At 46.4% G+C, this 142665-nt stretch overlaps 6 protein-coding genes across 12 annotated transcripts in view; 1 reads left to right on the top strand and 5 right to left on the bottom strand.

Moving 5' to 3' along the window:
- ATP1B2 (ATPase Na+/K+ transporting subunit beta 2) overlaps nucleotides 1–4096 on the bottom strand; it is a 21131-nt gene extending 17035 nt beyond the window's left edge. The window contains 1 exon segment of the mRNA XM_070766829.1: nucleotides 3850–4096. Within this exon segment, the coding sequence (XP_070622930.1) occupies nucleotides 3850–3961 (112 nt within the window). The 5' untranslated portion in view covers nucleotides 3962–4096.
- Nucleotides 4097–29138: 25042 nt separating this feature from the next.
- On the bottom strand, nucleotides 29139–40405 carry SHBG (sex hormone binding globulin). The gene is made up of 9 exons (XM_070767355.1): nucleotides 40326–40405; nucleotides 40003–40179; nucleotides 38582–38697; nucleotides 37239–37428; nucleotides 35630–35791; nucleotides 34109–34277; nucleotides 33857–34002; nucleotides 32416–32635; nucleotides 29139–29883 (listed from the first exon to the last, which is right to left on the bottom strand). Exons 2-9 carry the CDS (start codon nucleotides 40102–40104, stop codon nucleotides 29714–29716), a joined length of 1275 nt encoding a protein of 424 aa, XP_070623456.1. The 5' UTR covers nucleotides 40105–40179; nucleotides 40326–40405; the 3' UTR covers nucleotides 29139–29713.
- Nucleotides 40406–45866: 5461 nt separating this feature from the next.
- On the bottom strand, nucleotides 45867–92115 carry ZBTB4 (zinc finger and BTB domain containing 4). The gene is made up of 3 exons (XM_070767339.1): nucleotides 92026–92115; nucleotides 70862–70941; nucleotides 45867–55184 (listed from the first exon to the last, which is right to left on the bottom strand). Exon 3 carries the CDS (start codon nucleotides 55167–55169, stop codon nucleotides 51435–51437), a length of 3735 nt encoding a protein of 1244 aa, XP_070623440.1. The 5' UTR covers nucleotides 55170–55184; nucleotides 70862–70941; nucleotides 92026–92115; the 3' UTR covers nucleotides 45867–51434.
- Nucleotides 92116–96994: 4879 nt separating this feature from the next.
- Nucleotides 96995–98182, top strand: SLC35G6 (solute carrier family 35 member G6). Its single transcript, XM_070728735.1, has one exon. It carries the CDS (start codon nucleotides 96995–96997, stop codon nucleotides 98180–98182), a length of 1188 nt encoding a protein of 395 aa, XP_070584836.1.
- A 15644-nt stretch (nucleotides 98183–113826) lies between these two features.
- Nucleotides 113827–127087, bottom strand: LOC139175952 (asialoglycoprotein receptor 1-like). 2 transcript variants are annotated; one of them, XR_011560592.1, is made up of 9 exons: nucleotides 126965–127087; nucleotides 123518–123752; nucleotides 120767–120862; nucleotides 120333–120404; nucleotides 120142–120234; nucleotides 119390–119541; nucleotides 116240–116346; nucleotides 115416–115632; nucleotides 113827–114059 (listed from the first exon to the last, which is right to left on the bottom strand). XR_011560592.1 is itself a non-coding variant. In XM_070767368.1 (8 exons), the coding sequence occupies exons 2-8, from the start codon at nucleotides 123639–123641 to the stop codon at nucleotides 113921–113923; spliced, it is 783 nt and encodes a 260-aa protein (XP_070623469.1). In that variant the 5' UTR covers nucleotides 123642–123752; nucleotides 126965–127046; the 3' UTR covers nucleotides 113827–113920. The 2 variants fall into 2 exon arrangements, 1 of the variants encoding a protein (XP_070623469.1); XM_070767368.1 differs by lacking the exon at nucleotides 115416–115632 and having other exon boundaries at nucleotides 126965–127046.
- A 3466-nt stretch (nucleotides 127088–130553) lies between these two features.
- The window catches only part of LOC139175949 (asialoglycoprotein receptor 1-like), a 579489-nt gene continuing 567377 nt past the window's right edge, over nucleotides 130554–142665 (bottom strand). For 5 of the 6 annotated variants that reach the window (XM_070767361.1, XM_070767363.1, XM_070767364.1 and 2 more), the window contains exons 2-9: nucleotides 137409–137497; nucleotides 137008–137124; nucleotides 135733–135828; nucleotides 135552–135623; nucleotides 134392–134478; nucleotides 132862–133013; nucleotides 132325–132431; nucleotides 130554–130992 (exon numbers count right to left, since the gene is read on the bottom strand). In XM_070767361.1, coding sequence (XP_070623462.1) covers nucleotides 130842–130992; nucleotides 132325–132431; nucleotides 132862–133013; nucleotides 134392–134478; nucleotides 135552–135623; nucleotides 135733–135828; nucleotides 137008–137124; nucleotides 137409–137497 — 871 coding nt within the window. In that variant the 3' untranslated portion in view covers nucleotides 130554–130841. Of the gene's footprint in view, nucleotides 130993–132324; nucleotides 132432–132861; nucleotides 133014–134391; nucleotides 134479–135551; nucleotides 135624–135732; nucleotides 135829–137007; nucleotides 137125–137408; nucleotides 137498–141512; nucleotides 141632–142665 lie in introns of all 6 variants that reach the window. The other variant, XM_070767360.1, reaches the window with a different exon arrangement.

Genomic DNA, 142665 nt, shown 5'->3' with positions numbered 1-142665 from the left:
ATAAAAATAACCCCCACCAAGCCTCCCACGTTAAGGACGCTCAACCCATCACCTGCTGGAGCCATCCAGGGTCAAAGGTCAAGTGGGACACACAACCCCTTAAAAAACATTCGGTGGCACAAAAAGTTCAGTTTGTTTTTTACTGAATCCAGCCCTTCCCTTCGAAGAAAGCAAACACCAAGTCAGAGATAATTGGGGGGTGGGATGGCATAGAGGGAGGAGGGGGGCAATGTTGAGAAAAGCGGGGTTTTGAAGGGGATTGGAAGAGCTCAGCTGTGAGAGACTGACAGCCTCCCTCCCTCCCTCCCTCCTGGGCTGGAAAGTCTAAGAATAATGCAGCAAATTTTTTTTAGCTCTTGTCAAGAAGACTGCGAGAATCTTTGCAAAAGAAGAACTGGCCTTATCGAGTTGGAAGGCGAAAAGGGGGGAGTGGGGGGGAGAATTAGCAAAGGAAGGGAGGAGAAAGGAGGTCAGGTTGGTTGGGAAGGAAGGAGGGAAGGAAGGGAGGAAAGAAGGAAGGGAAGGAAGGAAGGAATGGGTAAGGCAGAAAGAAAGAAAAAATGAGAAGGAAGGAAAGAGGCAGGAAGAGAGATAGGAAGGAAGGAAGGAAGGAACCAGAAAAGGAAGGAAGAGAAGGAGAGGCAGAAAGAGAAAGAGAAAAAGAAGGGAAGAGAAAGAAGGGAAGAAGAGTCAGAAGGAAGAAAGGGCAGAAGAAAACAGGAAAGGGAGAGAAAGAGGAAGGAAGAAAAGAATGGGTAAGGCAGAAAGAAAGAGAAAATGGGAAGGAAGGAAAGAAGCAGAAAGAGATAAAAAGGAAAAAAGAAAGGAGGAAGGGAAGGAGAGGCAGAAAGATAAAGAGAAAACGAAGGGAAGAGAAAAAAGGGGAGAATAGGCAGTAGAAGGAAAGAAAGAAGGAGAGGCAGAAAGAAAAAAGAAAAGAGTAAGAGAGAAGAAAGAGGCAGAAAGAGAGAAAAAGGAAGGAAGGAAAGAAAGAAAGAAACAGAGACTGATAAAGAGACATTTATTCAAAGAGGCCAATACTGCTCCCTGCCTGGAAATCCTGCTCTCCCTCCCCCTTCAAACCCCCCTCCCCACATTTCTCTCAACTTCACCCTCAACCCCCTCCTCCTTCTACAAACCCAGCTGCAATTGTTCTGGGGAGCCACCCCACCCCACTATAAGGCCCAGTTTTATTGGCTGGGGATTTATTTTACCTCTCCCTCCCTCCTCCCCTCCTCCCTCTCCCCTCCCTTCCTTCCTTCCTTCCTTAACTCCAGGCAGGCAAGAAGCAATTCCAGACAGATATTTTAATTTTTAATTATTTTAATTTTGGGCTACTGTGACACTTCTGCCCCTTCCCCCCCCCTGCTCCGCCCTCTTGGGGAGGGTGGATGTTGGGGAGGGGGTCAGGAAGACAGGAGACTGGGGCAAAATGTAAAAAAAATTATATTTGGGCCGCAGGAAAATAGAAGGGAAGGAAGGAAGGAAGGAACCAGAAAAGGAAGGAAAGAAGCAAAAAGAGATAAAAAGGAAAAAAGGGAAGGAGGAAGGGAAGGATGGGTGGGGAAAGATGCTCTGGATTGGCAGCTTTTGCACCATAGGGATATTTCAGGAAGAAGGACAGGTGTCTGTCTTCCTTTCTTCCTTCCTTCCTTTCTTTCTTTTTTCTTTCTGCCTCTCCTTCCCTTTCTATCTACCTCACTCTTTCTTTCTTTCTTTCTTTCTTTCCTTCCTTTTCTTTCTTTCTTTTCTCTCCTTCCTTCCCTTTCTGCCTCTCCTTCCCTCTTTCTTTCTACCTCACTCTTTCTCTTTCTTTTTCTTTCCTTCCTTTTTTCTCTTTCTGCCTCTTCTTCCCCTATCTTTCTACCTCACTCTTTCTTTCTTTCTCTTTCCTTCCTTCCATCTTTCTTTTTCTGCCTCTCCTCCCTCTTTCTTTCTATCTCACCCACCCTTCCTTCTTTCCTTCCTTCCTTCCATCCTCCCTCCCCCTTCCTTCCTTCCTTCCCTCCCCCCTTCCTTCCTTCCTTCCTTCCCTCCCCACTCCACCCCACATTAAAGCTGGAGGTGGCAACCCAAATAGCCTGGTGCCAACTGCAGCCTTTTTAGAAAGGAAAAAAATCCCTACATCGAAAGAGATGGGAGGGGGGGGAGGTGGAGGGGCATCGCAGGGATGAGGCTTATGGGGGGCGAGGGAGAAGCAGCCCCCCCTTCCACTCCAGCGCTGGGAGGGAAATGCTGGACAGATTGGGCAACCACTGGGGGAGGGGGCCTGGCCAACTAAGCCCCCCTCCACCCCTTATTTGAAGCAGAAGAAAATCCATGACCTATTTTTTATCTTTTTTGTGTCTCCAAAGGCCTCTGGGAAGAGAAAAAGGAGAGGGAGATGTTTCCCCCCCTAAGCCCCCCCAAAAGAAAAAAACGCATTCCCCTCCTCTGCCCCCTCCGACATTGCCACCCCCCTGACCGTGGGAAGAAGCCCCCTCCTCAAATGTTGAAAGCCGCTCCAAATCTTCTCAACAGCTTGAATCTTCCTCCCATTCCTTTCGTGGAAACCCCCCTCCCCCCTTAAAAAATAAATCTCAGCTAACAACCTCCCTGAGACCCCCACCCATTTTAAAGCGACACAGCGGGGGGGGGGGCGCGGGGGGGCGGGGGTTCATTTCGCATTCGCACCCTTTCGCCCCTTCCTCTTCTTCGATCCAGTGCATTTCTTCTTTCCCGCAGTTTGCGCCCCCCACCCTCCAAATAGACCCCCCCCCCTTCCCCGTGGAAAGCCTAGACTCCCCTGTAGCCTGGAGCGCGATTTACGAGGCTGTTTTTTGTCGCAATCGCTGGGGGGGGTTGTTGTTATCGGAAGAACAGATAAGTGGCCCCTTTGAAGCCTTTGACGCCCCCCCCCTCAAAAGTCATTAAGTCGGGAACATCGCAAAGGTCGCATTCCCAGCCGTGGCTTCTCCGGCCCCTCACCCCCACCCCTCCCAGACAGGTCCGGAGAAATCCGGCCGGGCAAGTTTAAAAAAAAAATACCAAGAGAGACAGGTGGGGGTCATTGTTAAGCGAGACCCTCCCTGCTTTTGGCTCCATCGGTAGCTTGGACCGAGGGGGAGGTTTCCCCCTCCTGCCTCCCCTCAAGGGGCTTGCGTTGGAAAGTGGGGAGGGGGTGCAAAGAGCAGAATCGACTCCCTTTCGGAAGGCGGCGGAGTCGCAAAAAGTGGAGGGGGGTTGAAGGAAAAGTCCCTCCCTCCGTGGGGATCGAAGACCGCCGCTTCTCCTTTGAGCCCCCCACCCCATACACAATCGCCATTAAACGGAGCCTCCCATCCTCTCTCTTCCAAAGACGACTTTTCCTAGCCCCCTCCCCACCGCTCGTCTTTTCTTAATGTCGGGTGAGGGGCGGAAGGGCGACCCTCTCGACTCATCCCCCACTGCCCACGCTAGAGACGCGAGTGGGGGGGATTAGATGGATTGCGGGGGGGGGTGGAGAAAGTCAGCTGTGGGTCTTCCTTAATCCCCCACCCCAAAGGCTCAGCCCCCTCCTCACGCTACAGAGTCGACTGGGGGGATTAGATGGATGTGGAGAGTCAACTGTGGGTCTTGCTTAAACCCCCTCCCCACGCTAGAGACGCGAGTGGGGGGATTAGATGGATTGCGGGGGGGGTGGAGAAAGTCAGCCGTGGGTCTTCCTTAATCCCCCCCCCAGAAACACTCAGCCCCCTCCCCACGCTAGAGATACTCCGCCCGCAGGTGAGTGAGGATTTTAGAGGGGGATGGAAAGGCAGATGTGGGTCTTCCTGAAACCCTCCCCCCCCCCCACTTCGCGCCCACTCCCCTCCCCGCGCGAGACCTCACCCCAGCTGCTGCCGGTGCGCCCCATAAATTGGTGGGTGCGGGGGTTCCAGATGAACTCCTTCCATTCTTGCATCACCTGCCCGCAGCTCTTCTTCTGTTTCTCCACCGCCATGGCGCGCCTGGGCTTTTCTGCTTTCTCTGCTCCCCGAAAAAGGAGCGCAGGTTTCTTCTCCCCCCCACCGGAGGCAAAACGAGGTCAGCCGCCCTGGAGCCGAAGCCGCAGCCGCCGGGAGGAGCAAGGTGAGCGAGAGAGCGAGAAAGACGGACGGAGATGCTCGGCAGGCGAAGGAAGAGGAATCGCCGGGAGAAGCCGCCCGCCCTTTTAATCTCTCCCCCCCCCGGGCCCCGCCCCCTTCATCCATATGCAAATATGCCCTGCCGACCTGCCCCCCCTGCCCCCACCCCCGCTTTTCAGCCGGTTTCTTTGCAGGGGTCTTGGAGTCTGGGCGGGGGTGGGAGAGCAAGGCGGGTGGGTGGGTCTCCCCATCCACCGGCAGCCTTTTTTTTTTCTTTTTGCCCTGGGGGGGGGGGGCTGCATTCCTAAGATTGACCTGGAGGGATAGATGGAGGGATAGATGGAGAGAGAGAGACAGACAGACAGACAGAAATAGAAGTGGTAGACAGATAGCTAGATGGATAAATAGAGATAGAGGGAGAGGGAGAGACTGACAGACAGATGGAGAGAGAGAAACATGATTGATAGATGGATGGGTGGGTGGGTGAATAGACAGATCTATCTATCTACCTATCTATCTATCCATCATATTTCTCTCTCTATGTCTGTATGTTGATCTGTCTCTCTCTCCCTCTGTCTCTTTCTATTCATCTAGCTGTCTGTCTGTCTGTCTCTCTATCTATATCTGTACCACATCTCTATCTATCTATCTATCTATCTATCTATCTATCTATCTATCTATCCATTCATCCAGATAGATAGATAGATAGATAGATAGATAGATAGATAGATAGATAGATAGATAGATAGATAGATAGATAGATATGGATGGATGGATGGATGGATGGATGGATGGATGGATGGATGGATGGATGGAATAGACAGACAGACAGATTTAGATAGATATGATTAGTTTATTAGATAGATAGATAGATAGATAGATAGATAGATAGATAGATAGATAGATAGATAGATGATAGATAGATAGATAGATAGATAGATAGATAGATAGATAGATAGATAGATAGATAGATAGATAGAAAGAGATGTGGTACAGGTATAGATAATGAGACAGACAGACAGCTAGATGAATAGAAAGAGACAGAGGGAGAGAGAGAGACAGACCAACATATAGACGTAGAGAGAGAAATATGATGGATAGACAGATAGATAGATATGGCAGACTGCTTATGGCAGGACTCGAACTCACAGCTCCCTGGCTTCAAACCTGGTCAGGGGGCTTCACTGGCAAGTTTGTTCCTCAAAACTGAGAGGTGGCATCTCTGAGTTCCACCGAATTGGGCGGCATATAAATCAAATTAAATCAAATTGAATTGAGTTGAGTTGAGTTGAATGTGCGAATACAACACAGGTGTGTGTGTGTGTGTTGATGAACCATGGTTAGGGTGACACTGTGGCCTCTCTATCAAACCATGGATCAGGGAACCAAGGTTTGGCACAGGCAGGTTGAGTACAACACAACCTCGCCAACTTTTAAGACAGGTGGATTTCAAATCCCGGAATCCCCCAGAGCTTACTGGGGAATCAATAAATATGGGCAAGACAATTAAACAGGAAAATTTTCAACCTTAGCAGCTTGAAATCGGATGGACTTCAATTCCCAGAATTCTGTGATCTGTTGGCCTTACTAACAGATAAACTGTAACTATGTAAGTATGTGAAGTGTTATATATGTAACACTTCAGTTGTTGTTTTTGAATGTATGTCTCTATATGTCTTATATGTTTATGTGTATGTGCTTTTTTTAAGGTATATATTCAATAAAGATCATTTTTTAAAAAGCAATGAAGAATAACAAGGCAGACAAAACAACAGTGTAAAATAGCATATTGAATTAGGATTGACTAGATAAAAATATATATAGCTATGTTCGTTTTTTATTTTTTTATTTTTTTATTGAATTTCTTCATTAAAAAAAACATATAACGAACAAAAAAGACAATCTGTACAATACACAGATACACATATACAAAAAAACTAACCACAACAAACATTTAAGAACAATATACAGTATTAACTTATAATTATGTTTTGTACTTTGTGAGGAGAAAAAACTAAATCATTTTCTATTACTATTATCAATGAAATCTATATCCATTCCTTAAAATTAATGTAGAATGTTTCCTTCATCTGGCATTGAATATTCAGTCTTCATTTATTTATTTCGGTTATTGTTATCTTGTCCATAAATCTACTATTTTCTTACCGCCTTATGTTAAGTTTGTATTAAATATAACTATGTTTATTATTGATATATTTTAGGTGTGTGTGTGTGTGTATGGAAATTGTGAAGGGAAAAAAATGTTACCAAAAAACCCCAAGGATTTAAAATAACACTCCACAAAGGTGGTTAGACTCTAGTTATTCCATATTTTGACAGGGTAACTTAATAGATGGTGGGAATGCAGTAGATGGAATATACCTTGATTTCAGGGGGGGAAATTAACCCACAACAAGCTCAATTAATAAACAATTTTAAAAGTTGGATAGGTGGTGTTGTATCCTGTAATGGCTACCTTGTAACTCTGTAAATAGTTTGTTCCTCTTTCAGCGCTGTCTGAGCCCAAGCAGGAAGTCGCTCCTGATTGGCTCAGACGCGGCCGGCTCTAGCTTTGGCGGGAACCGCAAATATATAAAAGGAGCGGTTTCTCCAGGCAGAGTCAGTCGGTACTCGCTGAATTGTTACTTTACCTTGCTGAGCTGTCACTTGTTCTCTGAGCTGAATAAAAGTACCGATTGCTCAAAACCCTGTCTCTGGGTCTACTTCACTGGCGACGAACGGACGGAAGAAACTTCGCGTGCAACATGGACAAAATCCAGATCGGCCAGGCTCCGGAACTCTTCGATCCCGAGAAATCGACATGGGACGAGTACATGGCCACCTTCGAGATCTTCCTCGAGGCGGCGGGAATGCAGGACGCCGAAGCCGATCGCAGACGGGCTATTTTCCTTAACTACTGCGGCGCAGAAATCCGTAGACTTGCCCAAACTCTCACCGAACCGGAACAAGCAAGAGCCACAGCGTGGGACGTCCTACAACAAAAACTGGCGAGCCATTTCAAGCCGACCAAACCAGCCATGGTTTTTCGGCATCAATTCCACATGATGGCTCAGAGGGAAACCGAGTCGATCAGCCAGTTTACAACGCGGCTTCGAACGGTACTTGCTCAATGCAAGTTTAAAGACCCGGAAGCTCGCCTCACCGACGCCTTGGTTTTCGGCATGAAAAGCAGCACGGTGAGAAATAAACTCCTCATCGAAGAAGAGCCGAGCCTACAAACCGTGATTAAACTGGCGCAAACCGCAGAAGCAGCCGACGCAGCGGCGAGAGAATTGAAAGAGCACGGAAGGCGAGAACTCATTGCAAAAATCGACTCCGCGTCTCCCAGCGCCGTGGAAACAGACAACAGCCAACAAATTCCCAGCGGAGACAACTGCCTCCGGGTGCAAGACCAGCCGAGACACCTGAGAGCTACTCACCCAGCCCCCTGCGCGGGCTGCCGGGGAAATCACCAGCGCCATCGATGCCCCTTCCGAGACGCTACATGCCGCCGTTGCAACCGGAGAGGCCACATCGCCATCGCATGCAGAGCAACAGCGCCAGAGGAAACATTTGCCACACCGCAATACCAGCGACCTCAAAACCAGACCCCCCAAGCGCGAGAAAGGAGACCATTCCGCAACGCGGGTCAAAGGAACTACTCAACCGCTAACCGCGACTACTATAGAGGTAACTCTCAATTTTCCGTGAATAACACGGCAACCAAAAAAGGGGCTAAAATTGTTATATCACTGTTACTCAATAACCAACCTTGCTCAATGGAGCTGGATACGGGCTCTAGATATACCATCATGCCCTGGGAAAAATTTAAACTGTATATGCCTAATGTATCTAAGGCTGACCTAAATCAAACCTCTTTGGTGATTAGAGACTTTCAGGGGGGAGTAATCTCGGTCTTGGGAACAGCAAATGTACCTATCGCATTCAAGAATGTTAAATGTACCCTTCCCATGCTTATTGTAACAGGGGCCAAGCACTCTCTTCTGGGTTTAGCATGGATGGAACCACTGGGGATCGAGATTTCGGGTGTGTGTAATGTAAACTGTTATGATATGCCTAACTTTGTGAAAGAGTTCCCTGAAGTGTTCAGCCCCACACTGGGATTGTATAAGGGGCCCCCTATATCTTTTTCTATTGACCCCAAGGTCCCACCGATCAGACTAAAACCTCGCAGGGTCCCCCTGCCGCTCCTCCCCAAACTAGACATACAGCTGGACAAACTCATTAGCCAAGGTATTTTGGTCCCTGTGGAGCAGGGGCCATGGGAAACTCCCATAGTTACCCCTCTGAAGCCAGATGGCTCTTTAAGAGTTTGCGCTGATTACAAATCGACCCTAAACAAGGCACTCCAACACCACCCCTACCCCATCCCGGTTGTGCAACAACTGCTACACTCCCTGGGGGAGGGGAAAAGGTTCGCAAAGATCGACCTGGCGCAAGCTTACCAGCAACTTCCGGTCGATGAACAAACAGCAAACGCTCAAACAATTGTAACGCACAGGGGGGCTTTCAAATGCACGAGGTTACAGTTTGGGGTAAGCATAGCCCCAGGAATATTCCAGAGCATTATGGAACGCCTATTGTCAGGGGTAAATGGGGCCATTCCATACTTTGATGACATCTTAATTGCAGGGGAAAACCAAGAACAAGTAAACAAAAGAATAAGGGAAGTACTTAAGAGGTTACAGGACAAAGGTTTAAGAATCAAGCCTGATAAATGTGTCTGGGGAACCAACAGTATAGAATTCCTAGGATATAAAATAGATAAGGAAGGCATCCACCCCACAACAGAGAAGCTGAGAGCAATTAGAGAAGCCCCAGAGCCACGAGATAAGAATGAGTTGCAGGCATTTTTGGGCCTCCTTAATTTTTATTCCGTTTTTTTAAAGCAGAAGGCAACAGTAGCAGAGCCTCTCCATCGTTTACTCCAGAAGGAAGCCCGCTGGACATGGGGGAAAACTGAACGTGAAGCTTTTTCTCAAATAAAAAATTTATTAACTTCTAAAAGTGTAGTAGTCCAATATAGTGCTTCACTACCCATTAGGCTCACGTGCGACGCTTCGCCGTACGGCATAGGAGGAGTCCTAGCTCACGTTCTGCCTAATAAGACAGAGGCCCCAATAGCATTTTTTTCAAGAACCATGACCAGCACAGAAAGGAATTATAGCCAGTTAGACAAGGAGGCTCTAGCATTAGTGGCAGGGGTAAAGAAGTTTCACAATTACATATTTGGAAGAAGCTTTGAGCTAGTCACTGACCACAAACCCCTACTAGGCCTGCTAGCCCCCAACAAGCCCACTCCACCTTTTATGTCTCCAAGACTAATCAGATGGGCTCTTTTCCTCTCAGGGTATCAGTATGAGCTCACCCACAAGGGGGGGAAGGAAATCAATCATGCAGACGGTCTCAGCAGATGCCCCATAACAGACTTAGTGGAAGACCCTGTTCCTTCCACAGATGTGTTAATGATAGAACTCGAGGAAAACCCACTAACCACAGCAAAAGAGGTAGCTGCACACACGCAGCAAGATCAAATCCTTAAACAAGTGGTGAACTGTGTTCTAAAGGGATGGCAAAATGATGTTGTGAAACCTGAATTGTGTGATTTTAAAAACAAGAGACTTGAGTTATCGTATGTAAAAGGTTGTTTGCTGTGGGGGGATAGAGTGATCATCCCCAAAAGCCTAAGGGGAAAGGTACTCAAAATGTTACATGTGGGTCATCCTGGGATTGTCAGGATGAAGAGCCTGGCAAGGGGGCATTTATGGTGGCCAGGGCTGGATGCTGATATTGAAAGTTGGGTTTCAGAGTGTGATTCGTGCCAAGAGTCACGGCCCAGTCCCCCCAAAACAACTCCGGCTGAGTGGGAACAGCCTGCTGGTCCTTGGTCTAGAATCCACATTGATTTTGCTGGCCCAGTGGGGTCTCAGTATTTTTTAATAGTGGTTGATGCCTTCTCCAAATGGTTGGAAATAATAGCAATGAACAACATAACCACAAGTGCCACTATCAAGGTATTGAGCAGACTGTTTGCATCCCATGGGTGCCCAGATCTCTTAGTGTCTGACAATGGGCCACAGCTAACAGCCAGGCAATTCGAATTGTTCCTAGATGGCCTAGGGGTCAGGCATGCCCTCATCTCGCCTTATTCGCCCTGGGCTAACGGATTGGCAGAACGTTACGTACGGGTGGCAAAGGAGGCATTGCGCAGGTCAGGCCCTGGGGATGTGCAACAGAACTTGGACCAATTCTTACTCACCCAACACATTACCCCTAACTCGCACACACATGTAAGCCCTGCAGAGCTATTGATGGGAAGAAAGTTGAGGTCACCACTAGACAGGTTAAACCCAAGGTTCTGTGTTAATAATAACCAAATGTGTACAAAACCTGAAAGAGAAATGTATTTGGGACAAAATGTATATGTAAAAAGTTTTGATGGAAATGTAAACTGGATGAAGGGAATTATTGTTAAGCAAAATGCACCTAAGACCTATGTTGTTAAACTAGAGGATGGTCGTTTGTGGAAACGACACATAGACCACATTCGGAAGCGAACAGAAAATCAATTGCCACAAACCGCTGACATGGACTCTCCCCCTTCAACAGACTTTAGTACATTGCCCGAAATAAGAGACACGCAAAGAGACTTATCGGGCCAGGGGGAACCATCCAGCGACGCCGAACCATCCTCGTCCTCCGAAGCCTTCGTTGGGCCCGCCAGGCCAAGTCCGCCACACCGGGAGAACAGCGGCGAGCCATCCTCCACAGTCGGTGGCGAAGGAGAAATTGAACTGCGCAGGTCAGCGCGAGCTCCTCAGAGGCCCCACCGATTGGACGACTTTGTCACATGGCTTTCTTGATGGATGTGTCCAACTATGAGGGGAGGGGTGTTGTATCCTGTAATGGCTACCTTGTAACTCTGTAAATAGTTTGTTCCTCTTTCAGCGCTGTCTGAGCCCAAGCAGGAAGTCGCTCCTGATTGGCTCAGACGCGGTCGGCTCTAGCTTTGGCGGGAACCGCAAATATATAAAAGGAGCGGTTTCTCCAGGCAGAGTCAGTCGGTACTCGCTGAATTGTTACTTTACCTTGCTGAGCTGTCACTTGTTCTCTGAGCTGAATAAAAGTACCGATTGCTCAAAACCCTGTCTCTGGGTCTACTTCAGGTGGCATGACAATTAAACTGAAAACTGATCCGCTGGCCGGTGGGTTCTGGGAGTCGAAAATAGGAGGAGAAGAAATGTTGGCTAGATGACTTTATCGCTTCTTTAAACATTGGGTAATTTTCTTAATAAACGGTGGGAATGCAATATATCTTGACTTCACACAGGACACTAAATTAAGTAAAAGGGGGGAAAGTGGGCTAGATGGCAGGATGGTCTGCTAAGGGTGGGATTCTGCATGTTGAAATACATCTTCAAAGTTATCCTTTTATTTATTCATTTATTTAATCATTCGTTCATTTATGTCAAGTATGTATTTGTAGCATACAAAGAAATAACATTGTTTATATACATGATGCAGTGAACACAAGAACAAGGGGACACAATCTGAGGTTAGTTGGGGGAAAGATCAAAAGCAACGTGAGAAAATATTATTTTACTGAAAGAGTAGATGCTTGGAACAAACTTCCAGCAGACGTGGTTGGTAAATCCACAGGCACTGAATTTAAACCTGCCTGGGATAAACACAGATCCATCCTAAGATAAAATACAGGAAATAGTGTAAGGGCAGACTAGATGGACCATGAGGTCTTTTTCTGCCGTCAGTCTTCTATGTTTCTATGTTTCTCTGATATGGGTACTAATAAGAGAGAATTTTCAAGACCTAAAATGGTCACCTAACATCAAAAATGTCATCAAAAAAGCACAACAAAGAATGTTCTTTCTGAGCCAGCTCAAACTGCCCCAGGAGCTGCTGATCCAGTTCTACAGAGGAATCGTTGAGTCCATCATCTGCACCTCCATCACTGTCTGGTTCGGTTCTGCAACTCAACAAGACCGACAAAGGCTTCAGAGGAGAATCAGAACAATGATAATTGAACAATGATTCAATGATTCAATGGCTGCCAACCTGCCTTCCATGGAGGACCCGTATACAGTACTGCACAAGTCAAAAAGAGGGCGGTGAAAATATTTACTGACCCCTCGCATCCTGGACACAAACTGTTTCAACTTCTATCCACAAAATGATGCTATAAGGAAGCACTGCACCAGAACTATGTAACACAAGGACAGTTTTTCCCCCAAATGCCATCACTCTGCTAAACAAATAATTCCCTCAACACTGTCAAACTTTTTACTAAGTCTGCACTACTATTACTACTATTTTTTTCTCATCATTCCTATCACCCATTTCCTCCCATTTATGACTGTAACTTGTTGCTTGTATGTATCCTTAAGATTTTTATTAATATTGGTTGTTTCTTATTTGACCCCTATGGCAATTATTTTGTACCTCCTATTTCTTGAAAAATATATCTTTTTTTCTTTTACATAGTCTGAGAGCATCTGCACCAAAGACAAATTCCTTGTGGGTCCAGTCACACTTGACTAATAAGGAATTCTAGTAATATCAGATAGGGAAATAGCTCCATCAGGGAAACAAGATAAGACCACAAAAACTCTCCTTTCAATTTCCATTTTTTTAAAAAAAGAATTGTAAATAGGGTGAGGAGGGGGATATTTTAATAGGGTGGAGGATCCCTGAAGGGCATCCCAGCTTTCAATGCCCTAAGGGAGAGGACCATGAGAGGAGAATTAATTTCAAGTATTTGGCAGGAGGCAGTGGGTGGGGGGTGGGGTGGGGGGACTAGCTTATGAGGGGTGTGTGTGTGTGTGTTTGTGTGTGTGTGTGTGTGTGTGTGCCTGTGAAGCAAGGGAAAGTCTTGCTCATTGTGTGGGAGTGGGTGGAGTTAGGGGAAGCACCCCAAAAATCTTGGGGGGGGGTGAGGAAAACCACCCATAATTCTTAGGGGGCATACAAATTGAAATTGAATTTGAACAAGAAATATAGAAGATTGAAGGCAAAAATAAGGCCTCCTGGTCCATCTAGTCTGACCTACTATTTCCTGTATTTTTATCTTAGGATGGATCTATGTTTATCCCAGGGATGTTTAAAATTCAGTTACTGTGGATTTACCAACCACATCTGCTGAAGTTTGTTCCAAACATCTACGACTCTTTCAGTCAAATAATATTTTCTCACATAGCTTCTGATCTTTCCCCCAACTAACCTCAGATTGTGCCCCCTTCTTCTTTTGTTCACTTTCCTATTGAAAACACTTCCCTCCTGAGGGAAGAAGCAATGGATGGAAACCAAACAAGGAGAGAAGCAATTTAGAACTGAGGAGAAAATTTCCTGAGAGTCAGAATGGTTGATCAGTGGAACAGCTTGCCACAAGTCATTGTGAATGCTCCAACACTGGAAGTTTTAAAGAAGATGTTGGGTAACCATCTGTCTGAAGTTGTGTAGGGTTTCCTGCCTAAGCAGGGGGTTGGACTAGAAGACCTCCAAGGTCCCTTCCAACTCTGTTGTTATTATTAGAAAGCCAAGGATGTGCAGTTTGTACACTCGGTCTGTTCAACTGCAGCTGTGGATGGAGTGTTTTTTTTCTTTTGCTTGCGGACTGGGAAGACCCAGGTTTGAATCCACCCATGAAAGTGCAGTCTCTCGGGCCACCTGGCCTACCCTGCAGGGTTGTTGGGAGGAGAGAGAGCAATCAAACAGTGGAACAGAATTGCCTGAGGAAGTTGTGAGAGCTCCAACACTTGAGACTTTCAAGGGGAGACTGGCTTGAGTCTGTGCCTTATGCAAATCTTTCTTTCTTTCTTTCTTTCTTTCTTTCTTCCTTCCTTTCTTTCTTTCCTCCCTCCCTCCCTCCCTCCCTTCCTTCAGTGAAAACTGCAGTTTAATGTTTCCAAATGTAAAATAATGCACTTGGGGAAAATGAGTCCTCAATCTGAGTATTGTATTGGCAGTTCTGTGTTAGCAAAAACTTCAGAAGAGAAGGATTTAGGGGTAGTGATTTCTGACAGTCTCAAAATGGGTGAACAGTGCAGTCAGGCGGTAGGGAAAGCAAGTAGGATGCTTGGCTGCATAGCTAGAGGTATAACAAGCAGGAAGAGGGAGATTGTGATCCCGCTGTATAGAGCACTGGTGAGACCCCATTTGGAATAATACTGTGTCCAGTTCTGGAGACCTCACCTACAAAAAGATATTGACAAAATTGAACGGGTCCAAAGACGGGCTACAAGAATGGTGGAAGGTCTTAAGCATAAAACCTATCAGGAAAGACTTCATGGACTCCATCTGTCTAGTCTGGAGGACAGAAGGAAAAGGGGGGACATGATCGAAACATTTAAATATGTGAAAGGGTTAAATAAGGTCCAGGAGGGAAGTGTTTTTAATAGGAAAGTGAACACAAGAACAAGGGGACACAATCTGAAGTTAGTTGGGGGAAAGATCAAAAGCAACATGAGAAAATATTATTTGACTGAAAGAGTCGTAGATGCTTGGAACAAACTTCCAGCAGACATGGTAGATAAATCCACAGTCACTGAATTTAAATATGCCTGGGATAAACATAGATCCATCCTAAGATAAAATACAGGAAATAGTATAAGGGCAGACTTTTTCTGCCGTCAGTCTTCTTTCTTTCTTTCTTTCTTTCTTTCTTTCTTTCTGTCTTTCTTTCTCTCTTTCTGTCTTTCTCTCTCTCCTTTCTTTCTTCTTCTTTTTCCTTCTTTCTCTTTCTTTCTTTCTTTCTATCTATCTTTCTCTTTCTTTCTTTTTTCCTCCCTCCCTTTCTTACTTTCCCTTTAGCCTTTGAGTCAAGGACAATTTTAATTTTGGGTGTCCTTGGGAGGTCAGACAACAGAGGACAGAGCTGGCTGGACTCATTCCCAGGGGCCTGAATGCCCCCTTTGTGCAGATTGAGATATTGTTCCTCTTATCAGCAAAACCTTTCTCCACCTATCTATTAAAATGTCCCCTCCTTTCTTTCTTTCTTTCCTTTGTTGTATTCAAATTCAAGGACAGAGTGGGGGAGCCCTTCCATGGGCATTTGAAGTGGAGGAATGGGTGTGACCACAGATAACAAGTCCTGCAGGCCACCCCTGAAGCTGGGATGGGCTGATATCAATGCAGTGGCATCCTCCCTCCGCCCTTGGAGTTAATAATAATAACAATAGAGGAAGGGACCTTGAAGGTCTTCTATCCCAACCCCCTGCTTAGGCAGGAAACCCTACACTACTTCAGACAGATGGTTCTCCAACATCTTCTTAAAAACTTCCAGTGTTGAAACATCTACAACTTCTGGTGGCAAGCTGTTCCACTGGTTAATTGTTCTCATTGTCAGGAAATTTCTCCTTAGTTCTAAGTGGCTTCTCTCCTTGTTCAGCTTCCCATTGTTTCTGGTTCTACCCTCAGGTGCTCTGGAGAATAGATTGATTCCTTCTTCTTTGGGGCAACCCATGAGATGCTGGAACAATGCTCTCCTGTCTCCCCTGGTCCTTCTCTTCATTAAAGTAGCCAGGCTCAGTTCCTGCAACCGTTCTTCTTATGTTTTAGCCTCCAGTCTCCTAATCCTCTTTGTGGCTCTTCTCTGCACCTTTTCTAGAGTCTCAACAGCCTTTTTGCATTGTGGCGACCAAAACTGGCTGCAGGATTCCAAGTGTGGCCTGGTTTTAATTTTAATTTAAGACATCACTTTGAGTTAGGTACTTTGGCCTTCCAACTTGTAGACTCCAACTCTCAGAACCCACCAGCCAGTTGATCAGGTTTCGGTTTCATTGTGATGTCATCTGTCCCACTTTTTAACTTGTTTATTAATTGAGCTTGTTGTGGGCTAATCCCCCCCCCCCCCGAAATCAAGGTATATTCCATCTACTGCATTCCCACCCTCTATTAAGTTACCCTGTCAAAATATGGGATAACTGGAGTCTAACCACTTTTGTTGTTGTCTTACATATATATATATTTATTTATTTCTTTTATTTATTTAGTCCGATACATAATACACATTGAAGAGAATAGATATTTAGTAATATAACTACAGAAATGAATAGAAGAAAAGATATTAAAGTATAGGTGGACAAATTTGAAAGGAAGAAAAGATAAATGAGATAAGGAAAGACAATTGGACAGGGGACGGAAGGCACACTGGTGCACTTATGCACGCCCCTTACTGACCTCTAAGGAACCTGGAGAGGTCAATCGTGGATATAGTCTAAGGGAAAAATGTTGGGGGTTAGGGGTTGACACTACTGAGTCTGGTAATGAGCAACTTATATAAAGAAAGAAACATAGAAAACTGACAGCAGAAAAAGACCTCATGGTCCATCTAGTCTGCCCTTATACTATTTTCTGTATTTTATCTTAGGACGGATATATGTTTATCCCAGGCATGTTTACATTCAGTTCCTGTGGCTTGACCAACCACGTCTGCTGGAAGTTTGTTCCAAGCATCTACTACTCTTTCAGTCAAATAATATTTTCTCACGTTGCTTCTGATCTTTCTCCCAACTAACTTCAGATTGTGTCCCCTTGTTCTTGTGTTCGACATTCCTATTAAAAACACTTCCCTCCTGAACCTTATTCAACCCTTTAACATGTTTAAATGTTTCGATCCTGTCCCCCCTTTTCCTTCTGTCCTCCAGACTAGACAGATGGAGTTCATGAAGTCTTTCCTGATACGTTTTATGCTTAAGACCTTGTTTTAATATGTCTTAAACATATAAGACATAAAGAGACCTACTTTCAAAAACAATAACTAAAGTGTTTCATATATATCATTGCATATGTACCTAGTTACAGTTTCTAGTTTAAGGGGACATGATCGAAACATTTAAATATGTTAAAGGGTTAAATAAGGTCCAGGAGGGAAGTGTTTTTAATAGGAAAGTGAACACAAGAACAAGGGGACACAATCTGAGGTTAGTTGGGGGAAAGATCAGAAGCAACATGAGGAAATATTATTTCACTGAAAGAGTAGTAGATCCTTGGAACAAACTTCCAGCAGACGTGATTGGTAAATCCACAGTAACTGAATTGAAACATGTCTGGGATAAACATAGATCCATCCTAAGATAAAATACAGGAAATAGTATAAGGGCAGACTAGATGGACCATGAGGTCTTTTTCTGCCGTCAGTCTTCTATGTTTCTATGTTTCTATTTGTTATTATTCATGAATCTCTCTCTCTCTCTATGTACATATGCTTGTATTTTACATATTATTCTTCATTTCTATGCACTACCTTCCTTCAATGTCTTACTTTAAATCCTGTATGTTGGGGCTGTGAGGTCAGATCAAGGTTTGATATAGTGATTTTTTTTCAACCTTTAGCAGCTTAAAGTTGGATGGACTTCAAGCCCCAGAATCCCCCGGCCAGTTATAATGAGTTTTCCATTTAATTGCCAGGTCCATATTTAACTTGATTCCCCAGTAAACAGATTAGTTTTGCACTTAATGACATAACCTAGCCCACTTTTGTTTATTAAAAGAAAAAGATATATTACGCGTACTGCATACCTACCATCTATTACAAAAGTTCTCCTATATGTCTGCTTGAGGAATTCTGGGGTCCACACGTCTTCAAGGGGCCCCTGGTTTAAGACTCGTGGACTTCAATTCCCAGAATTCCTCAGACACCTCATTGTTCTACTTTTCTGAAGTCAAGATATATTACATCTTAATGCATTCTATGAAGGAAGTTTGTTTGTTTGTTTGTTTGTCTGTCTGTCCGTCCATCCATCCGTTCGTTCATTCATTCATTCATTCATTCATTCGTTTATTTATTTATTTATTGGATTTGTATGCCGCCCCTCTCCGTAGACTCGGGGTGGCTAACAACAGTAATAAAAACAGCATATAACAATCCAATATTAAAGCAGTTAAAAACCCTTATTATAAAACCTAACATACATGCAGACATACCATGCATAAAATTGTAAAGGCCTAGGGGGAAAGAGTATCTCAGTTCCCCCATGCCTGGCGGCAGAGGTGGGTTTTAAGGAGCTTACAAAAGGCAAGGAGGGTGGGGGCAATTCTAATCTCTGGGGGGAGTTGGTTCCAGAGGGCTGGGGCCACCACAGAGAAGGCTCTTCTCCTGGGTCCCGCCAAGCGACAGTCTTTAGTTGACGGGACCCGGAGAAGGCCAACTCTGTGGGACCTAACTGGTCGCTGGGATTCGTGCAGCAGAAGGCGGTCCCTGAGATGATCTGGTCCGGTGCCATGTGGCTGGTTGGGGAATTCTGGGAGTTGAAGGCTTCCAGTCTTAAAGTTGCCAAGGTTGGAGACCCTCTGATCTAGTTCACTTTTGTTTATTGAATTCCGCTTTGCTGAAATCAAAATGTATTACATTCCCACCGTCTATTAAAAAAAAGCCCACACCAACCCTTATCCAATTTTTGGAGAGGGAATTCTGGGAATTGAAGTCCACATTCCTTATATAACATTGTCATTGAGTTCAGGAAATGGCGGGACAATTAAACGGGAAATTGAACTGCCGGCTGAGGAATTCTGGGAGTTGAAGTCCACCCGTCTTCGATTCTTCGGAGAAGAATTGCTTAAGAATTGCACTCGCTCTCGCCCACCTACCTAGGTCTGCAGACGGGATGGAGGGGAGGAGAGGGTTGCAAGAAGCTTTGGAGAAGATCCACGGGGGAGGGACACAGGATGTGGGTCCTCATCTTACGACCAAACTACCTTCGCCTGCCATGGGTTCATTCTGCTTGGACGTCCTCTGCAGCATATTTTCTGTTTGCAAAGCGTTGAGCAAATGCTCTTAAAATATTCTCTTTTGCCCGGCCAGCTAATCCCGATAAATCCGAGAGGATCTCTCATCCCCGCATTTCATCTGCATAATCCCCTTCCTGCAGTGACCCGCAGAAGGACGGCTTTTCGAGACCCGAAGGAGGGATTTGGTTTCCAGGGTGGGCTTGGGCAGGATTTGAACCCAGGTCTCCCCATAAAATGGCCTAATTTTCTTAGAACAGTTTTTTAAAAAAAAACCAAACCTTATTTTATTGATTTAATGAATGCTGCTCCTGCCTCTCTAGGGCTCGTCCTCAACTTACAACCACAATGGGCGTCCAAAATGGATGTCGCTAAGCAAGACATTGGTTGAGCACCCAATTTAACGGTTTCACTTGCCACCATTGTTAAGTGAATCGCTGCCGTTGTTAAATTGGTAACACGGTCGTTAAGTGAATCTGGTTTCACTTAAATGGGAATCACATGACAACAACACCTCCGTAATAAGTGCGAATTGGTTGTCAAGAATCGGAAATGCTGCAATGGTCGTAAGTGTGAAGCCACAGTCACAAGTCACTTTTTTTTCAGCGCCATTGTAACTTCAAATGGTTACTAAGCAGACCGTTGTAAATTGAGGACTGCCTGTGGGTTAAGTAACTTTGGCTGGCACATCCTGTCTTGTGTTGGACTGTCCCTGCTGAATGACTTCAGGTCATCCTTGATTTACAACACTTCATTTTGTGACGGTTCTAAGTTACGACCAAAAAAGTGACTTGTCCTCGCAGTTACAACCGTTGACTCGCTCCTGCAGTCATGCAAGAGCAAGATGGGCATTTGTCCATCTCAGATTTACGATGGTGGCTGTATCTGGAATCAAAGATTGGAAGGATTCGATTCACGACTATCTGATTCGCTTAGCAACCGTGTAACGCCCTTCCCAAAGTGGGCTTCACTTAGTGACTCATGTAATTCCCTTAACAACCATGGTTTAAAAAAAACGCTTTGCAAAATCTGGATCCAGTCATGTAATGACTTGCCTAACGGATGGTGTCACAGTGGCTGCAAATTCCAGGCCCTTGTTTCGGTCGTAGGTCAAGGACTTCCTGTAAACTGGAATACACAGACCCGTGCAAAGTTGAGGGTTTGCACTGAACTCCTCGGCAAATCAGGTTTGAACCTCTCGGAGCCAGGACCCTCCTCTCTTTCCTGCTCCAGAAGTCCTGTCCAGTCCTCGACTTACAAGAGTCCAATGGTGCCGAAAAAAGGGGCCTGGGGCCATTTTCCACCCCTGATGACCGTTGCAGTCGCCCCACAAGAATCTATTATTATTATTATTATTATTATTTATTTATTTATTATTATTATTATTATTATTATTATTATTATTATTATTATTAATTGGATTTGTATGTCGTCCCTCTCTGCAGACTCATATTTATGACGGTCGTAGTGTGAAGCCAGACTCCCTTAACCACCTGATTTAATAAAGCAGCAGTGATTCACTTAACAACGGTGGAGAGGGAGGTCGTGAAACCAGGGCGAAGTTCACCGAACCACCGTCTCGCTCAGCAACGGCTGAGGAATAGTTGGAAGTTGTTTCCTTGCAAATCAGGAGGTTGCGAGTTCAATCCTAGGCGGAGGTGGATGTTTGGGTTGGACTAGATGACCTTTAAGGTCCCTTCCAACTCTGCCTGCGCATAATCGGGGCCCTGCCCTCCTTGACCTCCTGCCCCAATTCCTGCCACCTCCTCATTCCTCCGATGGCCGGATAGAAACTCGGCCGGGGAAAATATTTGAAGGGGAAAAAAGCCACGCCTGTAGTTGTTGTCATTGTTAATTAAGTGTTGAGACACAAACGAAACCTCCTCGTTTTCCTTTCCGAGCCCGAGGACGGGGCAAGGAGGTGACCCGAGAGTTTGGACACCCCAAATTTGAATACCGGCATTCCTCTTCTGCATTCCCTCTTTCCCCCAGGCTCCTTATAGTTTATGTTTGGTATGTGTGTGTTGTTTGGTTTTAATGTGATCGGGTTCTAGTTATTTCTTTTAATATTAGATTTGTGCCACTATAATATTGTTTTTATCATTGTTGTGAGCCGCCCCGAGTCTCCGGAGAGGGGCGGCATACAAATCTAATAAATTATTATTATTATTATTATTATTATTATTATTATTATTATTATTATTATTATCTCCATCACCTGCCGGACAGGAAGAAGCTCCAGTCAGCCAACGGAGCCCCATCCTTGCACCCAGGTTTCGGGGGCACCTCCTAAATAAAATGTGGGTCCCTAAATAAAATGTGGGTCACACTTTCCTGCATCGATGGTGCAAGGAAGGGCTAGATAGCCTGGCACCAACTGAGGGACTTAAAAACCGGGGTGGACTTCAGCTCCCAGAATTCACTTCAATCATAGCCGTTTGAAGATATGTGTGTGGACTTCAACTCCCAGAATTCCCCCCAGCCGTCCATCTTGACTGGGGAATTCTGGGACTTGAAGTCTTAAAAGTGGCCAAGATTTTTTTTTTTTTTTAAAAAATCTGTGCTAAGGAAAAGTCCCCGAACCTGTGTGGACTTCAACTCCCAGAGTTCTCCAACCGGTCGAAACTTTACCATTTTTCAGGCCTGTGGATTTTTAACTCCCAGAATTTCCCAACCAATCTGGGGCCTTCAACTCCCAGAATCCTCCAGACAGCCATTTTGAAGTGGCCAAGATTGAAAACAACAACAACACAGTTCTAGGAAAAGGGTCTCCAACCTTGATGGTTTTAAGAGCTGTGGACTTCAACTCCCAGAATCCCCCAGTCAGTTCAATCGTAGTGACATCCTGACCTATGGATTTCAACTCCCACAATTCCCCAGGTAGCCATCTTGACTAGGGAATTCTGGGAATTGAAGTCCACACATGGTAAAACTGACCAGGATTTAAAAAATGCTGTTCTAGGACAGGGCTCTCCAACGTAGACAATTTAAAGGCCTGTAGACTTCAATTCCCAGAATTCCCCAGTCAGTTCAAGCGTATGGATTTCAACTCCCGCAATCCCGCCAGGCAGCCATCTTGACTAGGGAATTCTGGGAATGGAAGTCCGCGCATCTGTTGTAGGACGGGGGTCTCATCTTTAAAACGCGTGGACTTCCACTCCCAGAATTCTCCAGCCAGCATGTCCTCGACTTACAACCACCATGAGCCAGGATTTGCATTGCTAAACAATTGTTAAGCAAATCGGGCTGTCATTGAACCAATTCCTGCCATTGTTTAGTCATTAAGGGAATCCAACCTCCCCCGATGGCCTTGGTGGGTTTTAATTTTTGTTTTTATTCTATTTTTAAAATTCTATTATTATTATTATTATTATTATTATTATTATTATTATTATTATTACTATTATTGTTGTTGTTGTTGTTTGCTGTTTGTTGTTTGTTGGTGTAATAGTTGTTATTAATAATAATAAATAATAATTATTATTATTATTAATAATAATATATAATTCTAATTCTTCTTATTCTTATTCTTATTTATTATTCTTATTATTCTTATTATTGAGGTATTTTGAGGTATTATGTTTTTATTCTATTATTGAGGTATTTAAAGTTTGTAATTATTTTATTGTGATGAGATGCCCTGAATCTGATAGAAGAAAGGCGGCTTAAACTTTTGGAAAAATAAAATAAAATAAAATGAAAATGAAATTTGGAAGGGGGGTGTCACTGAAAACGGGGCAGGCAGGGCAGCTGAAGAGTCGGGCGGGACTACAGTTCCCACAATGCCTTGCAGGCAGGGCCCAAAATGGGGGATTTGGGAAATAATGGTCCGGCAGTGACCCATTCACCTCAATGCATCTGCATTCAAGATGGCACCAGAGAAGGAGGCCAAGCACTCTGGCTTTGGGGGGTCGTTCTCTGCCCCCACCCCATAATTTGGGGGTGAAACAGATTGGCCAGAAAAGAATCACACAAACACACACACACACTGATTTTCTTGAGAAGCGAGCAGGCGCCCAAAATCCCTGACCCACATTCTCCGCCCCCTTTGTGCTGGCATTGTTAACCGAAGTTTCTTTCCTCTTGCTGGAATCTGGGTTAAGTGCCAGGCAGGATGACGCGACGATGCAGGTCTCGCTGGGGGAGGAAAGCAGGAATCGCCCCCGGGAGGAATTTGAACCCAGGATCCTCGGTTTCTACGCTGCCCTGCCTCGGGAAGGAATCGAGGTTAATCCCTCCGGATTCCCAGCTGGCGAGAAATCAAAACCTGACTCCCCCCCTCCCTCCTCTCTCCCACGGTCTGAATATTGATTCAGGTGCAGGGTGTCCTCAATTTACAACGGACCGTTTAGTGACTGGGCAAGGTCGCAACGGCACTGGGAAACTTAGGTGATGGGCGAACCGAACCCGCACAATTTTGCGGTGTTCGGTATGCCAAACACGAACCTGAAATTTTTTGAAACTTCGGGCAAAGTTCAGGGTCGTGTTCGGTGTTCGGGCCTTTGATGTCACCGGCAGGTTGCTAAGGACACCAAGGTGATCACTTCCTGGATTCCATGTAATCCAGGAAGTGATCACCTTGGCGTCTTTAGCAACCTGCCGGTGATGTCAAGGCTCCGCCCCCGGAATCTCTTCATGGGAGGGATTCCCCAGCTCCTCCAAAGGGAGGTCTTCACGTAAAAATAAACATTATTATTTTTACAAAAAAGGACGCCGCAGCAGCGCTGCATACAAAGGGCGGTCCTTTCACGCAAAAATAAACATGTTCCATGGAATCCAGGAAGTGATCACCTTGGCGTCCTTAGCAACCTGCCGGTATACGTGACATCAAAGCTTTGCCCCCAGAATCTCTTCGTGGGAGGGATTCCCCGTTCGGGTTCGGGTTCGGATTCAGCCGAATTTTGCGTAAAGTTCCTCCGAACTTGCCAAACCCGAACAACGTTGGGTGTGCCCATCACTTTTAGGGTGCATTTTTTCCCTCACACTCGGCAGACCCTTGTCCCCATGGGTCGTGATAGGGTGTCGAAATTCAGGCGCCATTTCCATCACTAAGTGAAACTGTGGGGAGTGGTTAAGTGAATTGCTGCCATCGTTTTTAACTCAGTGAACACAGTTGTTAAGGGAATCCGAATTTCACATCGACTTTTGAGGTCACAAAAGGAGGTTTGCATCTCACACATAGAGAGAGAGACACAGACACACATACACAAAGACACACAGAGGGATATTTCGACCACCATAAATGCAAGTTGTCGTCGAGCGCCTGAATAATGAGTGCTTGACCACGAGGGACGCTGTGACGGTCGTAAGAGTGAAACCTGGTCCTCAGTCTATTTATTTATTTATTACATTTGTATGCCGCCCCTCTCCGTAGACTCGGGGCAGCTAACAACAATAATAAAACAACATATGACAAATCTAATATTTAAAATAACTAAAAAACCCTTTTTCTAACGCGGTTGTGGCTTCGAACGGTCTCTAAACGTACCGTCGTAACTAGAGGACTGGTAAGTGGGATGTTTCTAACCCGAATGGACAAAGCAGGCAGGGCGATGGCGGTGCCAGAGGTCAATACTGCAGGGCAAGGTGCTGAATGCTCGTGCGCACGCACACACACACACAAACAGACAAACAGACAAACACACAGTCAGGTGCAAAAATGGGGATTTTCTCGTCCTCTCCCTTTTCCTGGGCTCTGTGCATTTTCCCCAGGCCACGGACTGACCAAAACCAGCTGGGCAGCAATCCAGGGGAGGGGGAGGGGGAGGCGAGAGGACCCCAGACCGGTTTTCTTCCGTTTGCCAAATCCTGGTTTGTGGCTGCAGGCAGTGGGACGGAAGGGCAAGGGGTGGTCGGTTCTGCGGCTCCTTCCCCTTCTCTGAACTGCCCTTCGATTTCCCCCTGCGTGAACTTTAAACACAAAGGGTTTCTCTTCCTCAATGAGGTCTGACGTCATGCCACGTCTTCAAAGGGAAAGAGAGGTTCAGCTCAGAGGCCCCAGCCTCGCCTCTTCTGGGGGTTTGCTGCGATGGCTGTGTTTCCCACCAGGGCTTTCTCACACCCCCTGGACTGGGCCTTTGTTGCAATGTTGAAGACTTCAACTCCCATAATTCCCCAGAAGGCCTGCTTTAACTTCAACTCCCAGAATTCCCCAGGAGTCTTCAGCCATCATACAAAAGTCAGTGTGGCCTACATTCCTGACAATTGCCCTCATTTTCCTACTGTGTGGGAAGCTTTACTCCCATAATCCCTAGCTGGCTGACAGGAATTCTGGGAGTTCCACCCTCAGCCTGAGGTTTCTTGAGCATGTTCTGAGTGCAAAGGCCCAGGAAGAGGCCTTTAATGATCACAGATGAGGGGGAAGCCATGCTGGCTAGGGAATTCTGGGAGTTGAAGTCCACCCACAGGCCTCAAGTGGAGAAGGTGGAGGAACACTGTGAGCTCTAAGCGCCACCTGGTGGCAGCGACATGTAAGTGTCTCATCACATTAAGCTATTTAGAATAAAGCAGCCAAACGGAAATTAAGCAAAAAAAGAACGGAAAGTTCTCGATTTAACAGCGGCTCGTTTACTGACCCTTCGAAGTCACAACAGCAGTGGGGAAAAAGTGACTATTGGGCCATTTTTCACACGACCGTTTGCAGGATCCCTACAGTACCGTGATTAAAATTCGGACGCTTGGCCACCGACTCAGATTTGCGGCGCCAGGTCGCAGCGTCCTGGGGTCACGTGACCTCCTGACAAGCAAGTGTCAACTGGGGAGAGCTGGATTCACTCCACCAAATGCCTGGCTAACTTAAAAACGGCAGCGTTTCACTTAACAAGGGTGACAAGAACAGTTGTAAAATGGGGCAACCCCCCCTCTGCCATCATGTAAACAAATGTCTCACTTTGTAACAGAAACTTTGGCCTTGGTTGCGGTCGTAAGGTGAGGACTAGCTGTATATGGAAGAAATAGGAGATCGTTCAAAGTCAAGTATTTGTCAAGACAAGAGAACAAACTTTATTCAAAGTGACAATACAATTATTGCTCTATTCTATTGTTTTCCATTCTGTTCTGTTCCCTTCTATTCTATTGTTTATTCTCTTCTCTTCTCTTTTCTCTTCTATTCTTTCTCTACTCTCCTTTATTCTCTTCTCCTCTCTTTTCTCTTCTATTGTTTTCTATTCTGTTCTTTCTCTTCTCTTTATTCTCTTCTCTTTTCCATTCCATTCCATTCCATATTCTATTCCTTTACATTCGATTCCATCCTAATTTCTCTATTCTATTCTAATTCTGAATTCTCTTCTATTGTTTTCCATTCTGTTCTGTTCCATTCTATTCTACTTTTTCTCTTCTCTTCTCTGTTTTCTATTCCATTGTTTTCTATTCCATTCCATCGCATCCTAATTTCTCTGTTCTGTTCTATTCTATTAATTCTAATTCTGAGTTCTAATTCTGAATTCTATTCTATTTTATTCCTAAATTTCCCTCCCAACCTTTCCTGTCGTTGTTTGTGAAAGTAACCCAGTTGCTCTCTTTCGGTCTCTCTTACAGACGGGGCATCAAATATTAACAAGTTTCCGGATTCCGGTTACGCAGTCACAGCTGGGAAGTTGCGGACGTTAGATTCCTACTTTGAAAACGGAGCCGAGCTGCAAGGCCCCTTCTGTCTTACTTGCTAAGCTGGAAAATAAATGTCATCCCAGCTGGTGAGATTAATTTGAATGGGACCCACCCAAATCCACGGAATCCAGCAGGAGCCACTGGCCTAGAACTTTGAGCAGTATAACAAATTTGAAAGGGACCCCTGGAGGTCTTCTAGGCCAACCCTTGGCTCAAGCCATTACAACCAAGCTAATAATTAAATTGTGGTTAGTCTTGGCCAGCTAGCAAAACGTTGCATTCCTCTAAGTGCAATTAATAATGGATCAAAACAGACTAATTACTAATTTATACATTGTGCAGTTACTTAAAGAACCAAGATGCGAAACCTTTGTTTTGAAAGCTGCATGGAAAAACGAATTTATCCCAGGGGGAATTCAAATAAATTGAATATATAGTATATAATTTTGGGGGGGGACTGGTTTGTAGGCAAGCAACAGCCGTCCTCGACTTACAACCACAATGGAAACCCCCCCCCCAAATTTCTGTTGGTAAGTGAAACATTTCTCAAGTGATGTTTTACCCCACTTTCCAAACCTTTCTCACCACGGCAATCGTAAGTGTGGGGGGGGGGGGGAGGAAGTCACATTCCTGTTTTCGGTGCTGTCATAACTTCGGTCACTAAGTGAACTTGAGCTATGAGTTGCCTGGAGTGGCCGCATTTCATAAATTGAATGAATGAATGAAAAAAGGGCAATACATTTTACTACACTGGGGGGGGGGAAACCCCCCCTCAAAAGTCATTTTATTTTTATGTTGCAAAGAAACGTTAATCAAATGTACCGTATTTTGCGGAGTATAAGACGCACCTTAGTTTTCGGGGAGGAAAATAAGGAAAGGAATCTGCTTAACAGATCTTCACCTGGCCAGCATCCTTGGTCTGGTCAGCTTCAGCACATTGTTTTATCCCCTGGTTAGGGCTTTAAAATAAAACTTTAGTCAGAGAGAGTAACAATGAAAGAGCTTGCAAGCCAGTAAGAGCTGGGAACATTATTAGCACCTGGAAAGAAACATTTGGAGCAAGTACAGCAATGGAAAAAAGACTCTGCAAAGACTTAGGGCTGGAAAAACATTCTTTGCAGAGAGAAACCATGAAAGAGCCTGCAAGGGAAGAGCTGGGAAGAGTGTTAGCAGCTAGTTAGGGCTGGGGGGGAAAAGCTACATTCAGAGTATAAGATGCACCAAATTATCAGCCTCTTTTAGGGAGGAAAAAGGTGCATCTTACACTCTGAAAAATACTGTACAGTATTTATTTTTTTAAGAAAGGGAACCAAACTGTGTTTTTTTTTAAAAAAAAAAAACAGATTAAGATTAGCCTGTGGTTCAAAATTTAATTCTCTCCAGTCTTGCAGCACTATCAAGAAATATTCCTCGCCACCACCACCATTACCCTGGTGGGTGGAATGATGTCTTTCTCACCAGGGCCTAGGTCAGAGATGGTGAATCTGTGGCACACGGAGCCATATCTGCCGGCACGAGAGCTGTTGCCTTAGCTCAGCTCCAATGCGCCTGTGCATACTGGTTAGCTAATTTTTGGCTTCCAGAGAGCCTCCAGTGGGGAGAGGGTGTTTTTACCCACCCCCGGATTCTAGGGAAGCCGTTGGAGCCTGGGGAGGGCAAAACACGAGCCTACTGGGCCCACCAGAAGTTGGGAAACAGGCCACTTCTGGCTTCCAGAGGGCTTTTGGGGGGGGCAGGACAGGCAATTTTCACCCTCCCCAAGCATTGAATTATGGGTGTGGGTACTCAACAACAACAGCAACAACAGCAGAGTTAGAAAGGACCTTGGAGGTCTTCTAGTCCAACCCCCTGCTTGGGTAGGAAACCCTACACTACTTCAGACAGATGGTGATCCAACATCTGTTTTAAAACTTCCAGTGTTGGGGCATTCACAATGTCTGGAGGCAACTTCTGTTCCATTGATCAACTGTTCTAACTGTCAGGAAATTTCTCCTTAGTTTCTAAGTTGCTTCTCTCCTTGTTTAGTTTCCACCCATTGCTTCTTGTTCTACGTTCAGGGGCTTTGGAGAATAGCTTGACTCTTCCTTCTTGGTGGCAGCCCCTGAGATACTGGAAGGCTTCTCTCATGTCTCCCCTGGACCTTCTTTTCCATTAAACTACACATAAACCCAGTTCTTGCAAACACTCCTCATATGTTTCAGCCTCCCGTCCCCTAATCCTCTTAGTTGCTCTTCTCTGCACATTTTCTAGAGTCCCAACATCCTTTTTGCATCGTGGTGACCAAAACTGGATGCCAGATTCCAAGTGTGGCCTTGTAAAGTGGCATTAACCCTTCGCGTGATCTTGATTCTCTCCCTCTGTTGATGCAGCCTAGAACCGTGTTGGCTTTTTTGGCAGCTGCTGCACATGGCTGGCTCCTATTTCAATGGTTGTCCACTAGGACTCCAAGGTCCCTCTCATGGTTACTACTCTTGAGCAATGCTGGCTGGGGAATTCTGGGAGTTGAAGTCCAGATATCTTCAAGTTGCCAAGGTTGGGAAACACTGGTCTAATAAACCATAATTCTACATGTCTAATAGTTATTCCAATAACAAAGTATATTATATAATAATTAAATAGATTATATATAAAGTAAATTTGAACATTACAACTAAAAAAGACTAAGTAAAAAAAAAAAAATAATTTGAATATGTTTAAACTAATTTATTCCAATAATACTTTTTATGCATTATATCAATACATAGTGCTGCCACAATTACTCATCTTCTCCATCTGGGTTATAATATTTAAAACTCAATCTTCTTATCCCGATTTTATGAGCAGTATCTTATTATGAAAGCATCAAAACATCAATAAATCTTAACTCTCTATCCACTCATAGAATTTCCCCCAAACTCTATAGTAATGAGAACCTTGTTTGTCTTTAAGTTTCAAAGTCAATCTATTCACCTCTGCACAACCCATAATTTTCTTCAAAACTTTCCTTTCAGTATTCTGTTCAATTTCAAATTTTGTGCATAGGCGATTCTTGCATCCGTTACTATATTCTCACAATTGTGCGTCAACACAACAACCGCAAGCTGGCTTGGCACCACAGCATACAAGCCGCCAAACAATCAACAATCCAACCCCTGCCCAATGTTAGCCATCGCCGTATGTATTCGCGGAGGCCGGAACGGAGGTAGGCGGATATACACGTGCCCAGGTGTACAAAATTGTCCAGGTGTACGTTGGCATCTGAGTGCGTTAGCGCCCCGTCCCATTTAATGCCCACCGCCCACGTCGAGTTTGCCTCGCATGTTTCCGGGGCAGCTGTGCGCCGAGATGGAGTTGCTCCGGTTCTGAGCTTCGTCCAAGTCCAGCTCATGGCCTTGAACCCGGATCACGCCGAGGCATCCTTGGAAGAAGTTGGCCTCCTGGGATGATTCCTCTCCTGGAATGAAGAGGGTTAAAAAGGCAGGTCAGAAATCATAGAAGCACAATGCGTATGTATGTATGTATGTATGTATGTATGTATGTATGTATGTATCTATCTATCTATCTATCTATCTATCTATCTATGAATGTATGTATCCATGTATGTATGTATGTATGTATCATGTATGTATCTATGTATGTATGTATCCATGTATGTCTCTATGTATGTATGTATCTATGTATGTATCCATGTATCTTCCATTGAGGACCTGTATACTGCACGAGTCAAAAAGAGGGCGGGAAAAATATTTACTGACCCCTCGCATCCTGGACACAAACTGTTTCAACTCCAACCCTCAAAACATCGCTACAGAGCACTGCACACCAAGACAACTAGACACAAGAACAGTTTTTTTCCGAACGCCATCACTCTGCTAAACAAATAATTCCCTCAACACTGTCAGACTTTCTACTAAATCTGCACTTCTATTCTACTAGTTTTTCTCATCATTCCTATCACCCATTTCCTCCCATGTTGACTGTATGACTGTAACTTGTTCCTTATATCCTAAGATTTTTATTAATATTGCTTCTTCATTGCTTATTTGACCCCTATGACCATCATTAAGTGTTGTACCACATGATTCTAGACAAATGTATCTTTTGTTTTATGTCCACTGAGAGCATCTGCACCAAAGACAGTGTGTCCTTGTGTGTCCAATCACACTTGGCCAATAAAAACTCTATTCTATTCTATTCTATTCTGTATCTATGTATGTATCTATGTATGACGGTCTTGGCATATTTGGGTTTCTTCCTGTGTAGGATTCAGAGATTTCTAGGGCAAGGACAGAAGAACCAGCCTGAAGATGACGAGTAGGACGTTGTCGAAACGTTGCCAGGAATCTTTAAATCCTACAAGGGAAGAAACCCAAATATGCCAAGACCGTCATACCTGTAGCCGTGAAAATCTACGAAAACAATTATGTGTGTATGTGTATATACTCACCCAAAAATATCATAAACATAAACCTTCCCTGGTACAAGCTGATACAGGAGATGAGCCTGTAGCTGAGAGGCTAAGACCACTGCCATATAAGGCAGAGCCCCAGGTTCAAAACCCAGTAAGATTAGATTAGATTAGATTAGATTTATTGGATTTATATGCCGCCCCTCTCCGCAAACTCGGGGCGGCTCACAACAACAATAAAACAGTACATAATAACAAATCCAACGCCCACCAATCTAATTACAGTTTAAAATTAATAAATTTATAAAACAATCCCAATGTATATAAAACAGACACACAGTCAATCAATCAATGGCAAAACAACATGGGCAAGGGAGAGATGTTTAGTTCCCCCATGCCTGACGGCAGAGGTGGATCTTAAGGAGTTTACGAAAGGCAGGGAGGGTGGGGGCAATCCTAATCTCAGGGGGGAGCTGGTTCCAGAGGGTCGGGGCCCCCACAGAGAAGGCTCTTCCCCTGGGTCCCGCCAGACGGCATTGTTTGGTCGACGGGACCCGGAGAAGGCCGACTCTGTGGGACCGAAACGGTCGCTGGGATTCGTAAGGGTGTGGCTACCTGATAAAAGCAAATAAGCCTGATATACTGTAGATCTATAGTAGTCTCCCTTCCTTCATTTTCAACAAAAGTATATTATATACATACATAAAATAATGTGTGTGTGTGTGTACATATATATGCATACACCCCAAGTCTTCAGAGAAGGGCAGCATACAAATATAACAACAACAACAATTTACACACACACACACACACACATGCACACTGTTATCCTGTGTAACACTCTGCCACAAGATGCTACAAATATACATACATACACACATATATTTATAGCATCTTGTGGCAGGGAGTTCCACAGGCTAACGATACATTGAAATATACTATGTGTGTGTATATGTGTGTGTGTGTGTGTATTCATTGTTAGCCTGTGGAACTTCCAGCCACAAGATGCTACAAACACACACACACACGCACCATCTTTTTCCACAGGCTAGCAATGGATTCACGTACAGACATTTGTTCAGTGACTGTTCGATGTTACAGCAGCCATGAAAAAGGTGACTCGTGATCAGGTCAGCTCCAGCAAAGCCAAAGATGGCGGTAGAGGCCAGATGCACTCAACAACCCCGCCACCGACTGCAGCGTTCACTTCACAATGGGCTCAAGAAAGGTTGTAAAAGGCGGCGGCAGGAGGGGGACAAACTCGCTTAATGACCGTCTCGCCTTGCTGCCGAAATGTTGCGCTCAAATCGTCTCGTCGGTTGATCGACGACCCGTGTTGAAATCCTATCAGAGTGTCAATCTTAATGCATCGTTAAGCTGTGGAACTCCACGCCACAAGATTCCAGGGTGGAGGATGCGTAACCCTTCTGCCGGGCGAGATTATTATTATTTATTTATTTATCCAAAGTGATTTATTATTAAAAGCCACTTTCACATACACACACACCCCTTTTTAACAGGAGCGAAGCTCAGGTCTGGTGAAGCCCACCACCAGCACAACCTTCAGGCGAGACGTACCCGATTCACCCCCGATGACTAGGCGCCCCATGGTGCTGAGCCAGAGCTGCTGCAGGCTCTCGAACTCGGCCCTAGGGGTGGGCTTGGTGATCTCGATGCTGTCCAGGCGCAGCGTGAAGGAGGAGGGGGTGAGGCGGAGGAGGAGGGGGGTGTCCAGACAGCCCCCTTCGGGGAGGGGGAGCAAAAGGACGGTCCGGTTACCCAGCTCGGCCATCAGATCCTGGACGGGAGGAAAGACCACAAACCGGGTTAGAGGGCAGGGTAGGGTCTCTCCCCCCCCACTCAATCCCCATGAGGAAGGGGTCCTTGGCACTCAGGGGCCCATGGTGCCCTGCACTGAAACCTTATCTCAAGTCTCATTCCTTCATTCATTTATCCACCCATCATTCCATTCCTTTTTTTCCTTCCTTCTACCCTTCCCTGCATCCATTTTTCCTTCCCTCATTCCACCCACCTCTCTTTCTGCCCTTCCCTCCATCCCTCCATCCATTTATTCCATTTCTTCATCCAACCTTTTATTCGTCTGTCTTTCTCTACCTTCCTTCCCTCTATCCATTCCGTCCACCTGTCATTCCATCCATCTATCCTCCTATCCTTCCTTCCCCTTCCGTCCATCCATTCTTCCATTTCATCTTTCTTTCCTTTTTTTTCTTCCTTTCTTTTCTTTTTCCTTCATTTCATCCTTCCTTCCATCCACCCATCCCTTCCTTGCTGCCTTCACTCCCTCCCTTTCTATTTCATCCTTCCATTGCTCCATCCATCTATCCTTCTATCCTTCCATCCCCTTCTGTCCATCCATTCTTCCATTCTTCCATTTAGTCATCCAACCTTTTATTCATCTTTTTTCTTTCATTTCATCTTTCCTTTCCTCCACCCATCCCTTCCTTTGCTTCCCTACCTCCTTTCCTTCCTATTTCATCCTTTCATCACTCCTTCTATCCTTCCTTCCCCTTCTATCCATTTTTCCATTCTTTCATTTAGTCATCCAAACTCTCATTCATCTTCCTTCCTTCATTCCTTCCTCTCCTCTTTCTTTCTTTCTCTTTCCTGTCTGTCTCCTTCCTTCCTTCTCTCTCCCCCTCTCTGTCCTTTCCTTTCTTTCTTTTTTCTTCCTTCCTTCCTTTCTCTCTCTCTCCTCCTTCTTCTTTTAATTTGATTTAATGCATTGTATTTCTGAGGAGGGGTTTTCTTTGTTTCTTTCTTTCCTTCTTTCCATCCTTCCATCCACCCATCCCTTTGTTTGCTTCCCTCCCTCCCTGTTCCATCCTTCTATCTATCCGTCTATCCTCTCCTTCCATCCCTCCATCCATTTATCCCTCCGTCCCTCCGTCCCTCCGTCCCTCCGTCTGAGGATGTGCTGATGGAAGAGCCCCTCTCTTCTCAAGGCAGGGCAGGGCCGACACGGTTGCGGCTGCCCTCCGGCGGCTACGTCCGTCCTCACCCTGCGGTGTAGGGCCAGGCGCAGGACCGGCGGCTGCTTCCACGCCGAAACGGCCACCAGGGTGCTGAGCTGTGGGGCGGCTCGGACCTGCAGTTCCACGGAGAGCATCCAGTCGCCATCGACGGTGCTGAGGCCGCTGGGGAGGCCTGCAAGAGAAGAGGTCGTGGCTGGCGTGGCATCACCCTGCCCCGCGGTCGAGGGGCCTTCCCTCCCCAGTCTAGGGACTCCACAGCCCACAGTGCCCGGCCGTACCTGAGAGCGCAAAGACAGCCTGTCCATCACCACGGAAGAAGCTGCCACGCTGGACGGTGGCGAAGCAGACCTTGGTGTCGCGGTGGTGCAAGGAGGCCCCTTCGTGCCAATCCTGGCTCGTGTTCAGCCAGTCCCAGCGCCTGATGCAGCCGTCCAGGGCCGGGTTCAGCTGCGGAGCCCATCAGTTACGTGGCAGTGGTGGTGGTGGCCGAGCAGGGAGAGTCAGCGGAAATACAAAAAAGACATTTTGGGGGGTGGCATTTTGGGGAGGGTCGGTGACAGGAGGTTCCTGGCATTGAGGGGACATTGTGGTTGGATGAGGATGGTGAATTGTGGTTCTCTTGTGGGGGGGGGCATCCTTGGTTTATGACCATAAGGGAGCCTGCCCGTCGTGGTCGTTAAGTCACGGCAGTCATAAAATGGGTTGATCATGTGCATATTACAACCCATGATTTTTTTTTGTAGCTGTTGACACTTTGAAAGGTCGTAACTGAAGTAAATTTATAAGATGAGGATCTGTTCTCTTCTGTCTTTTATTATTCCACTCCGTTTTTTTATTATTCTACTCTGTATTTTTATTATTCTATTGTGTATTTTATTATTCTGTTCTGTTTTGTTCTGTTTTTTATTAATCAATTCTATTCTATTCTATATTCTATTCTATTCCTATACATTCTATTCCATTCCATCCTAATTTCTCTATTCTATTCTATTCTATTCTATTCTATTCTAATTCTGAATTCTGTTCTATTGTTTTCTATTCTATTGTTTTCCATTCCATTCTATTCTCTTTTCTATTCTATTGTTTTCTATTCCATTCCATTTCATCCTAATTATTCTATTCTATTCTCTTTTTTATTCTATTCTATATTCTATTCTATTCCAGATTTTATTTGTCTATTCTGTCCTGTTCCTATTCTGCATTCAATTATTCTGTTCTATTCTCTTCCATTCTATTATTAACAGGTTCCTAGCGCTGCGCCCCGGTGCTGTAGCCCGGTAACAGTCCACCGATGGCGCAATTCGCATGCAGCCCCTCCGGTCAGCCATTTCTTTTCCTCCAATTTCTGGCTTTTTTTTTTTGTTTGCTTCTGCGGATGTACGGAAGCAAAATCACACGTGGGAATGCGTTACAATGCGCACGCAGTGCACCGGTAGGACCGCTGTGTATAACCCATTTTGGCCTGCTTACTCTCTTACAAATCCTTTTCTCTGCGATCTCCTCTGGTTTTTTAATGTGTAATTTGGTTGTAACCCGCCCAGAGTCCTCTGAGAGTAGGACAGAATAAAAGTCCAAATAAGAAATAAGAATAAATAAATAAAAGGTAGGAAGAAAAAACCCAGGTCTGTCTGTCTGGGGAATTCTGGGAGTTAAAGTCCACGCTGATTAATGATCCTGAGTTTGAGACAGGCCAGTTTAAGAAAAAAAGAGGGGTCAATGAAACCCTGGGGAAAGGAAACCACTGGGGGACTTTTATTGATCTTGGGGCGTGGTCACCCGAGGACGGAGGTCAGTCTTACCGGGAGCAGCAACTCATTCAGCGGGATGAACATGCCCCCGACTCCGATGCGCATCTGAGGGGTGTCCTGGTTCACGATCGGGTAGGAGACGTGGCTGAGGGTGAGCTGGTCATCTCCGTCCACAAAGAGCCTCACGAAGTGTCCTTCATTCTTTACCGTGATCTGTCCACATCGCGTGTGGGGATAGAGGAATGGGAGAGTAAGGAGGGATCGGGGGGGGGGGAAATTTCCCCCACCCCGCCCATAGAAGGACATAGGAAACATAGAGGGGGGCAGTGGGGCCATCCCCTTTAGCTGATAGGCAGTCCTTGACTTATAGCCAGCTCCATTTCAATGCCTCTTAGCCTGTAGAACTCCCTGACACAAAATGCAGCAAAGATGTGTGTGTGTGTGTGTGTGTGTGTCTGTGTATTGTCCTAAATTGTACTAAAAATGCAAGTCGCGGTAATATATATCAATAAAGAGGCAACAACCATTGCGATCTCCAGAACGTTTAAAATTTATTTAAAACTACTAAAATTACTTAGCTTTCGTCAGCCCCTACTGACTTTGTCAGAGTGTTAAAATCCCCGTTGAAGACATAGTTGATCTTCTATGATGCTGCTCTATTTGCTCATTGAAACTATGTCTTCAATGGGGATTTTAACACTCTGACAAAGTCAGTGGGGGCTGATGAAAGCTAAGTAATTTTAGTAGTTTTAAATAAATTTTAAACGTTCCAGAGATCACAATAGCTGTCATCTCTTCATTTATATATATATATATATATGTTTTTGTAGATTTTCACGGGTACAGGTTTCTTCCCGTGTAGGATTCAGAGATTTCGCTCTAGAACAAGGACAGAAGCACCAGCCTGAAGAGGACGAGTGGGACCTCGTTGAAACGTCGCCAGGAATCTCTGAATCCTACACGGGAAGAAACCCGAATATGCCAAGACCTTCGTATATATATATATGGATCGTTTTTGATTTACAATCAGGGATTACCTTGCTGCTGGTTCCTCACACACCACCTGGGCAAAAAATCCCAAAAATTCCACCCTCCCCCCCCAACCCCTCACCCCCCAAACGAAGATGGCGATGGATGCGCGGAAGAAAACAACTGAGGGAAAAACTCAAATAAATAAATAAAAAGATGGCGGGAGCCACAGACCAGCACCGACTAAACCAGTTTCCTGACATTGCCAGAGGTTTGTTACGAGTTCGAGTGAACCAGTCCAAACCCACCGCCGCTTACAGCCGATCGTTTAGTGACCTGTTTGAAGCCACAACAGAACTGAAAAAAGTGACTTCTGAGCGTGTTTCACGCTTATGACCGTGGCAGTTTCCTGTTGTCAGGTGATCAAAATTCAGACCCATGGCAACCGACTCACATTTATGACTGGTCGCAGTGTCCTGGAGGGTCATGTGATCCCGTCGTGCAACTGTCAACGAAGCACAAATACGTCGTATAACTGTAGCGATATGCTCCACGACAGTGGCGAAAATTGAGGTGCCACTCATTTACCGACCTCCTCGTTTAGCCACAGAAATGCCAATCTCGGTTGTGGTCATAAGTCAAGAACTGCCTGTCATGCAGACACCCCAGCCTGCCCCCACCTCTGCCTTACCCGATGCCATTGGCCATCATTGAGCCGCTGCCCGCTGGAGGCGGTGATGTTGGTGAGGGTGTTGTGGATCTGGATGACCGGTTTCCCCCGACGCAACGCGAGGACGAACCAGTCGACGCCGGGATTGGTGTCCCCGTAGAAGATGAGCCCTTCCGGGTCGAAGGTGCGGAAGTCGAAAGTGGAAGCGGCACTGGGTGGGGAGGAAGAGGGGGGGTCTCAAGGGGGGAGAACCGGTGGGGGTGGGTCGCGAGGGGGAGTCACCATCCCTGACTTCCATACTTTTCTTTCTTTCTCCCTCTGCCTCTCTTTTTTTCAGTCTGTCTTTCTCTCTCTTTTTTTCTCTCTCTTTTTTTCTCCCTCTTTTTCTGTCAGTCTTTCTGTTCTCTTTCTTTTCACCTTTTCTTTCTCTCCCTTTCTCTGTCTTTCTCTCTCCTTTTTTCTCCATTTACTCATTTTCTCTCTTTCTTTCTCTCTCTCCCTTCCTTCCTATCCTTCCTTCTTTCCATCCTTCCTATCCTTCCTTCCTTCCTTCCATTCATTCATTCATTCATTCATTTATTCTGTCCAATACACAATGAGGGTTTTAGTGGGTATATATCTATATACATATAGTAAAATACATGATGAAGGTTATAGAGGAGATACTCATAGTAAAATATATCTAAGAAATAATAGAAAAGAAGATATAGGAATAGAACGTATCAATGAAAGAGTAGAAGAAGAGATATAGGAATGGAAGAAAGGGATAGGAGATATAGGAGAGGAATAGGACAGGGGACGGAAGGCACTCTAGACTTTCTTTGGACTTCCTTTGGACTTTTGATTATGTATTGATTGATTGATTGATTTTGTCCAATACACAATGAGGGTTTTAGTGGGTATACACATAGTAAAATTCATGATGAAGGTTATAGAGGAGATACTCATAGTAAAATATATCAATGAAAGAGTAGAAGAAGAGAGATAGGAATAGAAGAAAGGGATAGGAGATATAGGAGAGCAATAGGACAGGGGACGGAAGGCACTCGAGGGCACTTGTACTGGTCCCTTTTCTATCTCTCATTCTCTCTGTGTGTGTATTAAAGATCCCATCAACCGCGGGGCTTCTTCTTCCCCATTCCGAGAGAGATCCTTCCCCCAACTGCTCTGAGACCCCCACGGAGGGGGGGACGGACCTGGCCCATAACCCGTCTTTGGCCTCGCAACCCGGCGGTTTCGGCAGCCCTGCGAGGCATCCTATACAGTATATACATATATAGGAAGCCCCGCGCGACTCCTGGAAGAGCGGGGTGGAGGAAGCCCCTGGCCCTCGCTGCCCACCCCCACCCCCACCCCTTCCTTACCTGGTGACCGTTCGCAAGTCGATCAACAGCCTGGCGGTTGGGGAGGGGTCTCCCCATCTCTGCCCCACGTTCAACCCTCCGACTTCCACAGGCGAGCCTCGGAAACAGGCGCCCAGCTGGAGAGGAAAAAAGACGCCCCCCCCCCCCCCCCGCACGGCATTAGCCACGCCCGCCCGCCAGGGGGCAGCACTCCACGGACAGTGGGAGGGGGCGCGTGGATAGTGCGCGGGGCCGTTTTGAGCCGCGCGGCGGGGGGGGGGGGGGGGCAGCGCCGCTCCGTGCGGGAAAGGACCCCGTTCTTTGCAGGGAAGTCCGTAAATTTCCCACCGGGGAGGATCTCAGGAGCCGGGAACGACTTGATGACCTCCCCATAACCCTCCGGCTTGGCTGGATCCTGCGCGGGATTCCCAGCTTCCCCAGGAGAAATTCAACAGGTCGAGCTGCTTTATTGCCAGAGAAAGAGGGAGAGAGAAAAGAAAGAGGAAAGGGTGAAGGAAGAAGAAAAGGAGAGAGAGAGAAAGGGAGAAAGGGGAGAGAAAAAAGAAAGAAAACGGGAGCAGAAGGGACCTTAGAGGTCATCTAAGCGGGAGACCCTGTGGTCATTTCAGACGAAGGGCTTTTCCTTTTTTAAAAAAAACACCCCTCCCGGGATGAGGCAACCCACAATTTCTGGCGGCAGCTCCCGTCCCAGTCATACCGGGACCTTTGGAGGTCTTCTAGCCGACCCCCACCCCTCTCTAGCTTTCGCGGGAGACCTTCAGGTGGCTCCGGTGGCTCTAAGACGCCGAGTTCGCAGATCCCATAAGGTCGGGCGGTTCGAATCTCTAGTGTCGGGTCTCCTGCGTGAACAAGGGATGGAGCTGGACTAGATGACCCGCGGAGGTCCCTTCCAAACTCACTTACTGTTCAAACCCTTTCCCATTTCAGACCAATGGTCCCCCTGCTTCTAAAAACCAATTGGTCCTCTTGCAGGCACGAATTGGGGGGGAGGTTACTTAAAAGCCCGTTTCCCCCCACCCCCACCCCACGTGCTTCTTGTCGAATTTGCAGCCTGCAACTCCTTGGGGTTCTTATTCTTCAGGGCAGCGTTTCCCAACCTTGGCCACTTGAAGAGATCTGGACTTCAACTGGACTTCAACATTCGCATTCGCTGGCTGGGGAATTCTGGGAGTTGTAGTCCAAATATCTTCAAGTGGCCAAGGTTGGGAAACGCTGCTTTAGAGAATTAAAACTGGATGGAATCAAAGGGGGGGATGGGGAATCTGGATCGCCCAAAGTTTTCCCACTGATTGGAAGCCCCCCCACACAACCCCCCCCCCCCCAGGGTGGGTTTGGACTAGAAGACCTCCAGGATCCCTTCACCCAAGTCTGGAATTGTATCTTCGAAGCTCTGGAGGCCTTAAGATATACAGAGGACTCACCTTCAAAACATCCCCCTCCCCTGCCTCCTGGATCGGGTCCCCCGTGGCCCTGGGTTGGCCGGGGGCCACCAGTAAAACCAACCAGGCAACAGCTGGGAACATGGTGCAAATTTGGTGCAAGGATGGAAACACGGGGTTGGAAACGGCGATGGTCAAATTCCAAAATTTTCCTCATCACTGTTGACATAATAGAGTCCAGGGGTCAAAGCCCCCCCCCCAGCAAAGATGGAAATGGACAGACTTTGCCTCCCCCCCCAACCCCCCTGCCCCAAGTCTGGCCAGGCTGCAGGCAGCCCCCCACCCCCACCCCACCAAGACCTCACCTGTATTGGGGGGAAGGTAAGGTCCCTTCCCTGCCAGGCTGGTCTGCAGGCAGTCCCTGGTTTACGACCGAACGTTTCCGTGGCTAAGCGAGACAGTGAAGAAATTTCGGCTTTCCTTGGACCACCTTTCTCTGGCACGGTTGTTAAGCAGATCGCCGTCACTAAGCGAATCTCTGTTAAGCGGACCAAGTGGCCGTTCGGCAAATTCGGCTTCCGTACGGACGTCGCTGGTTGAGGAACGGTCGCAAAAAAGAGAATGGCGTGACCATCATAAATATGAACTCGTCACTAAGCATAGAGTTGGAAGGGGCCTCGGAGGTCATCTAGTTCAACCCCACAAGCAGGAGACCCTCCCCCATTTCTGACAAGCGTTCGGTCTAGTATCTTTCTTGAAAGCCTCCAAGGATGAAGCCTGTCACTCATGGGAGGGGTGGGGTGTTGCTGCAACAGTCATTAGGTGTGAAAAACGGTCGTAAGAACGGTCACTCAACTTATAAAAATTGAGGGTTCCCTGTATTTATATAGTTTTGGGGTTTTTTTAAAGTCCCCAAATGCTGTGGAAACAGTTTTACCTCTTCCGACGCTGCCAATCCGGGTTGGACTACATGACCTCCAAAGCCCCTTGTTTTGTGGGCGAGGGGTTGTACGCTCTCTTTGCAAAAAAACAACAACACCCTTTCCAGCTGTCTTGTCGGAATGCGGTTGAAAGCTGCCAAAGATTTTTTTCATCTTCTGGGGAGGGGGTGAGTTAGCAGGTTGGTTCAATTCCTCAGCGGATCCTCGCCAATTAAGTCCTCCCCCCCCACTCCACCTCAAAAAAACACCAGCCTTGGCTGTTGTGCAGATGTTGTGCAAGGAGTTTGGCAGCCACACGCAACATTTTACGGGAAAGGCCAGCCTGGCTTTCCTCTGAACCCATCGTCACCAGTTGCCGTATGCTCCTAACCCTCCCCACTTCTGACAACCCCGCCTCAAAATCCAGTCTAGGGAATTAAATAAAGCTATTTGGGGGCATGGTTTCTCTCTCTGCCTGCCTCCCTAGGGGTGTCCCACGAGTTTATAGATTTGGGGTGGGGGTCTGGCTGACCAGCTCCTCCAACCCAAGGCTTTGGGGGGGGAGTGACAGACTCCCCCCCAACCTCAGCAAGGCTGCCCAGAGAGAAGGAATCCAGCCAGGGCCCAGGCCAGTTAGGGGGATAGGTGGTGGAGTTGGGGATCCGGCTTGTAACAGAAGGAAGGCAAGCTGGGGTGGTCTACATTCCTTTGGGTGCCCCTTCCCTGGGCAGGCAGGAAACAGAGGGTGGGGTGAGTGTGGGGGAAGAGGGGTCTAAGGAGGCCAGTGGGAAGTTGGGGGTCAGAGATGGAAAGAGGGAAAGAAAGGGGCACCCTCCTTTCCTTGCTAAACAAGGGTGATCTACATTCCTCGGGGGGGCCCTTTGCCTTAGGCCAGTTAGGGGGACTAAGAAATCCAGTAGACATGAGAAGTGGGGGGGAGTTGAGGGAGTTTTTATCTTCGGCTGTGGGGGTTTTTTTGGCGAAAAATGCATCGTTTCCGTCGCAGAGTGAGACGGTGGCAACGCGAGCTGTTTCTGCCCCCTTTTAACGAGCTCCGTCACCCACCGTCGCTAGGCGAATTGACAGGCCTGTGAAATGAAATAACGGGGCTGTGTTCAATGAGTCCATCTTCCCCGTGGAGTTTTACAGGTCATGAGGGGTGGGGGGGAAATCGACATCCCCCCCATCATAAATATGAGTCGGTTGCCGGGCATCTTGAATTTTGAACCCAGGACCAGAGAAGGATGCTGCGGAAAAGTGTGAAAAAACCTTTGTCTGTTAATTCTTCCCCTGTCCCTCTTCAGTCGCATTTTAATATCGGTCACTATGAGCGTTTCGCTGGCATGATGGGGAGTCCTTGACTTACGACCGGCCGCAGTGGTTGTTAAGTTTGGAAAGATCAGTCCTAAGTCGCTTTTTTCCAGTGGTTGTCGAACTGTGAAGGGTCATAAGAACCTAAGAAGAGCCCTGCTGAATGGGGCCAAAGCTCATTGAGTCCAGCGTTCTGTGTCACCCAGTGGCCCCCCAATTGTCCATGGGGGTCTTGAGCAGAAGGAGAAGGCAAGACCCTCCCTTCCCCTTGACCCCCAACAGATGGTACCCGAGGGAATCCTGCCTGCCTCAACCAACATAGAGGCGGCACATGGACATCCGTGTCAATAACCATCATGGATACACTTGGCCATCCATGAATCTGTCTCATCCTGCCTTGAAGCTCTCCAGGCTGACAGCTGTCACAACCTCTTCTGGAAGGGAATCCCATCAACCAAGGACCCTCTGGGTGAAGAAATATTTCCCTTTTATTTGTCCTCACTTTCTCACCTGTGAGCTTTAGGGAGGGGCCCCTCGTCCTCATATTGTGTGATAGAGAAAGTAATTTTTCTCCATCCACCTTTTCTATCCCATGCAGGATTTTATTCCCTTCGATCAAGTCCCCCCTTAAGCACCGTCTTTCAAGGCTGAAGAGACCAAGGCAACCTGGTTTCATAAGGGAGGGGCTCCATTCCCTGGATCATCATTGTTGCCCTTTTTTGCACCTTTTCCAGGTCACTCGATGAATCGTTGTAACTTGAGGATCGCCTCTACTGAAAAGCCCTTTGCGCAGTTGTCTGTTCTTTGCAGTGTTGCAGGACACGGCAGTTGTGCCATCTCACAACTCGGCAACTTTTTAAAATTTGTGGACTTCCAGTTCCCCAAAATTTCCCAGTTTTTAAAGTATAGGGGAGTGAACTATCAGCCCGTTAAATGAGAGATGAAGTAGGATAAGATTCACTTGAGGAGAAAGTAAAGAAGGAGAAAGAGGAAGAAGTAAGGTGAAGGGAGGAGGAGTGGAAGGAAGTAGGGGTGAGAGAGAGAAGGAGAAAGGGAGAGGGGAGAGAGGGAGGGGAGTGTAAAGAAATGAAGAATAACAAATAATTTAATTTAATTTGGCCTCTATGCGACCCAATCTGCTGGGACTCAAATAGTAGGTACAAAGCAGAACACCGAATTAAGAAGATAGACATGTGTAATAAGAGTCTTCCAGGAGTTAGGCGGCATATAAATCAAATCAAATAAACAAATAAATGTGTATATTATTGATATATTCTAAAGTATATGCATTGATAGACGTATTGAAATTTTTTTAAAAAAATTGTCTTATGTTCAAAATAGGATATGGATTCATGATTGATTGGATAAAATGTATAATGCATTTATGTTTAATATATGTTGTTCATTATTGTTGTTAGTCGCCCCGAGTCTACGGAGAGGGGCGGCATACAAATCTAATAAATAAATAAATATTATTATTATTATTATTATTATTATTATTATTATTATTATTATTATTATTATTTATTAGATTTATATGCCGCCCCTCTCCGTAGACTCGGGGCAGTATTAATATATATAGTTTGGATTTGTTTGATAATTATTTGGATTATTTATATATTATTTGGATTTATTCGATTGAAATAATAAATAAATGTGTATTTGGAAACTGTGGAGAAAAATATATATATATTATGTTTACCTGCATGCTCACCATCTATTTAAAAAGTTACCCGTCTCAAAAATTGCAATAAAGGTGGACTAACTACCCTTTATTCTTGACCTCTATCCATGCTAAATTCTGGGATACTTTTCCCTTGCTGGGGAATTCTGGAAGTTGAAGCCCACAAGTCTTTAAAAATTTAAAAGAATTATTGATGGGGGGGGCTGCCCTTTTGTTAAATGAAGCAATAGTGTGTGACAGCGGAGGAGGGCGCAAGCATTTCCTCAATGGGATTCTAATACTCTGACGAAGTCAGTAGGGACTGATGAAAGCTTAGTAATTTTTAGTAGTTTTAAATAAATTTCTAAAATTCTGAAGATCAGGATGGCTATTGGCTCTTCATTTATATATAATTTTGCATTGTTTTGTTTTGCAAAGTCCAGGTTAGGTTTGCGGTCTAATACATTGTGGCGCACCTCCGTCACATGCTAATTAGCCCCACTGCTGCACAACTGCCCGGTGCTTGGTTGGGGTGAAAGGACTATCGGCCGAGAGACCGATGGCTTGTTTGCTCGTGGTTGCAACAACGGGCCCAAAAAGATTAGAGGCGAGGACCTCAACCTTAGCACTTGGAAACATGGCTCAAAAACAGTTCACTGGAAGATGGACTTTGGAGTCCCTAGCAGACGATCCTTTAAAATGCGAGTTAGCCATGCGCGGCGGCAGCCCAAAAAAGCAGCAACCAACTTTGGCTACTTTATGACTCCTGGACTTCAACTCCCAGAATTCCTCAGCCGGCAACTTTGGCTACTTTAAGACTCGTGGACTTCAACTCCCAGAATTCCTCAGCCAGCCATTGAATTGAAAAGACCCTCCCTCAAATGCAAGCAGACGACGTGTGTGTATGTATCTCTGTTTCTATTCCTTTGGAGACTCCAATCTGGCCAGGTTAAACGTAGCCAAAACAACATCTTGGGAAATTGAGGGTGGATCCAAAGAGAGGGGGGTACCTTAAGCCCCCTCCCCTCCAACATGACAATCAATTTAACAACGGAAAGATAAAAAAAGAAACCCTTGGCTTTCGATTCGCTGATGGAATCGGGTTTGTGGCTCCAGAGGGTTTTGCCAGTGGGTAGCGAGTAGAGGCCATAATACCTGGGGGGCTTTTGTACTCGGGAGTCTTCGGTTGCTCTCTGAGCTGGGGGGGGGTCCTGCAGATGTTTCAAGACCCAGCTAGGCAATATCATCAGTGCTAGAAGGGATTTGAAGGGGAGGAGGACGATTATTCTGGGTTTCTTGATGCTCTTGGAGCTTGGTTGATTTCTTGCAAACATCTCATGACTGAACTAGTTTATGACATCAGTGCTAGAAGGGATTTGAAGAGGAGGAGGAGGAGGAGGAAGAACTGTGGGATCCTTGCCATTCTCTGAGCAGGATCTCTTGCAAACTAGGGGGCGTCATCGGTGTTACAAGGGAGTCGAAGAGGAGGAGGAGGAGGAGGAGAGGAAGAGGGGTAAAAGGAAGAAAACTGTGGGGTCTTTGATATTCTCTGAGCTTGGCAGCTTTTTTGAAGACGTTTCGTGAGCCAACAAGGTAACATCATCAATGCTGGAGAGAAGAGGAGGAAGAGGAGAGAGGGGAAAGTAGTCTGGGGACTTTGGTGGCGTCTGAGCTTGGAGGGTTTTCTGGAAACGTTTCATGACCCAACTAGGGAACATCATCAGTGCTAGGAGGAAACGGGGTGAACTAAAACTGACGATGTTCTCTAACCGGGTGGTGAAACATCTGTAGGAAAACCCGCCCAGATCAAAGACCACCAAGGACCCCTCAGCCTTTATCCTCCTCCCCCCTCTCCCCTTCCCACAAACTCCACTCCCTGCCCACTTGTGGGTTGTGTAGCCCACCCACCCCAACATCCCACCCCCCCACCCCGTCCCCAAATCCAGTCTCTTCTGTCTCCCAGGCCTGAAACTCAGAAGTCGCCGCGCTTCCAAAGATTTCGGTGACCTGTCAACGTATAATTGTCGTTTTTTATTCTGAAGAAGTTATTTGGAGTTACACACAAAGATGCAGAAAGATAAAACACGGTAACTTTTGTCGAAACGGGATTCCTCACACTTGTCACAATTTTGGAACAAAAGCGGCAGAAAACGACAATGATTTTTTTGTCCTGGTGACTTTAACGACTGACGCGACTCGGAACGGGTGGTCTTTCCTCCTGCCCCCTCCCACTCCCAACCTCTCCCGGTTCCGTCTTCCCCCCCCTCTCTCTCTCTCTCTCTCTCTCTCTTTCCGCCTCTCTCTTTTATTTTTTTCATTGTTATTATTATTATTATTATTTTATTTTTATTTTTTTGCTTTTCTGCAAGTTTCCTTTAAACAGTTTTCGGTAAAATAATCTAAAGTGCCATAAAACTACCTAGAGGTGCTTTCTAAAAAATAAAAAGACGAGTTACATTCAGTAGCAAACGGTCAATGGTTCACCGGAGCGCCCCCCCCACCTCGACCCCCCAGTGACAAAGTGCAAAAGGTCAGAAAGACAAACCACTTATGTACACATCAAAGGCTCCCCCCTTCTGCCCCCCAATGTCGTTCCCCGCCCCCCCCCCCTTGCTCAAATCCAGAACCTCCTGCCCTGGCATCCCGAATCACCCCAATTGCCTTTGGCGCCTACTCTCGCAATGCCCAGCTCTGTCGCTCTGAGACCCACCCATCTCAGGAGGCGATCGAGGGGCGCGTTGCTGAAAGTGCAGCGTCAGGGATTGGGAAAGACGCCTTGACCCCCCCTGCCCTGTAACCTACCGAATTTTGGAGTATAAGACCCTTCTCCTCCCTAAAAGAGGCTGATGATTTGGGTGTGTCTTATAACGTAGCTTTCCCCGCCCTCCAACCTTATCTAGCTGCTAATGATCTTCCCAGCTCTTCCCTTGCAGGCTCTTTCATGGTTACTCTCTGCAAAGAAGAATGTTTTCCAAGCCCTAAGTCTTTGCAGGGTTTTCCCCCATTGCTCTAACTTGCTCCAGATAAGTTTCTTTCCAGTCCTAACCAGGTGCTAACAATGTTCCCAGCCTACTGGCTTGCAAGCTCTTTCATTGTTACTCTCTGGGAAGAATGTTTTCCAAGTCCTAAGTCTGTGGGGGGGTTTCCCCCCATTCTCTACATGCTCTGAATGTTACTTTCCAGGTGCTAACGATGTTCCCAGCTCTTACTGGCTTGCAAGCTCTTTCATTGTTACTCTCCAGTTTTTTTCCAGTCCTAACCAGGGGATAAGATAATGTGCTGGCTAAGGACGCTGGCCAGGTGAACATCTGTAAGCAGATTCTTTTCCCTATTTTCCTCCCCCAAAACTAAGGTGCGTCTTATACTCCGAAAAATACAGTAGCTTGCTGGAAGGCCTCTGCACATTGGGACCCACAAGTAAGTGTCATGCCCTGCACAAGATTACCCACCCATTCCTCCCCCAAAAAATCCCAGGAGAAATTGGAGAAGGGTGGTGCCCTAACATATTCCGGAATGCCAGCCCTGGGTAGCGCATCCTTCAAGGGGGGGGGAGTGGCTGTGCGTTTGCTACATGGGACCCAAGGTGGATGGGAACTGTGCGTGAAAATCCCACTGCAGCACAAGCGTGGAATGCGCCGGATGTCGGAAACGTGAGGGCGAGCGGTGGGAGAGGGGAGGCGGAGGAGACTCATCGTGGAGGAAAAGGACAGGAGGGGGCCACAGGTCCCAAGCGTTGTGGAGGAAGGAAAGGATGCGCAGAAATGTGTGTGGCGGCATGGGGTGACTCGGCTGTGGCTGCAAAAGCAGGGGGGCCGCGGGCATGTCATCTGTGTGCGCGCACAGCAAAGAGTGCGGTGTTGGTGGCGCGGGGGAAACAATACTGTCTCCCGCATGGGATTTTTTCCCTACCCGCTGTGACACAGGTCAACAAAATCCACGAAGGCAGACGTTGCACAGCATTGAGGGTGGGGGTGGGGGTAGGGATGGGGAACAGGGGTTACCCTCGGCACCCCAGCTCCCCAATTCTGCAGCTGGGACAGGGTTCAAAGGTCGCGGTCCTGGCGCACCAACTCCAAACTTCCTATGACGGAATTCTACACAGCGTACTATGTGCAGGTAACTTTGCCATGGACCTGCGCCTGCTATGCATGGGGCATAGTGGGGAGGGGGATTGGTTTATCTGGGTTTCTCCCCCCTCCACTGAAGAGGAGTGGCAATGCCCCCCTCCCAGACTTAGCTTAGCGGGAATTGCAGAGAACAATCGCGCAGGTCCTGTCACTCCACAAACGATGGGGATGGAGGCCCTGATGCCTGGGATACAAGACTTAGAGGATTGGGGGGGGGGGTCCCTCCAGAAATTTCCCTGCAGCGGTGGGTCAGTGGGAGAAAACACAAAACAGTTAAATTTGGAAGGTGTTTATGTTGCCACGTACGGAGCTACAACATTTAGGCCAGGGTTGGGACTCAGTAGTCCAGGTAGAGGACAGCGCACTGGTAACGCATGGTGTGCTGCGTACACAGCTTCAATTCTCTCACGTGTGCACACATGCATCCCAGAGTATTTTGGCTTTGTGCTCATGCGCAGAAGAAAAATCTTGCAAGGGGTCGGGCACACACGAGACTCCAGAAAATTTTTGCTTCTGCACATGCGCAGAAGCAAAGGAATTAGCCAAACTCTCTCTCTCACACACGCATGACCCCTCCTCACAAGATTTCAGTGCATTTTTGGTTCCTGCGCATGTGCAGAAGCAGAAAACTTGCTAAAATTTCTCTCTCGTGCGCACATGCCCCCTCCTCACAGGATTTCAGTGCATTTTTGGTTCCTGCGCATGAGCCCTTGGCGGATTTTTGCCAAAATCTCTCGCCCATTTAATGCACTAGGCAACGGGGCCCTTGGCAACTTTCTGGATATTACCCCCCCTCCTTTCTATCTTCCTGACCCCACCCCAAAAGGAGAAAAAAATTGGATGTAAAATTTAAAAATCTGCCATGGGAGAAACAACGGCTAAACGTTTGATCTCCGAACGCTTGCTGTGATTCTTCCTTCCAAAACCATTGCAATGTCCAGTATGCTGGTGGTGGGTTTGGGGGGCTGGGTTTTGTCCTTGGGGGTGGGGGAACTCACCCCCCCCCCCTAAATAGGAATTGGGAAAAGAGCAGGAGCATGTGTTTATGTTTTGAATCATGGAGGGGGGGAAAGACTAGAAGAATTTCTCCGTGGAGGCCGTAAGCGTTGGCTTTTTAACAGGAAAACGTGGTGGTTTTGCTTGTTAAAAATAACCCCCAATTGTGCCGGGTTCCTTCCCTTCATTAATTTTTCTTTTCTTTTCCTGGAATGCAACAATACACAGGCTGAAGCTCCCTGGAATAATATCTAAGTGGGGGGCAGGGGGGTTAGAGGGGAGAGAAGAAAGGGGGTTGTTTCCTCGTTTTTCGGGGTGAGGTTGTGGAGTTTCCGGGCCTGTGCTGTCAAGTTTGTTTTGTGCGACGGGAAAACCTCAGTTGGTCCAGAACAAACCGCCTTCCTCCAGTCTCTCTTTCCCACCGGGAGTCCCACAATTTCAACCTCCTCTCTCTCTCTCTCTCTCACACACACACACACACACACATACTCCACATCTTGGAGACTTTTCCTTTGTGGTGTTTCCTCACTGGGGAGGGGGGGAGGAGATCTGCCCCGCTATTATTATTTTAAACTAGGCCCCCCCATTTGGAGAAGAACGGAATGTTAGGCTACTTTAAAACAAAAGAAGAAGAGAGAACGTGGATTACAGGAGTGGCTTCAATTACCTATTGCTGATCCTTGGTTGTTTATACTGCGGGGAGGGGGAGGGGGAGGAAGAGGGGGTTTTGGGGGAGGGGAGGAGGGGGTTTTGCTGCTGGGCACAAGAGAGGGCAAAGGTATTCACACACACATACCCTCCCCCATTTATCCCAAAAGGGTTGCCTTCCGTGTGTGTGTGTGTGTGTGTGTGTGTGTGAGAGAGAGAGAGAGAGAGAGAGACGGTGAGGTGCAGCACAACTTGGGGTCGGTCCTTCCATCTTTCTGAGGAGGGAGGGAAGGAGAAAGAAAGAAAGAAAGAAAGAAAGAAAGGATGGAGGGAGAGAGAAGGAAGGAATAGAAAAAAGAAGGAAGGAAGGAAAGGAAAGAAGGAAGGAGAAAGAAAAGAAGGAAGAAAGGAAGAAGGGAAAGAAAGAGATAGATAGATAGATAGATAGATAGATAGATAGATAGATAGATAGATAGATAGATAGATAGATAGAGAGAGAGAGAAAGCAAAGAAGGGGAAGAAGGAAGGAAGGAGAGAGAAGAAAAGAAAAGATGAAGGAGGGAGGGAAAGAAAGAAAGAAAAAAGAAAGGAAGAAAGAAAGGAAGAAAGGAAGGAAGGAAAGAAAGAAAAGGAAGGAGAAAGAAAAGAAGGAAGAAAGGAAGAAGGGAAAGAAAGAGATAGATAGAAAGAGAAAGGAAAGAAGGAAAGGAAAGAAGGAAGAAAGAAAAGAGGAAGGAAGGAGGGAAAGAAAGAAAAGAAAGGAGGGAGGGAAAGAAAGGAAGGAAGATCCTCCCATTCCTCTCTAGCTTAGCAAGCTTTACTCCCTGCAATCCCCCCCCCACGGCCGCCTTCCTTCTGCCCAAAAGGAAAATGTGATTCATCGCATGCAGCCAGTTGGAAAACAAAATCGCACGCACACGCACACGACTCCAACAGCTGCTGTGCAGCGAAGTGGAGGAGCCGGGCTGGGCCGAAGGAAGGAAGAGAGCATGAGGGGGGGGAGAGAGAACACAGGGAGAGGAAGGATGCCCCAATACGGGGGGGTGGGGCGGAGGAAGGTCTGAAGGGGAAGGTCACCCCAATAGTGGGCGTGGGGGAGGGAGAGAGAGGAAGGGTCTTTCGACACCCAAACGGCGAGGGGGATACCTGCCAAGGAAGGTGGGAGGCGGAGAGGGAGAGGAAGGGTCCTCAGAGGAGGGAATGACCCCCACAGCAAGGAGAAAAGGAAGGATCTGCAGGTGCCACCCCCCCCCTGACACTGCAGGGCAAGAGCTACATTAAAGAGGCTACTTCTTTCCAGACTAGTCTGCCCGCCCCCTGCCACCCCGCCAGCAGCAAAAGTACAGAGAGGAGGGGGGTGGAAAGGGGTCAGAAGCCAAAGAAAACAGGCGGGGGGGGGGAACGCCCTGGGGGAGGGGAGTCCGAGGGGTTTAAGAACGGTTCCTTGTGCAAATTCACTCTTATTTGTGTCTACAAACAACATTCATAGGAGGGGGTTTAGGAACCGGGCGTGGGGAGTAGGGGTGGAGGAAAAAAGGAGGGTACCCTGTACCTACTTTTGCTATTTTTTTTAAAAGAAATCTTCTCTACGACAAGTCCCATGCGAAATGCCACTGATAGGAAGGGTGTGTGTGTCTCTTCCCAAGTTTTGGTGCCCCTCCGCACTCACCTCCCCACAAGACACACACCCCTTCTCAGAACCGAAGAGGGGCAAGAGGTCGGCCACTCTCCCCCGCTCTCCCCCATCTCGCTTTTCTTCCACGGGTAATACCCGCTGCCCCTTTTTTGCCCTGCCCGGATGGCTGTCCCTCAAAGTAGCCCGCCTTTCTTCAGCATCTCGGGCACAGTGGGCTCACCTCGGCTCTCCCGGGCCGAACTGGCCAGCCCCAGGCCCCCATGGGATGCTGGAGGCCCCTCATGCCCCACCATGCCCCGGCAAGGGTTCATCGAATAGCTGAAGACATTGGGCAAGAAGGGCAAGGGCTGACCCTTGTCGTCTGGGATGACCATGTTCAAAGCCACCGGCAGGGTGAAATTGTACGGATAGGCGGCCAGAAGCTGGTGCCCGTACATCAGCGGGTATGGGTCAGGGTAGAAGCTGACTTTGCTGTCTCCGCTGCTGCTTCCGGCCTTACTGACGGCGTTGAACTGGATGGCACTGGGGTAAGCCAGGAACGAGGGCTTGTCTTCCACGTCCTTCCTGCTCCGGCAACTCCCTGGCACCAGCAGTGGTAAGGGGTACTCCTGGACCGGGTATCGGTCACCTTCCATCTCCTGCGATGCCAAGATCTCTTTCTGGCCGTGGCCTGTGTGAGAGATGACGGGGTCTTGAAGAGAATGGGGCAGATCTGGGGGAAGATCGGCAAGGCTAGTGGTGGTAGCGGTGGCCTGTAGTGGTGGTGAGTGGGCGGTCATCTCCTCGTGGCAAGGAGATTTCTCTGCCCCTTGCTGCAACAGGTTTTCATCTTGGGGCCGAGGGGCCAGTGTGTGCCTGTTGCAGGGCTCCATTTCCACACAGCTCTCCTCGGGCACTTCTGGATGGCCTCCGGGTGCCTCCCCACTGGAAGAAGACACCTGCATCTCCTGGGTGGTCTCCTCCTCCTTGACCACCGGTGGAGGAGTGGCCAGGGGCACCTCAGTGGCCTTCTTAGAATAAGCGATGACTGTGGTAAGCACCGGCAGGGGGACGTCCTCTTGGCCCTCGTGCCGTTTCATGTGGCGACTCAGGGCCGCTGCCGTCTTGCAGACCTTTGTGCAGTGGGCACAGGCAAACTTGACCAGAGGCTTGCGGCCCACGCGGTGGGGGGTACCCTTCAAGACCGCCAGGGCATGGTCGTCCTTGGTGAGGCGTGTGTGTACTCGTTCATGCTTCTTCAGTTTCTTGAGGGCTGAGAAAAGTTTGCCGCAAATTCCACACTCATGCTTCCATTCGGTGCCCCGCCCACCCCCCACTTTGATTGGCTGATTCATCTCATCCCGGTTGGAGGCAGGCTCCTGTCCCTCGGATACTTCAGCAGGCCCTGGATGGTGGGGTCCTGCTCTGCTCCCCTCCTTGGTTTCTTCCGACCGCTTCATCCAGCGCAGCGAACGCAGCTTGTGCCGCCACCGCGGCTTCTTCAGCTTTGGCAGTGCATTGCCAGCGCTACTGCTGGCTCCACCACTGGCTTTCCGTTTGGGTTTATAGCTGTAGTAGGGGCGCCAAAGTTGGTCTTCTGTGTCTCCGCGGTCGCTGTCTTCCTCGCCACTCTCATTTGCAAATACTCGGTCGGCCAGCTTGCCGTGGAGCGCTGGAGGCAGCAGGGAGTGATGCGGTTTCTCACCATTCTGATCGCGACCAAAATCCAAGCGTCTGCCGCCTGTCCGGTTGCTCTTGTCGAGCATGAGGTCCGTTTCGGAGATCCGCCGCTTGACGATGGCTTCCTCACCGATGCGCACTGTGATCTGGCAGAGGGGAGCTGCTCTGCTTTCGGAGGTGGCTCCCACGCAGGCCGGTTTAGCCATGTAAGTCATGGTACGCCCAGATCGTGGTCCCTTTGCCTTGAACCTCAGCTCGCTGCCATCCTCTTCTGAAGCCTGCTCTCCCACCTTCTGAGACTGAATGTATTCCCTCAGGACCTGCTTCTTAATGGGCCTGGTTACAACTGAGGAAGGGGCTGACTGGGGCAGCGACGGTGAAGTCCCCGTGTTCAATGGGGCGCTGGCTGATGTGCTGTTGTACGTGATGACGGAGGGAACCTGGGCTTTCACTGAGGTGCTATGAACGATCACGGAAGAGGTGGGGTGACCATAGGCGATGACGGTGGGACCATCTGTGCCCAAAGACTGGGGCAGCTTGTCCACTTGGCCCTCCTCATCGGTAGCCGGGAGGATGGATGGGTCCTGGGTGCTCACGGTTTCCAGCTGGTGGTCCTGCTCTGCTTCTGACAATTCAAAAGTGGCCTTCTTGGTGGCGAAGACAGAAGCAACGTCAGTCGCACTCAAGGACGAGACCAGGTTTCCATCCAAGGAGTCGCCCTCACCCAGTGTCATGGGCACGGCATGAGCTGGGTGCAGGAGGTCCTCGGGCACCACCGCCTGACTGTATGTTTTATACGGCCTCTTTTGGGAGCGCATGGGTAACAGGCGGTAGAGTTTCAATGCGTTCAGTTTAGGCTTGTAACCCCCATTGGGGGTCTTCTCGGAGGATATGAGGCCGGGATTGATGCCGTGGAAGGCTTTCTGATGAGTCTTGAGGTTGTAGTAAGTCACAAAGGTCTCCCAGCAGAAGATGCACTGGTAGCGACGTTCTCCGGTGTGCCAGACCTCGTGCTTGGTACGGTATTCGGCCAAGGCGAACACTTTGTCACAGTAACGGCATGGATACTTGCGGCGCCAGGAATGGACATTGGAGTGACGTTTGAGGCTGGACAAGGTCATGTAGGACCGCTCGCAGACGGTGCAGAAGTAGATGATATGGCCGTCTACCACTTTGACAAAATGGTCTTGGTCGGAGAGATAATCCACTCGTGGCGGGGGCCGGTGGCGGAAAAGCATTGCCTTTTTGGAAGATGCCGCTGCTACCGTTGGCTTGGAAGGTAACTCCGGGCTGGCTGGCGCCTTGTCTGCCGAGGCCCCCTCCTTGGGTTTCTCCCCCTCCTTGCATAAGACTTCGTGCGTCTGCAGCCGCTTGATGTGGATGAAACTTTTGCCGCAGCGGCGGCAGGAGAGCGAACGCCGCATCCGGTGGAGCTTCACGTGGAGGCTGAGGGCAGAAGACGTCGTGAAGGAACGGTTGCAGCTTCCGCAGCAGAAGGTGCTGCTGGCTGGGTAGGAAGCCCCGGATGAGGACGAGGGTGAGGTCGACGCCAGCGCCCTGTCGTCTGTGTTAACGGAAGGGGCAGGAGGAGTCCCGGAGAGGTTGTGGTCCCAACCGACAGTTTCCTGTAGCATGAACGTCAGATCTGAAGAGGCGGCAGGTGGTACGGTTGCAACGGAGCTCAGGTTGTAGAGGATCTTGGCGGTTTCGGTTTCGGAGTCAGGGCGGGGGTCCTGCCTGGGGCTGTACACTTTGGTCAAATCCTGCAAGCAAACAGGGCTGGAAGGCTCTGTGGAACGGGAAGGGCAGGTGAGGTCAATGGGCGAACCACACCCTCGAGCGAAGGCCATGCTGGGACTGTCCATCTTGACCTCCGCCAAGGGATCATCCAGGTTCTCCAAGCAAGAGATGCCCAGCCGTCGGCCCACCGCCCCAATCTCCTTGGCAACGGCCGGACTGGGCACCGAGAGCCGAGAATTATAAATGAAATTCAAGATGTCCGAGAAGACTTTAGCCTGGATGTCGGGAAGCTCCAAGATCTGGCTCGGCTGGTGACACACCGATTCCTCGGAGAGGACCTCCTTGAAGTATGGGCTGGAGGCCGCGAGGATATTTTTGTGGGCCTTGAACTTGGTGTCTTCGGCGATTATGGTGATGTCGCAGAACTGTCCACTCAGCCGCTGCTCGTTCAACTGGATGAGAAGGGAACTGGAATGGCTGTTGTCCGCGAGCTCCACAACCGAAGCCATTGTGCTGCCTCAGACCTACAGCGGAAAAAAAGGAGAGAGACAACGTCAGGCAACTGGGAAAAAAGATGGGGGTTCCCGGATTTTGGGAGTTCGCTGGTCTCGGACGCATCCTTTCTTAATCTCAACAACCGCCTCTCAGAATTTCCCCCTCAAATCGGGAAGGAACTTCTTAAATCAGTGGTGGCAAACCTTTTGTGGTTCGTGGGACAAAATGGTGTGAACGCATGTGCTAGAATGTGCGCATGTACCCAAATATTCCTTCCCCACACACATTGCACCTCTGCGCATGTGCACAACTCCCCCCCATCCCCATGAATGCGCACAGGCCTCACTGGAACCTGGGTTGGTGAAAAAAATGGCCAAACGGGCAGATTGTAAGTTCAGAAAACAGACTTCCGGTCCGCCCGTTGTGCTGTTTTTCGCACTCTGGGGCTTTAGAAAGCTTCCCTGAAAGCCCTGAAGTGTGAAAAACAGCACAACGGGTGGACCAGAAGTCTATTTTCTGAACTTACAATCTGCCCGTTTGGCCATTTTTTTCACCAACCCGGGCTTCAGTGAGGCCTGTGCGCATGCAGCATGATGGGCAAAACAGTCCATTTTTCGGAACTTCCGGTTCACCCGTTGTGCTGTTATTTGCACTCCAGGATTTCAGGAAGCTTCGCTGAATCCTCCAGAGGGTGGAACAGTCTTCCCCAAGGCCAAAAACCATCTGGCTAGCACATGCATGTGCGCTGCTGCTGACATGGGGCAACGCCTCGCGTACCACCTTTGGTATACGTGCCACAGATTCGTCATCACAGCAGGAATGCGGTTAGATGAAATACAAGGGTCACTCAGAAAGCAATGCACCACATTTTTTTCCCTTCAACAATTATTTACTGAACACAATGAAACTTGCACACAAGAATGAGGTTTCTTCTATGCTCCCTATTTTTCCACGTAACCTCCGTCCGGTTCTATGGCCTTCCTTCAGCCAGACACAAGGGCTTGTATGCCCTGTCGGTACCACTCCTTGTTCTAACGGCCTCCCCCTCTGTGCCCTGCGACTAACCGTACTTCTGTCGACTGCAGGTTCTCCATAAACTGCACACAAACGTCTGTGAAGGTTCCCCACAGTTTCTTTCTCCGCAGTGAGAAATTCAATGACAACACACTGCATGTAACACACATCACTTACAGAGGCCGTTTCGAAACACAGCTGCAGCTACGCGATCTGTCTGAAGAAAGGCAGAATTTACACACTCCTGACAATTCAACTAATGTATATCTAAAGTTTCGCATTTGTACCGTTACTGTAGGTTGAGATAAAAAATGTGGTGCATTGCTTTCTGAGTGACCCTCGTATATCATGATTTCGGTCAAGTGGGGGGGGGGGAAACGGCTTGACAAGCTGAATTAACAAACCAGTTAAAGGTGTGACAATTAAATGGAAAACTGAGGAATTTTGGGAGTCGAAGTCCACCCATTTTAAAGTTCCCAAGGCGCAAAAAAACACCTCTCTTTCTGAGGCCCCCAATGCAAATTCACGCCCCCTCAGGGGAAACAAGAAACACAAAAAGTTGTATTGAATGCAAAGCCAGGTCTCCCTGCTGAAGCGAGGAACGACTTAGAGAAGGTCCCGAAACGTTTGTCTCAATGGAGACCAAGGTTTGCGCGGCTGGGAGAGAGTTTTCCCCGGAGGAGGGAGGCCAAAGCACCAAACGTGGGACACGGTTTTTCAGGAGCAAGAGTTAAGCGGCTCTTGCGATGGCGCTTCTTATGACCCTACAGTGCAGCTGCGCAAGCAGTCATGGGCCTTCCTAGATATGAAATAATATTTTCTCATGTGGCTTCTGATCTTTCCCCCAACTAACTTCAGATTGTGTCCCCTTGTTCTTGGGTTCACTTTCCTATTAAAAACACTTCCCTCCTGGACCTTATTTAACCCTTTAACATATTTAAATGTTTCTATCGTGTCCCCCCTTTTCCTTCTGTCCTCCAGACTATACAGATTGAGTTCATTACGTCTTTCCTGATACGTTTTATGCTTCAGACCTTCCACCATTCTTGTAGCCCGTCCTTGGACCCCTTCAATTTTGTCAATATCTTTTTGTAGGTGAGGTCTCCGGAACTGAACACAGTATTATTCCAAATGGGGTCTCACCAGCACTCTATATAAGGGGATCACAGTCTCCCTCTTCCTTTGTTATACCTCTAGCTATGCAGCCAAGCATCCTACTTGCTTTCCCTACCGCCCGACCACACTGCTCACCCATTTTGAGACTGTCAGAAATCACTACCCCTAAATCCTTCTCTTCTGAAGTTTTTCCTAACACAGAACTGCCAATACAATTAATTCTGATTTTTGTGTTAAATATGTAATTTATGCTGTAAACCGCCTTGAGTCTCAAGAGAAGGGAGGCCTAGAAATCAAATAAATAAATAAATAAATTATCCTTATATATAATCTATTATCCTTATATAGAGCGCTGGTGAGACCCCATTTGCAATACTGTGTTCAGTTCTGGAGACCTCACCTACAAAAAGATATTGACAAAATTGAAGGGGTCCAAAGACGGGCTACAAGAATGGTGGAAGGTCTTAAGCATAAAACGTATCAGGAAAGACTTCATGGACTCAACCTGTATAGTCTGGAAGACAGAAGGAAAAGGGGGGACATGATCGAAACATTTAAATATCTTAAAGGGTTAAATAAGGTCCAGGAGGGAAGTGTTTTTAATAGGAAAGTGAACACAAGAACAAGGGGACACAATCTGAAGTTAGTTGGGGGAAAGATCAAAAGCAACATGAGAAAATATTATTTCACTGAAAGAGTAGTAGATGCTTGGAACAAACTTCCAGCAGACGTGGTTGGTCAATCCACAGTGACTCAATTGAAACATGCCTGGGATAAACATAGATCCATCCTAAGATAAAACACAGGAAGTAGTATAAGGGCAGACTAGATGGACCAGGAGGTCTTTTTCTGCCGTCAGACTTCTAGGTTTCTATGAAATAAATAAAATAAAATCCGGGAACGCAGCAAGACGAATGACGGGAAGCTGCCAACTTCGGCAAGGCTGCTGGTGAGTCACAGGTCCCGCTGTTTTCCAGACCTGGCCTGCTGAAGAAACTCCCTCATTCCTTCACAAACTTTTGCTGCTCCGTTCCTGTTTTCCCTGGGGCCATTTTGCACACAGAATCCAATTCCTGGCGGCAGTCCGTCAAGATGGCCGGAGGACGCTGTTATCCGGTGACGGCTCAGCTGAAATCTGGTCTGGTCGGTTTGATACAGCCAACCCCCAACACACACACACACACCCCCGGAACGGATTGTGTCTCTCGCCTCAAGTGCAGCCTTGGCTCTTCTGGTGCTGAAGGTTGGTGCGGCCCGTTTTCTGCTCCACCCAAGCTGCGGTGGTAGCGCCGTCCACTCTTTGCTTCTCTCCCCTTGCCTGGGGTATTACTTTTGAAGGACGTTCGGAAAACTTCAGATGGTATAAAATGCAGACCCATGTCTCTCCAGCACTCCACAAGCTGCATTGGCTGTCGATCGGTTTCCGAACACGATTCAAAGTGACCCATAAAGCCCTACATGGCATCGGACCAGATTACTTACGGGACTGTCTCCTGCCGCATGAATCCCAGCGGCCGGTCAGGTCCCACAGAGTCGGCCTTCTCCAGCTCTCGTTTGCTAGATAATGTCGCCTGGCGGCACCTAGGGGAAAAGCCTTCTCTGTGGCGGCCCTGGCCCTCTGGAATCAGCTCCCCCCCCCGAGATCTGCACTGCCCCCACCCTTCCCACCTCCTGCAAGGCTTTAAAGACCTATCTCTGCCAGTAGGCTCAGGGCGATTAGTTCCCGTCATCTTGCTCTGGCCAACGAGTGAATGTATAGGTTTGAGGGATGGAGTGTGAATGGTTGGTTTTGTTTTTAAGAAATGGGGGGTTTAGTCTGTTTTAATCTTAGGTTTCTACATGTTATGTGTCCACTTTTGTTGTGAGTCTGAGAATAGGGCGACATAGAATTTAGATGGATGGATGGATGGATGGATGGATGGATGGATGGATGGAGGGAGGGAGGGAGGGAGGGAGGGATAGATGATAGATAGATAGATAGATAGATAGATAGATAGATAGATAGATAGATGATAAACAGAGATACATAGGGTTTTAGATAGATGATAGATGATAGATAGATTATTTATTTATTTATTTATTTTGTCCAATACACAATACATGCAGAAGAGAATAGATATGAGGTAATATATATAAAGAAACAATATAAAAATAGAGGAGAAGATATATGGAAGGAAGAGAATATATATGATAGGTGAGAGAAAGGAAAGACAATTGGACAGGGGACAGAAGGCAGGCTAGTGCACTTATGCACGCCCCTTACTGACCTCTTAGGAACCTGGAGAGGTCAATCGTGGATAGTCTAAGGGAGAAATGTTGGGGGTTAGGGGCTGACACAATTGAGTCCGGTAATGAGTTCCACGCTTCGATAACTCGATTGCTGAAATCATATTATTAGATATATAGATAGATAGATAGATAGATAGATAGATAGATAGATGGATGGATGGATGGATGGATGGATGGATGGATGGATGGATGGATGGATGGATGATAGATAGATAGATAGATAGATAGATAAAATAAAATAATTCAAAAGGCCAGCATATTTGCACACAGGCAAAGCTCTAAAACTGGCAGAGAGGGGTGTACCGCCAGGTGTCAATCATTCCAGGAGCTGCCTTCCCTGGTCTCTCTCTCTTTCACACGCACACACTCAGCATCCCTTCCGGGCAGTGGTGACGGGAGTATCCAAACGGAAAGGGGGTTTCTATGGAAACAGCCGGGACGGAGCGGAGAGGAAGGGAGGAGGGGGGTGGGGAAGAGAGATTTCAGGAAGGGGGGGTGGAGGAAATGCTGCAGTCACAAACTGGATGCAGCAACTGGAGGACAGGCAAGTGGTGGGACCCCCAGAGGACAACCCCCCCTTCCAAAGATTGTGGGTGTCAGTGGGGCACTGACAACACGAGAGAGACACACACATACACAGACCAGAAATAAAAATATCTGGGCATCGTGTCCTTCCACTTGTAGGTCAGCGACACTGCAGCTCTTTCTCAGGTTCTCATGGGAACTCAGCTTTCGGATGGTCACAATGGATCTGCAGAGACCCAAGGGGATCCTCCTCCGGCCTAGGGACATTTTGCTCACCAATAGATATCTTCTAGTGCAGGGGTCACTTTAAGACTCCTCAGATGGCAACTTTGGCCATTTTAAGACTTGTGGACTTCAACTCCCAGAATTCCTCAGCCAGAATGACAACTCCCAGCATCCCCAAAATCCTGGGCATTGTGCACTGGTTCCTGGGAGATGTAGTCCTGTGCCCCACCACAACCACCCTCCTCAAACATCGTAAGGAGCAAAACAAACTGCCAAACCTTAGCAAAGTTTTTTTCCTTTTAAAATAATGACCTATAAAGCCCTACACGGCATCAGACCAGAATACCTCCAGGACCGTCTTCTGTCCCACAAATCCCAGCAACCGATAAGGTCCCACAGAGTTGGCCTTCTCCGAGTCCCATCGACCAAACAATGTCGTTTGGCAGGACCCAGGGGAAGAGCCTTCTCTGTGGCGGCCCCGACCCTCTGGAATCAACTCCCCCCCGGAGATCAGAACTGCCCCCACCCTCCTTGCCTTTCGCAAACTCCTAAAACCCACCTCTGCTGTCAGGAATGGGAGAATTGATTCCCTGGGCCGTTCCATATTATGTATGGTTTGTTTGGGATGTATGATTGTTTTTATATTAATGGGTTTTAAACTATTTTTTAATCATTAGATTTGTACTGTATTTCATTGTTGTGAGCCGGTCCAAGTCTCCGGAGAGGGGCGGCATACAAATCTAATTAATATTAATATTAATTGATATTGATATTAATATTAATATCAATATCAATAATATTAATATTAATATTAATATTAATATCAATATTAATATCAATAATAATAATATCAATAATAATAATAATAATAATAATAATAATAATAATAATAATAATAATAATAATAATATCGCCAGGCATGGGGGGAATTGAGACATCTCCCCCAGGCTTATATAGTTTTATATATGGTATACTTGTGTTGTATGTTTTTTAAATAATAGGTTTTTAGATATTTTCTTTTAAATATTAGATTTGTTCATTGTACACTGTTTTATTATTGTTGTGAGCCGCCGCGAGTTTGAGGAGAGGGGCGGCATACAAATCTAATTAATTAATTAATTACAGTACAAATCTAATGATTAAAAAACAGTTTAAACCCCATTAATATAAAAACAATCATACATCGCAAACAAACCATACATAAATTAATTAATACCATAATTAATTCATTAAATAATTAATTAATTTAATTAATTATTAAATAATTAATGAACAAACAAATAAATAAATGGACTGTGATGGCGAGCCATATCGGAGGGCACGCGACCCTTTGCCCTGTATCAGCTTGGGGAAGGCCGTTTTGGCCCCAGGAGGCTCTAAGGAAGCCTCCCTGAAGCAAATCACCCAATGGACAAACCGGAAGTTCGGAAAAATGCACTTCCGGGTTGCCCGTTGTGCTGATTTCTGCACTCCGGAGTCTTTGTGGAAGTGTGTTTTCTGAACTTCCGGTTTGTCCATTGTTGTGCTGGTTTTTTGGCATTCCAGAGGGTTCAGGGAAACTTCCTGAAGGCTCCTTAGTGTGAAAAACAGCACAACGTGCAAACCGGAAGTCTGTTTTTCCAAAGTTCTGGTTGTTCTGTTTGATGATTTTTTTGTTTTCACCTACCAAGGTTCAAGAGAGGCCCTTGGGCAGGCGCAGGGATGCGGGTGCAGCATGGGGGAGGAGGGAAGGGTTGTGGGCATGTGCTAGTACACAAGCACACAAACACATTTTGGCACACGACCCCCCACCAAAAAAGGTTCACCATTGCTGCTCTAGGACGTCCTCCGAAGGAGAATAGGTGGAGCTCAGGGTTGAAGTGCAGGGCCTTGCCTGAGGGGGGTGTTTTCCTGGCAGCCGTTTTACGACCCAACTAGGGAATGCCATCAGAAGGGAGCAGAGTTTGCAGAGAGGAACCTAAAAACAGAGGAAGAGCCCTGCTGAATCAGGCCAAAGCCCATCGAGTCCAGCATTCTGTGTCCCATAGTGGCCCCCCAGTTGTCCATGGGGATCTTGAGCAGAAAGAGAAGGCAAGACTCTCCCTCTCCCCTGACCCCCAACCAATGGAACCCGAGGGAATCCTGCCTGCCTCCACCCACACAGAGGCAGCACATAGACATCCGTTTCAATCACCACCTATGATACACTTGGCATCCCTGAATCTGTCTCATCCTGCCTTGAAGCTCTGCAGGCTGACGGCTGTCACGACCTCTTCTGGAAGGGAATCCCACCAACCAAGGACCCTCTGGGTGAAGAAATATTTCCCTTGATTTGTCCTCACTTTCTTACCTCTGAGCTTTAGGGAGGGGACCCTCATCCTAGTATTGTGTGAGAGAGAAAAGGATTTTTCTCTCTCCACCTTTTCTGTCCCATGCAGGATTTTATGCACTTCGATCAAGTCACCCCTTAAACGCCCTCTTTCAAGGCTGAAGAGACCAAGGCAACCGGGTTTCCTAAGGGAGGGGCTACATTCCTTGGATCCTTCTTGTTGCCCTTTTTTGCACCTTCTACAGTTCCATTCTGTCCACCTGGAGGTTTGGGGACCAGAACTAGAAAGTTGGAGTCCTTGGATTTCTTCAGAATACCTCCTGAACCGTCTTCTGCCGCACGAATCCCAGCAACCAGTTAGGTCCCACAGAGTTGGCCTTCTCCAGGTCCCGTCGACTAAACAATGTTGTCTGGCAGGAACCAGGGGTAGAGCCTTCTCTGTGGCAGCCCCGACTCTCTAGAACCAGCTCACCCCGGAGATTAGGATTGCCCCCACCCTCCTTGCCTTTCGTAAACTCCTCAAAACCCACCTCTGCCGTCAGGCATGGGGGGACTGAGACATCTCCCCCGGGCCTATATAGTTTATGCATGGTTTGTTTGTGTGTATGTCTCGCTTTTTAAATAAGGGGCTTTTAGATATTTTTAAATATTAGATTTGTTGTACATTGTTTTTTATTGTTGTTGTGAGCTGCCCGAGTCTACAGAAAGGGGCGACATACAAATCTAACTAACTAACTAATTAATTAATTAATTATAATAAATAAATACATCTACCTGAGTTTGTTTGTTTGTTTATTCCATTTTTATGCCGCCCTTCTCCTTAGACTCAGGGCGGCTTACAACATGTCAGCAATGGCACTTTTTTAACAGAGCCCCCAGCCTATGGCCCCCACAATCCGGCTCCTCATTTGACCCATCTCGTTCTAAATAAAGAAATAAATAAATTTACCTGAGTTGGTTTCTTGCAGACATTTCATTAACATCATCAGTGCATAAATTCACTACCTAGTCAGCTTGTGTAACGTCTGCAAAAAAACCCAAAAAACCTAGTCTTCCTTTGAGCACTGATGAAGTTTCCTAGTTGGGTTACGAAACGTCTGCACGAAACCGCCCCCAAGCTCAGAGAGCATTCAAAAAGTCAGAACTCTCTTCCTTCTCTGTAAACCTTCCCCTGCCTTCAAGTCCTGATTATGTTGCCTAGCTGGGTCATGAAACGTCCCCTAGGTAATTTAACACAGTGTTTCCCAACCTTGGACACTTGAAGATATTTGGACTTCAACTCCCAGAATTCCCCAGCCAGCGAATGCGGGCTGGGGAATTCTTGGAGTTGAAGTCCAGATATCTTTAAGTAGCCAAGGTTGGGAAACACTGATTTAACAGACTATAACACCGGAATAGACTTTCCGTTTTAGAATTCTAAATTCAAATTAAATAAACCGATTACTATTTAAAATTTCAGTAAATAGTAGAAATGTTATAAGGCTGCGTGATTGGATAGTCAACAGATTGGTTGACATGTCTTTGAAATAGATTAGAAACCTAGAAACCTAGAAGACTGACAGCAGAAAAAGGCCTCCTGGTCCATGTAGTCTGCCCTTATACTATTTCCTATATTTTATCTTAGGATGGATCTATGTTTATCCCAGGCATGTTTACATTCAGTTCCTGTGGATTTACCAACCACGTCTGCTGGAAGTTTGTTCCAAGCATCTACTACTCTTTCAATCAAATCATATTTTCTCACGTTGCTTCTGATCTTTCCCCCAACTATCCTCAGATTGTGCCCCCTTGTTCTTGGGTTCACTTTCCTATTAAAAAGTCCGAGTCTACGGAGAGGGGCGGCATACAAATCTAATAAATAATAATAATAATAAATAATAATAATAATAATAATAATAATAATAATAATAATAATAATGTGAATGAATGATTTTTAAATGTTCCAGGGTTTTTAGAGTAATTAACTACGTATATTAATTGGATTTCAGATTTGATATCGTCTACTATTTTTATTATGTTGTAAGCTGCCCCGAGTCCTCGAAGACGGGCGGTATACAAATCTAATTAATAAAATAATAAAATGAATAATAAATATATATATATATATTTTGTTCTTGTTGTTTCTTCCCTAATAAAGATTTTAAATATATATTTTTATTTTTTAAGAAAAAGGCCCCCCCACGGTCTCATGTGTGTTATCTGGGAAGAGTCACTCATTGTCATACCTTGCGTAATGCTCCCCCCACATTGGCAAACATTTTCACCCATGGCCGGGAGGGAGGGGGAAGAGCAAAATATTTTTTTAAAAAAAAATTAAAATTGCACTCATCCCCCTCCCCCTCCGTGCGTGCCCACGCCACGTGCCCAGGCCACTCAAGGGAAGCTACAGAAGGGATTCTATTTTGGCTGCGCCAGAGTTGGTGGGATTGGGCCCAACGGAAAGCGCGTTGAGGGATGGCATCATGCCCAAGCCGGGTTTTTTTTAAAAGGCAGAGCGGATTTTTTTTTTTTTTAAAATAGAGCTGGGTTGCTTGTGAGTCATGGAGGCTGATGTCAGCAGATTGGATGGGAAGCAGCAAAAGGGGAGGGGGGGGAGACCGGGGGGGGGGAGAACAGCAGCGGGATTGTTGCGCCAACATGGACAACGAATTGCAAAGCCCGAAGCAGGACACTGCGAAAAGGCAAGGGGAGAGAAAGAGAGAAAGAAAGAGGAAGAGAGGGAGAGGGAGAAGACAAAGAGACAAAGAGAAAGCAAGAAAAAGGCAGGGACAGAAAGAGAGGAAGAGAAAGAGAGAGAAAGAGAAAGATGGAAAGGAGAGAAAGACAAAAAAGAGAGAAAGCGAAAGAGAGAGAGAGAGAAAAGAAAAAGAAAGACTGACAGAAAGAGAGAGAGAGAAAGAGAGGGGGGAGAAGAGAGAGAGAAAGATGGAAAGGGAGAGAAAGGCAGAGAAAAGAAAAACAGACACACAAAGAGAGAGAGAAAGAGACAGAGAAAGAGAGAGAAAAAGAGGGAAAGAGAAAGAAGAAGATGGAAAGGAAAAAAGACAGAATAGAGAGAAAAGAAAAAGAGAAAAAGACACAGAGAGAAATACAGAGAAAAGAGAAGGGGGAAAGACAGACAGAGAGAGAGGGAAAGGGAGAGAAAGAGGGAGAAAGAGAGGGAGAGAGACAGAGATAGACAGAGAAAGTGAGAAAAAGGAAGGGACAGAAAGAGAGGAAGAGAAAGAAAGAAAGAAAAAGATGGAAAGGAGAGAAAGACAAAAAAGAGCAAGAGAGGGAGAAAAGGAAAAGAAAGACTGACAGAGAAAGAGAGAGAGAGAGAAAGAGAGGGGGGAGAAGAGAGAGTGAAAGAGAAAGATAGAAAGGGAAAGACAGAGAAAAGAGAGAAAAGAAAAACAGACACGCAAAGAGAGGGAAAGAAAGAAAAAGAGACAAAGAGAGAGAAAGAGAGAGAAAGAATAGGAGGGGAAAGAGAAAGAGACAGAGGGGGGGAGAGAAACAAGAGAAAAAGAGAAAGGGATAGAGAAAGAGAGAAAGAGAAAGAAAAAGATGGAAAGGGAGAGAAAGACAGAAGCAAGAGAACAGAAACAGAGACAGACAAAGAGAAAGAGAAAAAGAAGCATGCTTCAAAAGGCAGGAACCCGAATTTGGGCCTCTCAAAATAAAATATTTTAAAAAATAAGATCCCCCCCCCAAATTTGGAGAGCCTGCTGCTTTGTTCATCCTGGCGCCAGATGTAGCAATATCGCAATGCAAACATTTGCCTTTGGCGAGAAGGGCCGGGTGTCGGCTTGATAAATTAAAAAATAAATAAATAGGGGCTTCAGAAGAAGGCTTCCAGGTAAAGCCCCCCCCTTTAAAATCTGCTCCCGCCCCCCCCCCCTCCTGCCTCGATACCAACTCAGGAGACGACCTTGGCCGAAGCAGCCTCCCTTCTTGGAAAATCCCACGTATCTTGCTCCGAGTGAAGTCGGAGGAAAGATAAATAAAGATTTCGATCGTCCGCTGAGGAGGAAAGAAAAATCCAGTTGGGGGAACAGGCTCGGCTGTCGGTCTTTGTTAACTGAATCGGGCTTCCCCCCTTGGTTTTGCTTGTCCGACCGTCGCAAAAGCGGATCACTGCAACCGTCGTAACTACGAGTCACGTGACCAAGTGTCTGAATTTTGATCAGGTGACCACAGAACGGCTGTAACCGCCATTAACTGGGCAAAAGGGTCGTAAGTCGCCTTTCCTCCCCCAGGGACATCGTAACTTCAAACAGTCACTAAATGAATTGTCATTAAGTCGAGCACTGCTGTAGGGATAGTCCTCTCACTTATGACTAAAATTGGGGTCGCAACCTAAAGATCGCTTAAACAAGGCTGTTTGGTCAATAAATTGCATCTTATTTTTTACAACTGTTTTTTTTGGGGGGGGCACAAATCCCTGAGGGATTTGGGGGGGGGAGCAAATCCCTGAGGTTGTAAAGTGAATCGCATGGTCGTTAAAGGAATCTGCCCCTCCCACTCCCGCCGGAAGCGGATGAAAAGGTCGCAAACGGGGAATCACGTCAACCCGGGATTCTGTTTTAAATATATATTTTTGGAGCAGTATATAAAACGGGTGATTCCAAAGGAGAGGGCCACATTAGTAAGAAGGAGGGGGGTGGGTGAATTCAGAGAAATTAGAGAAGCAGCTACAGAAAGTGCCCAAGCCGTGAATAGTTTCAGGTTGGGAGGATGCAACAAAATGGACAATGCAAAACTGGTACCGGTCCATGGTGGACACATTCAGTTGGAAATGATGGCGATGCGGATGAACATGATGAATGAAAATAAAGTGAAAGAACTGATACTGGGTTGGAATATTGTGCTCAGTTCTGGAGACTTCACCTACAAAAAGAGATTGATAAGGGTCGTGATTTCTGACAGTCTCAAAACGGGTGAACAGTGCAGTCAGGCAGTAGGGAAAGCAAGTAGGATGCTTGGCTGCATAGCTAGAGGTATAACAAGCAGGAAGAGGGAGATTGTGATCCCACTGTATAGAGCGCTGGTGAGACCCCATTTGGAATAATACTGTGCCCAGTTCTGGAGACCTCACCTACAAAAAGAGATGGATTAAATTGAACAGGTCCAAAGACGGGCTACAAGAATGGTGGAAGGTCTGAAGCATAAAACGTATCAGGAAAGACTTCATGAACTCCATCTGTTGAGTCTGGAGGACAGAAGGAAAAGGGGGGACATGATCGAAACATTTAAATATATTAAAGGGTTAAATAAGGTCCAGGAGGGAAGTGTTTTTAATAGGAAAGTGAACCCAAGAACAAGGGGACACAATCTGAAGTTAGTTGGGGAAAAGGTCAGAAGCCACGTGAGAAAATATTCTTTGACTGAAAGAGTCGTAGATGCTTGGAACAAACTTCCAGCAGACGTGGAAGATAAATCCACAGTAACTTAATGTAAACATGCCTGGGATAAACATAGATCCATCCTAAGATAAAACACAGGAAATAATATAAGGGCAGACTAGATGGACCAAGAGGTCTTTTTCTGCCGTCTGACTTCTATGTTTCTATGTGTCTATAAAATATGGCCTGTAGGCTCCTTCGTGAAGACCCCCACCCCTATCATGGGAACCAATCTCAAAAGCTGAGCGGAGAATCAGGTGGTCCGTCCCCAGTAGAAAATTCCAGGATGTGCATGATGCTGCACACCTGCCCCCACAAAGTGCCCCCCACGTGAGATTTGGCTTCTGCACATGCACAACTAGTGAAATGTTGTGTGATGATGCGTGCGTCAGGCAAGATTTTGGTGAGTTTCATCTATTTTTTGCTAGTATGCATGCGCAATTTTGGTGATTTTCGCTGGTTTTTTGCTTCTGCACATGTGCAAGTTTGGTGATTTTTAACCAATTCTCTAATTCTGCGCATGCGCGATTTCAGTGATTTTTTTGCTATTTTTTTTTGCTTCTGTGCATGTGCAATTTCAGTTATTTTTTGTTGATTTTTTGCTTCTGCCCATGCGCGATTTTGGTGATTTTTCACTGATTTTTTGCTCCAATATTTTTGCTTCTGTGAAAAATAATTGGTTGAAATCTACGCATGTGAAAAAACAAGGAATTGGCAAAAAATAACTGACATCACACATGTACAGAAACAAAAAAATGGTGAAAATCATTTTTTTATTTCTGTACATGTGCGATTTCAGTGATTTTTGCCAATTTTTTGTTTTTTCACATGTGTGATTTCAACCAATTTTTTTTTCACAGAAGCAAAAATATTGGTGAAAATCACCAACACCTTTCCCATGCACGCATCCTCACACACGATTTCACTTGCTGCACATGCGCAGAAGCAAAGCCTTGCGTCGACAGGGATGCACGCATCTGCCAGACACACACCTGCGACCGCCTCTGAGGGCACCCCAGTAGTGCCGAAGAGGAGCAGCCCTTCACTGGCTGGGTCGTCTCCTTCCCATCCCCGTTCTTGGTGAAAGGGAGCTGGGTTTGAAACGCCAACATCGTTGACTCCGAGAAGCCAACTTTGGAAGCCACCACCAGCCTTGCTGGACCCCCAAACCTGGGTTCTTGGGATGTCTGGGTTAAGGCTCTGGCTGGGAATTGTAGTCACCCTCCACCCCCCCTCCACGCCACCCCACGCCCCCCACCCCACAGTAGCAAGAGAGCCCAAATCCTGGCTGCCTTTGATGTTGCCACGGGAACGGGATGCAGGCCTTCAGCATCGTTCCAAGCCACAAGGAATTTTAAGAAGAAACCGATGGTGGAAGGCATTGAGAAGCTTAAAAAAGAAGGGGGTGAGGAAGAGCTGGGGGTCCTCCTCGACCCACAGCTGACCTTGCAACACCATTTGTCGGCTGTGGCGAGGGGGGCATTTGCCCAGGTTCGCCTGGTGCACCAGTTGCGGCCCTATTTGTCACTGCTCACAGTCACTCATGCCCTCATCACCTCGAGGCTCGACTACTGCAACGCTCTCTACATGGGGCTACCTTTGAAGAGTGTTCGGAAACTGCAAATTGTGCAAAATGCGGCTATGCGAGCGGTCATGGGCCTTCCTATACATGCCCATGCAAACTGCATTGGCTGCCAATTGGTTTCTGGATGCAATTCAAATGTTGGTAATGGTCCATAAAGCCCTTTATGGTATCGGGCCAGATTACCTGTGGGGCCGCCTTCTGCTGCATGAGTCCCAGCGACCGGTGAGGTCCCATAGAGTTGGTCTCCTCAGACAATACCAGCTGGCAGGGCCTAGGGGAAGAGCCTTCTCTGTGGGGGCCCCGGCCCTCTGGAATCAGCTACCCCCAGAGATTCACACTGCCCCCACCCTCCTTGCCTTGCGTAAGAGTCTGAAGATTCACCTGTGTGACCAGGCTTGGGGTGATTAGATCTCAGCCCCCTGTCCTACGAATATCTATAGGGCTGTTGTCTGAATGTGTCTGATTGATTTTTAACTTAACTGGGGATTATAGCTTGTTTGCTTGTTTTAATTAATTGAATTTAGCTACTTAGCTAGCTATATTTTATCTTTTATATTTTTTTATCTTTTATCTTTTATCTTTTATCTTATTTTACATTTCATATTTTTTTATATTTTACATTTTACATTTTATATTATTTTATATTTTTTAATTATTTTATATTTTATAATTATTATTTATTATTATTTATTAGATTTGTATGCCGCCCCTCTCCGTAGACTTTATATTTTATATTTTACATTTATTTTATTTGAATTCTATGCCACCCAGTCCCAAAGGACTCAGGGCAGCTTACAACAATAAATTAAAAATAAATTGCATTTCGTTGTTTCTTTTTATATGTTGTAAGTCCTTGGAGAGGGGATGCATATAAGGCCAATTAATAAATAAGTAAATCATAAATAAATATGCTCCATAACTGACCCCCACCCCCACACCACACCCCAAGCAGACATTGGCTATCAAGGCCTTGATTTGGGGTCCGGCCTACGTCCTGGCACTGTTGCCGCAGAGATAAATGGCTGGCCTACATAGCCCTGGTTGCTATGGAGATTGGAACCGGAAACCCGCCATTTCCATAAAGACAGTGTGAGCTAGACCAGACCTTGCAAGACGTAGTTCTGGGGCTCCCACCCAGAAGACCACGCCAGAGGGGGGACCTGGGGAATGGTGGCCCTAACCCCCCAGAGCCCTTGTCCCAGAAGAGCCCTCCGTAAGACCCCCTCAAGTGACATCAAAGGAAGGACATTGCCTTACCTAGACCAGCTGACCAGAGCTAGCGGGCATCCGGGCACCTCGTCATGCTCCTTCCTCCCAATGGGGACAGAATGGACCCTCTGCAGAAGAAAAGAAAATATTGTTTTTATTGTAAAACCACCCAGAATCACAGGAGGGAAGTGAATAAATCTAAGAGTCAGTGAGACAACACAGAGAGAGAGGGAGATGGGGAAAGAGGGAGGGGGAGAGAACCAGAAATAGGCGGATAAATAATAGAGACAAAGAGATAGATGATATAGATGTAGATAGATGGATGGACGGACGGATGGATGGACGGACAGACAGACAGACGGACAGATGGATAGAGATAGAAAGGCAGGCAAGCAGATTACAGATGCCTAGACTATATAGGTAGGTAGGTAGGTAGGTAGGTAGGTGGGTGGATGGATAGGTAGGTAGGTAGGTAGGCAGGTAAGTAGAGATAGATAGATAGATAGATAGATAGATAGATAGATAGATAGATAGATAGGTGGGTGGGTGGGTGGGTGGGTGGGTGGGTGGGTGGGAGGGAGGGTAAGTAGGTAGGTAGATAGATAGACAGACAGACAAGATAGGTAGGTAGGTAGGTAGATATAGATAGATGATGGATGGATGGATGGATGGATAGAAATAGAAAGCCAGACAAGCAGATAACAGATGCCTAGACTATATAGGTAGGTAGATGGGTGAGTGGGTGGGCAGACGGACGGACGGACAGGTAGGTAGGTAGATAGATAGATAGACAAGATAGGTAGGTAGGTGGGTGGGTGGGTGGACAGGTAGGTAGGTAGGTAGGTAGGTAGGTAGGTAAGTAGGTAGGTAGATAGATAGATAGATAGATAGATAGATAGATAGATAGATAGATAGATAGATAGATAGATAGATAGATAGATAGATAGATAGATATAGACAGACAGACAGACAGACAGACAGACAGACAAGATAGGTAGGTGGGTGGGTGGGTGGGTGGATAGATAGATGGATAGATGGATAGAGATAGAAAGCCAGACAAGCAGATAACAGATTCCTAGAGTATATAGGTAGGCAGGCAGGCAGACAGACAGACAGACAGATAGATAGACAGACACAGCCAGACAGACAGACAGACAAGATAGGTAGGTAGATAGGTAGGTAGAAGACAGAGACAGAATAGATGATGGAGACATAGATAATATATATAAAGAGAGAGAGAGAATACATAGAGCTGGTAGATTAGATTAGAGAGAAAGATAAAGAGATAAGAGATAATAGATAAAAACATAAAGTAGGTAATAGAGATAATAGATACATGGACAGAGAGACAGATAAATACAGTATAAACAGATGGACAGACAAAAGAGGCACCCCATTACTCAATTCAAACCCTTCACAGTTCTGACCGGCCCTCCCACCCCACCTTCGAGTGTTTGAATAACAAAATAATTTGCATTTTGTCCAGAGCCCAGCAGCTTGTTGGCCGGCTGGCTGGCTTGGGGAATTTTTTTTGCAAAAACGATCTCCAGCTTGACTTGTTTTGCTTTTCACAAAATGGCTCAACTGGGGAGGTTTCGGAGTCTGTCAGTGTTTATGCTGCAATTTTTGCAAGAGACAAGCCCAAGAAGTCACCTTCGTAATGTACAGATGTTGCAACCGACAATATATGAGTTGTTGTTGTTTTTTTAAAAAAAACAGCCTTGGAGGAGACATGAGAAAGAAAAAAGCACGGGAAATTTTCGACCATCCGGAAAGGACTTTGATTAAAATTATATTCCTCATTAGCAACACCTTGGAAACCTCTGTTGGATGTTTGGGATAAATAGAATTCATAGGTTTCTTGAAGACTTGATTAATATAAAAACTGTCAAAAAAATATTAAATATTTGGGTGTATGGATGACTTCAAATTATAGCACTATAAAAAAAGACAATTATGATCAATTACTCAAAGATGTTCCAAAAGATTTATTTATTATGGTCTAAACTAAAATTATCTTTGATGGGAAAAATATTTGCCATCAAATCCAATATTTTGCCAAGATTCTTATACCTTTTCCAAGTTGCCCCAACAAGCTTAAATAAATATTTCTTTGAAACACTACATAAAGAAATACGGAAATTCATATGGGCAAAGAAGAAGGCCAGAATAAAATTTAAAAATCTTCAGGATCATAGAATTAGAGGTGGCCCTGGACTTCCAAATTCTAATCTATACTGTACTATCAAGCAGCGATCTTAACTATGTTAAGAGATTGGGTGACCCTTAAAAACAAAAGATTGCTAACTATTGAAGGCATTCATTCTTAATGATGGACTCCCATAAAATACCCAAATACTACTTTAAACACCACTACCTACGAAAAACTCTAATAACAACTTGGCATCTTATAAAGAGAAATCTCTACAATTCAATCACCAACCAAACTAATTATCTACCCTAATTTCCCCCCCCCCCAGCCAAATTACTAACATACCAACATCTACTAGACAAAAACAACATTCTTTTATCAAAACATCAATTACAAAACATAGGAATAAACTTAGATTGGTTAACATACTTACAAATCAATTCAAAATATAATGAACACACAAAAAAATTTGGATTTCAAAAAAATAACGCAATAGATTCAATATTTTTCGGTCCAACACCAAAAATGATTTCTAAACCATTCTATCACCCATTTCCTCCCATTGACTGCATGACTGTAACTTGTTGCTTATATCCTAAGATTTTTATTAATATTGCTTCTTCATTGCTTATTTGACCCCTATGACAATCATTAAGTGCTGTACCTCATGATTCTTGACAAATGTATATTTTATTTTATGGACGCTGAGAGCATCTGCACCAAGACAAATTCCTTGTGTGTCCAATCACACTTGGCCAATAAAATTCTATTCTATTCTATTCTATTCTAAACTTTATAACTATCTACTAATGTATGACAATTTTGAAGAGCAAGTCAAAGGATGTATGATCGCCTGGGCCCAAAATTTCGGCTATACAATTAATTTAATAGAATAGGAAAAAACATGGACCACAAATTATAAGATGACTATTAGCAATGTCTTATAAAGAAACCTCTCTCCAGCAAGATTATCCAAAATGTTTCCAAATTTGTCCCCTAACTGCTGGAAATGCAAAATAAAACCAGGAACATACTACCACTTATGATGGATTTGCACCTATGCCAAAAAAAATTGGAAAAATATTAAAAGTTTAATAGACCAAGTTATGTCAATTAATTTACTACTTAAACCTGAAGCATACTTGTTAGGTATATTTAGGCAGAAACTTACTCAATCAGAAAACTATCTCATCTTACAGATCTTAGGGGCAGCAAGAATTTCATATGCCCAATTTTGGAAACAAGAAAAAAAACACCTCAATATTAACAATCATTACTAAAATTATGGAATCTGCAGAGATGTCCAAAATTACAATGGAGATTCAAGACAAAAAGGACTCAGATTATTATAAAATATGGGACAGCTGGTATAAATGGACTACAGCAAAAAAAATACCTATCCTTCATTTCCTAAAAGTAATAAACTCATCTCATCTTTGACCATTTTAAGTGAAAATAATATCTATGGATATAACAATTCCAATACCGACTATAATAAAATTTGATTCAAAAATGATTTTGATAACATATTTCTCTTTTTTTTCGTATTTAAACTTATTGGAAATAATTATTTCTATCATAACATTCTAATATGACTACTTACTCAACCTTACATTAAGCTTCGATACCTTCTTATATATGTGTGTGTGTGTGTGTGTGTGTATATATATATATATATATATATTACATTCTACATATACACCCACTATTCTATTACTTTACATTGTCGAATCTACTGAAAATGTCTGCGACTACGCAGATTTTTCCTCCCCATCCCTCACTTACCCAACTCATCTCTATTTATTTTTTCCCTCCCTTCAATTCCTCCTTCTAACTAGAATTCATAGGGTTTTTTGCCAATTCCTACAACCTTCAAACACCCTGATTTTTTTTGAAGGGTGGGAACATTAGTGTTTTCCCCAAGAAGGGGTTAAAAGCCACGAAAAGCGATTAGAAGAGTTTGTTTAGGAAGTGGACAAGGCCATTGGATCTGTGAGTTCCGCCACCTGTTTACTGGATCCGTGTCCACCCTGGTTGGTCTCGGCCAGCAGGGAGGTGACACGGAGCTGGGTCCAGGAGATTACCAACGCTTCCTTGGGGAGGGGAGTTTTTCCAACTCTCTATAAAGAAGCGCTTGTGCGCCCCCTCCTCAAGAAGCCTTCCCTGGACCCAGCCGTACTTAATAACTATCGCCCAGTCTCCAACCTTCCCTCTATGGGGAAGGTTGTTGAGAAGGTGGTGGCACTCCAGCTCCAACGGTCCTTGGAAGAAGCCGATTAACTAGGTCCCCAGCAGTCAGGTTTCAGACCCGGTTACAGCACGGAAACTGCTTTGGTCGCGTTGATGGATGATCTCTGGCGGGCCCGGGACAGGGGTTTATCCTCTGTCCTGGTGCTCCTTGATCTCTCAGCGGCTTTCGATACCATCGACCATGGTATCCTTCTGCACCGGCTGGAGGGGTTGGGAGTGGGGGGCACTGTTCTTCAGTGGTTGTCCTCCTACCTCTCTGGCCGGTCGCAGTCGGTGTTAGTGGGGGGCCAGAGGTCGACTCCGAGGTCTCTCCCTTGTGGGGTGCCTCAGGGGTCGGTCCTCTCCCCCCTGCTATTTAATATCTACATGAAACCGCTGGGTGAGATCACCCGAGGGCATGGGGTGAGGTATCATCAATATGCAGATGATACCCAGCTTTACATCTCCACCCCATGTCCAGTCAACGAAGCAGCAGAAGTGATGTGCCGGTGTCTGGAGGCTGTTGGGGCCTGGATGGGTGTCAACAGACTCAAACTCAACCCGGATAAGACAGAGTGGCTGTGGGTCCTGCCTCCCAAGGACAATTCCATCTGTCCGTCCATTACCCTGGGGGGGGGAATTATTGACCCCCTCGGAGAGGGTCCGCAACTTGGGCGTCCTCCTCGATCCACAGCTCACATTAGAACAACATCTCGCAGCTGTGGCGAGGGGGACGTTTGCCCAGGTTCGCCTGGTGCACCAGTTGCGGCCCTATCTGGACCGGGACTCATTGCTCACAGTCACTCATGCCCTCATCACCTCGAGGTTCGACTACTGTAACGCTCTCTACATGGGGCTACCTTTGAAAAGTGTTCGGAAACTTCAGATCATGCAGAATGAAGCTGCGAGAGCAGTCATGGGCTTACCTAGGTATGCCCATGTTTCGCCATCACTCCGCAGTCTGCATTGGTTGCCGATCAATTTCCGGTCACAATTCAAAGTGTTGGTTATGACCTTTAAAGCCCTTCATGGCATTGGACCAGAATACCTCCGAGACCGCCTCCTGCCGCACGAATCCCAGCGACTGATTAGGTCCCACAGAGTGGGCCTTCTCCGGGTCCCGTCAACTAAACAATGTCGGTTGGCGGGCCCCAGGGGAAGAGCCTTCTCTGTGGCGGCCCCGACTCTCTGGAACCAACTCCCCCTGGAGATTAGAACTGCCCCTACTCTCCCTGCCTTCCGTAAAATTCTTAAAACCCACCTCTGTCGTCAGGCATGGGGGAACTGAAACATCTCCCCCGGGCATGTACAATTTATGTATGGTATATTTGTGTGTGTGCTTGTTAGTATATTGGGGTTCTTTTTAAACTTTTTTAAATATTTAAATTTATTTGGATTTGTTACGATTTGTTTATGCCTTGTTGTGAGCCGCCCCGAGTCCGCGGAGAGGGGCGGCATACAAATCTAAATAATAAATAAATAAATAAAATAAATAAATAAATAATAAAATAATAATAATAGTAATAACATTTGCAAAACCCTGGATTATTTTGCGAGAAGCTTTAGCCAGGACTGAGACCCAAGATAGAAGTTTTAAAAAGTACAGAATATAGAATTGTTTATTGGCCAAGTGTGATTGGACCCAGAAGGAATTTGTCTTTGGTGCAAATGCTCTCAGTGGACATAAAAGAAAAAAGACATTTGTCAAGAATAGAATAGAATAGAATAGAATAGAATGGAATGGAATAGAATAGAATATGTAGAATAGAATAATTCTTTATTGACCAAGTGTGATTGGACATGTAAGGAATTTGTCTTTGGTGCATAAGCTCCAAAGTGTACACAAAAGAAAATTTATTTATTTATTATTTATTTATTAGATTTGTATGCTGCCCCTCTCTGCAAATTCGGGGCAGCTAACAACAGTAAAAAGACAATGTAAACAAATCTAATATTAAAAATATACATTTGTCAAAAAACCCTCTCTCTTTAAAACAAAAAACAATTGGTTAAAATAGGTTTTCCTCCCCGTTGGCAACTTAAGGTGGGGGGGGGGGTTGAACTTCATCATCTCCCAGAATTCCCCCAGCCAGTTTAAACCTCAGCTGACTGTGGAATTCTGGGAGATGAAGTCTGCTTCTTGTCCAAAGTTGGAGAAATTCTTTGTTTGTTTTCTTTTAAAAAAAGATCGTTGGAGCGTCGCTTAAAAATAGAAAAACACTTCTTGTTCTTTGGGGTTTTTTTAAACCTCCTCCTTTTCCCCGAAACGCCAGCAAGGAATGTCATTGGATTCACCGGCACGGAAGCTGTGAAACCGCCAACACAGTGCCAAACAATCCAAGCGCTAAAAATAATCATAGGATTTCCGGTCTACACCAAAGGCTTTCGAGCTGTTAAGAAACCCCCAGACAAAAATCGTGATTTGAGAAAGTCTTTCGTCCCCAAATGGTGGCTTCTTTATTTTTTATTCATTTACATTTGTCAAACAATTATAGGAGGGTAATTTGTATAAATAAAACATTAGAAAAGTAATGACGGGAAAGTAATGATAGTAGAACAGTAGGACAGAGGTGGTAGGCACAGTGGTGCGCTTGTGCAGGCCCTTAATTCTGCGCACAGTGGGGGGCCCTTCTACCAGGTGTTCAGAATAACAAGAGCTGAAAGGGGCCCTGGAGGTCTTCTAGTCTAACCCCCTGCAGTCCTCGACTTACAGTGATAATTGAACCCCAAAAATATCCATTGCTAAGTGACAACATGGGTTGAGCCAATGTTTTACGACCTTTTTGCCACCGTTGTTAAGTGAATCAAGCTGTCGTTAAGCGAGCCTGGACTCCCCATGGAAAATTTACAACCTGGTTGTTAACCAAATCTCTCTTCTCCATTGACTTTCCTGGTCAGAAGCTCGGCAAAGGGGACTCACGTGACCCCACCGGGACAATGGAGCAATCACAAATGCGAGTCAATTGTCGGTCTTCTCCGGGTCCCATCAACTAAACAATGTCGTCTGGCAGGACCCAGGGGAAAAGCCTTCTCTGTGGTGGCCCCGACCCTCTGGAACCAGCTTCCCCTGGAGATCAGAATTGCCCCCACCCTCCTTGCCTTTCGTAAGCTCCTTAAAACCCACCTCTGCCATCAGGTATGGGGAACTGAGATATTCCTTCCCCCTAGGCCTCTACAATTTATGCGTGGTATGTTTGTATGTATGTTTGGTTTTAATAAGGGTTTTTTAATTATTTTAAACATTAGATTTGTTACATGCTGTTTATTACTGTTGTTAGCCGCCCCGAGTCTACGGAGAGGGGCGGCATACAAATCAAATAAATAAATAAATAAATAAAATAAATAAGCATCTGAATTTTGATCGTGTGACCCAGAGATGCCACAATGGTCATAAGTGTGAAAAATGGTCATAAGTCACATTTCCCCCCCAGCTCCCCTGGAACTTCAGTCACTATTGTTACCTATAATTTATGACTGTTGCAGGGGTCCTGTCCCCTTCCAGCAATGGGGGTGGGAGCCCAAATTCAGTAAATGGCCGAGCAAAGATTCGCTTAACAACCGCTTAAAGATTCATGAGAAAGGTCACGAAACTGAAGCGAAACTCAGGCGGAAGAAGCGTCTTTATGTTAGTGAAAGAAATTTGGAGGGTCGGTTCCGGTCGTAAGACGAGGACCGCCTGTAGAAACCCATGAAATTGGGGAGGGGAACTGGACTATTTTTGACATAAATATGTCATATAATGGACAACAGCTTGGAGGTCATCTAGTCTGACCCACCCCTACTCAAGCAGGAGACCTTGTGTGTATCCACCATCCTTAATGGCATTCAGCAGCCTGGGTTTTTCATAAATTTGAAAAGAATAAAGAAAGAAAGAAAGAAAGAAAGAAAGAAAGAAAGAAAGAAAGAAAGAAAGAAAGAAAAGAGAAAGAAAGAAAAGAGAAAGAAAGAAAGAAAAGAGAAAGAAAGAAAGAAAGGAGGGAGGGAAGGAAGGAAAGAAAGAAAGAAAAGAGAAAGAAAGAAAGAAAAGAGAGAGAAAGAAAGAAAGAAAGAAAGAAAAGAGAAAGAAAGAAAGAAAGAAAGAAAGAGAAAGAAAGAAAGAAAGAAAGAAGGAGGGAGGGAAGGAAGGAAAGAAAGAAAGAAAGAAAGAAAGGAGAAAGAAAGAAAGAAGGAAAGAAAAGAGAAAGAAAGGAAGAAAGAAAGAAAAGAGAAAGAAAGAAAAGAGAAAGAAAGAAAGAAAGAAGGAGGGAGGGAAGGAAGGAAAGAAAGAAAGAAAGAAAGAAAAGAGAAAGAAAGAAAGAAAGAAAGAAAGAAGGAAAGAAAAGAGAAAGAAAGAACGAAAAAAAGAGCCGGGAATTAGAAAAAGCCATGGAAAGCAAAGGAAAATCCCGGGATTTGCAAAGCAATGAATTTGAAACTTATCTTTAGCAATTAACAGAAGAGAGATCGAATCCAGATGACAGCGAGGGTGAATCCCGTTTTGCAAAGCCTTAGTAACAACTAGAATTACTGAATTCTAGTTCTGGTGGCCACAATATTTTTTTTTAAAGAAAGATGTCTATTTTAAATGAAGAGAAGGACGCGATAGTGGTCTTCCAATATTTGAGGGGCTGCCCCAAAGAAGAGTTGGAGCCGGGTCAAGCTATTCTCCAAAACATAAGATGCAACTGGTGGGAACTAACGGAGGAGCGAAGCAATTTAGAGATAAGGAGAAATTTCCTGACAGTGACAATTAACCAGTGGAACGGTTTGCTACCAGAAATTGTGGAGCTCCATCAGTGGAGGCTTTTGAGAGGAGGCTGGAAAGTCATTTGCCAGAAAGAGTATCTCGGGTTGGACTAGAAGACCTCAAAGGTCCCTTCCAACTCTGTTGTTCTATTTCTCTTATTTCTATTTCTCTTATTTTTACTTCTATTATTTCTATTTCTATTATTTCTGTTTATTTCCATTTTTGTTTCTACTTCTATTCAACAGGGAGAGAAGCAGCCTAGAACGAAGGAGGAATTTCCTAACAATGAAAACAATTAATCAGTGGAACGACTTGCCACCAGAACTGGAAGTTTTCAAGAAAACTTGGGACACCCTGTCTGGCATGTTGCAGGTCGTCCTCAACTTGCAACGGTTCACTTAATAACCATCCAAAGTTACAACGGTGCTGAGAAAAAAAAGGCGACTTACAACTGTCTTTCACAACCACGACCTTTGAAGCGTCCCCCACAATCACAGGATCGACATTCTCAGCAACTGACTCACACTTACAATGCGTCGCAGTGTCTCCAGAGTCACACGGATTGTGACAAAATCAGTTTCACTTTAACAACCAGGTTACTCGCTTATCAACTGGAGCAATTCACTTAACAACCCGGTCAGGAAAGGACATAAAACAGCCAAACTTCACTGAATAATTTTCCCCGATCAACATAAATTTTGGGCTCCATTGTGGCCTTAAGTAAATGTTCCTGTTTAAACAGAGGGTGAGACTAGAAGACCTCTAAGGTTCCTTCCAAACTGTCAATTCTCTTAAAGAACAGGGGCGGCAGGCCTAGCCCCCACCCCACCCCCTCTACAGGATTGCACAAGATAAAATTTGCTTTGGGGCCTTTGGAAGCACATCCTGAACACGCTGCCTGTCAAAAATCCTTGTGCGATTCAAGGCCAGGCAGCTGGATCGGAGACTAGCCAACATTCAGGGTTCAGCTCAGGGTGCGGTTGCGACCTCAGGATCGGGGAGAAATTGGATTTCATTCTGCAAAGCCCACCGAGGCACGGACAGATACCCAGTTTGGCAAGCGAGCAAAGCATGCAACACCCAGATGACAGTGTGTGTGTGTGTATGTGAGAGAACGACCATCCTGGCTTGTTCTGGACGCCGCTCCCAACATCGAGAGATCCAAACCCTATTAATGAGTCATCTCAAAAGGAGCCAGCTCGTCCTTTCCAATCCACCAAGGATAAAGGATTAGCCAAAGCCTGGCAAATCATTAACCAGAACCTAACACCAGGTGTCACCGTTAAAACACCTAAACCCTAGTTTTGTGTGTGCATTTCCAACCTCCAAAGCATCCCGAGAGCTGCAAAACATAAACACATCAATAAATAAAATCTCATCAGGATGGTGGGTGGAATTAGCGAACGATTAAAGAAGATCCCCAAACGAAGCACGGATAGATACCAGGAGAGAAAATATATATTGTAAACTAATATATAAATATATCCAGAAATGGAGGCTGCTGTTCCTTTAAAAGAAAAGGATGAATCCATCCAAACCTCGACGCATTCCGGAGTCAATGGAAACACCGTTTCCCCCACTTACCACCAGGCAATATGCGTTATTGGCTAAATCGGTGACGGTATCATGTTGTTCCTGGCTTTTCAGAAACTAGCGGGGGAGAAAATAAATAAAGAAGGGATTTTTTTAATGAACATGATTGGACGTTTTTTAAAGAAGGGATTGGACAATCATTAGTCTGAAAATGCCAAAGCAGGGGTTGGACTAGAAGACCTCAAGTGTCCCTCCCAGTTCCGTTCCATTTGCTATTCTATTGTTTTCTGTACTCGATTCATTTTCTATGCTATTCTGTTTTCAATTCTATGCAATTCTAATTCTGAATTCTATTCTATTGTTTCCTATTCTGTATTATATTCTGTACTTTAATTCTAGTTCTATTCTATTCCTTTTTCTCATTTTATTATATTCTATACTCTATTGTTTCTATTTCTTTCTATTCTATTCTAATTCTATTCTCATTTTATTCTATTCTATTTTATATTCTATTATTTCTATTTCTTTGTATTCTATTTTTATTCTAATTCTATTGTTTTATTCTATTCTCATTTTATTCTATTCTGTTTTATATTCTATTCTATTTTCTGTTCTCTTCCTATCTATTATATTCTAATTCTATTGTTTTATTCTATTCTCATTTTATTCTATTCTATTTTCTATTCTATTTCTATTCAATTCAATTTAATTCAATTTATTAGATTTGTATGCTATTTGTATGCTCACAACAATAATAAAAACAATATAACAGTAAACAAATCTAATGTAGATATATAAGAAAAATATATAAAACAAATATATATATATATATATTACCGGTATTTCTATTGTTTTCTATTCTATTTCATTTCATTCCATTTCATTCTAATTCTATTCTCATTTTATTCTATTCTATTTTATATTCTATTCTATTTTCTGTTCTATTTCCATTATTTCTATTTCTTTCTATTCTATTTCTATTCTCATTTTATTCTATTCTATTTTCTATTCTATTACTTCTATTTTTTTCTATTCTATTGTATTCTATTCTAATTCTATTATTTTATTCTATTCTCATTTTATTCTATTCTATTTTCTATTCTATTTTTATTATTTCTATTGTTTTCTATTCCATTCTATTCTCATTTTATTCTACTGTTTCATATTCTATAAATACAGTTGTTAAGAATTGAAAAAGGATCCCAAGTAAGCCCCCCCCCCCGCCCGTGTCATTGTAAATACGGTCACTTAAATGAGCCGTCATAAGTCGAGAACTACCTATGTTTAGATCCATTGTTTCCCAAGTTGGGAAATTTTTTAAGCCGGGAGGGACTTTCAACTCCCAGAATTCCACACAGCCGGCCAGGGAATTCTGGGAGTTGAAGTTCACCCAGCTTTCAAAGTTCTTCAGTTTTGAAAAAATCTCAGATTAACTGCGCAACGATACACACCCTCCCCTGCAAAACCCAAACACACAGACACACACACATAGAGCCCGCGCCAACAGGAAGTCGATTGTGCCCGCCACACCCTTGGCGAAGAAGCCAAAGTGAACCATTCGGATGGTGCAAAAATCTGCTCCAACAACAACAACAACAAGGTGCCTTTGTGTACATTTGTGCGTGTTAAATAACACAATCACCCTCGGGCACTTATTCACGGCAAACAGACCCAGGCAGGACCCGTCACTCTGCATTCCTGGGCTGAGAGGAGAACGGAAGGGCTGGGACCCCTCCCCACTCGAGAGGTTGCCAAGGTGGGGGGGGGAGATAAAATATGGAAACCCATAAATAAGCCATGTTGAATACAAGCCACAACTTGTTCTGAGTTTCCCCAGCAGCGAAAGGAAGCAACAGACATCCTGGTTTACCGTTCGGGGCTTACTAGAAACCTTCCTTGCAAGGCACCCAACCACGGACAGTCCGGTGCGCAGTCCCAGTTGGAAAAACGGAGCTGTGCACACATCTCCGCATTCCTGATGCGTACATGCGCCTGCCCACATGTAATTCAGCTTCTGCGTATGCGCAGGAAGTGAAATCTTGCGTGAGGGTGCTCAGGTGTGAGATTCCACTGATTTTCAGCAGGTTTTTTTGTTTCCAATTGCTAAAAAATGGTAAAATCTCGCAAGTGAGAGCATCCACGCGTAAGATTTTGTTTCCTGCGCATGTGCAGAAGCCAAATCTCATGCCAGAGTGCGCATGCCGCACACCAGACACACCCACGCCCAGCCCGTCACTGCCATTCACCCCAAACAATGCGTACATCTAGCCCTGGACTGAACCACGTTTCCGACACTTAAGGAAGATGTTTGCCCCATCTTACGACCTTCCTCCCGTCCCCGCTGTCATTAAGTGAGTCGCTGTGGCTGTTACGCAAGTCAAATAGTTGTTCAGTGAATCCGTCGCTCTCTCTCACACACACACAAACAAACAAACACACACACACAGTTGACTTTGCTCATCCGAAGGTCACCAAATCACAGGATCACGGGATCGTCGTAAGTATGAGTCCGTCTGAACTTGGAGGACGTGATCAGAGGGGGCAGAGTGGCTGCCACGGCTTTCAATGTGAAAAAACGGTGTCTTAAAGTTCCCTTGGAACTTGGAACGGTCACTCGAATGATTCAATCTGAGGATTGCTACATTTTCAGCCCGTTGGAATTGGATTTGCCAAGAAAATAATAATAATAATTTCATATTTCATTTGCCCCACCCGTCGTCTCCAAGGTCAGAGAACATCCAAGTGGCGAAACGGAAGATTTTGCGTGTCAAGCTTTCCATCGCAATGACCTTTCCGTCCCAAAAAACCCTCCTTTTCTTCCTCTCCAGCGGCTGAAGAGGCCGGGCTGAATTGGCAGGAAAAGAAAGGAAACAAAACGAACGACAACGACAACAACAACAAAACCCCAGAAGGCAGGAGGAAGGATGGAGAGGCTGAAGCCACCTTGAAAGAGAAATTCTCCACACAGGAAACACAAGGGGCCTGCTGGCAAATCAATAGCTAGGAACAGAGCTGAAAAGGGGTCTTGGAGGTCTTCTAGTCCAACCCGCTGGGTCAGACACGAGACCTTTAGACCATTTTTCGCCATCCAAAGACTCTGGAGCTTTCCTGAAGCCTGGGGAGGGTGAAAAATGGACCGCTTTGAGGCCTACGTCCAGTAGTCTGGTTGGGCCCATTTTGGGGGCTACTTCCAGTAGTCCCGTTGGGGCCGTTTTTCGCCATCCAAAGGCTCTGGAGCTTTCCTGAAGCCTGGGGAGGGTGAAAAATGGCCCAACAGGCCTACTGGAGGTCCGGGGCCTTAAATGAGGCCTGCGCACATTGCATTGGGGGGGAGGAAAGTGCGGGGGGGTTGTACGCATATGCCTGGTGGGGAGGGCATTGCATTATGGGCGGGGGCACATGCACGCTATCATGCACATGTGGATGCCTTTGGCACTAGATCCAAAAAAAAGAGGTTCGCCGTCACTGCCCTTTAATATTTGACATAAAGATGTAAGATCATCAGAATAGCACGGGAAAGGACCCTTGGAAGTCTTCTAGTCCAGCCCCCTATTCAAGCAGGAGACCTCATCCCACTTCAGACAAAGGCTTCCCTGGCCTCTTCTTCAAAAGCTCCAGGGATAAAGCACCCACAACTTCTGGTGGCAAGCTGTTCCAAGGCTTAATTGTCCTTGATGTCAGGAAATGCCTCCTGGATTCCGGGTTGCTTCTCTCTTTTGATTAGTTTCCATCCATTGATTCTTGTCCTGTCTTCGGGAGCTTTGGAGAATAGCAGGACCCCTTCCTCTTCTTTATGGCAACCCCACAAATACTGGAGGACCCCCCAACAAGCCCCTCCTCGTCCTTTTTTTTCTCTAGCACTGGCCAAACCCCAAATCCTGCCACCGTTCTTCCTATGTTTGACTCTCCAGGCCTCAAATCCTCTTCATTGCTCTTCTCGGCGTTTCCCCCCAAAAGTCTCAGCCTCTTTTTTGTAATGTGGGGCCAAAATGTACCCTTATAAATCAAATTTATAAGGGCATAATCAATCATGAATTAGAATTAGAATTCAATCAAATAAAATAAATAAATAAATAATAACTAAATTAAATTAAATTAAATTAAATTAAATTAAATTAAATTAAATTAAATTAAATTAAATTAAATTAAATTGATTTGAATTGAATTGAATTAAATTGAATTGAATTAAATTAAATTAAAACTGGATTTGGGATTCCTGGTATATATTACACCTTGAGTCCTTGTCCATCTAATGACCGCTGGAAGTTACAATGAGATTGAAAAATGATGACTTACGATTGTTTTTCAAACTTATGGCCATGTGGTCACATGATCAAAATTCAAGACTCTTGACAACTGACCGGTGTTTAATAATGGTTGCAGCATCCTGGGGTCAGGGATTCAATCCCCTGGTGCGACCTTTGCACCAGTGAAGTCCGTGTGTGTGTGTGTGTGTGTGTGTGTGTGTGTGTGGAGCCTGATTTGCATTACAACCGAATTTTAACAATTGCAGTGATTCATTTAAAACAAACTTCAGCGGGAAATGTCGTAAGGTGGGGAAAAGCTCTGTTTTAACAAATGTTTTATCCTCTATCACTTCCACTCTCTTCTTAAAAACATCCAGAGCAACCAAACATTCTGGTGGTGAGCTGTTCCACTGGTGAATTACAGAATCAACAAGAGTTGGAAGGGACCTTGGAGGTCTTCTAGTCCAACCCCAGGCTGGACCCTACCGTTTTCAGAAAAGTTGACTGTCCAGTCTTCTTAAAAAACCTCCAGTGGTGAAGCGCCCTCACAACTTTCACCGATACGAGGCTGCGCTGGAGGGAATTAGAAACATAGAAACAGAGAAGATTGACGGCAGAAAAAGCCCCCCTGGTCCATCTCGTCTGCCCTTGCACTATTCCCTGTATTTTATCTTAGGATGGATCTATGTTTATCCCAGGCATGTTTCAATTCAGTGACTGTGGATTTACCAACCACATCTGCTGGAAGTTTGTTCCAAGGATCTACCACTCTTTCCGTCAAATAATATTTTCTCACGTTGCTTCTGGAGACGTTATTTCTCCTTTGACTGTCACATGTTTATTAAAAGTTTCCAGCCATTTGCTTTTGGGAACGCCCGGCTGATAGGCTGCCTCTGACAAAATTGACAAAATTGAAGGGGTCCAAAGACGGGCTACAAGAACGGTGGAAGGTCTGAAGCATAAAACGTATCAGGAAAGACTTCATGGACTCCATCTGTAGAGTCTGGAGGACAGAAGGAAAAGGGGGGACATGATCGAAACATTTAAATATGTTAAAGGGTTAAATAAGGTCCAGGAGGGAAGTGTTTTTAATAGGAAAGTGAACACAAGAACAAGGGGACACAATCTGAAGTTAGTTGGGGGAAAGATCAAAAGCAACGTGAGGAAATATTATTTCACTGAAAGAGTAGTAGATGCTTGGAACAAACTTCCAGCAGACGTGGTTGGTAAATCCACAGTAACTGAATGTAAACATGCCTGGGATAAACATAGATCCATCCTAAGATAAAATACAGAAAATAGTATAAGGGCAGACTAGATGGACCATGAGGTCTTTTTCTGCCGTCAGACTTCTATGTTTCTATGTTTCTATGTTTTGAAAAATGGTTATGCTGTAAGGTTGGGGCTTTGGCCCACCACGCGTGCCAGGGGATTCAAGGATCCTGATGCCCTCACATCTGGGAGGGCAGAGGATTGGAGGCAGGAGACCAGGTCTGCAATGAACTCTCCTGGCCAGGGGTTCCTGGTTGCAGCGAGAGACTCTGAAATATGAGATGGAAAGGGTTTACCCAAATTGGGGATATACCCAAATTGCAATCAGGCATGTTGTAAAAGAAGAGTAGGGCACCTTCTCTCATTACGTCCTGAAGCGAAAAAGTATTGGAGGAAACTGAGGAAATGGTTACAAGAAATAACAGGTACAGTAATTGAATTTATGCCTGAATTATTTTTATTTGGTTTTTGTTTGTTTGTTTAATCCACTTCTGTGCTGCTCAATCCCGATTATTAGAAAATTGTATGTAAAAAATATTAAATATCTAGTACTACACATTGTAACAGCTGCAAGAATTGCTTATGCACAAAAATACAAAGACCCACAGACACCTGGTGATAAGGAGATAATTAAAAAAAACATGCGAATGTGCAGAGATGGACTGATTAACTATGGAATTAAATGATCAAAACGACTCAGGTTATTATTCAACTTGGACAAAAAGTGGTACAAATGGACACGAAAAGGAAGTGCAAGTTCACAATAACAACTTTACAAAGAATTGTATGTACAAATGTATAAATATACAATATATTGATATGAATGAAAAAATATATGGATGTTGACCCACCTGTTAGTACAAAGATGTAAACATTTAAAAAAAAAACCCAATTAAAAGTATTTTAAAAAGAAAAAAAGAAAAGGGTTTTGGTGAATGCGTCACTTTCCCCTTGAGCTGCACCGGATTCAGGGAGGAGCATTTGTGCGCGCACCATCACAAACTCTCCCTCTCGTCCGAACTTTAAAGCCCTTGTGCAAAAGCCTTAGAAACACACCATCATGTAAGGTGAGAAAAATCTTCCTCCAGCCGTTGTGCAAAACGCCAGTGCCACGTTGCTATTGTGCCACGCGCCTGGAGGGGGAAGACAGAAAATTGTTTGTGCCTGCCGCAACTCACAACGCACCTGTAAATCTCGCACGTTGGCATCCGCTTCGCTGCCCTTGTTCTCTGGTCCTGAAGTTTTTTTAAAAAAAATATCACCCAACATTTGAAATCTGAAGGGTTTTTTTTAAATCGAGTGTGCGACAGGCACCGGTGTACAGGGGAATCCTCGACTTTTGTCGCTTTGTTTAGCAACCGTTTGAAGTGACGATGGCGCTGGGAAAAAACCTTGGGACTTAGGATCGTTTTCCGTGGTTACAACCGTCATTAGCATTCTTCCCCCTCCCCCCGTGGTCAGGTGATCAAAGTCCAGACGCTAGGCCATGGACTCGTATTTACGACCGTGATGTGATCCATTTTTCACGACCTTCTGACGACAGGGAATTGAGATTCACGTGACGAACCAAGTTAATCGTCTCAATAGTGAAGATATTCGCTTAATAACAAGCCGTTGTTACTAACAACCACGGCAGTTCGCTTAACAACGGTGGCAAGAAAGTTGTTAGGATGAGGTCCACGTTTGCTGAACCACTGTCTCACTTTTAACAACGGGAATGTTGCATTGCCTAAACAGGCAGTCCTGGACTTACAACCGTTCATTTAGTGACATCTTGAAGTGAATGGCGCTGGGGGGGGGCGGTAAAGGGATTTATGACTGTGATCAAAATTCAGACACTGGACAACCGATTCGTACTTACGACACACCATCCCAGTAGAACTTTCTTATAAGCCAAGTCAATCAGAATCTGAATCACTTAACAACTGGGTTGCTAACTGAACAGTGGCAGCGATTCACTTAACAACGGTGGGAAGAAAGGCGTCAGGGTGGAGCAAAACTCGCTTAACCGTCTCGCTTAACCAATGTCAACATTGGGCTTGACTGTGGTCATAATGCAGGCGATCCCTGATTTATAACCGTTCCACTTAGGGACCGTTTCAAAGATACGACGGGGCTTTAAGACAAGGTGATTGGGACTCACACACCTGCTTCTGAGTTACGCAACCAAACACATTTCTCTCTCTCTCCTTCTCCCTGCCAGCCACGTTTGGGAGAAATGGGAAACACGCACTCCAAGAAGAGGAACACAACAGCTTTTTAGCATCTGCGATGGTTGCGTTGCAGCTCGCCACGTCCACACACCGAACCCCCCCCCCGCCCTCCAGTCCTGCATTTCCAACAGCCCCTCCGGCGATGGGTGTGTTTGGATGGTTGTGTAAGCGGCTCTCTCGCCAATTAACACGGTGGCCCAGGGAGGTGCAGGGGGGAGGGGAAAAATTAGCAAGGAATAGAGGAAGGAAAAAAAAGACAAGGAGAGAAAAATAGAAGGAAGGAAAGGGGGGGAAGCCTTGGGGAGGCTGGAAAAAAACAACAACAACAGGCGTTTAAGGCTTGTTGGTCGTTGTGTTTGTTGCACATCCTTGCTGCCAAAGAGCAGAGAGATGCAACAAAAGTGTCAGGGAATAAATGCAGGGGAACAGAAAAAAGGGGGGAAAAATTAGCCATGAGAGAGGAGGTGTGGCCATCAAATTAATTATTTTTCCCCGGGAGGGGGGGGGGGCTACCACCACCTCCCCCTTTTCCGGTGCGTTTCTCCAGGGGAGGAAATTTGGAGCAACCAACGCAGCAAAAAATTGGAAGCCGCCGAAGGGAGTTTGCAAAATGCGGAGAAGGAATTGGAGGAAGAGGAGGAGGAGGGCCGGCCTGGTTTGCAGAGTGAAAACGGGGGTGGGGGTGGGGGGTGGGAATCTATCCCACATCGAGCCATTGGGGGGGGTGCGTGTGGGTGTGGTGAGGGCTGAAAAACTTCCAGGTTGGGAAAACTGGGAGGTTTCGAAACCCGGGTTTTCCTCCCAAAACCTGATTTTGTATTTGGTTGCCGATCCAAAACAAACCCACAAGCCATTTTGGCCGCCCAAGGCCAGCCCGGTTCAACTGGATGACCAAACAGAGCCTGGAAAGGAGAGAGAGAAAAACTGCAGAAGTGGTCAAGGGATGCCCATGCCATATTCTCCAGGGCTTTCCTTGGCGCGGAGCAGTTCAGAGGGCGGGGGGGAGGGGGACTCCCATACCTAGCAGGCACAGCTGGAAAGTCCCCCCAATCCTCACCTGGTGCATGTGGTGCCTGCTGCCTAAAATCCCTCTCCAGGGGAAGGTGGCCTGGGCAAAGTCCAGCCCCTAAGGCCGGCACCTGCGATCTTCCTTTGGGACGGGAAGGGGTGGTGGTGGCACTGGATGTTTGGGGTGGGGGGGTGATGATTCACATGAGTGACACACACACATGCACGCACACACAGTGACCAAGGGGAGGATTGAAGTTGGGGTGGCTTGGGAGAGAAAGAAAAGAGGGAGGAAGAAAGGAGGGGAAAGAGGAAAGAGAAAGGAAAGGAAGGAAGGAGAGGGGAGGAAAGTAGGAAGGAAGGAAGGAAAGGGAGGGGGAAGGAGGGAAGGAAAAGGAAGGGGAAGGAGGGAAGGAAAAGGAAGGAAAGAGAGGGATGGAAAATGGGAAGAGAAAGGAGAAAGGAGAGAGGGGAAGGAAAGGGAGGGGGAAGGAGGGAAGGAAAAGGAAGGAAAGAGAGGGATGGAAAATAGGAAGAGGAAGGAGAGAGAGGGGAAGGAAAGGGGAGGGGAAGGATGGAAGGAAAAGGAAGGAAAGAGAAGGATGGAAAATAGAAAAGGGAAGGGAAAAGGGAAAGAAGGAAGTAGGAATGAAAGAGAAAGGTGAGAAGGAAGGAAAGGGAGGAAGGAGAGGGAAGGATAGTGGGAAGGAAACAGGGAGGGAAATTAAAGGCGTGAAGGAGAGGGAGGGAGGTAAAGTGAAGGAGGGAGGGAGGAAGAAAAGGGGAGAAAAGTAGGAAGGAAAAATGGAAGGAAAGTGAGGGAAGGAAGGGAAAGAGAAATAAGGAAAGAAAGAAAGGGGAGGGAAAGGGAGAAGGAAGGAGGGAGGAAAAGAGAGTGAAGTGGGAAAGAGAGAAGAATGGAAAGAAAGGAAGGGAAAGAGAGAGAAGGAAGAAAGAGAAGAAGGAAAGTAAAAAGAGACAAGGAAGGAAGAAGGGGAATGGAAGGAGGGAAGGAAAGAAGATAGTAGGAAGGAAAGAGGGAGGGAAAGGAAAGATGGGAAGGAAGGAGAAGAGAAAGAGAAGGAAGAAATGGTAGGAATGAAAAGGGAAAGGAAGGAAAGTAGGAAGGAAAAAGAGAAGGAAGGAAAGGAAGGGAGGAGAGAGAAGGATAGTAGGAAGGAAAGAAGGAAGGAGGGAAATTAAAGGTGAGAAGAGGAAAGAGAGGGAGGGAGGTAAAGGAAGGGGGGAAAGGAAGGAAAAAGAAGAGGAAAGGAAAGATGGAAAGGGAAGGAAAGGAGGAAGGAAAAAGAGGGGGAAGGAAAGGGAAAGAAAAGGAAGGAAGAAAGATAGGAATGAAAGAAAGAGGTGAGAAGGAAGGAAAGAGAAGAGAAAGGAGGGGAGGGAGGGAGGGAGGGAGGGAGGAAGGAAGGAAGGAAGGAAGGAAGGAAGGAAGGAAGGAAGGAAGGAAGGAAGGAAGGAAGGAAGGAAGGAAGGAAGGCGAAAGGGGCAGAAACTCAGACCGACTTTCCGGCCGCGGCGCAAAGCCCAGAGGCAGCTGGGATTCCGACCCAATGTTTCCAGAGCGCTCCCCCCTCTTCCTCCTCCTCTTCCTCCTCCCGCCCCCCATGGAGCCCCCCCCCCCCCAGCCCCATCCCTCCATCCCAGTGCGGTGCCGGGGCAGGCGAGGGGGCGGCTGGGCGGAGAAGCGCGGCTGAAGTTGGCCAAGGCGCCCTCGGCCGGCCACTGCGCAGCTAAGGCGGGGCGGTGTGGCTGACCTCCGGGGGTCCCTGCTGGGCGAGCGGGGGGTCGGGGGGGGCGAGGGCCTCTCCTACCTGGCTGCCTCCGAGCCGTCCGTCCGGGGGCAGCGCAAGATGGAGTCGGCTCGCCCCTCCGCCGGGCATGCTGCTGCCTCCGCCGCCACCGATGCTGCTTGGCACGGACGGAGCTGCTCCTCCGCCCGCCCCCTCTGCCCCCCCACCCGCCCCCTCTGACGTCATCCCCCCGGCACCGACCCCCCTCCCCTCCCTTCCCCAACGACGCGCGCCCGCCAGGCGGCTCGTGCACGGAGGAGGAGGAGGAGGAGGAGGAGGGAAGAAGAGGAGGAAGAGGACAAAGAGAAAAAGAAGAGAGAGAAAAGCAGGGAAGAAGAGGAGACAGGGGGAGACCAAGAGGACAAGAAGAGGAGGAAGGAGAAAAGGAGGAACAAGTGGGGAAGAAGAAGAAGAAGAAGAAAGAGGAGGAGGAGGAAGAAGAGGAAGAGGTATAAGAAGAAGAAGAAGAAGAAGAAGAAGAAGAAGAAGAAGAAGAAGAGAGGAGGAGGAGGAAGAAGAAAGAGGAGGAAGAAGAAGAGGAAGAAGAAGAAGAAGAGGTATAATAATAAGAAGGAGGAGAAGAAAGAGGAGGAAGAGGAAGAAGAAGAAGAAGGAGGAGGAGGAGGAGGAAGAAGAAAGAGGAGGAAGAAGAAGAGGAAGAAGAAGAAGAAGAAGAGGTATAATAATAAGAAGGAGAAGAAGAAAGAGGAGGAAGAGGAAGAAGGAGGAGGAGGAGGAGGAGAAGAGTGGGGAGGGAAGTAGAGGTGGAAGAGGAGAAAGGCCAGGAGTGGGGAAGAAGAGGAAGAGGAGGAAAGAGACGAAGAGAAAGAGAAGAAAGAGCAGGAGTGAGAAAGGAGAGAGGAGGAGGAAGAGCAGGGGAGGGTGGAAACGGGAAGAGCAGGAGGACAAGAGGAGGAGGAAGGAGGGGGGAGGAACAGAAAAGACCATAAGTGGAAGAGAGGAGGTGGAGGAAGGAGAGGAGGAAGGCCAAGGCAAAAGGAGGAAGAGGAAGAGAGGAAGAGGACAAAGAGCAAAGGAGGAAGAAGAGGAGGAGAGGCGGTAGAAGCAAGAACAGGGCTCCCATTTTTGCAAGCCCCCTCCCGGGCCAGCATGAAAACACTGCCCCCTGCCCAGAGAAGGGAGGGTCACGTTCTAAAAGGGAGGGGGGGCAAGAGATGCTTCCAACCCGCACCCACCCACCCCGGCAAAGATTAGGCACACACTACACAAAAACACAACCACACTGGCTGCTCCCTGTCTTGCACAAAAACCTCTGGGTTTACACATGTGAATACACACACAGGGTGGGGTCAGCTCCACAGGGGGGGCAGCCTCCCCTTTTCTACCCCCTGAGGATGGGGGTCAACCCTGCATGGGGGTGTCTCTGCCTAGCTGGCAGCTAACCAAGAAGAGAAAGCAACCTTAGCAACAAATGCCTGGACAGTGAAAACAATTAACCAGTGGAACAGCTTGCCACCAGAACTTGTGGTTGGTTGGTTTGTTTGTTTGTTTTTAGCAAGAGAGATTGGACCAGTCGAAATGCTGTGGTAGCATCTCTTGCTCCTGCAAGGGGTGGGTTGGACTAGAAGACCTCCGGGGTCCCTTCCAACTCTCTTGGGCCATTCTCTTAGGAGGGTCCCGAGGTCACAGTGACCTATGCAATGACCTCACAATTAGCAGCAGCCAGGGCGAGGTGGAAGCATCGTCCGCATTTGCTGGTTCAAGGTTGCTAGGCCAATGCCAAAGGTGGGTGTGTCTCCCTCTTCCCAAAGTTGGGGGCCTCTTCCCCTTCCTTTCTCCCCACGCCCCTTGGCTTCCAGTGGGCCTCCCAACCCCCCCACCCCACTTTCCTGCAGATGGGAAACAGCAAATGCCAGCTTTGTTGTGGGAATCTTGCTTTTGTGTGTATGTGTGTGTGCAGGTGGGCAAGGCACACTGGACATGCTGCCTTCCCTGAGCCTGAGGAAACCCCTCCCCCCATAATCCCCTCCCTCCCCCATTTACTGTTCTGTCGGGCTCTCTGGTAGACTCCTCCCAAAAATTCTCAGGTACAAATTTCAGACACACACATGTTTGAAAATTCAAAACAATGTTCTTTATAATGAAAATTCACTTAAACCAAGCCCTCTTTTGGTGTAGCCAAGAGCACTCGTCTCCAAACAAACTGGCAATTTGTACAAGTCCCTTATCAGTTCTGTGATACTTAGCTTGCAGCTGTGAGGCAATTCACAGTCCTTCTTTCACAAAGTGACACACACTTTGCTCTGGTTTAGTTTCAAAGCAGGGAAAAATCAGCACAGAAAGGTCAAAGTCAGTAAAGCAGTCACGAAACGCAACAATCAGATAATCCTCCACAATGGCCAAACCCACAGGCTGCTCTTTATAATGACCACAGCCCCACCCAACCACAGGTGGCCTCATTTTCTTTGATAATAATCTCTCAGTTGTTGTTGCCTATGCATCGCTCTCCGCATGTGTGGCTGTATCATTAACTCTTGTTCCGAATCCAAGGAGGAGCTAGAGAATTGATCTCCTTCTGAGCTGTCTGCCCCACTCTCCTCCTCCCTGTCACTCATGTCTTCTTGGTCAGAGGAGCCTTCATCAGCAGATTCCACCGGGGGCAAAACAGGCCTGCAGCATGTGGATGTCTCCCCCACATCCACAGTCCTTGGGGCAGGAGCTGGGCCAGAGCTAACCACAACATTTACCAGATTTGTTTTGGAGGAAAACAAGGCAGAAAAAATTTCTGCCTCCCAGCAACCAGCAACTAACACAGATGATCTTCTACATTGTTTGTGGTGCATTTTTGTTGCCTGACCCATAGAAATGGCAAAGAATTGGGAGAAATGTCCACGATGGCAAGTGTATCAATGCCGGAAAGTTTCCTTAAAAATAGTCCCATGAACTCCTCCCGTTTATTTAAACAGATCTACTCCAAACATGACTAAGTCAGGGTTTCACTCAGCCGCCGTATCTTCCTGGCAAAACAGGACACTGCTACGTTCAGACTATGCTTTCTACAGATGCTTGTTAAAATCAATGTGGCTTTCTGGAATAGCACTGGACCTCTTCAGATCGAGCATTTTTTTTTTTTTTAAAGCTTCTTCATTTTGTGAAGTTGTCTAGAACAATAATAAAGCAGTTGTTAAAAAATAAGTCTCATCACTTGAACATTCTGTTTAGGCGTTTATAGTTATCGGGTTGCCTCCTTGCAGCAAACTATCAACAGCCGATTTAAGCACAATTCTGATTATTTATTTATTTATTCATTCATTCATCCAATACACAAATACATAGGAAGAAAAATAGACATGTAGTAATATATATAAGGGTAAAGTGAACTTAGAGGAGAGGATATATGAAAGAAAGAAAATATATATGATAAGTGAGAGAAAGGAAAGACAATTGGACAGGGGACGAAAGGCACACCAGTGCACTTATGTACGCCCCTTACTGGCCTCTTAGGAACCTGGAGAGGTCAATCGTGGAGAGTCTAAGGGAGAAATGTTGGGGGTTAGGGGTTGACAGAATTGAGTCTGGCAATGAGTTCCACGCTTCGATAACTCGATTGTTGAAATCATATTTTTTACAGTCAAGTTTGGAGCGGTTCGTATTAAGTTTGAATCTGTTGCGTGCTCTTGTGTTGTTGCGGTTGAAGCTGAAGTAGTCATTGACCGGTAGGACATTGCAGCATATGATCTTGTGGGCAATACTCAAATCGTGTTTTAGGCGCTGTAGTTCTAGGCTTTCTAGGCCCAGGATTGTTAGTCTATTTTAGTAGGATATTCTGTTTCGAGTGGAGGAGTGAAGGGCTCTTCTGGTGAAGTATCTTTGGACATTTTCAAGAGTGTTGATGTCTGAGATGTAGTATGGGTTCCAGACAGATGAGCAGTAGTCTAGGATGGGTCTGGCAAAAGTTTTGTTAGCACCAGAAAATAAAATTCTGCCTCTCCCTGCCAGCAATTTACCTCCGTGCAGCTTTAGTTTCACTTTCATTTTAGCATGTGGGCCTGCCTGCAGCTTCAATCAATCAACTGACAGGTAATCAACGTCTTGTGCTAATCAGGCTCTCTTCTGTTTGCTGCAAGGAGGAAAATTGCTGGGAGGCAGAGGCCAAAGGGTGGGAGTGGGTGGGTGGGGCTGCATTTGGTGTGTAAAATGCACCCTCGTTTTCACCCTCTTTTGAGGGCGTACAAAGGTGTGTCTTACGTTCTGAAAAAATATGGTAATCAGCATGTCTTCCTCCTCTGTAAAAATCTGAATTATCGCTGATTAAAAACACACACACTCATTGACTACACTTCCAAAGCCAGGCCAAGATATACAATGAATGTCGGTTTATCTCTTTGAAGAGACGAACGCGGCGCGTGGAGCGCCGGAAGACGACAGGAGTAATAGGGTGGAAAGTGACCCCCGTGTCAGATTGTATCAGATCCTAGCTGGGGGGGGGGGCTGCCTGGGTTTAGGCTGGTAACTTTCTCCTTGCGATAGGAACCCTGGCTGACTTTGAAAAAAGAGTGGCAAGTTTCTAGTCCTCAGAATAAATCCGTGTGGGAAATCAAGTTTTTTTCCTCCCGTAGAGCAGAAAACTCAGAATAGCACACGCTGGCTAGAAAAATGTCATTGACAGGAAAATGTCATTGATTACAAAAATGTCATTGACTAGGAAATGTAATTGATTAGAAAAATGTCATTGACAGGAAAATGACATCGATTAGAAAAATGTCATTGACAAGCAAAATGTCATTGACAGAAAAAAATGTCATTGACAGCTGTTTCACACGCCTATGTGGTAGCCCTCAACTTATGACTGCAACGGAACCCAACATTTTCATTATTAAGCAAGACCTCCCTTAAGTGCACAAACAAAAGTCCTCGTACCATTTCCGACAATTGTGTACAATCTCTTCTTTAAAACCTCCTGCGTCTTCTTCTCCTGCAGGCTGGGTTCCCGTTCTGGAAGGGCCCAAGGGCCCATCGCTCCGTAGAGATGTACCCCATAGCCTCGGAGCTGGGACCTTCCGGGAAAGGCCCTTGGACTTTATCTGACCTCTTGCGCTTCTCCCCGCCGCCCTGCTCTCCGGCCCCACCTCCTCGCCGCCCTGCCTGGCACCGTTACCGCCTCTCCGAGAGCTTGAAAGGGCTGCTGGTGGCCCTGTTTGGGGGTGGCATGACCGCGGCTATTGTGGCCCCCCTCAGCCGCATCGTCAACGAGACTTGGGGCATGCCATCACTGGAGATCTTGTTCCTCCGCTGCTGTATCCACCTGCTCCTTGTCGGGTACCTGTGGTACCAAAAGGTGCCATGTTTCGGGCCTCCGGAAACCTACCGGCGCACCTTGCTCCATGCTTTAATCAACGTCATCTCCATTGGCTGTGCCTACAGCTCTTTCATGATGGTGCCCAGTGGCAATGCGGCCACCGTCCGCAAGGGCTCCTCGACAATCTCCTCCGTCCTGCTTGCTATCTGTATCGAGAGCACCCAGCTGACCGGCTACGACTGGTTTGGACTGGTGGGCAGCACACTGGGCTTGCTCATTATGGTGGTGCCTGACCTCTTGAGTTTGGACAAAAGCACCCAAGTCTTCAACATTGTTGGCTATGCCTTTGCCTGCTTGGGAGGCGTAGCATTGGCCTTGGGCTTAGTTATTTTCCGACGGCTGGACTTCCCATCTAAGCTGATGACCGTGGCGTTTCTCTTCGGCGTGGTGGGTATCCTGCTCTGCTCCCCGACAATGTTCCTCCTCCAGGACCCGGTGATGCCCCTGGACCTTTACGCCTGGGTTTTGGTGGTGGTCATCAGCCTCCTTGCCTTATTCTCCTCCTTGTGCGCCAACTACGCCGTGACAAAGGTGCACCCAGCCCTTGTGTGCGCTGTCTTACACTCCGAAGTGGTGGTCACTCTGGCGATCCAGTACTACGTGCTACGGGAGGCCGTCACGCCTTTCGATATCACAGGGGCCGGTGTTATCTTCGTCAGTATCATCATCATAACCATCCAAAACATCAGCTACCATCCGGCCGACGAAGAGGAGGGCCCCATCGGACAACCGAGAGGGACCAAACATGCCGAGGATGCCGTGGTTCAAAGTGGGCACCAATCGCCATATAGTACGGCACAGAGGGAACGACGGGAGAAAGGAGGCCGTGGGACAAAGCGGGGTTTGCTATGGAGTTGAGAGATCAGCATTTGTGTTGTCTTTTTAAAAAAAGATTTTTAATTGGGTTTTTTTGTCTTTAAACATCAAATCATTTCAGTATAGCTCTACACATTTATATATTATTATTATAATACATGTATTTACAATATTTCTATTGTTTATATTATCTCATATCTTGGTCTTCTTTCCACATTGTCTCACAATCTTTTTTTTTAAAGTCCAGTTGTATCATTTAATCCATGCTAATCCGAGTTATTTTCACCTTTAAGCTATAGTGTCCATGTCTACTTCACCATTTCTGTATATTTTATCTATCAACATATTTTCCGATAGAACTTTATTGTCTTTCCAATACTGAGCCTAGGTAATTCTTGCTGCTGTAATATGTAATAATATATACTATATACTTTTTGGGTGTAGTTTCCTTATTATTTCTAATTGAAAATTATCTGGAGTATATTCTATTTGTCTTTCTGTTATCTGTTGCAGCCAATTATGTACCTTTTTCCAATAACCTTTTGTTTCGGGGCACAACCACCACATGTGAAAGAAAGTACCTACGTCTTTTTTGCATTTCCAACAATCTGAGTTTGTATTTGGATATATTTTAGCCAATCTTGGTGGTGCTAGGTGCCATCTATAAAACATGTCAAAGTAGTTCTCTTTAAATGTTACCTGAATAAATGTCGGACGCTTGGCCACTGAGTACTACTTAACGACCATTGCAGTGTCCAGGAGAGTGTCACATGATCCCCTTTTGCAACTGGGAAGGTCCACAGGGATTCGCTTAGTGACGTGTTACCAAACAACGGCAGCGATTCATGGCAAGAAGAACGGTAAAACAATGACAAAGATTCACTTCCGGAAGTCTCGCTTAGCAACGGAAACATTGCGAAGGGTGATTTGTGGTTGTAAGTCGGGGACTGACCTACATTCCCCTTATTGAGAAAAGGTTTGGCCTTTCTTGGGACCATTTTAATCTGTTTCTCGACGGTCTCCAATTGAGAGGAACCTGGTCAATTTGTCTATGCCAGAACCCCGGCTATTAGAAAGGAAGTCTGACTGAAACCCACAAAAGGACACTCAATTGAATCCTTGCAGTGGATTCGATCCTAGATAGAGCCAGATGTTAGGATCTGTTTTATGTATGGTTTGATTGGGTTGTGTGATTATTTTATTAATAAGGGTTTTTAAATTGTGTTTTTCATAGAAACATAGAAACATAGAAGTCTGACGGCAGAAAAAGACCCCATGGTCCATCTAGTCTGCCCTTATACTATTTTCTGTATTTTATCTTAGGATGGATATATGTTTATCCCAGGCATGTTTAAATTCGGTTACTGTGGATTTACCAACCACGTCTGCTGGAAGTTTGTTCCAAGGATCTACTACTCTTTCAGTAAAATAATATTTTCTCATGTTGCTTTTGATCTTTCCCCCAACTAACCTCAGATTGTGTCCCCTTGTTCTTGTGTTCACTTTCCTATTAAAAACACTTCCCTCCTGGACCTTATTTAACCCTTTAATATATTTTCGATATTGGATTTGTAGTTTGTTATTATTGTTGTGAGCTGCCCTGAATTCTCGGAGAGAGGCGGCATACAAATCTAACAAATTATTATTATGATGTCAGTACAACACAGCAAACGAGATCACTATGCTGGATTTCATATTTCATCCCCAGTCGGGCGCTTCCCAAGCACCTAGGACTGCGTGATGTAAAGCGGCCTTTTGCAATTGACAGGTGGAGATTTTGTCAATTCCGATGGTTTTCAAATGTCCGCTGAGATCCTTTGACCCTGCGCCCAGCGTGCCAAGTACCACCGGGACCACTTTCACGGGCTTATGTCAGAGTCGTTGCAGCTCGATTTTTAGATCTTCATATTTCATTCATTTCTCTAGCTGCTTCTCCTCAATTCTGCTGTCTCCTGGGATTGCGATGTCGATGATGTATACTTTCTTTTTCTCCACCATCAGGATGTCTGACATTATTATTATTATTATTATCATCATCATCATCATCATCATCATCTCTGGCTTGGGCCCCCCAAAATTGGTGCCTTTTCTCTCAGGTCAGCTGCAGGAATCCAATACATCATGGGCAGTGTAGGGGCTCCTCGGCGCTAGTGGTGCGATCCCGGAGACCGGCGTGTGTATGTGGGCGTCGGTGTGAGATTCGGCTTTTGTGCATGCAAAATCTCACATGAGGACGTTCACACTTCCTACATGTTCCTAATTTTGGGGGGGGTTTGCTTCTATGCATGTTGAAAATTGGCAAAAGTCAGCAAAAATCAGTAAAATCTTGCACGTGCGCATGCGCAGAAGCCAAATCTCATGCAGGTACAGTCGTGCACGTGTTGGGGACATGGAGATGCATGGGGATCCCCACTTCTGCTACCACACTGTAGTGTGGCCCGTACCCACCGATGGGCATCGGACCAGAATACCTCTGGGACCACCTTCTGCTGCACGAATCCCAGCGACTGGTTAGGTCCCACAGAGTTGGCCTTCTCCGGGTCCCGTCGATGAAACAATGTCGTCTAGCGGGACCCAGGGGAAGAGCCTTCTCTGTGGCGGCCCCGACCCTCTGGTAATCAACTCCCCCGGAGATTAGGACTGCCTCCACCCTCCTTGCCTTTCTCAAACTCCTTAAAACCCACCTCTGCCGTCAGGCATGGGGAAATCGATTCCCCTGGGCCGTTTCCGTTTTATGCATGGTTTGTCTGGGATGTATGACTGTTTTTTATATTAAGGGTTTTAAATTGTTTTTAATTATTAGATTTGTACTGTTTTATTGTTGTGAGCCAATCCGAGTCTTCAGAGAGAGGTGGCATACAAATCTAATTAATAATAATAATAATAATAATAATCATAATAATAATAATTCCCAGCGCTAGCGGAAGGGTTAAGGAGCGCATGCACGCCTGAGCAGCATGGGATTCAGCTTCTGCCCATGTGCAGAAGCCAAATCTCACATGAGGACATGTGAGGACGCGCAAATTCCCACTCACGCGAACGAGATTGCCGCAAAAACCGCCATTCCTTTTTTTCTGCGCATGCGCAGAAGCAACAAAAATGGTGATTTTTAGCGGAAACGTGCCGGTTGTGTGTACATGGCCAACGCGCAGTTCCATTTTCGCTACCGGAGGGGCATTCCCGTCCCACCCACCCCTGGCCGTACTGGGTGCAACATACTACTGACCACGGGTCATTTTTTATTCCTTTCCTGAATTTCCCAATTCCTTCCCATTCCGTCCTTTTTTCCCGGCCCAGCAGCATCGACCGCAAAGGGCTGATTATTTTTCTGAATTCCAGAGCTGTGACTCAGCGGCCGGCTGAGATTTTCAGAGAACAACAGGAAGCAGCCTCCATTCCCATCCCCCTTCTTGCCTCCCCTCTTTTTCCTTCCCCAAAGCCTTCCCCTATCGGGATGCGTGTGCGTGGGGGTCTCTCCTTGACAAGGACCAGAAACTTGGCCGGTTGGCACCCCTCCCCACTTGGCCCCATGCTTGAAGCAAGTGTAGAAATGGATTATTTGGGGGTTAGGTTATTATTAAGGGTTGGAAGGGAGCGTGTGGGTCATCTAGTCCAACCCCAGAGTCCCTACGCTATTTCGGACAAATGGCCGTCCAGTCTCCCTTTGAAAGTCTCAAGGGCTGGGTCTCGCACAACTTATGTGGTTAGGATAAAGATTTCAATAGGGGAGGGGGCTCGACTACTGCAATGCTCTCTACATGGGGCTACCCTTGAAGAGTGTTCAGAAACTTCAACTTGTCCAAAATGCAGCCGCATGAGCAGCCTTGGGCCTTCCAAGAAATGCCCACATCTCACCATCACTCCGCGGACTGCATTGGCTACTGATCAGTTTCGCACAATTCAAAGTTTTGGTTATGACCAATAAAGCCCTTCATGGCACAGGGCCAGGTTATCTCCGAGACCGCCTTCTGCCGCACGAATCCCAGCGACCGGTGAGGTCCCACAGTGTTGGCCTCCTTAGGGTCCCATCGACTAAACAATGTCGGTTGGCGGGCCCCAGGGGAAGAGCCTTCTTTGTGGCAGCCCCAACTCTCTGGAATCAACTCCCCCCAGAGATTCGCACTGCCCCCTCCCTCCGTGCCTTCCGAAAGAGCTTAAGCACTCATCTTTGCCGCCAGGCTTGGGACTCTTACATCTTCCCCTGACCACTGAATGCCTTAAGTATGATTCCTGAATGTTTGGTTAGTGAGTTAATTTTTTAGGTTAATCTTCTCTTTTTAATTGTTTTTAATATTGTAGTACTAATTGGATTATATTACTGTTCTTTTTTTATATATGCTGTGAGCCGCCCCGAGGCCTCAGAGAGGGGCGGCATACAAACCCAATTAAATAAATAAATAAATAAGTGGGGAGGGGGAAGAGGGAGGGGCCTCGGCCTTGGAAAGTGGAGCTTGCTGGGGAAGGGGAGGTATGTTGGGCCCGCCCATCCCAAAAGACCCCCCCCCCCCTCGACGTTGGGACTGCTCCAACGAAAGACACATACACACGCCTCGAAGTTGTGACTGCTCCGACACTGGAAGTTTTCAAGTAGAGGCTTTGGACAAGTGTTTGTCTGAAATTGGTGTGGAGGGTCTCCTGTTTGGGCCTGGGTCCCTTCCACCGCTTCTATTCTCTCTTCTATTCTATTTTTGACAAACGCCTCTTTTCTTTTATGTACCCTGAGAGCATCTGCACCAAAGACAAATTCCTCTTGTGCCCAATCACACTTGGCCAATAAAGAATTCTATCCTATTCTATTCTATTCTCTATTCTATTCTATTCTTGACAAATATATATTTTCTTTTATGTACACTGAGAGCAAATGGCATTGGACCAGATTACCTACGGAACCGCCTACTACCGCACGAATCCCAGCAACCGGTTAGGTCCCACAGAGTTGGCCTCCTCCGGGTCCCGTCGACTAAACAGGCCCCAGGGGAAGAGCCTTCTCTGTGGCGGCCCCGGCTCTCTGGAATCAACTCCCCCTGGAGATTAGGACTGCCCCCACCCTCCTTGCCTTTCGTAAACTACTCACGACTCACTTATGCCACCATTGCAAGTTATGCATTGTATGTTTGTGTGTATGTTTGGTTTTATAATAAGGGTTTTTAGTTGTTTTATTATTGGATTGTTACATGCTGTTTTTTATCATTGTTTTTAGCCACCCCGAGTCTACAGAGAGGGGCGGCATACAAATCCAATAAATAAATAAATAAATTCCTTGTGTGTCCAATCGCACTTAGCCAACAAAGAATTCTACTTTATTCTATATTCTATTCTATTCTATTTCAGCACTTTGTTCTATTCTATTGCTTTCTATTGCATTCTAATTCTGAATTCTATTCTATTCTGCTGTTTTCTATTCTAATTCTATATTCTATTGTCTTCCCTTCTGAATTTCATCCTATTCTCTTGTTTCCTATGGCTTTCTATTCTAATTCTGAATTTCCAATTCTGAATTCTATTCTATTGTTTTTATTATAATTCTGAATTCTATTCTATTCAAACAGTTCTCTTTCTATATTTTTATCTAATCTGTTTCCATATTCTATTGTTTTTTATTCTATTCAGACAGTTCTATTTCCACATTCTATTTGATTTCTACAATATACAGTATTCTATTCTATTCCTGAGTCCTTTGGGATTGGGGGGCATAGAAGTTGAATAAACAACCAAAGAAACACTTCTATTTCTATCTTTTCTGTTCTATTGTTCCCATTCTTTTCCCTTTTCTGTTTTCCCTTCGACAGAGCGGAATGGAGCCTTCCAAGGGAGGAAGAGATGCCTGGGGGGGGGGTTGCAAAGAGAGGAGCGGAAGAGCCTTAAGAAGCCTTGCACTGAGTCCCAATCCTGAATTTCTGAACCTGCCATGGAGGAGAAACTTCCTAGCAGCGAGCACAATGAACCAGTGGAACAGCTTGCCACCAGAAGCCGTGGGGTCCTTCACCACCGGAGGTGTTTAATAAGAGACAGGACAGCCGCCTGCCTCGCTAACTCCAGCTGTTGTGGCCTAAATGTGGAGCTGCATGGGATTTGTGAGTTCGATCCTAGGTAGAGGCAGACGTAGGGTCTCCCGCTTGGGCAGTGGGATTGGACTAGATGACCTCCCAAGGTGCCTTCCAACTCTGTTATTATCTGTTTACGGCCAGGCGGAGGCTATGCAGCCATTTGCAGCCAGGAAGGACCGGCTTTAGCTGGCTGGCAGGTAGCCCAGTCTGGATGGGATGGCCGTGAGCAAGTCAAGCCGGCCGGTCCACAAGCCGCTCTGCGCCCTCTAGTGGAGGCCCAAAGCAGCAGCAAAGGGCTCAGAGGAATCCTGTGATCAGACCAGCCTTATTTTATTTATTTATTTATTCATTTGTTCATTTGTCCAATACACAAATACATGGGAAGAAAAATAGACATGTGGTAATATATATATAAGGGTAAAAGTGAACTTAGAGGAGAGGATATATGAAAGGAAGAGAATATATGATAAGTGAGGGAAAGGAAAGACAATTGGACAGGGGATGAAAGGCACACCAGTGCACTTATGTACGCCCCTTACTGGCCTCTTAGGAACCTGGAGAGGTCAATCGTGGAGAGTCTAAGGGAGAAGTGTTGGGGGTTAGGGGTTGACACTATTGAGTCCGGTAATGAGTTCCACGCTTCGATAACTCGATTGCTGAAATCATATTTTTTACAGTCAAGTTTGGAGCGGTTCGTATTGAGTTTGCATCTGTTGTGTGCTCTTGTGTTGTTGCGGTTGAAGCTGAAGTAGTCATTGCTTTTTTAGTTCATTTCATTTCATTTCAATTTACTCTACTCTACTCTATTTATGTTATTTTATTTTACCCTGCTCTATTTATTTTATTTCATTTTAGTTTACTGTAGTCTATTTGTTATTTTATTTTACTCTATTTATTTTAGTTTATTTTACTCTATTTTGTTTATTCTATTTGTTTTTTTTATTTTATTCTATTTCATTTCATTTTAGTTTATATTTATGTTATTTTATTTATTTATTTTTCTTGGCTCCATCCTCACAGCTCTGCAAACACGCAGGTTCCAGCTCCTGGGTGCTTTTTGAGTTCAAGGCCCACTGGCTTCTAAGGCTGCCTCCTTTTTTTGCAACTTCCGGACTTTGGTTCATATATGTATATATTTATTTTCCTAAAGTTTCCTGGCCACTTCCTAGCTTAGTCTCTTCAATGTTGAGTTTGTCTGGGTTTCTATGATTTTGTACAGGGGCTTGACCTCGACGCTCCCTTCCAACTCTGTGGATAGCATCTTCCAATATTTGGGGAGCTGCCCCAAAGAAGAGCTCACCCATTCGCCAAAGCACCAGTAAAGCAGGACAAGAAGCAACAGATGGAAATTAAATCGAGGTGAGAAGCAACTTGGAATTGAGGAGAAATTTCTTGGCAAGTGACGACAGTTAACCGGTGGAACAGCCTGCCACCAGAAGTTGTGGGTTCTCCATCCCTGGAGGTTTTGAAGAAGAGACCGGGCAGCCATTTGAGTGAGATGTTATAGGGCAGGGACGGTAAAGTTAAAGAGACCGCGTGCCCAAATTGCAACTCAAAACCTGCTTATTCATTGCAAAATGTTCCAATGACACAGCAATTTAACCTGAATACTGAGGTTAAATCCCAGCAACCGATTAGGTCCCACAGAGTCGGCCTTCTCCGGTTCGCGTCGACTAGACAATGTCGTCTGGCGGGACCCTGGGGAAGAGCCTTCTCTCTGGTGGCTCCGACCCTCTGGAATCAACTCCCCCCGGAGATTAGGATTGCCCCCACCCTCCTTGCCTTTCGGAAATTCCTCAAAACCCACCTCTGCCGTCAGGCATGGGGGAACTGATTCCCCTGGGCCGTTTCCCGTTTTATGCAAGGTTTGTCTGAGATGTGATTGTTTTTTTATACTAAGGGTTTTAAATTGCTTTTTATTGTTGTATTTGTACCGTGTTTTGTGTTGTGAGCCGCTCCGAGTCTCCGGAGAGGGGCGGCATACAAATCTAATAAATAATAATAATAATAATAATAATAATAATAATAATAATAATAATAGCAACTTTTGATAAGTTACCATTCCAGGCCCACCTCAACCATAATTTTATTTAATTATGGGGTTTTTTTACACTTCTGAACTGACCCCAAATACATTCAAATACATGTTTGAGTGTGTGTTTGTTAGCAAAATGGGGTTCTTTTAAATTTTTTAAATTATATTTAGATTTGTTATAAATTGTTGTGTTATGCTGTGAGCCGCCCCGAGTCTGCGGAGAGGGGCGGCATACAAATCTAAATAATAAATAAATAAATAAATAAATAAATAAATTCAGGCAACGTTGAGGATTTAAACCCCAAAATCAAACACAATCTTCCCATTCAATCTTACATAGAGTTGTGATCACTGAAGTAATGACCTTTAAAGCCCTACATGGCATTGGGCCAGAATACATCCGGAACCGCCTTCTACCGCACAAATCCCAGCGGCCGATAAGTTCCCACAGAGTTGGTCTTCTCTGGGTCCCGTCAACCAATGGCGTTTGGCGGGTCCCAGGGGAAGAGCCTTCTCTGTGGCGGCCCCGGCCCTCTGGAATCAACTCCCCCCAGAGATTAGAACAGCCCCCACCCTCCTTGTCTTTCGCAAATTACTCAAGACCCACCTTTGTCGCCAGGCATGGGGGAGTTAGGATATTCCTTCCCCCTAGGCCATTACAAGTTATGCATGGTATGTTTGTGTGTATGTTTGGTTTTTCTTATAATAAGGGTTTTCAGTTGTTTTATTAAATTGGATTGTTACATGTTGGTTTTTTATCATTGTTGCTAGCCGCCCCGAGTCTGCGGAGAGGGGCGGCATACAAATCCAATAAATAAAATAAATAAATACATTCATCCCCCCCCCCCCAAAGAGTAAATTATGATTCTTTGTTGATATTCTGACTTGGCAAAATGCTTTAATTTGTGCAATGCACTGGGAACCAAAAAGGCCGTTGGGCAGGTTGCCTTAACAGCTTCCTCAAACCTGTTTGAGGAAGACACACAAGTCCAATCTAGAGGATTCCAATCTAGAACTTGCACCGGTGAACGTGTTCAATGTCACATTCATGCAACAGTGTGTTGTAGATTGCATAACCGATTTGCTCAAAATAAATCAAATTTGTTGACTTTGCCAAGCCACACACACACACAAAAAAATCCTTTACGACTTAAAGAGTGCTATGTGAATGAGGCTTGAGGTTTTGTACATATTTACATAGTTAAATCAAGGTTCAGGGGGTGACTTTACCACAGTGGTATAATCTGCCCCACGAATCCCAGCGACCAGTTAGGTCCCACAGAGTGGGCCTTCTCCGGGTCCCGTCAACAAAACAATGTCGTTTGGCGGGACCCAGGGGAAGAGCCTTCTCTGTGGCGGCCCCGGCCCTCTGGAACCAACTCCTCCCACAGATTAGAATAGCCCCCACCCTCGTTGCCTTTCGTAAGCTCCTTAAAACCCACCTCTGCCGTCAGGCATGGGGGAACTAAGATATTCTTTCCCCGTAGGCTTCTACAATTTATGCATGGTATGTTTGTATGGATGTTTGGTTTTTATAACAAGGGTTTTTAGCTGCTTTAGTATTGGATTGTCACATGCTGTTTTTACCACTGTTGTTAGCCGCCCTGAGTCCACGGAGAGGGGTGGCATACAAATTCAATAAATAAATAAAATAAATAAATATATCGGGGTTCCTGTTTGAGCAGGAGGTTGGGCTAGAACAGTGTTTCCCAACCTTGGCAATTTGAAGATATCTGGACTTCAACTCCCAGAATTCCCCAGCCAGCATTCACTGGCTGGGGAATTCTGGGAGTTGAAGTCCAGATATCTTCAAGTTGCCAGGGTTGGGAAACACTGGGCTAGAAGACCTCTAGGATCCCTTCCAACTCTAATGCTGTATTGTTATTTCCTTGGCAAAGTGACTTTATTTATTTATTTATTAATTTATTATTTAGATTTGTATGCCGCCCCTCTCCGCAGACTCGGGGCGGCTCACAACAGACTTGTTTCTATTAGGGTGGAGATCAAGTGACCCAAGATCCTTCGGCTAAAGTTTGTGCCTAAGGCAGAACTAGAACTCACGTCTCCTGGTGTTCCAGCCCCACAATACAGGAATCAGGCCATAATTTATAACACAAGATTATTTCCCCCCTCCCCCATGGAGAGATTTGCAAAAACAAACGAAATCACCTAATACTGTAATCCCAATACCTCCTATTTCTGAATTATTAGCGCCAATATCACGTTGGTTGATGATTGGTTTCCGGAAACAATTAAAAGTGTTGGTATTGACCTATAAAGCCCTACATGGCATCGGACTAGATTATTTTTCTTTATATATATTACCTCGTGTCTATTCTCTTCTATATGTATTGTGTATTGGACAAAATAAACAAATAAAATAAATAAAAAATAAAATATTTGCGGGATCGCCTTCTGCCGCACAAATCCCAGCGACCGTTTCGGTCCCACAGAGTAGGCCTTCTCCAGGTCCCGTCAGCCAGACAATGTCTCTTGGCCTAGGGGAAGAGCCTTCTCTGTGGCAGCCCCAGCCCTCTGGAATCAACTGCCCTCAAACCCTTTATTCACCCAATTTCTTTAAATTTCCCTCCTAATTTGTTTTCTCATACACCCCTCAGGAGCCCCAGAGATCGTTTCCCCTTGCCTCCAGACCCACATATGAGTCCCCCCTCCATTATTTACGTCCTCCGTCCCCCCCCCCACCGAGAGGCTCTCGGCAGCGTTTCCGCCGAGGCCCGTTTCAATTGTGGAAGTAGGCCCCGAAGCACCGCGCTTTTCTAAGTGAAGCATCCCGGGCGAGCGCGAGATCTTCCGGGCCGAGATAATCACGCGACCGCCGGGCTTTGCAAGGCCCGCCGGCCGGAACGTTCCATCGACTTCGCGACTTTCCACCCTCGGGGCCTCTTCGGCCGTTTTCGGAGAGGTTCGGCATGCGGCCATACTCCCCCCGTCCCCTCATGGAGCCGCTTTGTTTCCCCCGCCTTTCGCAGCTCATGAATAGTCAATGAAGTGCCTCGAAATCTTTTGGGAAAGGAGCCTTTTTCCGTTAGGACTGTACCATTATCAAAAAGTGGAGGGCAACAAAATAATTAAGGAAATTGCATATTAATCTAATTTGAGAGCAATTTGTGGCGGATTTTCGTAGTCTGAATTTTGCAAAAAAAAATTTAACGATTTCAATAACTAATATTTCTACCATTTATTAACTATACGTTTTTTCCTACTTCTCCCCCTGCTCCATTGGGTTCAATCTTTCCTCCCTTTCTGGCGCCTCCTTTTTCTTTTTTCCCGCACGGGCCTTAGCCACGCCCCCTCCCGTTCGGAGACCACGCAGCAGCGGTCCCGCCCCTTTCTGCGTCCTCGCCCTTCCCGTTGTCCTCCTGTAGCCCCGTAGTCCGGAGACCGAGGTTATATAAAGGCAGCGATGGAGCCGCTTCGCTCAGTCGCGGTGGAGATCGCGGACGTGGAGGTTGGGGGTAGTGGTTGTGCGTGGTCCCCTTCTCCTCCTTCCTCTTTCATGGGGGTGGGGAAGACATATAGTTTGCAAGGATTTTTTGCTTTGCAAGAAAAGGAAAAATAAAAACAGGGAGGAAGGGTCTTCAGTTATTTAAGGAAGGGGTGTTCTCGCCCCCCGCCATTGCCTCAAGCGCGCCCCACCCTCCTTCCTTTCTTGGGACAGTTTGCACCTTTTTTCCCAAGCCTCAGCGCTTTGCAAGAAAAACCAATAGATTGACAGACAGGATGGATGGATAGATCGAAGCGCGGATGATAAAATGAATAGAAAAATAGCCACACAGACACACGCTGGAGGGATGGAGAAATGGAAGATAAAATTAATAGAGAGATGGACAGATAGATGGATGATGGATGGGTCGAGATGATTAAGAGCCTTGGTGGCGCAGTGGTTAGAGTGTGGTACTGCAAGCTCCTTCTGCTGGCTGTAGTTCACCAGTTCAAATCTCCCCATGGACTCCAAGTTTGACTCATCCTTCCCTCCTTCCGAGGTGGGTCAAATGAGGACCCAGATTGTTGGGGGCAAATAGGCTGATTCTGTAAACTGCTTAGAGAGGGCTGAAAAAGCACTAGGAAGCGGTATATAAGTCTAAAATGCTGTTGCTATAATGCTATTGCTATGAAAGATTGATAGAATCTTTCTATCATTGCAATAGTAATAGCATTTAGGTTTAGGTTTAGGTTTATTGGATTTATATGCCGCCCCTCTCCGCAAACTCGGGGCGGCTCACAACAATAATAAAAAACAGTACAGTACACAATACCAAATCCAATGCCCACCCATCCAGTTCCAATTGAAATTAATAATCTCATAAAAAAAAAAAAAACAGTATATATAAAAAACAGGCACACAGTCAATCAATCAACAAACAACATGGGCAAGGGGGAGGTGTTTTAGTTCCCCCATGCCTGACGGCAAAGGTGGGTCTTAAGGAGTTTACGAAAGGCAGGGAGGGTGGGGGCAATCCTAATCTCAGGGGGGAGCTGGTTCCAGAGGGTCGGGGCCCCCACAGAGAAGGCTCTTCCCCTGGGTCCCGCCAGACGACATTGTTTAGTCGACGGGACCCGGAGAAGGCCAACTCTGTGGGACCTAACCGGTCGCTGGGATTCGTGCGGCAGGAGGCGGTCCCGAAGATATTCTGGTCCGGTGCCATGAAGGGCTTTATAGGTCATAACCAACACTTTGAATTGTGACCGGAAACTGATCGGCAGCCAATGCAGACTGCGGAGTGTTGGAGTGATATGGGCATACTTGGAGAAGCCCATAATTGCTCTCGCAGCTGCATTCTGCACGATCTGAAGTTTCCGAACACTTTTCAAAGGTAGCCCCATGTAGAGAGCGTTACAGTAGTCGAGCCTCGAGGTGATGAGGGCATGAGTGACTGTGAGCAATGACTCCCGGTCCAAATAGGGCCGCAACTGGCGCACCAGGCGAACCTGGGCAAACGCCCCCCTCGCCACAGCTGAAAGGTGTTTTTCTAATGTGAGCTGTGGATCGAGGAGGACGCCCAAGTTGCGGACCCTCTCTGAGGGGGTCAATAATTCCCCCCCCAGGGTAATGGACGGACAGATAGAATTGTCCTTGGGAGGCAAGACCCACAGCCACTCCGTCTTGTCTGGGTTGAGTTTGAGTTTGTTGACACCCATCCAGGCCCCAACAGCCTCCAGGCACCGGCACATCACTTCCACTGCTTCGTTGACTGGACATGGGGTGGAGATGTACAACTGGGTATCATCGGCATATTGATGATACCTCACCCCATGCCCTTGGATGATCTCACCCAGCGGTTTCATGTAGATATTAAATAGCAGGGGGGAGAGGACCGACCCCTGAGGCACCCCACAAGGGAGAAACCTCGGGGTCGACCTCTGACCCCCCACTAACACCGACTGCGACCGACCGGAGAGGTAGGAGGAGAACCACTGAAGAACAGTGCCTCCCACTCCCAACCCCTCCAGCCGGCGCAGAAGGATACCATGGTCGATGGTATCGAAAGCCGCTGAGAGGTCAAGGAGCACCAGGACAGAGGACAAGCCCCTGTCCCGGGCCCGCCAGAGATCATCCATCAACGCGACCAAAGCAGTTTCCGTGCTGTAGCCGGGCCTGAATCCAGACTGCTGAGACGTATATACCGCTTCCTAGTGCTTTTTCAGCCCTCTCTAAGTGGTTTACGGAATCGGTATATTTGCCCCCAACAATCTGGGTCCTCATTTGACCCACCTTGGAAGGACGGAAGGATGAGTCAACCTGGAGCCGGTGGTGAGATTCGATCTGCCAAACTGCTGGCAGCTGGGGATCAGTAGAAGATCATAGATGGAGAGATGATATACAGAGAGAGACACACACATACATCTGGATCAGTGATTGTGAACCTTTTCCCCCCTGGGTGCTGAAAAGTGTGTGCGCGCACACTCACAGTATCACACTATGCAGAACAAAACAATGGCTGCCCACCTGCCTTCCATTGAGGACCTGTGGACTGCACGAGTCAAAAAGAGGGCGGGGAAAATATTGACTGACCCGTTACATCCTGGACACAAAATGTTTCAACTCCTACCCTCAAAACATCACTACAGAGCACTGCACACCGAGACAACTAGACACAAGAACAGTTTTTTTCCCAAACGCCATCACTCTGCTAAACAAATAATTCCCTCAACACTGTCAGACTTTTTACTAAATCTGCACTTCTATTTCTATTAGTTTTTTCTCATCATTCCTATCATCCTTTTCCTTCCACTTAGGACTGTATGACTGTAAATTGTTGCTTGTATCCTAAGATTTTTATGAATATTGATTGTTTCTTCATTGCTTATTTGACCCCTATGACCATCATTAAGTGTTGTACCTCATGATTCTTGACAAATGTATATTTTCTTTTATGTACACTGAGAGCATCTGCACCAAGACAAATTCCTTGCGTGTCCAATCACACTTGGCCAATAAAGAATCCTATTCTATTCTATTCCATCACACGTGTGAGTGCCCGCACCCATAATGCAATGTCCTCCTGCGTGTGCATGCATAAGCCACCATGCCTGCATGCGCGATCCCCCCCTGTTTTGGCCTCCCATCCCCCAAACGAACTGGCGCAGGGGAGCCAGCACTGGGATGGAATCGCCAGAGATCTGAAAATCGGCTGTTTGGAACCCATATTGCATCTCAGACATTAACACCCTTGAAAATGTCCAAAGATACTTCACCAGAAGATCCCTTCACTCCTCCACTCAAAACAGAATATCCTACGAAACTAGACTTACAATCCTGAGCCTAGAAAGCTCAGAACTACGATGCCTTAAACATGATCTCAGTATTTCCCACAAGATCATATGCTGCAACGTCCTGCCTGTCGGCGACTACTTCAGCTTCAACCACAACAACACAAGAGCACACAACAGATACAAGCTTAATATTAACTGTTCCAAACTTGACTGTAAAAAATATGAGTTTAGTAATCGGGTTGTCGAAGCATGGAACTCCTTACCGGACTCTGTAGTATCATCCTCTAACCCCAAACATTTTACCCTTAGACTATCCACGGTTGACCTCTCCAGATTCCTAAGAGGTCAGTAAGGGGCGTGCATAAGCGCACTGGAGTGCCTTCCGTCCCCTGCCCTATAGTCTCTCCTACATCTCGTATTTCTTCTCTACTACATCCTCTATAACCTTCATTGTGTATTATTGTGTATTGGACAAAATAAATAAATAAATAGAGATAGATGGATGGACTGACTGGATGGGTGGATGGATGGATAGATGGATAGATAGATAGATAGATAGATAGATAGATAGATAGATAGATAGATAGATAGATAGATAGATAGATAGATAGATAGATAGTCAGTCAGATAGTCAGTCCTGGAAGAGCCAACTGTGCCTACCCCGATATAGATGAATGAAAATTTGCTATCCAGAGTCACGAAGGTAAGTGGCTCTATAAGTTTCCTTACAGGACCACTTAAAGCCAGCTTAGCAAGGGGTGCGAAGGTCACACAGGGGTCCCAGGCTGAAACCCACTGGCCAGCTTAAACCCTTCCGTTGACCGGTCAAGGCCACCAGGATCCTGAGAAAAATTGAATTGCAACCATCGTTTTTTTATCTTAGGATTGGATTTATTTGCTCTGGGCGTTGAATGTGGGGGGGCCCTCCGGGGTCTGGGATGACGGGGTCTCCTCGGGGGTGGCTCACTGCTCCGCCAGTTTTTCACACACCCATTTCACTGGGGCCCTGCAGGGGGCCTCCCTCCACAGACCGTCTCGGTACATCATGGTGCAAAGCAGAGTGTCATCGGGCAGTTCATTCGGTTCGTTGGGCCGCCAGTCTCTGGAAGGGGGGAAGCAGGAGACGGTGGGTCAGCCCAGGGGTGGGAGGGAGACCTCCCCTTCTGTCACTGGGGAAGGGGCAGCTCAGCCGAGCATCTTGGGAGGCAAAATTGGGAATGGTCCCCCGAGATCATCTAGTCCACTCCAACCCCAACGTGCAGTCGTTTCCTAGCCTAGGGAATGGGGTGCAAATTGGCTTGTTTGTGCTGCAGTAGATGCCGTATTTGGGTCAGTTGAGCAAAAACTGGTTAATGAGCCCTGGGTTATAACCAGGGGAAAGGGCACCACTCGGAGATCAGGATTCGACCAATTGGGGAAAAAAGACTACTAGGAGTGTGGTGCAACGGGACGGCCCACATCCACATGAAAATGTCCACGTGGGCTTTGGGCAGAAGGAGGGACCACCGTCCCTGTCATTATGGCATGCTGGCTGGGGAATTCTGGGAGTTGAAGTCCAGACATCTTAAATAAGAGAATTCTGGGTACTGAAGTCCAGGCACCTTAAAGGGAATTCTGGGAACTGAAGTTCAGCGATATTGAATGGATTGATGGGTGGGTGGATGGATGGATAGAGATGACAGATGATAGATAGATAGATAGACAGACAGACAGACAGACAGACAGACAGACAGACATGATAGATAGAATGATAGATGGATGGATAGATGGATGATGGATGGATAGATAGATAGACAGACAGACAGACAGACAGACAGACAGACAGACAGACAGACAGACAGATAGATAGATAGATAGATAGATAGATAGATGATGGATGGATATATACATACATACATACATACATACATACATACATACATACATACATACATACAAACATAGATAGATTGATAGATAGATAGATAGATAGATAGTTAGATAGACAGACAGACAGACAGACAGACAGACAGACAGACAGACAGATAGATGTTTGTTGTGAGCCGCCCTGAGTCCACAGAGAGGGGTGGCATACAAATCCAATAAATAAATAAATAATAAATAATAATAATAAAAAAGAGATAGACAGACAGACTGACAGATGATAGAGAGATGAAAGAGAAGATAGATGATAGATGTAGATAGACAGATAGAGACAAATAGATGATAGAGAAAGGGAGGGAGAGAGAAACATCTGATGAATGAATGTTTGCCGTCCAGAGTTATGAAGTTAAGTGGCCCTATAGGTTTCCTTACAGGGCCGCTTAAAGTCATCTTAGCATGGGGTGCAAAGGTCACACAGGGGTCCCATGCTGGAACCCACCGTCCAACTTTGGCCCTTCCGGTGACCAATCAAAGCCGCCTGCCGTGCCAGGGTCTCGAACAAAAAGTGAATTGCAACCATCGTTTTTTGTCTTACGTTTGGATTTATTTGCTCCGGGCATTAAGCAGGAGGGGCTTTTGGGGTCTGTGATGACAGGATCTCCTTGGGGGTGGCTTATTGCTCCTCTGGCTTTTCACATATCCATTTTAATCGGGACACGCAAGGGACCTCGTTCCACAAACCCTCCCAGTACATCAGGGTGCAAAGAATGTTCTCATCGATCCTTTCGTTCACTTCATGGAACCGCCAGTCGCTGGAAGTGGGGGAAGCGGGAGATGGTGGGTCAGCCCAGGGGTGGGGGGAGACCCCTCCTTCTGTCGCTAGTGAAGGGGCAGTTAAGGGCATGGTATTAAATAAGGGGATTCTGGGAAAGTGAAGCCTGCGCGCCTTAAAGTAGACGAGGTTGAGAAACCTTGCAGCCAGAGAATAACCAGAACCCATGAGGCACAGCTGTCTTGTCCAGGGTAGCGTGGGCCCCAGGATCCACAGGATCTAACCATGTACTTCCTGCTTGCACAACAGGATCCGTCCTACATCACTGGATCGGCCACTCAACCCCCACATCCATGCCACGCACATTTAGAGGGCCTCCCCCGGGACTCCCCCGCCTTTGGAATCCCCAGGAATGAAGCTCACCCACTTTCTGTTTCCAGGAGTCCATTAGGGCAGGGGGGGGGCTTCCAGTCCAGGTGGGCCAAAAAATTGACCTTCCCGTCAAGGAGGATGAGTGTGCAAGTGTCCGAGTGTGGGACCACAAAGGCGAACCGCTAACCCTGAATGGCAGCTGGAAGAACCGGGTGGCAGAACCCTGGTTTGTGTGGGGCTGGGGGAAGAGATCCTCGGAAGGGGGGGAGACTCACATCCTGCGCACGGTGTATGGGGTCCCGTCGTCCCACCTCCACTCCTCGTTCTTGTACTTCAGGCCGATCCAAACGTTGTTTCCTTTGACGAGCCGTGACAGAAACCCCTAGGCCGAGAGGACAGAAACAGAGCAGGAATGAGCAGGACAGAGTCGGGAGGGACCTTGGAGGTCATCTAGTCCAACCCCCCACCCAAGCAGGGGACCCCACACCTTTTTGACAGATGGCAGTCTTGAAAGCCTCCCTGGAGGAAGCTCCCACAACTTCCAAAGGCAACGTCTGTTGCATTGCTTGATTGTTCACAAAATTTCTCCTTATTTCTCCTTGGTCAGCTTCCATCCATTACTCGTACTGGTGCCTTGGAAAACAGCCTGGCCCCCTCCTCTCTGGGGCAGCCCCTCAAGTCTGTCCCACAGAGTTGGCCTTCTTCGGGTCCCATCGACTAAACAATGTCGTTTGGCGGGCCCCAGGGGAAGAGCCTTCTCTGTGGCAGCCCCGGCCCTCTGGAACCAACTCCCCCCATAGATTAGAACTGCCCCCACCCTCCCTGTCTTTCACAAACTACTCAAGACTCACTTATGCCGCCAGGCATGGGGGAGTTAAGATATTCCTTCCCCCTAGGCCATTACAAGTTATGCATGGTATGTCTGTGTCTATGTTTGGTTTTATAATAAGGGTTTTTAGTTGTTTTATTATTGGATTGTTACATATTGTTTTTATCATTGTTGTTAGCCACCCCGAGTCTACGGAGAGGTTAGACTATCCATGCCCAGTTCCTGCAACCTTTCCTCATATATGTTATAGTCTCCAGTCCACTGATCCATCCTCGTTGCTCTCTTCTGCACTTTCTCTAGAGTTTTAATTTCTTTTTTATAGTGTGGTGACCAAAACTGAATGCAGGACTCTAGGTGTGGTCTAACTAAGGCTTTCTAGAGTGGTATTAGTACCTTCCTAGTCCTAGATTGCATCCCTCTATTAATGCAACTCTGGATTGTATTGGACTTTTTGGCCGCTGCCGTACATTGCTGGCTCTTATTTAGTTGGTTGTCCACCAAATCTCCAAGGTCCCTCTCGCAATCGCTGTGTGGTTGCGCCCAGTTTATATGTATATCTTTGGTTTCTCTTACCTACATGTAGGATTTTAGTTTTGTCTGCATTCAATTTCATTTTAGTTGGTTGGGCCTAGTCTTCAAGTGAGTCAAGATCCATCTGGATCCTGTGCTCTTGGGTATTGGCTACTCCTGCTATAATAATAATAATAATAATAATAATAATAATAATAATAATAATAATAACAACAACAACAACAACAATAATAATAATTTATTAGATTTGTATGCCGCCCCTCTCCGAAGACTCAGGGCGGCTCACAACAACAATAAAAACAATATTATACTGGCACAAATCTAATATTAAAAAAACCTAAAAACCCTATCATAATTAAAAACCAAACAGCCCATACATACCAAACATAAATTATAATAAGCCTGGGGGAAAGGTGTCTCAAATCCCCCATGCCTGGCAGTATAGGTGGGTCTTAAGTAGTTTACGGAAGACAAGGAGGGTGGGAGCAGTTCTAATCTCCGGGGGGAGTTGATTCCAGAGGGCCGGGGCCGCCACAGAGAAGGCTCTTCCCCTGGGGCCCGCTTGGTGTCATCTGCAAATTTAGTAAGTTCCCTTTCTATTCCCTCATCTAAGTTGTTTATGAATATATTAGAGGGGTGTAGGTCTGGGATGGAACTTTGTGGTACCTTGCTGCTTACTTCTCTCCATGTGGACTTGGACCCATTGAGGATTAATTGAGTACAGTTAGTTGGCCAGTTGAAGATCCATTTGAAACATAGAAACATAGAAGACTGACGGCAGAAAAAGACCTCCTGGTCCATCTCGTCTGCCCTTATACTATTTCCTGTGTTTTATCTTAGGATGGATCTATGTTTATCCCAGGCATGTTTCAATTCAGTTACTGTGGATTTACCAACCACGTCTGCTGGGAGTTTGTTCCAAGGATCTACTACTCTTTCAGTCAAATAATATTTTCTCATGTTGCCTTTGATCTTTCCCCCAACTAACCTCAGATTGTGCCCCCTTGTTCTTGTGTTCACTTTCCTATTAAAAACACTTCCCTCCTGGACCTTATTTAACCCTTTAACATATTTAAATGTTTCGATCCTGTCCCCCCTTTTCCTTCTGTCCTCCAGACTATACAGATTGAGTTGAAGTCTTTCCTGATACGTTTTATACTTAAGACCTTCCACCATTCTTGTAGCCCATCTTTGGACGTGTTCAATTTTGTCAATATCTTTTTGTAGGTGAGGTCTCCAGAACTGAACACAGTATTATTCCAAATGTGGTCTCACCAGCGCTCTATATAAGGGGATCACAATCTCCCTCTTCCTGCTTGTTATACCTCTAGCTATGCAGCCAAGCATCCTACTTGCTTTTCCTACTGCCCGACCACACTGGTCACCCATATTGAGACTGTCAGAAATCACTACCCCTAAATCCTTCTCTTCTGAAGTTTTTGCTAACACAGAACTGCCAATGCAATACTCAGATTGAGGATTCCTTTTCCCCAAGTGCATTATCTTACATTTGGAAACATTAAACTGCAGTTTCCATTGCTTTGACCATTTATCTAGTAAAGCTAAATCATTTACCATATTACAGACCCCTCCAGGAATATCAACCCTATTGCACACTTTAGAGTCATCGGCAAATAGACAAACTTTCCCTACCAAATCTTCCCCTATGTCACTCACAAAGATAATAAAAAGAATAGGACCCAGAACAGACCCTTGTGGCACACCGCTTGTAAACTGACTCTGCTCAGAATACTCGCCATTAACAATAACTCTCTGATGTCTACGCTTCAGCCAGCTGCAAATCCATTGAACTATCCATTTGGTTGCGTAGCTATCTATCCCACTTTTTTCTAGCTTACGGAGAAATAGGTTGTGGTCTACTTTGTCAAATGCTTTGCTAAAGCCCGAGTAGATTATTGTCCACTGTGTTTCACTGGACTATTAATTGGGTCACTGTGTTGAAGAATGAAATTATAACTGATTGTATCCCTCCATCTCAGCCTTCTTCCGGTCTGGCAGCCTTTGACTATCCCTCTTCAATGGACAGAGAAATGGAAACACTGACCTTCTCTAGGTATTTGGTAATGACTACCAGGTGTGCGTTCTTCTCTTTGCAGTCCTCTTTGGCTTCAGTCCAGGTATTTGTGGCAGAGGACAACCAGTAGCAGCTCCGGTCAAACAGGTGCCAACCTCTGGGGCAGCAGCCACTCGACTGACCTTGGAGAAGAGAGGAGGGACAAGAGAAGGGGCACCCTTTTATGGCTGGCCCAAGGAACACCCCTATGCCCAGGGGTAGGGGACAGGGATGCCGCAGGAAGCCGATGCCAGCAGTGGGCAGCCAATCAGCAATACAGGCAGTCTTCGGATTACAACATTATTTTAGTGACTGTTCAAAGCTGTGACGGCACTGAAACAAGGGACTCAAGGACTGTGTTCCCCACTTACGACGGTGGCAACCTCCCCATGGTCGAAATTCAGATGCTTGGCCCAGTGGCTCATGTTTACAATGGCTGCAGTATCCCTAGGTCACGTGATTGTGTTTTGCAACCTTCTGACAAAGAAAGTTAACGGGGAAGCCGGATTCGTTTAACGACCATGTTACTAATTTAACAACGGCAGTGATTTACTTAACAACCATGGTCCTAAAGTAGAACGAGACTCACATAGCAAATGTTTCACTTAACAATGGGAATTTTAAGTTCAACTGTGGTCGTAAGTGCAATCAAGAGATTGGGAGGATGCTGGGCTGGGAATGTCCCACAGCCGTCACCCCCCACACACACACCTAGCACTCCCCCCCCCAAAGACCCTGCTCACCTTTCCGCTTGTGTTTTGTGTCTTCCAAATCACAATTCAGTTTCTGGAGAGTGGTTTGAAGTTTGCTGATCTGATCCAGGAACTGGGATTTCACTGGAAGTGGAGAAGGGGAAGGTTGCTGGTTGGTCTTGACTCCCACCGAGCGAGGGTCTCCCCTGAATGCGGAATACCTCCCCTTCCCCCAAATTTACCTTCCTTGCCTTCTTCGGTGAGGTTTTTTACCATCTGGTCAACTTTTAGGAGAGTTTTCAAATTGCTGGTCTCTGGAAAAGACGTCGAGAAATCGGAGCAATATTTCTCAAAATTACAGTGTTGGAAGAGAGTTGGACTTCAATTCCCAGAATTCTCCAGCCTCGCTCCAACCCAGGCCACTTTAAGCCTTGTGGACTTCCACTCCCAGAACTCCTCAGACAACATGGCTTCCTGGGGAACCCTGGGAGTTGAAGTCCACTAGTCTTAAAGTGGCAAAGGTCAGAGACTCCCAGGTTAGAGCGCTAAACATCTACGGAAAACCGAACTCCGGAAAGTGATTCTGCAAATTGCCCCCACCTCCACGCAATGGACCCCCACTCCCAGAGATTTGCAGGAGATTTTCACCCCCAAAGTCTGGGGTAGTGCGACTCACCCTTTTGTTCCAGAGCAGCTAACTCCACGGCCAAGGTGCGATTGCTGCTTTTCACATCTTCCTTCATCTTCTGCAAAGTTGTGGAGTAGCTGCGTCCTGCGGAGAGGAAGCAGGTGTCTGGCTGACCTCCTCGAACCCGTGTCTGGGCCTCCACGCCACACTCTTTCCCTGGGCTTGACATCCTTCCTGCATCCCTTTGCAAGGGATTGCTCAATTTTGGGCCCCTTCCAACCATTCCTTTGTGCATGGCTTTTTCATTTTGTGCTGTACACTGTGTTTTGTGGAAAACGCGTGCAATTGCCAGCCGGTCTTCTCCACCCAGCCAGACCAGAGCCGGGCTCCAGTTACATTTTGCTACCAGTGCGCATCTGTGCACACACGCATGTCCCACCATGTGACTTCACTTCCATGCATGCTCAGGTTGACATTACAGGTAATATAGGTAATGATGACATTACATTGTGCTTTGGACAAGGATAAAGGTCAGCAGTGGAGGAGGGGTTATTTTGACACAGATTAAATTAAATTAAAAGAAGGTTTTTCTACTTTCTCAAAACAATCGGTCGCATGGCCCCCTTCATGGCGTGGACAGGCACAGGTGGCATCACCTTCCATCAATCAGCTGTGAAGATATCCTTGGGTCTCAAGAGAAAATATCTTGCTTTGGCTAGAAATTCCTCTCTATCTCTAACACCCCCCCCCCCCGTTCCATCCGTCAGCTCCTATGGCAATTATGAGGGTCACTCAGAAAGTAATGTACCACATTTGTTTTCTTCAACAATTATTTATTGAAACTTACACACAAGAAAGAACTATGTTTTGAACTTAGAGTTTTGAAATTTTATAAGTTAGAATTTAATAGTTTAAAAAAGGTTTACAGTAGAATAAATTTAGACATGCTATTTGCTATATTATATGTTTTTGAATAAGTATTTTACAAAGTAATTAATTAACATAGAGTCAAATTTAATAAATATCTAATATAAATGTATATTATTTTTCTATTGATCTGACTATAGTTAGGTTTTAATTTTTTGTAGTAGTTAGACTTCTAAGATAAGCGGAGCAATGGCAGCTCCTTGAGTGTTCAATGTTGTGTGTCTTTGTTTGTCCTTTTAAAAAAATTCAATAAAAATATTTCAAAAAAAAGAGAGAAGGAACTATGTTTCTTCTACACTCCCTATTTTTCCCACATAATTTCCATCCCGTTCTATGGCCTTCCTCCAGAGAGACACAAGGGCATATAGGCCCTGTTGGTACCACTCCTTGTTCTGGTCATGAAGCCATTTCTGCACTGTGCAAATCACCTCTAATGGCCTCACACCCTCTGTGCCCAGCGACTAACCGTACTTCTGTTGACTGCAGATTCCCCACAAACTGCACACAAACGTTTGTGAATGTTCCCAACAGTTTCTTTCTCCGCAGTGAGAAATTCAATGACAACACGCTTCTTGTAACGTACATCCCTTACAGGCATTTTGAAACATGGCTGCAGCTGCTCTACCCATCTGAAGAAACGCAAAATTTACAGACGCACTCCTGACCATTCAAATAATCTATACCTAAAGTTTCAGATTCGTACCATTACTGTAGGCTCAGAAAAAAAAATGTGCATTGATTTCTAGGTGACCTTCGTACATCATCACTGGGCTCCTATTGGTCAAGACCACACTGTTAGGAACCCACCACTGAACCAGACCCTGCAGAAATCATGGTTTCCTGTCATAGAAACATCTTCCCATGTCTCTTGCAGCTAGTGGCTAAAGCCCCCAAGAAGACATTTCTGTGGACTTTGTAGAGGACTACTGGAAATCTCAGGAAACACGGTGGTCTTGGTTGCCACTGGCTTCTTTTCCAAACATGCCACATCCCAGAATCCCTTCGGCACGTTCTGTAGCTAAACTGTGTGTGTACCACATATACTGACTGCATGGTGAGTTGATGGTGGGGCCACACTTGGAGTCCTGTGTACAGTTCTGGTCCCCGCACCTCAAGGAGGCTAGAATGGAACTGGAAAAGGTGCAAAAAAAAGGGCCACAAGAATGACCAAGGAATGGAGCCCCTCCCTTATGAAACCAGGTTGCAAGGCCTCGGTCTCTTCAGCCTTGAAAGACGGTGTTTAAGGGGAGACTTGATCGAAGGGAATAAAATCCTGCATGGGATGGAAAAGGTGGATAGAGAAATATTCTTTTCTCTATCACACAATATGAGGACGAGGGGCCCCTCCCTAAAGCTCACAGGTGAGAAAGTGAGGACAAATAAAAGGGAAATATTTCTTCACCCAGAGGGTCCTTGGTTGATGGGATTCCCTTCCAGAAGTGGTCGTGATAGGTGTCAGCCTGGAGAGCTTCAAGGCAGGATTAGACAGATTCATGGATGCCAAGTGTATCCATGGTGGTTATTGAAACGGATGTCCAAGTGCCGCCTCTATGTTGGTTGAGGCAGACAGAATTCCCTTGAGAACCATTTGTTGGGGGTCAAGGGAAAGGGAGGGTCTTGCCTTCTCTTTCTGCTCAAGATCCCCATGGACAATTGATGGGCCACTGTGACACAGAATTCTAGACTCAATGGACCCATTCAGCAGGGCTCTTCTTAGGTTCTTATGCTGCTCCCAAGCAGATCATCTCAAGACTACAGAGTTCAATTCACCTCTCTAAGACTTATATCCTCCCATCACCCCCAGACCAATGGAGGCTGTGAGTGAGTGAATGGTGTTAGGTTAACTACCAGCACGACACATTTCCTACTCACCTATGAAGCCGAGGACAGCAAGGGAAAGGGTAACCACAGCCAGAAGTCCCATCATGATGAGGATGCCCCGACGGCCAGAGCAAACGCCTTTTCGCCAGGAGTCCTGGTGGGAAAAGCCCCCCATGGCGGCAGGAGATTGACAAGAACCAAAGGTCTCTGTTGAATCTTGGCCAACCGCTTCCAATTGTATCACACTCTGGTCTTTTGTGTATGAGAGAGAATGACCTAAGAACACCTGTTGGAAGAGAACACTCCAGTAGATAGGTGCAAAATAAAGAAGGATCTTGACCAACTTGAACAATGGCCCCTATCTAACAAAATGAAATTCAAGGGTGAAAAAGTCAGGCTCTACATTTAGGCAAGAAAAACAAAATGCACAGGTAGAGTATAGGTGGTACCTTGCTCAACAGTAGTAACTGTGAGAGGGACCTTGGAGTCCGAGTGGACAACCATTGAAATAGGAGCCAGCCGTGTGCAGCAGCTGCCAAAAAAGCCAACACAGTTCTAGGCTGCATCAACAGAGGGAGAGAATCAAAATCCCGTGAAGTGTTAATACCACTTTATAAGGTCACACTTGGAATCTTGCATTCAGTTATGGTCGCCACGATGCAAAAAGGATGTTGAGCCTCTAGAAAGAGTCCAGAGAAGAGCCACAAAGAGGATTAAGTGACTGGAGACTCAAACATATGAAGAACAGTTGCAGGAACTGGGCATGGCTGGTTTAATGGAAAAAAGGACCAGAGAGACATGATAGCATCCTTCCAATATCTCAGGGGTTGCCACCAAGAAGAGGGAGTCAACCTATTCTCCAAAGCACCTGAGGGCAGGACAAGAAGCAATGAATGAAAACTAAACAAGGATAGAAGCAACCTAGAACTAAGGAGAAATTTCCTGACAGTTAGAACAATTAATCTATGGAACAGCTTGCCTCCAGAAAACATAGAAACATAGAAACATAGAACTTGTGAATGCTCCAACACTGGAACTTTAAAAGAAGATGTTGGATAACCATCTGTCTGAAGTGGTGTAAAGTTTCCTGCCTAAGCAGGGGGTTGGACTAGAAGACCTCCAAGGTCCCTTCCGACTATGTTGTTGTTGTTATTACACGCAATGCTCAATGTACCCAATGGCCGGATAAAACTCCCATTCAGGGATGAAATGCTACCGGTTTAGCAGCACGAGGCTTTGCCCACCCACATGGTTTTTGCCATTTTCTTGTTTTTAACTCTTCTCACATGCACAAAAGCCTTTGCACATGTACATGTGAAGAGGGTGAAAACGTGCATGCGATGGTGGCCCGTGTACATGCTCCTCTGAAGTGGTAGGGAAAGTAAGTAGATTTCTCCGCCGCTCCCCATACACTGCCTCCCGTGGAGATTAAGCAGGCAAACATCTGGCAACTCCAAATCTCAACCAACAAATGCTCTGTGCTACACATTGGCAAAAAGAAAACACCAAATACAAGCTGAACAAACAAGACCTTGCAGACCACCCTCACTCCCTTAAAGACCTTGGAATACTCCTATTAAATGACCAAAGTGCCAAAGTCCACTGCAAAGTCCAAAAAGGCTTCAAGAGTTGTTAACCTAATCCTATGTAGCTTCTGCTCCGGTAACCTCACACTACTAACCAGAGCCTACAAAACCTTCGCCAGACCAATCCTTGAATACAGCTCATCTGTCTGGAACCCACACCGCATTTCGGACATAAAAACTCTAGAAAACATCCAGAGATACTTTATGAGAAGAGCCCTCCACTCCTCCACTCGCAACAGAAGACCCTACGCAACGAGGCTCACAATCCTAGGTTTAGAAAGCTTAGAGCTACATTGCCTTAAACACGACCTTAGCATAGCTCATGAGATCATCTGCTACAACGTCCTTTCTGTCAACAACTACTTCAGCTTCAGCCACAACAACACATGAGCACACAACAGATACAAACTCAAAGTGAACTCAGGAAATACGACTTTAGTAACCGAGGAGTTGATGCCCGGAACTCACTACCGGACTCTGTAGTATCACCACCTCACCCCCAACATTTTCCCCTTTGACTGTCCACTGTTGACCTCTCCTGATTCCTCAGAGGTCAGTAAGGGGCATGCATAAGTGCACCAGTGTGCCATCCATCCCCTGTCCTAATGTTTCTCTCTTACTAATATCATGCATATAAACATTATTATATCTCTGTATACTACCAATACGTACTTGACAAAATAAATAAACAACAATTAACCAGTGGAGCACAAGTTGCCTTCAAAAGTTGTGGGTGCTCCATCACTGAAGTTTTCAAGAAGGGATCGGATTTGTCTGAAATGGTATCAGGTGTCCTACTTAAGCAGGGGATTGGACTAGAAGACCTCCAAGGTCCCTTCCAATTCTCTTATTATTCTGTTAAGGTAACGAAGGAGTTGTGACACAATCGGAGTCGGGCTAGAATCTTCTCTCTGGCCCTTTTGGGGTTTTCGGGGTGGGGAGCGCATGGAAAATAAATTGCCTTCCATTGAGGACCTGTAGACTGCACGAGTCAAAAAGAGGGCAGGGAAAATATTGACTGACCCCTCGCATCCTGGACACAAACTGTTTCAATTCCTACCCTCAAAACGTCGCTACAGAGCCCTGCACACCAAGACAACTAGACACAAGGACAGTTTTTCCCCGAACACCATCACTCTGCTGAACAAATAATTCCCTCAACACTGTCAAAGTATTCACCAAGTCTGCATTATTATTACCACTAGGTTTTTTCTCATCATTCCTATCACCCACCTCCTTCCACTTATGACTGCATGACTGTCACTTGTTGCTTGTATTCTTAATATTTTTATTAATATTGTTTCCCAATTGCTTACTTGACCCCTATGACAATCATTAAGTATTGTCCCTCATGATTCCTGACAAATGTATATTTTCTTTTATGTACACTGAGAGCAAATTCCTTGGGTGTCCAATTATACTTGGCCAATAAAGAATTCTATTATCTTCTATTCTATTCTGTCCTATTCAATTCCATTCCATTCTAGACAAATGTCTCTTTTATTTTTATTATTATTATTATTGTTATTATTGTTATTATTATTCATTAGATTTATATGCCGCCCTTCTCTGAAGACTCGGGGCGGCTCACAACAGCAATAAAAGCAATATAGCAGTGGAACAAATCTAATATTAAAAAACATATAAAACCCTATCATTATTTAAAAACCCAAGCAGCACATTCATACCAAACATAAAACAAAGTATAAAAGAGCCTGGGGAAAAGGTGTCTCAAGTCCCCCAAGCCTGGCGGTAGAAGTGAGTCTTGAGTAGTTTAGTGCACTGAGAGCATCTGCACCAAAGACAAATTCCATTTTTGTCCAATCACACTTGGCCAATAAAAACAATTCTAGTATTTTGTTATTGTTCTATTATTAAATGAAATATTTGGCTTTTAATTGCCTTTTTTTACCTTTTTTCTGAGGATTTCTAGAGCCGGAGCTGTGGCTCAACCGTCTCTCTCTCTCTGTTGCCACCGTCACCAGAATACCCCACGCCAGCGATCTTTGGACTGTCAACACCGTCCCTCTGCCAGGGTCAAAAACTTCAGGGCTTTCTAAAACTATAGCCGCGGCCTGGCTTGGAAGCAAACTGCCCTGTGGAGCTGGGGGTTTCCGACAGGGTGGAGGGCGTCACGGTGGAGTTTATTTTCCCTTTCCTTATTCATTTACAATTTGTCTTTATTACTCTTTAATCAACATCTCAAGGTGGCAAATGTAGCTAATAAATAGGTTTTTATTTCTAAAACACAGACATAAACAGTAAGACAAACAAAACACTAAAAAAAGGAAAAAATACTCCTTTTCCCCCTAATACGAGGGTCGCCCAGAAAGTAATGCACCACTTTTGTCCCCTCAGCCTAGAGTAATGGTAGGAATGCAAAACTTTAGATATACATTATTTGAACTGTCAGGAGTGCGTGTGTAAATTCTGCCTTTCTTCAGGCAGATAGCGTAGCTGCAGCCGTGTTTCGAAATTGTGTCTGTAAGGGATGTAAGTTACATGCAGTGTGTCGTCATTGAATTTCTCACTGAGGAGAAAGAAACTGTTGGGAACATTCACAAACGTTTGTGTGCAGTTTATGGAGAATCTGCAGTCGACAGAAGTACGGTTAGTCGCTGGGCACAGAGGGTGTGATGCCATTAGAGGCGATTCACACAGTGCAGAAATGGCTTTGTGACCAGAACAAGGAGGGGTACCAACAGGGCATACACGCCCTTGTGTCTCTCTGGAGGAAGGCCATAGAACGGGGTGGACATTACGTGGGAAAATAGGGAGTGTAGAAGAAGCATCCTTCTTTCTTGTGTGTAAGTTTCATTGATTGGTGCAAAGTCACCCCAGATGAAATGTGGGTCCCTCTGAGATCTCTGATTTGGGTATTTCGTTAGTGACGTTGTGTGATCCAATAAGGTAATGAGATGAAGAAGGAGAAGGAAGAAGAAGGAAAAATAAGGAGGAAGGAGGAGGAAGAGACTGAGATGGGGAAGAAGGAGGAGGAAGAAAAAGAAGAGGAGGAGGAGGGGGCGACTGAGATGAAGGAAGAGGAGGAGGAAGAGGGAACTGACACAAAGAAGAAGAGGAGGAGACTGACACAAGGAGGAAGAAGAGGAGGAAGGGACTGTCATGAAGGAGGAGGAAGAGGAGGAGACAAAAAAGAAAGAAGAGGAGGAGGAGGAGAAGGAGACAGACAAGAAGGAGGAAGAAGGAAAAGGATGAAGAAGAGAAGGAGGAGACTGAGACAAAGAAGAAGGAAGGAGGAGGAGGAAGAAGAGGGGGAGGAGGAAGGGACGGACATAGAGGAGGAAGAGGAGGAGGAGGAGACTGAGACAAAGAAGGAAGAATGAGGAGGAAGGGACTGAGATGGAGGAGGAGGAGGAGGAGGAGACAAGGAAGGAGGAGGAGGAAGAAGAGGAGGAAGGGACTGGCACAAAGAAGGAGGAGGAAGAAGAGGAGGAGGAGACTGAGACAAAGAAGAAGGAAGAGGAAGAAGAGGAGGAGGAGGAGACAGACAAAGAAGGAGGAGGAGGAAGGGACTGACTTGAAGGAAAAGGAAGAAGAACTGGAGGAGGAGGAGACTGAGATGAAGGAGGAGGAAGAGGAAGAAGAGAAGGATGGAGAGACTGGGGTTCACCCTCCTGAGTTATTGTCTGAAATACTAGTAGGGCCCCTGATGGCAAAACTAGGGCACAGGGGGCACACAGAGCCATATCTTAGCGCACACAAGGGCATCGCCCTATGTCAGTTCCTATGCGCACTGGCCAGCTGAGTTTCAGCCTTCTGGAGGGCAGCGCAGGAAGCAAAAAACGCGCTGAAATCTTGTGAAAGGACAGATGTGCGAGAGACATGTCAGCAATTGTTTTACCTTCCTCATGAGATTTTGCTTCTGCGCATGTGCGCGAAGCAAAAATATGGGGGAAAGATAATGGCGTCCATAGGACTGGCACCATAACGGCTGGGTGCAATTTGCGTAATTTCTGCTACTCATGCGCCATCCCCTACCATGTTGGTAGCCACTGCTCCTCAGGCTTCAGGAAAGCCTTCTGAATCCTGGGGAGGGCGAAAAAACAGCCCAATGGGCTTACCAGATGTCTGGAGGCTTCAGTGAGGCCTGCGCCCAGGGATGGGCTGGAACGGTGGCACGGAAGCAAAGAAAACAGCAATTTTTGTTGCCAGAAGGGGACATCCGCGCGCAACATCTATCTCACTGCAGCGCCAAGAGCGGTAGCTGGGCCCAGTGGCAAAAGCGGCCTGCCTGAGCTCCGGCCACGTGGCCTGCTCTCTGCTCTCCCACGCCGCAGGAGCTCGTGGCCACCAGCTTACCCCCCATCTTCTCCTAGCCCCTGCAGGAGGTTATGGACCAGAGCAAGCCGAGTGGGGTAGCAGAACGGGCAGTGGGCGGGCCACTTGTGGGACAAGTAGCGGTGAGCGGGAGAGTGGCAGTGGTCACCTACCTTATTTCAGCTTCTTTCTGGGCCTTTTTGCCACAAGTGCAGAAGTTAAAAAGCGGAAATCCTGCACTGACCCATTTCGGTAGCGCTTGGAAAGTTGGCCCGCCCCACCTGCACGCATGTGCATGGTGGAAGCGGAGGGGCAGGTTGCGTGCGCATGCACGGGGTGGGGGCATTTGCCCACCCTTTTGGCACCCAAGCAAAAAAAAAGAAAGGTTCGCAATTACTGGTATAGGGTCTGGTATAGGCTGGACTAGATAATCTCCACGGTCCCTTTCAGCTCAACTCTATTCTAGAGTGGGGGTGGGGATGGACTAGATGACCTCCACGGTCCCTTCCAGCTTTATTATGTTCTAGATCCGTGATGGCGAACCTATGGCACACCTGCGACAGGTGGCACGCGGAGCAATATCTGCTGGCACGCGAGCCATTGCCCTAGCTCAGCTCCACGACGCATGTGGACACCTGTCAGCTGATTTTAAGCGCACACGGAGGCTCTGGGGGGGGCGTTTTTTGCCCTCTCCAAGCTCCATGAAAGCCTCTGGAGCCTGGGAAGGGTGAAAAATGGGCCCACCAGGCCCTCTGGAAGCCAGGAAATGGACGATCCTGGGCCTGTGGAGGGGTATTGTTGAGTTTGGGCAGGCACACGGGTGCAATAGTGCACATGTGCATCATTTCAAGACCCGAGGAAAAAAAGGTTTGTCCTCACTATTGTAGATCCTAGAGACCTTGGCCGTGCGTCTCTGACCCAACCCCTAACCCCCAACACTTCTCCCTTAGACTCTCCACAATTGACCTCTCCAGATTCCTAAGAGGTCAGTAAGGGGCGTGCATAAGTGCACTGGTGTGCCTTTCGTCCCCTGTCCAATTGTCTTTCCTTTCTTTCACCTATCATATATATTCTCTTCCTGTCATATTTCCTCTCCTCTAAGTTCACTTTTACCCTTATATATATTACCACATGTCTTTTTCTTCCTATGTATTTGTGTATTGGACAAATGAATAAATAAATAAAATAAAATCACGACCAGACCGAGTGGAGAAATGGAGGCGGCTGCTTTAAAAGAAGCTTTATTGTTTTTTTAAAAAAACAACACCATGAGGGACCTTGAATGTTTTTGCAGCTTTTCAGCCCCCCACCTCCGGGTTCCAGGTGCGAGAGACAGGCTGCCGGAACTTTCCAAGGCTTTGCACGAGACCGTTGCGATGGCCGGGGTCTGGCAGAAGCCCCTCCAGACGCGTGTCGCTCTCAGCCCCACCGATTGTCCGACACACACAAAGACATTGCCGCATGCGCCGAGGGTAGCCACTCACGGGAGCTGGGCCTGGCTGTGGGCCGCTTCAGATGCGCAGCTCCATCTCGCACACCCAGGAGAAGGTGCGGGAGCAGACGTTGTCGTTCCAAAGGCCGTCCTGCATGATCTGGGCGCAGTCTTCTCCACCCCCACTGCCATGGCCGTACCAGTGGTCTGGCTGGCCTTCATCCCAGTCCCTAAAATGGGGGAAGGAAGGAAGAAGAAAATGGAGGGAGGGAGGCAGGAAGGAAGGAGAGAAAAGACAAGGATAGCGGGAGAGAGGAGATGTGTGGATGAAGGAAGGAAGGAAAATAAAAGGAAGCAAGAAAGGAAGAAGGAAGGAAGAGAAAGAAAGAAAAAGAAAGGAGAAAAAGAACGGAGGAAGGGAGGCAGGAAGGGAGGAGAGAAGAGGGAAGGAGAGAGAGGGCAGGAAGGAAAGTAAAAGGAAGCAAGAGAGGAAGGAAGGAGAGAAAGGAAGGAAGGAAGGAAGGAGAAAAAGGTAGGAAGGAAGAAGAGAGGGAGAGGGAGGGAGGAGATGTGAGTGAGAAGGAAGGAAAATAAAAAGAAGCAAGAGAGGAAGGAAAGAAAAAAGGAAGGATGGAAGGAAGGAGAAAAAGGAGGGAGGAAGGAAGGAGAGAAAGGAGGGAGGAAGGAAGGAGAAAAGGGAGGGAGAGAGAGGGAGGGAGGGAGGAGATGTGAGGGAGGAAGGAAAATAAAAGCAAGGAAGCAAGATAGAAGGAAGGAAAGAAAGAAAAGGAAGGAAGGAAGGAGAGAAAAGGGAAGGAGAGAGGGAGATGGAAGGAAGGAAAATAAAAGGAAGCAAGAGAGGAAGAAGGGAGAGAAAGGAAGGAAGGAAGGAGAAAAAGGAGGCAGGAAGGAAGGAGAGAAAAGGGAAGGAGAGAGGGAGAGGGAGAGAGGAAATATGAGGGAGAAGGATGGAAAATAAAAGGAAGCAAGAGAGGAAGGAAGGAAGGAAAACTAAAATGAATTACATTCAATATCTCCTGCCACTTCAAAGCAACCATCTCCAACCTGATCTCCCGCAACACCCATCGTCCCCAGCCAATCACTCTTTCCCCTGCTTTGACCTCCCCTCCATTTGATCTTTCCAAAATCTATACTTAGGCCAGCCAGCCACGGCATCCTCGCAGGGGCCCTTCCCAGCCAAGCCAGGTGGGGGCAGCCAGGAAAGCTCCCCAGGGATAAACCCAATGGGGGCAGAGTCCAAACATCTAAGCCTGGACGCTTCCTGGAGATATTTTCCCCCCACTGTTTCTCCCTGTGGCATAAGTAAGTAAATAAGTTAATAAATGACGCTGAATAAACTCCATACTGGCGACAGGGAACAGTATCGGGCCAGTAAATTACTTATCCCCATTCAGTTGCCCTTCAGCTCCACCCAATGCAAGCAATTATGGGGTCCTTCAGTGATGATGATGATGATGATAAAATATAATCTCTTGATAAAAATGGGGGGACGACTTTAATTCCCTTTGGGGGGCAGAGAGCCAACGGTCAACTGGACTCACTTTTGGTCAACAGTGTAGGATGATCCGTCCACCCACTTCCAGTCCCCGCTGGAGTCGGTCAAGCCAATCCAGGTATTACTTCCCTTTCTGTAGGTCTTCACAAAGGCCTGGCGTGAGAAAACACAAATGACTGACCGCCACAACTGAGCCCTGAATCTCCGTTGCTCAGTGAGACAGCTGATAAGTTCATCTTGCCCCATTTTATGACCTTTTGTTAAGGGACACGTCATGAACATGGTTGTGAAGTGAACTTGGCCAGAAGGTGGCAAAAGGGGGTCTGACCACCCCTGGGGAGGGTGGGGCTGTCATAAGTCAGAGCCAATGGCCGAATGTCCGAATATGGGATCATGTAGCTGTAAGGATGCGGTCGTTAAGAATGAGGAACGGTCGTAAGTCATTCTTTCCATTGTCGCTTTGAACGGTCACTTAGTGAATCATGGTAAGTTGAGGACTGGATGTAAGAGCAGAACAGGGCAAAGCTGGTGCAGGAGGAAGGGCTTCCTGCTGGAGACCCAAGGGATTGCCCACCCCACTTACTTTCTCATCGGCGGAGTTGAGGATCACCAGGTGGGCTTTCTTCTCTTCGCAGTCTTCTTTGGCCCCCTGCCAGGTGTTTCTGGACCAGGTGGTCCAGTAGCAGCTGTTGCGAAAGGTCAGCCAGCCTTTGGGGCAGCAGCCACTTTTGCTCCCTAGGGGAAGGTTGGGGGGGGGAGAGAAAAGATCGGGGCGTCAGAGCGAAAAAAAGAGGTTGAGACTTTTGGGGACAGTGCAGAGAAGAGCAACCAAGGGGATCAAAGGTCTGGAGGCTGAAACATATGAAGAACGGACGCAAGATTTGGGTTTGGCCAAATTTGTATTGCTACTCCTTCCGAAAAAAGTTGTTTCAGCCCTAAGTCTTTGCAGGCTTGTTTTCATTGCTACTCTGTCGGAGAAAGTTTTTTTCAAGCCCTAACCAGGGAATAAAACAATGCGCTGAAGCTGCCCAGAGCAAGGGGTGCTGGCCAGATGAATTTCCCTCCCCCAAAACTGAGGCGCATCTTATACTCCAAAAAATATGGTAGTTACTTTAAGAATTAAGAGCTGCCTCCTTAAGAGATTGCATTGTGGGGAATGTAGTCCATGACACGTGACCACCTCTGTGTGCCATGATTGGCCATTGAGTTTCTCTGACTGGGGGGTAGAACAAGCCCACCCATTGAGAATTACACCAAAAAAACCCATGCCTTCTGAATATGGGGACTAACCCAGGGGTGGATTTCTCCAGGTTCGGATTGAATTACCTGAACAGGTAGCAACCCACTGGCGACATCACTTAAGTGGATTGGTCGGTGTCGGTCCTTGCATGCCACCATGCTGTATTTGTTGTTGTTGTTCAGGTACTTGAAAAAGGCCTCCGTCAGGCCCTGACCAGCTGTGTTTCGGGCTGATTCCAGCTATTGACTATGCACGGAAGCTAAATTGCACGAGGGGCCACTCATCTTCGGTGCTACCGGTGCAGCCCCCCAAGGCCATTGCGGTTGGGCGCACATCCGACATGCATGTCATGTGAGGATGCTTGTGCGAGCAAGATTTCTGCAATTTTCAAAAAACCCACCAAAAATCGCCAAAGTCTTGCTCGCATGAGCATTCTCGCACAAGAATTCACTTGCTGCTCATGCACAGAAGCAAAATCTTGTGCACATGTGTGCATGCATCGGGGATGTGTACCTGCATGCTCATCCCAGAATTTCCTATTGGGGTGGAGCTGGCCCCACTGGAACCGGTGGGGGAATGGAAGCAGGAACCTATCTCTGGACAAATCTACTGTATTTTCACAAATGGGTCAGATTATGAAGAAGAGCTGAGAGGCCCAGTAGTCAGCAGTGCTACTCACGAGTAAACCTCCTGAGTAACCATTCATGCCTCCTAGAGGCCCTGCAAACCCTAGCATGAAGAGAAGAATAGTTGAGAAAGAGATGAAAGGAAAGAAGGAAGAAGAGAGGAGAAAAGAGAAGGGGGAGAGGAGAGGAGAGAAGAAATGCAGAAGGAAATAATAAAAGAAAGAAAACTTGGGTCTCTAATTTTTACCGTTGCTTTTCATTTCCATAATTTCGCAGCGCAAAGCTCTGGAATTCTGCTCCAGGGTGTCCACCTGTGTCTGGTACAGTTTAATCGCTGGAAGAAGAAGAGCAAGAAGAGTAGAAAGAAGCTTTACCTAAACACACACAAAACACAAACACACACACGTGGTACTGTATTAAACGGGCTACCAACCCCTCCCCCACCCTGACGAATCTAATTTAGAGGTTGTGGGCTTTCATAAACCTCAACAGTTTCCTTCATCCGGGCATGCTGGCTGGGGAATGCTAGGAGAGTTCTTGAGAATTCTGGGAGTCATAGTCCACCCATGTTCCAGTGGCCACGTTTGAAAATCACTGTCTTAATCCATGGTTCCGAAACACCCACTAATGATTCGGAAGCAGGTGCTTTAATGAGAAGCTGTGACAGCCACAGCTCCCTTCATTGGTGCTTGGAAAGGGTGGGCAGATGGAGGGGATTAAATTGGGGTGGGGAGAAAGAAAGGGAGGGCCAGGCAGGGCAGACGGGTAGCTGCAGCTGCCATGTGAGCTGACTCATGAAAGCAGCTGCCTGAGTAGAGAGGGCATGGCCAAGTCACAGCGCTATGGGTGTCTCCCGTGATCCGTGGGGAACTCCGAATCCCAGCTCTTTGGAGACCTGGAAGCAGATTGGAACCAGATCAGATACACCTTGGAGGGATGTTGAAGAAAGGATGCAACAGTTGCTGGTCTGGGGGGGGGCTTGCAATCCCCCCAGGGAGCCAGCCCCTCCCCTCAGCCAGTAGCTGTGAAAGGCGACTCTGTCACCACTAACTAGGACGGCCACAATCCGAGCAATTGAAATGGAGAGACTGTGGATTGTGTGGGTGACTGGATCTGAGCGTTTGTGCTGGAGAGAGGGGAAGAAGCGCTGAAGGGGGGGCCGGCAAGGCAGCCGCAGCTGCTAGGAAAGATGGCTGATGAAAGCAGCTGCCTCTTGATCGAAATTGCTAGACTTCTCTCCCCAAAACCTCCTGAGGTTGACAACGGTGTTTGTGCCCCCTTTCTCTTGCCAGGGATTTTGACAACAATGGGCCTCCCTTATTCCTCTGTAGGGACCCCAAGCCCCACCCCCACTCACAACTGCACCCCAGCCGGAAGGAGGCTTTTTCCGGGATGAAAAATGCTGACCTTTCAACAGCGTATTGTTCTCCTGTTGCAAACTTTTCTCCAGCTCATCCAGTTTCAACTCGGTGCCTCCCCCTTAAAGAGGACAAGAAGAAGACCCCAGTCAGAATGTTGCCCGAAGGATGGGGATGGGGGAGAGAAGGGGGGGCTTGCATGCTGCTTTTCGCCCCCTCTGGCTCCTTACTTTTGGCCTTGATGTCAGTGACCCCCTGCTGGGTTGCCTGGGAAATATTCTTCACGCCCTTCTGGGTCCCTCGGAGACCTTTGGTGAATTGAACCCCTGGAATAGAGAGGGGGAGGGAGGAAGCAGAGCCGAGGGGGAGGGCAACCCATCACTTTTATGTCCCACTGTTCTGCTCTCTATCCCTACAACACCTGAAACACAGCCACCGCCTGGATTTTTTGCCATTTTTTGCTTTCAGCTTCACACATGGACCAATCCACCTTTCTCTTCTTCTTCTTCTTTCCCACTTTCAATTATGTCTGAAATTACGGGCTCAATTACAGTTGTAAATCGAGGACTACCTGAAGATGGGATTGGACTAGATGACGTGCAACAGCCCTCTAGTTTTCGCCTATTCCTACCAGACCCCAAAACTCAGGTTAAAACAAACAACACCGTGGTTGCCTGGATCTGTAGCCATCCATCAGCTTTGTGTTTCACATGGATCAATCCACCTTTATTGATTGATTGATTGATTGATTGATTGATTGATTGATTTGATTTGATTTGATTTGTATGCCGCCCCTCTCCATAGACTCGGGGCGGCTCACAACACAATAAAACAGTTCATGACAAATCTAATAATTTACAATTTAAAATATTTTTTTAAAAACCCATTATTAAGCAGACATACATACAAACATACCATACATACATTGTATAGGCCCGGGGGAGATGTCTCAGTTCCCCCATGCCTGACAACAAAGGTGGGTTTTGAGGAGTTTGCGAAAGGCAAGGAGGGTAGGGGCAGTTCTAATCTCTGTGGGGAACTGGTTCCAGAGAGTCGGGGCCGCCACAGAGAAGGCTCTTCCCCTGGGGCCTGCCAAACGACATTGTTTAGTTGACGGGACCCGGAGAAGACCCACTCTGTGGGACCTAACCGGCCGCTGGGTTTATCTTCTTCATTTCCCGTTTTCAGTCATGACTGAAACTACAGGCTCAAATTACAGATGTAAATCGAGGACTACCTGTAGGTGGGGTTGGACTAGATGACGTGCAATAGCCCTCTAGTTTTGGCCAGATCCTACAACACCTGAAAACCAGGTTCAAAACAAAACAAAGCACAGCATCTTCCTGCATTTCCATCACTTAAGACTGCAGCAGCCTTTGTTCCACGTGGACCAATCCACGTTTCTCTTCTTTTACTTTCCCATTTTGCTCCACGTCTGCCTCACGTTTTCTCCTTCCTGGGGCCTTGCGCACTCACAGCACACCCCATTTGTGTGACACACTCACCTTGGATGCCTAGGATGCCGATCGAGAGGACCAGAATGCCACAGGACACCATCAACACCAGAGTGAGTCGGCTGGTGGGACAGAGGCGCTGGGCGAAGGGCTTCGAGAACGCAAAGTCTGTGAGAAAAGAAGGATGTCCTGAAGACCCCCACCCACCCATCCTTCCAGGACCAGCAAGGCGAGCGGGGTCTCTCCCCGGGGAAACAAGATGCAAGAATATCTTGGAGGCCCTCACCAGGTGGACACCTTCTGGACTTGATGCCACGGCTCTGTGACCCATCCTCAAGACCATGACATGGCTCCACCAAAGGAGGAGGTCTCCAGGATTCCACCCCACCAAAATAAGTCTCCACCCCTCCCCCACACCAGTGGCCGCATGATTCGAATCTGCTTCCAGGTACCTTTTTCAATGTGTGTTTCCTTCTCCACATTTGGAGGCAGCAAGTCCTCGTACATCTGGGGCGCAGTGGGTGACTTGGAGGATTCCATGCTGGGAAAAAGGGACGGAGGCAGGTGGTTGGGTGGCAGCAGTGGGTTCCTACTGGTATAGTCAATGCCGTTGCACCCGTAGTGTGAATTGAGCTGCGTGCACAGCTCCGTGTCTCCAGCGTGTGCCCAAGTGCATCTGAGCAAGATTTTGCTTCTGTCCATGCGCAGGAAGCAAAGAAGATCCCTGAAATCTCTCTCATGCGTATGTCCCTTCATGACATCTTGATTCATGTGCATGCGCAGAAGTAAAATCTTGCTCTGATGGGCACGCCCATGGCAGAGCTGCTGAGCTGCGCATGCAGCAAAACTGGGTTGCGGTGGGAGCGGCCACCCCCACCTGGTGGGTGGGATACACTGGAGGGTCTGGAGTGACATTTCAGGAGGCAAATTCCTGGAACAGAATTTCTCGATCTTGGCCATAAACATGGGTGGATTTCAGCTTGCGCTGCCTGGGGAATTCTGGGAGTTGAACCCCACCCATCTTCAAGTGGCCATGATCAAGAAGGCTGGTCTGAAGAGAAACCACCCAACATTCCCCCCACTCCAACATAATGTTTCATCTTCAGCTGTAGAACGCCAATGCTCATTTTACAAGGTCTCAGAACCACGGAACCATGTCTTTCAAAGATCCTGGAGCACTGGTGAACTGCCAGAAGACTGGAAAAGAGTTGATGTCATTCCCATCTTCAAAGAAGAAGAGAAAAAACAGATCTCAGAAACTACAGACCTATCAGCCTGACCTCAATACCAGGGAAGATTCTGGAAAAGATAATCAAGCCATGAGTCATCAAACACCTAGAAGCAAACGGAGTAATAACCAAAAACCAACATGGGTTTGTCAAAAACAGATCATGTCAGACTAATCTTATTGCACTCTTTGACAAAGTGACAAAATCAATGAACCAGAGGAATGCTCTTGATTTAATTTACTTGGACTTCAGTAAGGCATTTGATAAAGTAGATCATAACCTACTACTCGATGGGCACTATCTAATAACATGAAATTCAATGGTGGAAAAAAGTCAGGGTTTTTAGAAGATGTTTTTGAGGTGGTGTTGGAGGACCATTAGTCTGAAGTGGTGTGGGGCTTTCTGCCTAAGCCGAGTGTGGGCCTAGAAGACGTCCAACATCCCTTCCGACTCTGTTCTTCTATGTCTATTTCTACTATCCTGTTCGTTCTCCACTTACAACCGTTCATTTAGTGACTGTTTGAAGTTACAAAAAAAATCAATTTTTTTCTTACTACCGGTTCTGTGGGCACGGCTTGGTGGGCGTGGCAGGGGAAGGGGATTACAAAATCCCCATTTGTACCCCATTCTCCAAATGACTCCAAATTTCCATTACTGGTTCTCCAGAACCTGTCAGAACCTGCTGAATTTCACCACCGTGTGAGGGCACTGAAAAAAAGTTACTTATGGTACTTTTCACCCTTATGAGCACCAATTCATAGTTATGACTGTTGCTGTGTCCTGGGGTGGTGGGATCCCCTCTCGTGACCATCTTGAGAAGTCAACAGGGAAGCCCAATTCTTTTAAGGACCACGACACTTCCCGGTGGCAGGAATTCTCTTAACCATCGTTGGCCAGGAATTCAGAAGGAGCCTCCTGATAGTGAGGACAATGCACCAGTGGAACTACTTGCCACCAGAGGTTGTAGGAGCTTCCTCACTGAAGGTTGTTAAGAAGAGACCAGTGGACAGCCATGTTGGGGGAGAGTTTTGCGCACATGGAAGGTAACCCCACCAGCTAGCCACAGTTAACCACTATGCCTAATTGAAATCTTCAGTGAAAAACACTACAGCAGGCTTTCTTGTAAAAATATATTATTTATTTATTTATTTATTCGACTTTTTAAATGCCGCCCTTCTCCTTAGACTCAGAAATTTTACTTTTCTTCTTAGCAAAATGCTTCTCTAAATAAACTATCACAATACTACACCAGTGGGCTATAAGCCGGAACACTAAATTGCGCTCACCGCCACGGCTTGAAAGTTCTGCGGGACCAGCGCAATTTTGCTGTTGCAACTGTGGAGGTAGAAAAATTGTGCATGGAGCAGCAGGTGCGCCCATGTTTCACCGAGGGTTTTTTTTGCTTCTGCGCATGCTGAAACACAAGCGCACCTGCGGCTCCGTGCACAATTTTGCTTCCTCCACAAGTGCAACAGCAAAATTGTACTGGTCCCGCAAGAACTCACAAGCCACAGCAGCGAGCGCAATTTAGCTTTCCAGCTCGTAGCCCATCACTGCAATACTGTCATACACTATTATTACATCTACCACTGCATCCACCCACAAGCCACTAAGCACTAAACCACCCAGCACAAAATCACTCTACAACAAACCACAGTAACCTTATATATAGGTGTTGTGGTTAGCTCTGGCCCAGCTCCTGCCCCAAGGAATGTGCAGGTGGAGGTGGGGGAGACATCCACATGCCGCAGGCCAGTTTTGCTCCCAATAGAATCTGCCGACAGAGTCTCCTCTGACCAAGGAAACGTGAGTGACAGGGAAGAGGGGAGTTTGGCAGACAGCCCAGGAGGAGATCAATCATCTGTATCATCTTTGGATTCTGAACAAGAATTAATGACACATCCACGCATGCGTAGTGATGCATAGGAGACAACAACTGAAGGATTATTACAAGAGAAAATGAGGCCACCTGTGGTTGGGTGGGGCTCCAGTAATTAGTGCTACAGATAAAAGTGCAGCCTGGTGTTTTAGCCTCAGGGCAGTTTATCTGATTCATTGTTTCGTCAAGATCGTGGTTTTTGCTGTTCAGGATTGTGTGTGTGGACTCTCTGGACGTTAGAATTGGACTCAATTTCCCAGTTATTGGGTGAGCAATTGGACTGCATTCAACCTGTGCCTTGTGTGTACCAGAAAATCCCTTTGACATTTAAAAAGGGAGCTGTTTCTGTTATTCTGTTGATAAAAACATTTGGGTTTTCCTTTTATCCTGTGGTGTGTGTCTTCCTGGACTAATTACTCTGTAATTACGGGCGGTTGAAACACACCGGCAGAACATATAGGTTACAGCCCATCAGGTTATTATTATTATTATTATTTATTAAATTTGTATGCCATCCCTCTCTGTAGACTAAGGGCGGCTCACAGCAGTAATGGAAAACAATGTACAATACAAATCTAATATTTAAAAACTAAAAACCCATAATTTAAAAAACATGCACACAACATACCATACATAAACTAGGCCTGGGGAAGCTATCTTAGTTGCCCCATGCCTGACAGCAGAGGTGAGTTTTAAGAAGTTTACGAAAGGCGAGGAGGGTGGGGGCAATCCTAATCTCTGGGGAGAGCTGGTTCCAGAGGGTCGGGGCCACCACAGAGAAGGCTCTTCCCCTGGGTCCCGCCAGGCGACATTGTTTAGTCGACGGGACCCGGAGAAGGCCAATTCTGTGGGACCTAATCGGTCGCTGGGATTCGTGCAGCAGAAGGCGGTCCCTGAGATATTCTGGTCCGATGCCATGAAGGGCTTTATAGGTGATGACCAACACTTTGAATTGTGACCGGAAACTGATTGGCAGCCAGTGCAGACCGCGGAGTGTTGTTGTGACATGGGCATATTTGGGAAAGCCCATGATTGCTCTCGCAGCTGCATTCTGCACAATCTGAGGTTTCCGAACACTCTTCAAGGGTAGCCCCATGTAGGTTGCAGCACAATTAGCAAAACCATGATTACATGCTGATTATGGCTTACATCAGGCTTTCCTATGGCTACAGACCATCTTCTTGCATTGTAATATTACCTCCAGAAGTAAACTTAAATAAATTTCTGACAAGCCACTTGTCTGGAACGGTGTAGGTTCTCTTAACTTGAGCAGGGGAGTGGACTAGATGACCTCCCAGGTCCCTTCCACCTCTGTTATCCCCCCCACCCCACTGCACCTCTCTCTTTGGGACTCGGGGACTTGTCTGCCAGAAACTGAACAAATGGTGTGTAGAGCGCTGGTGAGACCACATTTGGAATAATACTGTGTCCAGTTCTGGAGACCTCACCTATAAAAAGATACTGTATTGACAAAATTGAACGGGTCCAAAGACGGGCTACAAGAATGGTGGAAGGTCTGAAGCATAAAACGTATCAGGAAAGACTTCATGGACTCCATCTGTAGAGTCTGGAGGACAGAAGGAAAAGGGGGGACATGATCGAAACATTTAAATATCTTAAAGGGTTAAATAAGGCTCAGGAGGGAAGTGTTTTTAATAGGAAAGTGAACACAAGAACAAGGGGACACAATCTGAGATTAGTTGGGGGAAAGATCAAAAGCAACATGAGCAAATATTATTTGAATGAAAGAGTAGTAGATGCTTGGAATAAACTTCCAGCAGACGTGGTTGGTCAATCCACAGTCACTGAATTTAAACATGCCTGGGATAAACATATATCCATCCTAAGATAAAAATACAGGAAATAGCACAAGGGCAGACTAAATGGACCAGGAGGTCTTTTTCTGCCGTCATTACCGGACTCCATAGTGTCATCCCCAAACCCCCAACACTTTACCCTTAGATTATCCACGGTTGACCTATCCAGATTCCTAAGAGGTCAGGGAGGGGCGAGTACAAGTGCACTAGAGTGCCTTCCGTCCCCTGTCCTATTGCTCTCCTATATCTCCTATATCTTTCTTCTATTCCTATATCTCTTCTTCTATTCTTTCATTGATATGTTCTATTACTATATCTTCTTTTCTATTCTTTCACAGATATATTTTACTATGAGGATCTCCTCTATAACCTTCATCATGTACTTTACTATGTGTATATAGATATATACACCCACTAAAACCCTCATTGTGTATTGGACAGAATAAATAAATAAATGTTTATGTGTTTCTAACCAGTGGTCACTTGACCACCGAAGTCGCCATGCTGCCCTGCGCCCCTTCCTCTTCCTCCGTGGCATTTGCAGGCCACTGGCAACCAGGGTCCTCCGCTCCCCCAGCCTTGGTTCGGAGACCATCCCGCCTGGGCAACATTGAGCCCTGATTCCCCCCCCCCACCTGGTTGCTACAAAAGCAGGGCTGGCATGAGGGGGCTGGACCAGTGAGGCCCCCTCTGTCCTCCCCCCCCATCCCTCCCTCTCCCCCCCCCCCCACGGGACCTTTGCTCTGTCAATATTATTTCTCCCAGGGACCCTGGAGGGAGTCTA

The sequence above is a fragment of the Erythrolamprus reginae genome, chromosome Z (assembly GCF_031021105.1).
Source record: "Erythrolamprus reginae isolate rEryReg1 chromosome Z, rEryReg1.hap1, whole genome shotgun sequence".
Taxonomy (NCBI): domain Eukaryota; kingdom Metazoa; phylum Chordata; class Lepidosauria; order Squamata; family Dipsadidae; genus Erythrolamprus; species Erythrolamprus reginae.
The sequence above is the reverse complement of the archived record's forward strand: the minus strand, read 5'-3'. Positions and strand labels throughout refer to the sequence as shown.

Bases quoted from the DNA above. Each gene is read 5' to 3' on its own strand.
- LOC139175952 (XM_070767368.1), bottom strand. From the start codon at position 123,641: ATGGGGGGCTTTTCCCACCAGGACTCCTGGCGAAAAGGCGTTTGCTCT. The intron at 119,542-120,141 runs GTGAGCAGGGTC...CTCTTCTCCAAG, and splicing joins CACAAAACACAAGCGGAAAG to GTCAGTCGAGTGGCTGCTGC. The intron at 114,060-116,239 runs GTGAGTCTCCCC...CCCCCCTTCCAG, and splicing joins CCATACACCGTGCGCAGGAT to AGACTGGCGGCCCAACGAAC.
- ZBTB4 (XM_070767339.1), bottom strand. From the start codon at position 55,169: ATGGCTTCGGTTGTGGAGCTCGCGGACAACAGCCATTCCAGTTCCCTT.
- SHBG (XM_070767355.1), bottom strand. From the start codon at position 40,104: ATGTTCCCAGCTGTTGCCTGGTTGGTTTTACTGGTGGCCCCCGGCCAA. The intron at 37,429-38,581 runs GTAAGGAAGGGG...CTCCCCACCCAG, and splicing joins GACTTGCGAACGGTCACCAG to TGCCGCTTCCACTTTCGACT. The intron at 34,003-34,108 runs GTACGGCCGGGC...CTTCTCTTGCAG, and splicing joins GGCTGTCTTTGCGCTCTCAG to GCCTCCCCAGCGGCCTCAGC.
- SLC35G6 (XM_070728735.1), top strand. From the start codon at position 96,995: ATGTACCCCATAGCCTCGGAGCTGGGACCTTCCGGGAAAGGCCCTTGG.